This window comes from Pongo abelii, chromosome 6 (genome assembly GCF_028885655.2).
Source record: "Pongo abelii isolate AG06213 chromosome 6, NHGRI_mPonAbe1-v2.0_pri, whole genome shotgun sequence".
NCBI classification, from domain to species: domain Eukaryota; kingdom Metazoa; phylum Chordata; class Mammalia; order Primates; family Hominidae; genus Pongo; species Pongo abelii.
The window spans coordinates 72,792,687-72,936,865 of NC_071991.2; the positions used below are offsets into that span (position 1 = coordinate 72,792,687).

The following is a 144,179-nucleotide window of genomic DNA, read 5'->3' on the forward strand; positions in this document are numbered from 1 at the left end:
TGCAATGGTGCGATCTCAGCTCACTGAAACTTCCGCCTCCCTGGTCCAAGGGATTCTCCTGACTCAGCCTCCAGAGTAGCTGAGATTACAGGTGCCCGCCACCATGCCCCACTACTTTTTTGTATTTTTGGTAGAGATGGGGTTTATGTTGGCCAGGCTGGTCTTGAACCGCTAACTTCAGGTGATCCACCCACCTTGGCCTCCCAAAGTGTTGGGATTACAGGCATGAGCCACTGTGCCAGGCCCTTTTTTTCTTTATAAATTATAAAGTCTCAGGTAGTTCCTTATAGCAGGAACTATAGTCTGTGAAAACAGACTAATACATATGGGAAATAAGAGAGGTAGAAATCTTGTGTTCATTTTTGTTATTGATTTTAAATTATTCTTGATTATGATATGATATATTAGTGGTATAATAAATAACTTCTTAGAAATTAATTAAGGCATACTTAAGGAAAAGCAATATAGCATGATTGAATAAAACATATGGGGTAGGCAGAGTTTCCCTTGTCAAGATAAAGAGCTAAGATACGAAAAATATATTAAACCAACTTCACAGATTTGCTCAGGAACTACCAAACAAATATATAGAAGCCAGATCCAGAGCCTATATATAAAATCTTTTATGAGGAAAATCATCTGCAACTCATACACTAATCCCAGAATGTATCTGTGAGTAGATAACAAAGCCCATTGTTTGGAAAATAATTTTGAAGTCCAGAGAATATTAATTTTAAAGTATATAGGAAGATTTTTTTCAGAAATAGGAATTTTCAGTAGGCCTTGATAAATTAGTAAATCCAGATGGAATATGGATGTCATATTGTTATTTGATAACTTAAGTGGAAAAATACGGTCTCAGATAATTTGATGATGTGACATTTCATTTTATAAACTAGTTGTTACTTACAGGGTATATCTATATAGGCATCCTTGTAGTATTGTAGCAAAATGGATTCCAGAGGAAACTGCTGTGTTTGTATTAAAATAACTTGTTCATGATCAAAACAAGGTCATCTTTAAAAATCCCATATTGCTTTGTACACTTGTTATAGAATATCCAAAGAATTAGGAAAAATAGAAATTCAAATTATTTAAACTGAACTTGTATTTTGCTTTAAATGTTGGCTGAAAACTCTTCATGTCAGTTTCTTCTAGATAAAATTGGCACTGAGTTTATACTCAAATGAGAAGGCTGAAAGGAGTGAGGAAGTGTCATAGGTGAGTCTGAAAACTGAGTAATTAAGGTAGAAAAACATTTCAAAGAGCTCCTAGTTTAATAGATTGTGTTCTCTTCTCCTTGCTTAATATTTCTGAAAAGTGAGAGCTTATGCAGTTGGTATGCATGAAAAGACCAAAATAGAAATTAAAACAGGTCATTTTAACATTTTAACTTCTGTGATTAATTATGTCTAGACACAGACCACTTTCCTCATACTTTTAGGAGCTTACTGCCACCTATGGACATGACTGGAGTATTACAATTTTCATTAGTTAATACAGTTCATCAATATTTATTATCAATATTGAATATTGAGTTAGGTACTGGGTAATCACATATGAATGGCTTATAGTATATTGGATGAGATAAACAGATAAAATTTCAGCATGATGAGATAAAAACAAATGTATTGAGACAAGAGTAAAGTTTAGTTTTCATGATGCGGATGTATAAAGCAGGAAGTATTAGGAGTGGAGGCTAAAGCTTAGACACAGCCCAGATAATGGCCAGATGTGTAGATTTCAGGTGGTATGCTATGAGTTGAATCTTGGTCATTTTGGGTTCATTTGTTGATGGTATGAATATGAAGCTCAGGAAAAAGATCAGGACTGGAGGAGATACATATGTATGAGCTGGTGGGTATGAATAATAGACACATTTGAGAGTGAATGGAACACACGATAATATAAAGACAAAGTTTAGGTAAAGGAAAATTAGGAGAAACTAAGGAAACTGAGTTGCCCTTTTAATTATTATAACTGTGTCACAGAACTCTTTAAAAAAGTGTATTAAAACATATGGTTTCTTGTTTTACAGCAACCTAGCAAATGCTGATTCTAGAAAAAGCCAACTTAAAAAAAGTACAAAAGCTTTGCATTATTTTACTTGCCCTTGCCTCCCACCTACCCCGACTCAATGGCAGTTTTGAAGCCAGCGGCCTGCGTTCTCAATAAAAGACCCTGGTTCCTGGTTCTGGAAAGGGCAGAGTAGTAGAACTTTTTCTTAAACATAAATATTATTACTTTGTTTGGTAGTTTTGACCTGTCGTGTAGCTTCCTGGAGGACAGATTCAAGGTATTCACCTTTGTTTTGTGCAACTCAGAACTCTCTTAGGGCAGAAAAATGGCTGAGCAGAGTACATTCCTCAAAAACATTATAAATCAAATGAAAAAATTTCATGCCATCTGGGGTGAGAGAATTCAGTTGACACAAATAATAGAGACTCTAAAAGCCTGGGGGAAAAATGTGGAAAGAGTTATTTGGGGAAAATTAGGGCATTGAAATGTGCCAGTATACTGTGGAGTTTATAAAGCCACACACATTCTCAGAGAAAAAGGATGCTAAGAAGAGACCCGAGAAGACCTTCACCTCTGGCTGAAATTTAGTCTCAGAGCAAGCAAGAAGTGAAAGATAAGGAAGCACTGTGAAGGCCTGGCCAACCATTGAAGCATTGCACCAACATAGATCCAATCTATAAAGCCTGGAAGAATTTTTTTCCTTCATTTTTTTTCTTTCTTTTATCTTGTTTTGTCCTTCTTCTTCTTTTTTTCCCAGGATTTCAGGAAAATCTCTTAAAAACACTAGCTAACCACAGGCAAAAAGAACAGAGATTCCTGAAACCATATATAACAAAGAATATAAACCATACAAAAACAGTACAGAAAAGTCACTAGATGAATAATCACAACTCTCAGAAAGCTACAGATCCAACATGAGGAATAGAAAGAACCTGATTTCTATAGTTAACACATTGTAATATTCAAAATGTGTAGTTTTCAACAAAAATTTATAAAGAATACAAAGAAATAAGAAAATATGGCCCATTAATTGGAGAAATTAGAAAGAACCTGATTTCTATTCCTGATGAAGCACAGACATTGGACTTACTTGACAAAAACTTTAAATAAAACAGTCTTAAATATGCTAAAATTGTTAAAGAAAACCATATAAAAGGAAATTGGGGTTCTGTTCCAAGATGGCTGAATAGGAACTGCTCTGGTCTGCAGCTCCCAGCATGTTCGACACAGAAGACGGGTGATTTCTGCGTTTCCAACTGCGTTACCTGGTTCATCTCACTGGGACTGGTTGGACAGTGGGTGCAGCCCACGGAGGGCGAGCCAAAGCAGGGCAGGGCGTCGCCTTACCCAGGAAGCACAAAGGGTAGGGGGATGTCCCTTTCCTAGCCAAGGGAAGCCGTGACAGACTGTACCTGGAAAAACGGCACACTTCTGCCCAAATACTGCACTTTTACGGCGGTCTTAGCAAGCAGCAGACCAGGAAATTCTCTCCTGTGCCTGGCTTGGAGAGTCCCACTCCCACGGAGCCTTGCTCATTGTTAGCGCACCAGTCTGAGATCAACCTGCGAGGCTGCAGCCTGGCTGGGGGAGGGGCATCTGCCATTGCTGGGTCCTGAGTAGGTAAACAAAGCGACCGGGAAGCTCAAACTGGGCAGAGCCCACCACAACTCAGCAAGGCCTACTGCCGCTGTAGACTGCACATCTGTGGGCAGGGCATAGCTGAACCAAAGGCAGCAGAAACTTCTGCAGATTTAAATGTCCCTGTCTGACAGTGCTGAAGAGAGCAGTGATTCTCCCTGCACGGCATTTGAGCTCTGAGAACGGACAGACTACTTGCTCAAATGGGTCCCTAACCCCCACGTAGCCTAACTGGGAGACACCTCCCAGTAGGAGCCAACAGACACCTCATACAGGTGGGTGCCCCTCTGGGATGAAGCTTCCAGAGGAAGGATCAGGCAGCAATATTTGCCGTTCTGCAGTATTTGCTGTTCTGCAGCCTCCACTGGTGGTACCCAGGCAAACAGGGTCTGGAGTGGACCTCCAGTAAACTCCAACAGACCTGCAGCTAAGGGAATGTGTTAGAAGGAAAACTAACAAAGAGGAATAGCATCAACATCAACAAAAAGGACATCTACACCAGAACCCCACCTGTAGGTCACCAACATCAAAGACCAAAGGTAGATAAAACCACAAAGATGGGGAGAAACCAGAGGAGAAAAGCTGAAAAGTCTAAAAACCAGAGTGCCTACTCTTCTCCAAAGGATCGCAGCTCCTCGCCAGCAACGGAACAAAGCTGGATGGAGAATGACTTTGACCAGTTAACAGAAGTAGGCTTCAGAAGGTTGGTAAAAACAAACTTCTCCGAGCTAAAGGAGCTTATTCTAACCCATCACAAGGAAGCTAAAAACCTTGAAAAAAGGTTAGATGAATGGCTAACTAGAATAAACAGTGTAGAGAAGACCTTAAATGACCTGATGGAGCTGAAAACCATGGCATGAGAACTTCATGACACGTGCACAAGCTTCACTAGCTGATTTGATCAAGTGGAAGAAAGGGTATCAGTGAATGAAGATCAGATTAATGAAATAAAGTGAGAAGACAAGATTAGAGAAAAAAGAGTGAAAAGAAATGAACAAAACCTCCAAGAAATATGGGACTATGTGAAAAGACCAAGTCTACGTTTGATTGGTGTACCTGAAAGTGACCGGGAGAATGGAACCAAGTTGGAAAACACTCTTCAGAATATTATCCAGGAGAACTTCCCCAACCTAGTAAGAGAGGACAACATTCAAATTCAGGAAATACAGAGAACACCACAAAGATACTCCTCAAGAAGAGCAACCCCAAGACACATAATTGTCAGATTCACCAAGGTTGAAATGAAGGAAAAAATGTTAAGGGCCACCAGAGAGAAAGATCAGGTTACTCACAAAGGGAAGCCCATCAGACTAACAGCGGATCTCTCTGCAAAAACCCTACAAGCCAGAAGCGAGTGGGGGTCAATATTCAATATTCTTAAAGAAAAGAATTTTCAACCCAGAATTTCATATCAAGCCAAACTAAGCTTCATAAGTGAAGGAGAAATAAAATCCTTTACAGACAAGCAAATGCTAAGAGATTTTGTCACCACCAGGCCTCCCTTACACGAACTCCTGAAGGAAGCACTAAACGTGGAAAGGAACAACTGGTACCAGCCACTGCAAAAACATGCCAAATTGTAAAGACCATCGATGCTAGGAAGAAACTGCGTCAACTAACAGGCAAAATACCCAGCGAACATCATAATGACAGGATCAAATTCACACATAGCTATATTAACCTTAAATGTAAATGGGCTAAATGCTGCAATTAAAAGACACAGACTGGCAAATTGGATAAAGAGTCAAGACCCATCAGTGTGCTGTATTCAGTAGACCCATCTCATATGCAGAGACACACATAGGCTCAAAATAAAGGGATGGAGGAAGATCTACCAAGTGAATGGAAAGCAAAAAAAAGCAGGGGTTGCAACCCTAGTCTCTGATAAAACAGACTTTAAACCAACAAAGATCAAAAGAGACAAAGCAGACCATTACATAATGGTAAAGGGATCAATTCAACAAGAAGAGCTAACTATCCTAAATATATGTGCACCCAATACTGGAGCACCCAGATTCATAAAGCAAGTCCTTAAAGACCTACAAAGAGACTTAGACTCCCACACAATAGTAATGGGAGACTTTACACCCCACTGTCATTATTAGACAGATCAACAAGACAGAAAGTTAACAAAGATATCCAGGACTTGAACTCAGCTCTGCACCAAGCTGACCTAATAGACATCTATAGAACTCTCCACCCGAAATCAACAAAATATACATTCTTCTCAGCACCACATCACTCTTATTCTAAAATTGACCACGTAATTGGAAGTAAAGCACCCCTCAGCAAATGTAAAAGAAAAGAAATTATAACAAACTGTCTCTCAGACCACAGTGCAATCAAATTAGAACTCAGGATTAAGAAACTCTCTCAAAACTGCACAACTACATGGAAACTGAACAACTTGCTCCTGAATGACTACTGGGTAAATAACAAAATGAAGGCAGAAATAAAGATGTTCTTTGAAACCAGTGAGAATAAAGACACAACATACCAGAATCTCCAGGACACTTTTACAGCAGTGTGTAGAGAGAAATTTATAGCCCTAAATGCCCACAAAAGAAAGCAGGAAAAATCTAAAATCAACACCCTAACATCACAATTAAGAGAACTAGAGAAGCAAGAGCAAACAAATTCAACAACTAGCAGAAGGCAAGAAATAACTAAGATCAGAGCAGAACTGAAGGAGATAGAGACACAAAAAACCCTTCAAAAATCAATGAATCCAGGAACTGGTTTTTAGAAAAGATCAACAAAATAGATAGACTGCTAGCCAGACTAATAAAGAAGCAGAAGAGATAAGAATCAAATAGACATAATAAAAAATGATAAAGGGAATATCACCACCGATCCCACAGAAATAAAAACTACCATCAGAGAATACTATAAACACCTCTACACAAATAAACTAGAAAATATAGAAGAAATGGATACATTCCTGGACACATACACCCTCCCAAGACTAAACCACGAAGAAGTGGAATCTCTGAATAGACCAATAACAGGCTCTGAAATTGAGGCACTAATTAATAGCTTACCAACCAAAAAAAGTCCAGGACCAGATGGATTCACAGGCGAGTTCTAGCAGAGGTACAAAGAGGAGCTGGTACCATTCCTTCTGAAACTATTCCAATTAATAGAAAAAGAGGGAATCCTTCCTAACTCATTTTATGAAGCCAGCATCATCCTGATACCAAGCCTGGCAAAGACACAACAACAAAAAAGAGAATTTTAGACCAATATCCCTGATGAACATCGATGCAAAAATCCTCAATAAAATACTGGCAAACCGAATCCAGCAGCACATCAAAAAGTTTATCCACCATGATCAAGTGGGCTTCATCCCTGGGATGCAAGGCTGGTTCAACATATGCAAATCAATAAATGTAATCCATCACATAAACAGAACCTATGACAAAAACCACATGATTATCTCAATAGATGCAGAAAAGGCCTTCAACAAAGTTCAACAGCCATTCATGCTAAAAACTCCCAATAAACTAGGTATTGAAGGAACGTATCTCAAAATAATAAGAGCTATTTATGATAAACTCACAGCTAATATCATACTGAATGGGGCAAAAACTGCAAGCATTCCCTTTGAAAATCGGCACAAGACAAGGATGCCCTCTCTCACCACTCATATTCAACATAGTGTTGGAAGTTCTGGCCAGGGCAATCAGGCAAGAGAAAGAAATAAAGGGTATTCAAATAGGAACAGAGGAAGTCAAGTTGTCCCTGTTCGCAGATGACATGATTGTATATATAGAAAACCCCATTGTCTCAGCTCAAAATCTCCTTAAGCTGATAAGCAACTTACGAAAAGTCTCAGGATACAGAATCAATGTGCAAAAATCACAAGCTTTCCTATACACTAAGAACAGAAACAGAGAGCCAAATCATGAGTGAACTCCCATTCACAATTACTACAAAGAGAATAAAATACCTAGGAATCCAACTTACAAGGGATGTGAAGGACCACTTCAAGGAGAACTACAAACCACTGCTCAAGGAAATAAAAGAAGACACAAAAAATGGAAGAACACTCCATGCTCATGGATAGGAAGAATCAATATTGTGAAAATGGCCATATTGCCCAAGGTAATTTATAGATTCAATGCCATCCCCATCAAGCTACCAATGACTTTCTTCACAGAATTGGAAAAAACTAAAGTTCATATGGAACCAAAAAGGAGCCCGCATTGCCAAGACAATCCAAAGCAAGAAGAAGAAAGCTGGAGACATCACACTACCTGACTTCAAACTACACTACAAGGCAGCTGGGCTCTGTGTCTCATGCCTGTAATCCCAGCACTTTGGGAGGCCGAGGTGGGCGGATCATGAGGTCAGGAGATCGAGACCATCCTGGCTAACATGGTGAAACCCTGTCTCTACTAAAAATACAAAAAATTAGCCAGGCATGGTGGTGGGCACCTGTGGTCCCAGCTACTTGGGAGGCTGAGGCAAGAGAATGGCATCAATTCGGGAGGCAGAGCTTGCAGTGAGCCGAGATCACACCACTGCACTCCAGCCTGGGTGACAGAGCAAGACTGTCTCAAAAAAAAAAAAAAAAAAAAAGCCAAAAACAAAAACAAAAAGAAATTATACTACAAGGCTACAGTAACCAAAACAGCATGGTACTAGTACCAAAACAGATATATAGACCAATGGAACAGAACAGAGGCCTCAGAAATAACACCACACATCTACAACCATCTGATCTTTGACAAACCTGACAAAAACAAGAAATGGGGAGAGGATTCACCATTTAATAAATGGTACTGGGTAAACTGGCTAGCCATATGTACAAAGCTGAAACTGGATTCCTTCCTTACACCTTATACAAAAATTAATTCAAGATAGATTAAAGACTTAAATGTTAGAACTAAAACCATAAAAACCCTAGAAGAAAACCTAGGCAATACCATTCAGGACATAGGCATGGGCAAGGACTTCATGACTAAAATACCAAAAGCAATGATAACAAAAGCCAGAATAGACAAATGGGATCCAATTAAACCAAAGAGCTTCTGCACAGCAAAAGAAACTACCATCAGAGTGAAAAGGCAACCTACAGAATGGGAGAAAATCTTTGCAATCTACCTATCTGACAAAGGGCTAATATCCAGAATCTACAAAGAACTTAAACAAATTTACAAGAAACAAACAAACAGCCCCATCAAAAAGTGGGCAAAGGATATGAACAGACACTTCTCAAAAGAAGACATTTATGCAGCCAACAGACACATGAAAAAATGCTCATCATCACTGGCCATCAGAGAAATGCAAATCAAAACCACAATGAGATACCATCTCACGCCAGTCATTAAAAAGTTAGGAAACAACAGATGCTGGCGAGGTTGTGGAAAAATAGGAACGCTTTTATATTGTTGGTGGGAGTGTAAATTAGTTCAACCATTGTGGAAGACAGTATGGCGATTCCTCAAGGATCTAGAACTAGAAATACCATTTGACCCAGTGATCCCATTACTGGGTGTATACCCAAAGAATTGTAAGTCATGCTACTATAAAGATGCATGTGCACATATGTTTATTGCGGCACTATGCACAATAGCAAAGACTTGGAACCAACCGAAGTGTCCATCAATGATAGACTGGATTAAGAAAATGTGGCACATATATACCATGGAATACTATGCAGTCATAAAAAAGAATGAGTTCACGTTCTTTGCAGGGACACGGATGAAGCTGGAAACCATCATGCTGAGCAAACTATCACAAGGACAGAAAACCAAACGCTGCATGTCCTCACTCATAGGTGGGAACTGAACAACGAGGACACTTGGGCACAGGGCGGGGAACATCACACACAAGGACCTGCTGGGGGCTTGGGGGGCTGAGGGAGGGATAGCATTAGGAGAAATACCTAATGTAAATGACGAGTTGATGGGTGCAGCAAACCAACACAGCACAGGTATACCTGTGTAACAAATCTGCATGTTGTGCACATGTACCCTAGAACTTAAAGTATAATAATAAAAAAAAGAAATTGGAAAAATAATTTATGAAGCAAATGAGAATATTAATAAGGAGACCAAAATTTCTGAAGAAGGACAAAAGAGACATTCTGGGATGAAAATAAAATAAGTGAAATAAAAAATTCATTACAGAGTTTGAATTACAGATTTCAGTAGGCAGAACAAATAATCAGTAGACTGGAAGATAGGTAAATTAAACTTTTATAGTATTAGAAATAGATAAAAAATATGAAGAAAAACTGTTGAGCCTAAGATACTTTTGGGATATCATTGAATGCACCAACATACAAGTGATAGGAGTATCAGAAAGAGAGGAGAGAAAGAAAGAGGCAAAAATAAGATTAGAAAAAATATTGGCCAAACTTTCCAAATTTGCTGAAAGATACAAATATATACATCCAAGAGGCTGAATGAACTCCAAGAAGGATGAACACAGAGATCTATACTACAACATATTGTAATTAAATTGCCCAAAGACACAGATAAGGAATCTTGAAAGCAGCAAGGCAGAAGCAGTTCATCATGTACAAGGGATCCTCAATAAGGTTAATAGCCAATTTGTCAGCAGAAATTATGGAGGCCATAGGCAGTGGCAATGGAATACTTATTCAAAGTGCTGAAAGAAAAAATAATTTAACCAATAATCCTACATCTGGCAAAGTACCTTTCAAAACGGATGGAAAATTCAGTCATTGCCAAACAAACAAAAGTTGGAGTATGTCAGTAGTAGACTTACCCTATAAAAAACGCTAAAGGGAGTCCTTTGGATGGAAATGAAAGAATACTAGACAGTAAAAAAGCAACATGAAGAAATAAAAAACACTAGTAAAGGTAACTATATAGATAAATACCAAAGATAATGTTTTGTAATTTTGATTTGTAACTCCCTTCTTTTTGTATGTTTTAAAACGCATAAAATAATAATTACACATTTGCAAATTGGCAGAAATCTATATAGGTGTAATTGTAACAACTACTTAAAAGAGGAGAAATGGACTGTATAGAGGCAGAATTTTGTGTACTATTGAAACTTAGTTGGTCTTAATTAAGAATAGATTTTTATAAGTTTAGGAATTCAATTGTAATTTCCAGGGTAGTCACTAAGAAAATAATTTCAAAATATATAGAAAATTAACAAGAAAGTCACAACAGTATGCTAAAAAAAAACCAGTTAAATACAACAAGTAGGTGGTAATGGGGGAATTTAGTATATTAAATAAATAGAAAACAAATAGCAAAATATCAGAAGTTTCTCCTTATCAGTAATTACTTTAAATGTAAAAAGATTAAACTCTCTTATTAAAAGCAGAGATTGATGGAGTGAATTTTAAAATGGAGGTAACCATATGCTATCTACACGTGACTCATTTTTACATTCAAAGAAACAAATAGGTTGAAAGTGAAAGGATGTTAAAAAGATGTTTCATGCAATTAGTAACCAAAAGAGATCTGGAGTGGGTATACTATTATTACAGGAATATTAAGAAATTATTTTAGGCAGCTAGAAAGGGTAAAAAGAGTCCTTGGTAAGGCTTTTTCTCTTAATAAAAATATCAGCCCCAAAAACATTTCTTTCCTAACAGAAAGCAACCTAGAAAAACAGACTTGCAAGCATTGATATGCAAGCCACAGGCTTGTGTATATAAATGCAGGTGGCTAAGAGCCAGGTCCACCCAATACGGTGGTTCCCCTACTTTTTCTTTGTTGTCAAGGGTGCGGACATCATGGTGGCCAGCCAAGTAGAGGCCACGTGTATGGGTATCATAGCGACCAGCCAGGTAGCCACATTTACATATTAAAAGATTAGGGTGGGAGGGCCAGTTTTTTTGCTGGCTACGTGAATGACACACCTGGTCAAATCAATCCCCTGGGCCCTATGAAAATCAGACACCACCTTCTCAAGCCTCCCAATATAACCGCCAGCTTTCTGCTGGCAGGCAGGGTTATTCCATTCGGAGCCCTCCTCCCTCTGTACAGGGGAGCTGTTCTCTTTCCTCTTGCCTATGAAACTTTCTGCTCCTTAATCCACTCCACATGTGTCCATATTGCTAATTTTCTTGGTGTGAAACCAAAGACCGTGGGTGTTTCCCCCAGACAACGGAGCTGTATCACTATCAGACAAAATGGTTATAAAACAAAAATATGTTACAAGTTACAAAGAAAGATATTATGTATTGATTAAAATGTCAACTCATCAGGGAGAAATTTGATATTGGAATGTGTTGAAATAGAGTGGTGGTGAGTCACTAAAGTTGGAGAATGAAAAGATGATGAGTTCAGCAATATAAGAATGTCATTCACAATCTATGTAAATAACTCAAGAGATATTTCAGATTCAAGGACAGAAACCTGTGATCCAGATGCTGAAGTCCTCAACAAATGTAAGTAGGCAGAAAGTCAGTAATGAGAGGGGGTAAAAAGGGTGTTTAGATCTCATGATCATCAGAGTTGGGAATCAGGATATTGTAAAGAAAAAAATTTAATCAGAGAGACATTGAAAATTCAAGAGAATGCTGACACTGTAACTTTCAAACTTGGTCTAATGAATGCTTTCCTTAGAACTGCAACACGGAGCGCTTTCCTCATCAGCAGTGTGGCCATACAGAGACAAGACAAGAGCTAGGTAGAGTAAGGATTCAATGAAGAGTTTGAGGGTAAATGAGCTCAGTTGTAATATGGGGTTACTGAGGACACAAAGAACATTGCTGGGGAGAAAAAAGGATTAATTAGCAGAAGGAACAAAGAGACAGATGAAATAAGGTGGGGGCAACAGAAGGATTATTGGGTATGGCTAATATTTTGTTCAGGGGGTTAGCTGGCTCCTTAACTTTGTCTTGGATATTGTCAGATGGCATTCAGCTTTCATTCCAACTTCCTGTTATTCTCCTTTCTTGTACCACAGCAGCTAAAACAATGAAATGCTTTGCGTCTACTACCTGCTCTAGGTAGTATTCCAGGTGCAAACTGGATTCTCACCGTTTGACTTACTCATGTGGAATTTGAGAGGCACATGTGAAGCCATGTTCATCTTGTTGCTGCTTTTATGTCTCCACACAGAAAAGACTATGGAAAAGTAGGTTTTCCGTAGCAGTGCTCCATTCCAGTGCCCTGTCTTCAGTTTCATGTATGTCTAGGGGCATTTTAGTAAGGGTGGTGGCCAGATTCTGTTCCATCTTCCATTCACCAATGTTGTAGCCACTGAGAGCTGTGTGAGTGTCTGTCTGCAGGGGCATTGAGAATTTCATCACATTCCTGATAAGGGCAGAGGTAGTAGCTCTCATATCAGGTCAGATCTTTGCGCTCTGAAATGCCTGGGACCCAGACTACATTATGTTTCTCAGCCCTTGCAATAACTTCATGATCATTCAATCCTTCTATTAAATCCCTTTCTACTTATAATATCACAGTGTTTGTTTCCTGCAAGAACTTTGACTAACACAACTTTCTCACTATTTTTAAGTGACTCATGCATTATCATCTCTGTCTCAGTTACAGTACTGAACAAATCATGGCCTGCATAAGTATTTAAACAAAATATAAAAATATGAATATTTCAATTTATTTGAAATTTTAATGCAATTAAGAGAGGTAAAAATTTAACTGTGTGTCCAATTTGGCACCTACTCTATTGCTTTTAGAGATTATCATTAGCAATAGGTCATACTGATTTATAAGAGCTGATCACTGTTTGGAATTGGGGTTTAAAGAGAACTATTAAAAAAATTTTTTTTCTGCCAGTACTCCCAGGAATCTTCTTGTTCATATCCTGCCTCTATATAGTGTGCTATACATTTGATTTTAAGAAATGAAATCTGAACATAATAATTTATATTCTTTTGAAACCTTTCTTCATTTAATTCAGATAATATCCTCTATCATCTACAAAATCCTTTTATTATAGTGTGTTAGTGACATATGCTTTTTCATGACAGCCTGGAGTTGAAACTATTATTCAATAGAAACAATTTGTGGTTCTGAAAATATAATGAACAGGAAACTCAGTTCCCTAGTGCAAGACTAGGAATTTTCTTTGGTAGTTAAAGGAGAAGAAAGAGGTCTTTTCAAAGGCTTCATTTTATTTGAAGTCTATCATTAAAGCTGTTGCTCAACATGACAATTTACAAGAACCTGCATGTTTCCTCAATATGACAATTTTGTTTGGTTTCATTTTATAGTAAATTATGTTTGTCTCTTTGTTTATTTTGAGTTATAGTTTCTTCCTCATCCAGGTTGTGTCAGAATATTAAAGGTGAAACTGAGATACAAAATGTTTTATGCTCACCTGGCAGATAGGCACTCCTATATGATTTGATTTCACATGGAGGGCTACAATCTCGTCCTTGGACACTTCTACAGAAACTCACATTGTTATTTTTTCTTAATTGCAAGCTAAAAAATTTTAGAAACAGTTCTGATTTATGTAAAAATTTTTGGAGTATTTATTCTATAGACTCAGAAAGACACAATACGTACATGTGCATGGTCACACTTACCCATTGAAGCTAATTAGACCTGCATTTTTCTCCCTACCTCATATCAACATTTTAATTCCAAACTAAAATTTAATAACAGCTCTATTTATCAGGTGATTACCTTATGCCAGGAACTGGGCTAAGTGCTTTTCGTTCACTATTCCATTTAATCCTGACCACTGCCCTGTGAGGTTTGCATTGATTTCTCTTATGTTACAAGTGAGGACACTGAGACATAACAGGGTCCAGAGCTGACATTTCCAGATGAGGTCTGCCCAACACAAAGTCAGCACCCATAATTGCTACATAATTAGCCCAGTTTTCTTCCAAAATCGAAGACGATGTGCTAGTGAAAGTGCATTTCAACAACGGGGTCAGAGATCAAATGGCAGCCTTACTCCAGAAATGACAATTTCTTTGGAATCCATTATTCTAAGTGAAATAACTCAGGAATGGAAAACCAAACATTGTATGTTCTCACTCATAAGTGGGAGCTAAGCTATGAGGACACAATGGTATAAGAATGATACAATGGATTTGGGGGACTTGAGGGAAAAGGTGGGAGGGGAATGAGAGAAAAAAGACTACACATTGGGTACAGTGTACACTCCTCAGGTGATGAGTGCACCAAAATCTCAGAAATCACCACTAAATAACTTATTCATGTAACCAAAGATCACCTGTTCCTCAAAAACCTATTGAAATAGAAAACAACAATAACAACAGCAGAAATAAATGACAATTTCTGTTCTTTCATCTCTTACCAATAAAATGAGGACTTTGATCTTGAGCAGAGGTTACTAATTGGCAGCTGCTCCCTAGAGTTGCTTCTTAGGTCTGAACATTTCTTTTTTCTTTGTTTTGAACTAATTGCCAAATTTCACAATTGGAGTTTTTCACAAACGTAAAACATTAAAATTCAAAAAGAAAAAAATGTTTTGGCTTTTATTAAAAAGAGATTATCTGGCAAAATAGACCCAAATTCTGTCAGTACAACAATCAGCGGGTGGTAGCAGCTGTTCCCTTTACATGGCCAATGCATTCTTCATGCCATAGTCCCCACCTCGCCCAGCTGCCTTGCACCAAACCATTGACACACGTTTGTCCCCTAACTTGCCTCTGTGGACATCTAGATATCCATCCTACCCTCCAGCCATTTTTCAAACTTGTTTCTGCAGAGCTGGCAAAACCTTTGATACATACACTTTTCTTTAAATGGATTATTTCTAATCTTAAAATTAATCTAGATGACTTTTCCAGCTCTAAAATAGGTAACTTGGATTCAGATACAGATTTTTTTTGTATTTTTATTAGGCAGATTAGAAAATGCAATATTAAGGTAGGTTTGAAATGAGTTTCAATTTTAAAAAATCATATATTTAGAAATTAAGGAAGAAAATTTGCTATGGAAGGCAAGTAGATAACAATACGAGTAATCTTTTAGGGATTCATGCAGGATCTGCAAACTATGGCTCACAGGTCAAATTGACTGCTGTCTGTTTTTGAGAATAGTTTTATTGTAATAGCCATACCCAGTCATTTATGTATTGGTTATGACTGTGTTTCCTGTACAATGACAGAGTAAAATAGTCCCAACAGAGACTATAGTGTCTACAGAGCTTAAAATATTTACTATCTTGTCCTTTGGAGAAAAATTTTCCAAACATAGAGAAAAAGTTGGGCAGTACCCATAGATCAATGGTTCTGGCTCAGTTTAGAACTAAGTATTTAGACTTGCTAGGGCTAAGTGATGACTAGCATGGTGATTATGACCATTTAGATCTCATATTCTAGTTGGTATATTTGCTCTGTCACAAACAACTGAACAGGATATTTCAGTCACTGTGCTTGTAAATAATACAGAAATATACAGAAAGTATCTCTGTCAACCATTCAGTATTTGACAGACATTATGCTAAGTATTATACGTAAATATATGTTGTGTATATTTATAATTTTATTTAATTTTTATACCACACCAATGATAGGTACCAGTATATTTTCATTTTTCAGATATTAATAGCTTTCATGTCATGCTTAATGTCACATTTACACTTGGGCATCAATGTGAAAAGGTAGGGAGTCATAAGAGCATATGACAGGAGGGGGGCTCTTACCCAGGCTTTGTGTTCAGGATAGTTTGCTAAAGGTGATGTATTGGCTAAATTATAAGAGGTGAGTAGGAGAAAACAGGAGAGAGGGAAACAGAGACAGAGAGAGAGAAAACAATAAACAAAAAAACCAGAGAATGACAGTGAGAGTGAGAGAGAGAAGAGTGAGAGAGAGAAGAGTGAGAAAGAGAGACAATTCATAAAGGCCATATGCCATCTCTAAGTTTCCTGAACATTTCTTATAATTTCATTTTCTTGGGGCTACAATGAAAATATATACCGAGTTAATGGGTTTTCATTGATAGGTACATGGTAGATAATAACAATAACAAAAGCTTCAGCCATTTATTGGACAAGTTCCTCATGCTGTACATGCTACAACTTCATGTGTATTGTTGGGTTTAATCCACAACATACATTTATTAGACAAATACTGTTATTAACTATTTTACACATAAATAAAGAAGTCAAATGTAAATCAAGTATCTTGTCCAGAGTTAACTGGGTGAAAAGTGACAGAGCCAGCTGTCAAAACAAAAGTCTGATTTCAGGACTCGTGATTGTAACCACTGCACTGAACTTCCTCACATTGTTCAGTCTCTTCAGTATAGTGCAGTAGCCCTCCTAGCAATGGGGTCCTGGAAGGTACTTTTCATGTTGAGATTTCACATTCTCCAAATGTGAGGATATATTGGGTTCAGAGAATCAGTATCTGTCTTAAAGCCTTTCATTGTGTAGAATTTTAATGCCAAATGCCTTCCTGTGCATCACGCAGGGTCAACAGATTCACAATATTAGATTCAAAATATTATGTTACAGAGGTGAGTATGGCCATCAATTAGATAATCTTGAACACTTCTCTATTTTGGCATTAATTGGTTATGAGCCTTACGTTACTAATAAAGAAATAAATTTTATGAGTTGTTAAATAACTTGCCTAAAGTTATCTGGTTTTTAAAGTACTAGATCCCAATCTTGAATTCAGGTTTGCCAGTCCAGTAATTTTTTTTCATCTAATGGGAATTCACATATATGCACTAAATATTAGGAAATCCAGGAATTTAATTAAACACACTAAAGCCTTTGGTTTTCCGTTTAGTGTTATAAGCAGTATGAGAAGTCTGAAAGGGTTGCTAATAGGCAAATCATTCATGTAGAAAAATAGAAATATCAGCAATTTTGGCAAGATATTCAGGTGCAATATTTATAAGAGTTTTAGAATATTTTAGAGATTAACTTCAAGATATGTCTTTCAAATTTTACCCAAACAGAAATCTTTAAGATATTTTACTTAACTTTATTTCATGTAATATCAAATGGAACCACAAAAGACCCCAGATAGCCAAAGCAATCTTGAACATAAAGAACAAAGTGGGAGGCGTCACACTACCTGACTTCAAAAGATACTACAAAGCTATAGTAACCAAAACAGCATGATACTGGCTTTAAAACAGATACATAGACCAAGGAAACAGAATAGAGAACCCAGAAAAATATCCATACATTTACATTACATTCCACTCATTTTTGACAAAGGTGCCAAGAGCATACATTGGGGAGAGGACAATCTCTTCAATAAATGGTGTTAGCAAAACTGGATAGCCATATGCAGAAGAATGAAACCAGACCTTTATCTCCTACCATATACAAAAATGAAATCAAAATGGATTAAATACTTAAATCTAAGACTTGAAACTATAAAACTGCTAGCAGAAAACATTGATAAAATACTCAAGGACAATGCTCTGGGTAAATATTTTTTAAGGAAGACCTCAACAGTCCAGGCAAGCTGAGGAAAGAGAAAAATACAAATAAGACCTCAAAAGCCCAGGCAATCTAAGGAAAAATAGAAGAATAGAAAAAATGCTTGATTGCATCAAGCTAAAAATCTTCTGCATAGCAAAGGAAACAACAAAGTGAAGAGAAAACCTACAGAATGAGAGAAAATATTTGCAAACTATCCATCTGACTAAAGATTAATAACCAGAAAATATAAGAACTCAACAGCAAAAAAATACCAAAGTCTGATTAAAAAATGGGCAAAAAAAAAAAAAAACCCTAAGTAGACATTTCTCAAAAGAAGACATACAGATGGCCCACAGGAATATGAAAAAATGCTCAACAACACTAATCATCAGAGAAATGTAAATTTAAAAAAATGAGATATCATCTCACCCCGGTAAGAATGGCTATTATCAAAGAGACAAAGAATAATAAATACTGGCAAAAATGGAGAGAAAAGGAGAACTCATATACTGTTGGTGGCAATGTAAATTAGTACAACCGCTATGGAAAACAGGATACAAATTCCTCAAAAAGCTAAAAACAGAACTTCCATATGATTCAGCAAGCCCACTACTGGATATACATGCCAAAGAAAGGAAATTTATATTTTGAAGATATATTTTTATTCTCATGTTTATTGTAGCCAAAAATTCACAATAGCCATTATTTGGAATCAACCTAAAGTACCCACTACTGGATGAATAGATAAAGAAAATATGGTATATATACATGATGGAGTACTATTCAGCCACAAAAAGAATAAAATCTTGTCACTTGCAGCAACATGGATGGAACTGGAGGTCATTATGTTAAATGAAATAAAGACAACTATCGTATGTTCTCACTAATATGTGAGAGCTAAGAAAGTGGATCTCATGAAGGTAGAGGATATTTTGGTGGTTACCAGAGGCTGAGAAAGGTAGAACGGGAGAGTGAATAAAGAGGGGTTGATTAATGGATACAAAAATGCAGGCAGATAGTGTAATTCCAGCTACTCGGGAGACTGAGGCAGGATAATTGCTTGAACTTGGGAGGCAGAGGCTGCAGTGAGCTGAGATTGTGCCACTTCACTCCAGCCTGGGTGACAGAGGGAGATTCTGTCTCAAAAAAAAAAAAAAAAACCACGCAGGCAGATAGAAGAATGTAGCTAGTGTTTGATAAATTAATAGAGTGATTATAGTTAACAATAACCTACTCAAAGTAGCTAGTAGAGAATAATACTAGTATATTCCCAGCATAAAGACAGACAAATATTTAAGGTAATGGATACCCCAGTTTCCCAGATTTGATTACTATGCATTATGTGACATGTCAAAATATCATATGTACTCCAAATATGTACATCTATTATGTATCAATCAAACAATTAAAAAAAACAAAGAAAACAAAAAACATCAAGTGGAGTGCATTGATATCTTTGAGGTAATCAGTTTTTTAAAAAATACTTAGTATAACATTTTAGCTAATACAGTTTCAAAATTAAATCGTGGGAAAAAAATACCTAATGTTTTAATAAAATCATTTCTGAAGAATTTTTATTTTGGAAAAGAATACTTAGAAGCTGAGAACAAATGTATGATATGCAAAATTTTTTCCATATTAAAACAAGTTTGTTTGGAGTACACTATGGAAGTTTTTTTTGTTTTTGTTTTTGTTTTGAGATGGAGTCTTGCTCTGTCACCCAGGCTGGAGTGCAGTGGCATCATCTGGGCTCACCGCAACCCCCATCTCTTGGGTTCAAGCGATTCTCCTGCCTCAGCCTCCCAAGTAGCTGGAACTACAGGCATGTGTCACCATGCCCGGCTAATTTTTGTACTTTTAGGAGAGACAGGGTTTCACCATGTTGGCCAGACTGGTCTCAAACTCCTGACCTCAAGTGATCTGCCTACCTAGGCCTCCCAAAGTGCTGGGATTACAGATGTGAGCCACCACAACTGGCTGGAAGTTTCTTAAACAATTAAGCAAAGATTTTTCAGATGACATAGCCACTTCACTTCTAGAAATCTACCCAAAATAATAAACATATAGGTTCACACAAAGACTTACATTTAAATGTTTATATCAGCATTATTCATAATGACCAAAAAGTAGAAAAAATCCAATATTTTCATTAACTAAGGAATGAATAAACAAAATGTGATCTAACCATACAGCGAAATATTACTTACCAATAAAAAGGAATAAAGCACTGATAAATCTATAACACAGACAATCTCAAAAAGTGAAAGAAGCCAGACACAAAAGAACATGTACGATTCCATCTATATGGAATGTCCAAAAAAAAGGCCAATATATAGAGAAAGATTATTTGTTCCCTAGGATTGGAGATTGGAATGGGGAGTAATTACAAGTTGGCATGAGGTTTATTTTTAGTGCTGAAAATGTTCCTTTTTTTTTTTTTTTTTTTTTTTTTTTTCATTTGAGACAGGCTTTTGCTTTGTTGCCTGGGCTGGAGTGAAGTGGCACAATTTGGGCTCGTGCAACCTTGACCTCCCAGTTTCAGATGATCCTCCAACCTCAGTCTCCCAAGTAGCTGGGACTACAGGCACATGGCACCATGCCCGGCTAATTTTTGTATTTTTTGGAGAAGCAGAGTTTTGTCATGTTGCCCAGGCTGATCTCGAACTCTTGGGCCCAAGTGATCTGCCCACCTCTGTCTCCCAAAGCGCTATGATTACAGATGTGAGCCACCAGGCCCAGCCAGAAATGTTCTAAAATTAAATTGTGGTCATGTGTGGTCAGCTCTGTAAGTATACTAAAATTCATTGAGTAATACACCAAAAACAGGTAAATTTTATTTTATGTAAACTACATCTCAACAGAACTTTAAAAAAATGAGGTTGTATATTCTAAAATATCTGGCTCATTTCAAATTGAATTAGGGTGGGTTTTTGGGTCAGCAGGACAAAATTAAATATGCTTATATTTATGAGATTGTTTTGTAACTATAACTATCCATTTCTAGTTGCAAACTATCCATTATATTACAAGTTATAATTATGAGATTCAAAATGCTTTGTGATTTAGAAAGTGATGAATACATAAATCATATAAAGAAAACAGAAATGTCACATAGCTTTATCACCTGCTGCAATGTTTTATTTAAGGCTTGTAAAAGAGTAAATACCATTCAAATAAAGCCATGACACTAGCCAGAAACTTTGATTTCAAAGGCATTTTCTAATGTATACTTCAAATGCAAACAGTGTTACTTTCTAGTATACATAGAGATAGCTGTTGAAAGGGAAATATACATCTTTTCCATCTACATTCAAAGGAACTTTAGTATTCCAATCTCATTTTAAAATCACAATGTGGAAAATATTAAGTTGAAGTAAGTTAATTTCTTTATTAAGAGAGCCATTTAAAAATTGCTTTTATTAAATAAAAATGTCAAAAACAAAACATCTGAAAAGTAATTTATTAGTCTTCCGCAAAACATTTGGTATCATTGGGTTTATTTTTCCACATTCAAATACTCCAATTTTATAGTAAAAAGAGCCTATTGCAATTATATAGTACAATTCTCTTATTTTGCTGGTGTGAAAACAATGCATTAAAGGTTTCTATTAATTTTTTTCCTGATAAATAAAATTTATGTTTCCACTTTTTGAGCTAGCTAAATACTAGTACATTAATGTGTTTGTGGTAGATAGCTGAGATTTTGAAATCCCAGCTGTGGTAGACCAAATAACAACCTCCTAGCCCCCAGTATGTCAAGGTGTAAATCCCAGGAGTTTGTGAATACGTGATTTTACATGGTAAAGGAACTTTGCTGATGTGACTAAGTTAAGAATTTGAGATGGGAAGATTATCCTGGATTATCCAGATAAGCACAGTATAAACCCAAGTTTCCTTATAAGAGAGAAAAAGGAGGATCAGAGTCCAAGAGTGATTTAAGGAATAAAACAGAGGTCAGGGAGGAGAGAAGATACTATGTAGCTGGTTTTAAAGATGAAGGAAGGAGCTATGAACCAAGGAAAGCAGGAGGCCTCTAGAAGCTGGAACAGGCAAAGAAAGGAATTTGTTCCTGGGAGCCTTCAGAAGAAATGCAGGCATGTTAACACCTTGATTTTAGCTCAGTGAAATTGACTTCAATCATTTATATTCAATATTGTATTGATAGCCAAAACAATTAAGAAAAAGAAATAAAATGCATCCAAATAAAAAATAAGTAAAATTATCTGTTTGCAGATGACATATTTTATATAAAAAACCCAAAGCCTCTACTAAGAAACTGTTAGAAGTAATAAATGAATTCCATAAAATTGCAAGATATAAAATTAACAAACAAAAATCAGTTGTGTTTCTATACACCAACAAAGTATGAAAAAATTTTTAAAAATCCCATTTACAATAGCATCAAAAAATAAAATACTTAGGAATAAATTTAGTCAAGGATGTGAAATACTTGTATGCTTAGAACTATAAAATATTGATGAAAGAAATTAAAGAAGATAGAAATAAATGTGAAGATATACCATGTTCATGAATTAGAAAAATTAATATTTAAAAAATATACATAATACCCAAAGCAATCTACAGATTCAATGCAATCCTTATCAAAATTCCAATGGTGTCTTTCACAGAAATAGAAAAAAAGCAATTTAAAAATTTATGTGGAACCACAAAAAACTCCCAATAGCCAAAGGAATCTTGAGCAAGAGGAACAAAGCTGGAAGCATCACACTGCTTACCTTCAAAATACATTATAAAGCTATAGCATTCAAAACAGTATGGTATTAGCATAGAAACAGACATATAGACCATTGGAACAGAATAGACAGCCCAGAAATAAATCCACCATTTACAGTCACTTCATCTTTGACAAAGGTCTCAAGAACACACAATGGGAAGGTATAGTACCTTAATAAATGATGTTGGGAAAACTGAATATCCAAATGAAGAAGAATAAAATTGGACCCTTATCTCACACTATACACAAAATCAACTCAAAATGAATTAAAGATTTAAGACCTTAAACTACTAGAAGAAAATATAGAGGAAAAGTTTCTTTCTTATTGTATATATTTAAGGTGTACAACCCTATGTTTAGATATGCATATACATAGTGAAATGGTTACTATAATTAAGCAATTTAACACATTCATCATCTCAGAAGGTTACTTTTTTTCTTTTTTTTTTGAGATGGAGTCTCGCTTTGTCTCCCAGGCTGGAGTGCAGTGGTACAATCTCTGCTCACTGCAACCTCTGCCTCCCAGGTTCAAGTGATTCTCCTGCCTCAGCCTCCCGAGTAGCTGGGATTACAGGTGCCTGCCACCATGCCCAGCTAATTTTTGTATTTTTAGTAGAGACAGGGTTTCACCATGTTAGCCAGGATGGTCTTGATCTCCTGACCTCGTGGTCTGCCCACCTCAGCCTCCCAAAGTGCTGGGATTACAGGCATGAGCCACCGTGCCTGGCCCAAGGTTACCTTTTTTTTTTTTTTTTTTTTTGTGGCAAGGGCACTTAAAATTTGCTTTTAACAAAAATCCTGAAGACATCAGTATTATTAACAACAGACCTTATGTTGTATATTAGATCCCTACACTTGTTCATCCTACATACCTGCAACTTTGTATTCTTTGATCTGCACATCTCCTTATGCTCCCCTCTCCTCTGCCCCTAATAACTACTGTTTTATCCTCTATCTCTTTATTTTTTTAAGACACGACATATAAGTGAGATCGTGCAGTATTTTTCTTTCTGTGTCTGGCTTATTTCACTTGGTCTGAGCAATAATTTTTTGCCTATGACTTCAAAAAGTAATTTGTTCATTTTTGCAAGGCATAAAAAGCAAAAATAGACAAATGAGATTACATTGAACTAAAAAGCTTCTGTACAGCAAAGGAAACAATCGGCAAAGAATCAACCTAAAAAATGAGAGAAAATATTTGCAAACCACTCATCTGATAAGGGGTTAATATCTAAAATATATTAAACATAAGGAACTCAATAGCAATAGAAGAAATAACCCAATTAAAAAATGGGCAAAGGATCTGGATAGACATTTCTCAAAAGATGACATCCAAATGGCCAATATATATATGAAAAAATGTCCAACATCAACTAATCATCAGGGAAAGGCAAATCCAATTCACAGTGAGATTTCACCTCACATCAGTTAGAAAGGCTATCATCAAAAAGACAAAACATAAAAAGTGTTGGCAAGAATGCAGAGAAAAGAAAGCCCTTGTATACTATTGGTTGGAATTTAAATTGGTACAGCCATTATAAAAAACAGCATGGAATTTCCTCAAAAAATTAAAAATAGACCTACCACAGGATCCAGCAATCTCACTACTGGTTATATAACCAAAAGAAATGAAATCAGTATCTTAAAGAGATATTTACTCCCCTGTTAATTGCAGCATTATTCAGAATAATGAAGATACGGAATTAACCTGTGTCCATCAACAGAAGAATAAATTTTAAAAATATGATGTGTATATACATATATATTTACATATACATATACATACAGTGAAATATTATTCAGCCTTAACAAAGAAGGAAAATCCTATTATTTGTGACAACATGAATGAACCCAGAAGACATTATGCTAAGTGAAATAAGCCAGGCAGAGAAAAAAATATATTGCATGATCTCACTTATATGTGGAATCTAAAAACATCAGTTAAACTCAGAAGCAGAGTGTAGAATAATGGTTGCTAGGGGTTGTTGGGGTGGAGGAAATGGGTGCTATTAGTCAAACGGCACAAAGTTTCAGTTACACGGGATAAATAAATTCTGGGGAGCATGGTGACTATAGTTAATATACTAACATACTATACTGTATACTTAAAATTTGCTAAGAAAGTAGATCTTAAGTGTTCCCACCACACACAAAGGTTCACTATGTGAGGTGATACATATGTTAATTAACTTGATTCTGTAATCATTTCACAATGTACATGTTTATAGAAATGTCATGTACAAATGGGGAGATGGTAGTCAAACAAACAACATAAATATAAACAATTTTTATTCATCAATTATACCTCGATGCTGAGAAAAAATAAAAGTAGGAAATAATAAAACAAAATAAATGACAAATAATCAACAAAGTAAAGAAAAAAGAAACCCATTTCATACGTATGACTTCCAGATATATAAGGTAATATGATAAAATAAACAAGTAAAAAATTGTGTTGTTTGAAGCTACAAAATTTGTGGTAATTAGTTAAAATGGCAATCAGAATCTAACATAGTGTTTGAAGGACTAAGAACCACCATCTAAGATAGTAAATGTATCCTGAATACTAATTTTTTAACCAAGTCAATTGGTGTGTTTCTGTTGAATTGATATTTAATTTAAAGTACAGAAAAATTAGAGTCAGAGTTTCATTTCTTCTTTTAATATGGACATTGTTAGAACTCTATCCTTAAAAATACTAATCTTAGATTCATTCATGTCAGGGATACTGGCGAGGTGAGTAAAAGAACCATGACCACTATCTCTATAGATCTTGTATTCTAGGAAGAAAACAAAAACAAAAACAAAAACAAAAAAACAGACAATAAGCAAGGACACAGATTAAATATTTAGTTTAAGTTCTAAAATGGAAACAAATAGTGTAACGCTAGAGAATGACCTGGGGTAAGAAGCCAATTTAAACAGGGTGTTCAGGAGGTGAAATTCACCTGAGACCTGTAGGATAAACAATCAGTCCTTCCAGGGGCAATGGTTGTCTTCTTTTAGGAACTTTTAGGAACGTTCACCAGGCTAGTGAGTTGAAGTATAGCACATGTGAGAGCTGAGGAGGGAGAGTAGGAGTGGGAGAAAAGCAATGTATTTGAGTTTGAACAGGTAGGCAGGGGCTAGCTGTGGCAGGTAACAGTCCTCTGGTATTTTTACCCATTATCTATGGGAGGCCAGTGAAAGGTTTTAGGGCAGGGACATGGTGTGATTTATAGTTTGAAAGCTCTCCCGGTATTATATGGCAGAGATGTAGATTGGATGGGGCCTGAGTGAAGCTCAGAGAAAAAATATGGTATTTTCTGCAGTGATCCACGTATGTCATGGGGGAGGCTTGACCAGCAGAGTGGCAGAGAAGACACAGATCAACAGATGAGTGTGAGATTTCTTTGGACTCCTTATTCATGGATTGAATACAAAGGAGGAGTCATGAATGAGAGAGAAGGGAGGAGCCTCGTGCCTTTTTCCTAGATGGTGACGAGGGATACTCAATAGTGCCATTTTCCAAAACAGGAAAGACTAAAAGAGGAACCAGGTTTAAAGGGTTTTCTAGGGACAACTAAATAAGTGGTTTGCTTTAATTCCTTTCCTTTAAAAATTACATTTTTTCCCCCTAATTCTTGATCAGTATGAAGCAGATATATCACAGGTAAAACATTTTTATAATGCAGATTTTAGGGCATTCTCTTTTCAACTATCAACTGTTTTTCTTTATTACTATGTTTAATGAAACAAAATTGGTTCTCTCTTCATTCCTATCCAGCTTTTTCTCATTCATTTTCAACACTTTTAAAAAGAAGGAACTTTTAAATGCAGAAAAAGGAAAGAAGCTATAAGAGAGGAAGTTCAGCTTATGAATGAGAATTAGAGATGGGGTATATTTGGCAAATATTACTTATTGGGCTTCAGTACCACTCAATCTTTGTCTTTTCTGTAGCTATTTTCAGTTACAATCTCTATAACTGTCTACAATGAAGTTATTAATCATTTATAGGTGGTCATCTGGCTAGTTGGAAGGAAAAGCCAATGGTATTCCAGACTTTCTAGCACTGAATAATCTTCTTGTGAAACATATTGAGCTTATCATAACAAAATCAGCTTAACTGCTGATTTTCTTTCATTCTGCAATGAACACACCATACTTTTCCCTGAAACTTTTTGATTGGATAGCTTCTATGTGGTCAAATGATGAGTCCATTTCCTCCTAAACAAACCACTGTAATGTTTCAACACAAATCTCTAGTGCATTTTTCTGTTTCTTCTGGTAAATGCATAAGCACAAATAAATATTTAATAATTTATACAGTTTATATTTTCAAACAGGTTTTATACAATATTCTTTTGGTTGTAAACAACAACAGCAAAACAAATTCAAAGTCACTTAACCTTAATTTATAGGTAGTGTATTGGGAGTATTTCTTTTTTTTTTTTAATTTGTTTTTTATTTTTTATTTAATTAATTAATTAATTAATTTTTTAAATTTTATTATTATACTTTAAGTTTTAGGGTACATGTGCACAATGTGCATGTTTGTTACATATGTATACATGTGTCATGTTGGTGTGCTGCACCCATTAACTCATCATTAGCATTAGGTATATCTCCTAATGCTATCCCTCCCCACTCCCCCCACCCCACAACAGTCCCTGGAGTGTGATGTTCCCCTTCCTGTGTCCATGTGTTCTCATTGTTCGGTTCCCACCTATGAGTGAGAACATGCGGTGTTTGGTTTTTTGTCCTTCCGATAGTTTGCTGAGAATGATGGTTTCCAGTTTCATCCATGTCCCCACAAAGGACATGAACTCATCATTTTTTATGGCTGCATAGTATTCCATGGTGTTTATGTGCCACATTTTCTTAATCCAAGACAGGAAACATAGGCAGTCCTCGAAAGATTCTGGAGCTGTTGAGTGGAAAGCCATCAGGAATTAGCATATCTCTCTGTCACTGTCTGTCTCTCTTCCTTTCTGTTTGTCTTTTTTTGTGTGTGTGCACGTGTGCACGTGTATAGGTGCTTTTCTCTGTTTCTCTATTCTCACATGTTGTTTCTCACCTCACCTTCATTTTGGTCATCCACTTTTGTCTTTTTCCTCCCTCAGCTGATCAGTTTTCATTACTTGACCACACTTACAGCCACATTCAATGAGTCCTCAACGTTGTCCATAGGTCATTGAAAACTGCGATGTAAAGTGAAACAACATGTAATGAAACCAGTTTTACTACAGACAAATTGATATAAACATGAGTTAAACTACTATACCATATTTCTGGTCACAAAAACATCACCAACTTCTAAAAAAAGACCAAAATACTTCTAATATTAAACAGTAAAATAAACTATATATACATTGAGTAAAGATTAATGAAAACAAGATAATTATTTACCTCCTTACTCCAGTTCAGGATCACAGGTGGCCAGATCCTATACCAGGAGCTCAGGGCATGAGGTGTAAACCAGCTCTCTTCAGGAAGCCATCCTACCGCAGGGCGCACTCACATACCCAACCACAATCACTCAAGCAGGGCCTAAGTAGACATGCCAATTCACCTAACACACAGAGAGTTGAGAAGTGGAGGGAAACGGGAGTACCCAGAGAAGACCCACATAGACATGGAAAGAACGTGCCAATTCCACATAGACATTGGGCCCTGCTGAAAATCGATTTTTTCCATCAATGTTATAACAAAGTGACGTTAAACAAAATGACCAAGGACCTGCTGTATGTTTTAGCCTCTGCTTCTGAGTGTACTTGTGTTCAGCTCAAGTAAACCCCAGAAGCAATCCTATCAATTTTACATTTCTGGAAAAGGGCTCACTCATTTAGTAAAACATGGGATGAGGAATTCGTATGTTACATAAATATGTATTTTCCAGGAAGTTTACTCCAAACTATGCAGACACTGTAATAGAGTAGTGCCAAGAAATGATGCACCTTTATATAATAAGATATAAGAGAAAGTATAATTATGTAGAATATTACCCTAGTTCTAATAACAGTAAACTGTTGCATTCAACCATAATAGCTACTCTGGACCAAATGTTATTCTGAGTGCTGTTTCTCCAGATGCTCTTCCACGCCACAGCCACACACAGGCATGCACACACACTTTTGATTCTTTAACTGTATGGGGTACTATTATTGTCATTTCTATTGTACAGAAAAATGAGGTTAAGAGGAGTTGAGTGTGCTGTTCAAGGTTACACTTCTGATAAATAGGTAGCGGATCTAGAATTACAGCCCAGGTGTTTTTAACCTAGGATTTGTGAACTTAATCACTGGGTTTTTCTGCCCCTTGAATTTGATATTTTTTTTCACTGAAGCTGATCACTTTGTAAATTAACCTGACAAAAACTGTTATCTCCTTTTCCTAGAAAATTATCATTTGAAAATTTTCTCCTGTTAATCTTTTAATTTAAGCTATATTGTACTTATTAGCACTTGGCTTCATTTCTTCTTCCCTCTGACATTCTTATTATTTGTCTCAGTGATATTTACTGCATTTTACAAGTGCTGTCAGTCTCTATATTGCGGGGTACCATGCATCCATTGTTTTTAATGTTCAAAAATATAAAAAAGAATCTTATACCAATTTTTGATTAACTTCACGAGACATAGATTAAAACATTTTTATTACTTTTCGTTTTTCATACAGTTCTATAACTAATTTTTTTTTTTTTTTTTTGAGATGGAATCTTGCTCTGTCGCCCAGGCTGGAGTACAGAGGAGCTATCTTGGCTCACTGCAACCTCTGCCTCCTGGGCTCAAACGATTCTCCTGCCTCAGCCTCCCAAGTAGATGGGACTACAGGCGAATGCCACCACGCCCATCTAATGTTTTGTATTTTTAGTAGAGATGGGGTTTCACCATGTTGGCCAGGCTGGTCTTGAACTCCTGACCTCAGGTGATCCACCTGCCTCGACCTCCCAAAGCGCTGGGATTACAGGTGTGATATAACTAACATTTAATAGATACATTCTTGCAGATCCAAACCGGGTTACTGAGACTTGAAAAAAAATTCTTAAGTTGCTTTTAGTTTTTTCCATCTTAACTCACATGGAGGGAAGTTGGGTTTTGGCACAAGTCTATTGTAAACTCATAAACTCATAAACAATCAAAAACTGAAGAAAAAAATAAGGCCCACAAGATACTTGAAATTGTATTTTGATGGAAGTCAGATAAGTAATGTTGTCCTCCAAGAAAGTATAAAAGTTTACTACATTTGTATAGATACTGCTAGAAAATAAATTCACAAAAGACCTGCTATGATTTGATTCACATCAAATTACTTTGTTCCTGGTGATTTCACAAATAGATTGAGAAAAATGACATTTAATTTCTTGTCTCTGTTTTATTAGAATTTTTTAAGCAGAAACAAAAGACTTAACTGTACACTAAGAAATCTCTGGGTTTTCATTGTGCCTACATTATATTGCCCTTCCATACTTAGGCCTTAAGATAAAAATCACCTGCCTACTGTCCACCAAAAAGTAATATTTTATTTTTAATCCAGAAAATTGGGTGCCCTTGCTGCATTTGAAAGAGGGCTACACACAAGTATTGTGTACCAAAAAGAAATTATTTTCCAATATGGGTTAATATTTTTACTATGGAGATGATAAGCTTTAAAATTTTAAATGATAATTTACCTTTCAAATTAAAAATAAAGAATTATATACAATTAAAAAAATACTTGTTTATGCATTTGGACACCTCCTGTTTCCACCACCATGCCTAACCTTGAACCCCCAAATTTGTGGGTGAAACCTTGGTGCCCACTTGGACCCCCAAACTATCCTCTTCAGGTAAAGGCTCTGTGAGAACCAAGTGCAAGGTGATGGATGGGAGACTCAAGGAATCAGACAGCCAGGAAAAAACTAGGAGAGTGAGGAGATGTAGAATCAGTTGAAAAAACGACCCTGTTCCTCTGCAGAGGCAACCACACTTCTGAAGACCTTAGACCTGGCACGGTGGCTTAGGCCTGTAATCCCAGCATTTTGGGAGACTGAGGGGGAAGATCGCTTGACGCCAGGAGTTCAAGGCTCCAGCGAGCTGTGATTGTGCCACTGCACTCCAGCCTGGGTGACAGAGTGAGACCCTGTCTCGAACAAAAAAACAAAACAAAAACGAGGCTGGGGGAAGACATTAGAGCCCTCTGATCTTCTAATAACTCCCAGGTCAACCTTGGGAGTGGCCATGTGCTAAAGGATCCTGGGACAACTGTAAGAGCTCTGGGAATCACTGGCAAATACAGGTGACAAACCTCATGGTTTGGCTAGTGTCTAAATGCAGTCCTTTCCACTTCTGAAAACCTGTCACAGAGGCAGAAGAAAGGGCATCTACTGTTGCAATGTTAGTGTCTACTCCCTCCTCCTGCGTTCATCACTGAGATCTAAGGTGACAGGAGCATTTTCAGCGCCTTCGCCTTCGGGTGCAAACCAGCAGCGCCAATTACACAGTTAGGAATCCGTCTGCAGATACAATCATGGGAAACTTCCCCTTCCAACGGAACCTTGTGAGGCTTCTTTTATGGGAGGTCCATCTGAGCAGTTTCTAGGATTACCAAGTTTTCATACAGCCTCTGTTAGAACAGCAAGACGCAGCGCGCAGAGAGCTACATCCCTGTAACTTGACTCCTGGCTGTGCGACTGCACGGTGATATCCAAGGCGGCGGAGCCACTGCCAGTACACGCTGGGCTATGGGGACAGGTTGGGCGTGGCTTTCAGGTCAGCCAGCAGCCAAAATGGGAACGGAGGAGTCGCAGAGGGATTGCGCGAAGGCTCTATCCCACGAAAGGACTGGGTGCGCCCCAGAACGAGGACGCGGAGCTTCCCTGTTCCAAGCAGGAACAGACTGAGAAAATCCAAGAAAGAAGGCCCGAGGGGCTGCTGTGGCCCCATCCTCCTGGCACCCGCGGCCCGGGCTCTGCGACGCCTTTCGCCCCACCTGTGGAAGCAGCGATGCCTGGCGGAGCCTGGGGGCTGGTGATCGCGTTGATGTTCCTGGCCCGGGGGGAAGGTCAGCTAGGTAGGGCGCGCGGGGGTGGGCGCGCAGTGGCGCCGCGTGGGCGGTAGAGGGACTAGGCTAGACTTTTTGGATGACTTGGGGAGCGTCCCTGTGCGTTTTAAGGCAGCAAGCGATGTTTGTTCCTCACCTGCCTGCTCTCTGTCCCTCCGCTGTCTTTGAAGTGGTCGATTTCCAGCCTGTTACTCTTCAGTTTTCTTCTGCGCACATGCGGTTGTTGCCTCCTCTTACTCTACGACCCTTGGTTCTGTTTTTGGTTGTTTCCTGCTGTTATCCTGCTCTTTGAGGTCATTGTAATTTACTGTGAGAAACTTTCGCCGGATCTGCAAGGTATGCTAGCCACAAGTGGACCTGAATTCTCAGAACAGAGTTGAATTCCATACTGCACGAATTCCGCCTCCAACCTGACCCTCAGAAATAATTCATTGGTGAACATTTTATCCCTACAATAAATCACCAAGTTAAGTTTTGTATATCCGTATTATACTGTATTATGGTTTTTGTATATATATGTTAGAATCAGTTTTGGCACTGTAAAAGAGATCTCTGTGGAGCGAATACTCCCCTCCTACTTCTTTAATCCATGACAAAGAACATTTAGTTTAAAATACAGTGAAGTTAAACCAAAACTACTTTCATTAGCCCTTTCTGCTTGTTTTTGTGTTCATACAGATAGGAATATTAATGAAAGGTGACTTGTTCTTATATTGCAAGTTTCCTTACGTTTTTCAGAAATAAGTCTGATCTGTGTTCAACCACCTGCAGCTTGAAAAAACATTATGTACAACATTTACAGCAGTCCAGGGTATAGTTTTGTCTTATCCTTTTTTGATCTTAACCCATTTTACTGATGTAAGTTTGCTTTGTAAAAGGGGAATACAAACACTATCCCATACAAAACTTAAAAATAAAATATTAAAATCAAATTTATTATTTTCTGCAATGATATTTTTTCTGGTCCTTCTTTGGTTTGCTTACAGAGTTACTAAATCTTTATGAATAACTTTAAAGAATACATGTAATAACATATATCTGTTCATTACAGTTAGATAAATATTTCCAGGAAAAAAATGACCAATGTTTATAAAGGAAGAAGATTTCATGTTTACTATAGACCGCACAACCCTTTTTTGCCTCTGTATAATAGCTTTGTAATCTCTCTGCTGAAGACAAATATTACCCATTACCAGGTTTTAAGTTCATAACGTTGGTAACATTGATAAGTTCTTTATGTTTAATGGAGTAAAACTAGAAGACGAGGTAAATGGAAAATACATTTGTTGAGACTTCTTCTTTTCAAATAGCTTTATTAAGATGTTCATTTACCATACAAATCACTCAAAGTGTGCAACTCTATGGTTTTTCATTTTCACAGATATGTGTATATTCAGAGTATATTTACAGGTATATGCAACGATGACCACAGTCAATTTTAGAACATTTTTATCAATCAAAAAGAAATACTATACCCTTGGCTATCATGCCCCATGCCCGCTATCACCCTCCCTTTCTCCCCAGCGATAAGGAATTACTTATCTACTTTCTGTCTCATTGCATTTGCCTATTCTGGATATTTTATATAAACTGAATTATATAATAGGTTGTCTTTTGTGACTGGCTTACTTCATCTAGCACAGTGTTATCAAGGTTCATTCATCTTGTAGCATGTACCAGTACTTCATTTCTTTTTAAGATAGAATAATGTTCCATTGTGTGGATATACTATATTTTGTATGTACATTCATTTGTTGATGAACATTTGAGTTGTTTCCACCTTTTGGCTATTATAAATAATGCTGCTATAAAGCACCAAGGTACAAGTTTTGTTTGGACGTATGTTTTCATTTCTCCGAGATATATGCCTAGGAGTGGAAATACCGGGTCATAGGGTAACTCTATAATTAACTACTTAAGGAACAGCCAGGATGTTTTCCAAAGTGGCTGCGCTGTTTTGTATTTCTGCAACAGTGTATAAAGCTTCTAACTTCTTCGTGTTTCCATCAACACTTTTTATTAACTGAGATTTGGATTCCACCCATCCTCGTGGTTGTGAAGTGGTATTTCAGTGTAGTTTGATTGTCATTTTCCTAATGGCTAATGATGTCAAGCATTTTAATGTCCTTATAAGAAATTTTCTTATTCTCTTCAGAGAAATACTTACTCAGATCCTTTGCCATTTTAAAAAATGGGTACTTGGCCTTTTTCTTATTGAGTTGTATAAGTTATTTGCATATTCCAGATATAATTCTCTTATTGGATATGTGATTTGCAATTATTTTCTCCCATTCTGTGGGTCGTGGAAATAATCCCCTGTGGATACTGAGAGACTACTATACTTTAGTTTTTTTAGTTGATTCCTTAGAATTTTCTATATGGAGATGATATTACTTATTCCTTTCCAATCTGGATATCTTTTATTTATTTATTTTGGTTAATCCCCCTGGGTAGAATTAGCTATTCCAAAGTACAATGTGGAATTGAAATGGTGAGAGTAGACATACTTGTCTTATTCCTGATTTTATAGGAAAGCCTCCAGTCTTTCTTCATCACATAAAATGTAAGCTGTGGGCTTTTTGTATATATCCTTTATCAAGTTGAGGAAACTTCCTTCTATTCCTAGTTTGTTGAGTGTTTTTATCATGAAAAGGTGTTGGATTTTTAAAAATGCTTTCCCTGTGTCTGTTGAGATGAACATGTGGATTTCAACTTTTGTGCTATCTATGTGGTATATTATAGTAATTCAATTTTAGATGTTAAACCAACCTTGTTTTCCTGGAATAAATCTCACTTGGTCATAATTTTTATATATGTATGTTTTATGTTCCTGGATTCTGTTTGCTGAAAATTTTTTCACCCATATTCCAGAGATATATTGGTTTATAGTCAGCTTTTCTTGTTATATATATTTCTGGCTTTGGTGTCAGGGTAACCAGGATAATGGGCTATAATACTGGGCTCGTACAATGAGGTGGAAAGTGTTCCATCTTCTTCTATTTTTTGAAAGTGTTTGAGATGAATTGGTGGTAATTCTTTTTGAAATGTTTGGTAGAATTTAGCATTGATGCCATCTGGGCCAGGTCTTTTCTTTGTGGGTAGTTTTTTGACTGATTTGATATTTTTACTTGTTATAAATCTATTTGGATTGTATTTTTCTTCTTGAGTTGGTTTTGCAGCTCCTGTCTTTTTAGGAATTTGTCAATCTCATCTAAGTTATCTATAATTATTGGCATATAACAGTCATAGTATTCCTTAATAAGGTTTTCAGTAGTGTCCCCTATTTCATTCCTGCTTCTAGTTATTTGAATCTTCTCTCTTCTTTTCTCAATAAATCTACTTAGAGGTCTGTCAGTTTTGTTGATTCTTTCAAAGAACCAGCTTTTGGTTTCACTGATTTTTCTCTATTGTTTTTCTATACTCAGTTCCATCAATTTTATATCCAATCTTTAAAATTTCCTTCCTTCTGCTTCCTTTAGGTTTAGAATGGTCTTATTTTTACAGTGTCTTAAGGTGCAAGGTTAACTTGATGTTCATCTTTTTCTCCTATACTATAGGCATATTCCTGTCTATACATGTCCCTCTAAGCATTACTGTAGCAGCATTCCATACATTTTGCTATATTGTGTCTTCATTTTAACGTTTCTTCAAGTATTTTCTAATTTTCTTTTTCATTTATTCTTTGAGTCAGTGATTATTTCGGTTGTTAAATTTCCACATATTTGTAAAGTTTTTAAAATTTCATTGTTATTGAGTTCTAATTTCATTCCACTGTAATCACAGAACATACTTTATATGAATTTCATCTTTTTGAATTTCAATTTCTATTTTATGTTATTTTATTTTTGGAAGTAGGATGTTACTATGTTGCCTAGGCTGGATTTGAACTCCTGGGCTGAAGCAGTTCTCCCACGTCAACCTCCCTAGTAGCTGGATTTATAGGAACATACCACGATGCCCAGCTTTCTGTTTAGATTTATCAAGGCTTGTTTTACTGTCTAACAGATTGTCTATTTTGGCGAATATTCCATGTGCACTTGGGGAAAATTTCTATTCTGATATTTTTAGGAATAGTGTTTATAGATGTCTGCTAGGTCAAGTTGGTTTATGTTGTTGTTCTAATTTATATTTATTATGCTGCCTGTTTTTAAAATTGATATTGAAAGTGGGATATTAAAGATTCCAATTATTATTGTTAAAATGTGTATTTTTTCCCTGAGTTTCTGCTGGATTTTGCTTCACATATTTCAGTGCTCTGTTATTAGGTTCAGTTATGTTTACAATTGCTTTATTTTTCCTCACGGATTGACCCTTTTATCATTATAAAGTGTCCCTCTTATCTCTGGTAAGACTTTTACGTTTCAAGTTCTTCTTTGTTTGATAGTAGTACAGCCATACTGCCTTTCTTCTGGTTGCTGCTTGTAGGATATATTATTTTCTGCCCTTTTACTTTCAATCTAATTGTGTGCAGAAGAGGACCTCAGTTTGTCTTTTGATATGTAAAGAAAGCCAATGTAAAGTGATTTAGCAAACTAGTCACTCTATTTTCCCTTGCTTTTCAACCACTGTGTTGCTGAAGAACCTAAAATTCTATTTTTTTAAAAAAAATCTCAACTTTTATTTTAGATTCTCAAGGAGTACATGTGCAGATTTGTTACAAAGGTACATCGCATGTTGCTGAGGTTTGAGGTATGGATGATATTGTCACCCAGATAGTGAGTATAGTACCCATTAGGTAGTCTTTCAACCATTACTCTCTTCCTTCCTTCCCCCTTCAGTAGTACCTAGTGTCTATTGTTCCCATCTTTATGTCCGTGGGTACCCAATGTTTAGCTTGCCCTTATAAGCGAGAACATGCAGTATTTGGTTTTCTGTTTCTGCATTAATTTATTTAGGATAATGGCCTGCGTTTGCATCCATGTTGCTGCCAAGGACATGTTTTAGTCTTTTTTATGGCTTCATAGTGCTGCATGGTGTATATGTATTACTGAAATGCCAGGGGCTTAGTCTATATCCTGCACAAAAAGCCAATCACTGAAACAATGAGTATTGCTAAGCAAGAGGGCTTTATAGGGTGCTCCAGCTGAGGAGATGGAAGATCAGTCTCAAATCCATCTCTCTGACTGATTAAAATTGGGTTTATATAGCAGGGAAGAAATATAGCTGCATGTAGGAATACAGGAATTAGGGAGGAATACAGGAATTAAGGAGGAATAAGGAAGATGAGTTGGTCAACAGGAAGCTGATGATCAGTTAAGCAATCATGATGGGTAGGGGTTTGGAATCTCATTTACCAGATGTGGTAATCTGGTAAGTTTCAGTTCCTTGATACCATCTGGGAGGCCTGATGGTTGGTTTCCTGAGAAAGGAACTCAGATAAGACAGTTGTAAACTTTCTGAAGTTTTAAGACTGGGAGGGTCAATTTCTATGTTTATTCAAAAGAAACCATAAACATCAGTTCTGTGGGACAATTGGACCAGTTTCAGGTATACTACATTTTCTTTATCCAATTCACTGTTGATGGGGCACCATCCTGATTCCATGTCTTTGCTACTGTGAATAGTGCTGGGATGAACATACCAGTACATGTGTGTTTTTGGTAGAATAATTTATTTTCCCTGGGCATATACCCATAATGGGATTGCTGGGTTGAATCATAGTTCTTTTTTCAGTTCTTTGAGAAATCTCCAAACTGCTTTTCATAGTGACTGATTTAATTTACATTCCCACCAACAGTGTATAAATGTTCCTTTTCCCCACAGCGTCACTGACATCTGTTGTTTTTTGACTTTTTAATAATAGTAATTCGGACTGGTGTAAGGTGATACCTCATTGTGGTTTTTATTTGCGTTTCTTTGATGATTAGTGATGTTGAGCATTTTTTCATATGTTTGCTGGCCATTTGTATGTCATCTTTTGAGAGGCATCTGTTCATGTCTTTTGCCCACTTTTCAATGGGGTTATTTTTTCTTGTTGAATTATTTAAGTTCCTTATAGATTCTGGATATTAGACCTTTTTCAAATATTTTCTCCCATTCTGTAGGTTGAATATTTTCTCCCATTCTGTAGGTTGTCTGTTTACTCTATTGATAGTTTATTTTGCTGTGGAGAAACTCTTTAATGAGGTCGAACTTGTTAATTTTTAGATTTTTTGCAACTGCTTTTGAGAACTTAGTCATAAGTTCTTTGCCAAGGCCCATGTCCAGAAAGGTACTTCCTAGGGTTTTTTTCTAGGATTTTTAAAGTTTGAGGTCTTTCATTTAAATCTTTAATCCATCTTAAGTTAATTTTTGCATATGGTGAAAAGTAGGGGTACAGTTTCATTCTTCTGCCTATTGCTAGCCAGTTATCCAAGGACCATTTATTGAATAGGGAGTCCTTTTCCCATTGTTAATTTTTGTTGACTTTGACAAAGATCAGATGGCTGTAGGTGTGTAGCTTTATTTTTATGTTCTCTATTCTGTTCCATTGGTCTGTGTGTCTGTTTTTGAATGACTACTATGATGTTTAGTTACTGTAGCCTTATAATATAGTATGAAGTTGGGTAATGTAATGCCTCAGGCTTTATTCTTTTTGCCTAAGATTGCTTTTGCTATTGGGACACTTTTTTTGGCTCTATACGAATTTTAGAATAGTTTTTTTTTTTTTTCTAATTTTGTAAAAAACAACATTGGTAGTTTCATAGAAATAGTCTTGATTCTTTAGATTGCTTAGGGCATATGGCCATTTTTATGACATTGATTCTTTTTCATTTGTTTGATTTTATTTTTGAGACAGAGTTTCACTCTTGTTGCCCAGGCTGGAGTGTAATGGCACGACCTTGGCCAACTGCAACTTCCATCTCCTGGGTTCAAGCGATTCTCCTGCCTCAGCCTCCTGAGTAGTTGGGATTACAGGCATGCACCACAACAACTGGCTAATTTTGTATTTTTGTATTTTTTTTTTTTAAGTAGAGATGGGGTTTCTCCTTGTTGGTCAGGCTGGTCTCCAACTCCTGGCCTCAGGTGATCCACCTACCTTGGCCTCTTGGCCTGCCAAAGTGCTGGAATTACAGGCGTGAGTCACCACATCTGGCAGACAATGGATTCTTCTAATCCATGAGTATGGAATGATTTTCCAACAAAATTCTATTTTGAATGTCAGAAACTAAATTAGTTTTTATTTCTCATTACATTTGGGGATCAAAAGTGTTTTTTCTCTTTCTCAAATCTTTGAAGAAGTTATAAGATTTTAAAGACTAAAAAAAACTTGAAATTCCTGTAGGAATTCCTGTAGGATAATATACAGAAGATTTTATAATTGCAAAATTCAGTTATTATGAAGTACCTGTCACCAAGGGTTATGCATGTTTATCTCTTAAAAATAAAATGATTTATTTGGCTTCTTAATATATTGTTTATTAACCAGTTCTGAATTTTGAAGAATTCTAGTCTTGGTCATTACATTAAACTGGAAAATAATCTAATACAGGTTGGTCATTACATTAAACTGGAAAATAATCTATTACAGGTTACCTCATATATAGAAATAAAAAAAGGAAATTATTTGCATATGCTATCACTATGGATCTATTATTTCTAACTTGACACATTCTTCCAAAGTATATGAAATTCAAGTACTGTAAATTCTATTATATATTACCCAACTTTCTTAAATAATATCAGGAAGAAGTCAGGATAAATAGAAGTATAAATTTTAATGTATATTTTATATCTACTTTTTTTTGAGGGGAAAAGTTATATTGTCAGTTTGCCAGAAAGCTCTGTATATCATGCCATGAACTTGACTGATGAATGAGATGGGCTTGTAGAGCTATTCTTTTAGTATTTGTTGAGCATAGTCCTCAGATCCTCAAATGAGAGCCCAAGCCATCAATATAATCCTCACTTAACTATATCATGCATTCTAGAGCTAAGGTTGGAATAAAATTTTGAAAATGATGCTTGATTATTGCTAATAAGATTTCTAAACTTTCTATATAATCCTTGAACACTGTAAATGAGGTAAGTAGATTTTTAGAAAAAAGTTATGAAATAATAGATATAAAATATATGAATTTAAAATTATCTTATAAGATAAATATTGAGTAAAAGTAAATAAAATTTTGAGTTAAATATTACACAATTCTCTAATGTCGTCGATGTCAAGCAGTGATTTCTTTTACACATCTTACATTTTCGGCTTTGTATTAGGAAACAATTATCAAAGCAGCTAAACCAGAAGAAATGTAAGAACTACAAAGGTGCTGAGTAAGGAGGAATACTACACAAAATAAAGATGGAGTTATTGATTTTTTTTCCCAAGACAAAATTCTGTTGTAGAAAAGAGATCAGAGAAAACATTTTAATAATTTATGCACACCTTATTAGGAATATCTTTCAAAATCTCTTTTTAAAAAGATTCTAACCAGGTGCAATGTCCTTGTTTTGAAGGGTATTAGAGATATTGTAAAATTAGATGAAATGATAGCACATCCCTTGACGCCTATCTACACATATTTTATAAAATACTTATTTCGTGTTGACATCGGAGCCTTTTGGGAAGTTAACAACTACGGAGGATTTAGAGACAAAAAGAAAGAGGAGCCTTTTGTGTTGACTTCCAATATCTTGTACTAAAAAAAATTCTGTAGAGAGATCATTTGGAAAATAATATCTTTGTATAGTTTAATTGCCATAACTACAAACAAAATAAAAAGCAGAAATATAATTCTAATTATAATGACTTATTTTTCATAGGCTACACTTGTGAGATCCACTTGTAAATTAGTATCTCTGATTTTTTGTTCTTCTTATTAAAGTTGAGAAATTGATTTTGATTTATAAATACTTCTGTAATTTAGAATTATATAATAAGTATTTGATAATTTTTTAGTTAGATAAGGTTTTTCCACAATGAGGTATTTTTAGTGACTGAATTGTTTCTTTCACCTTTCTGTTTCATAGATGCCATCTTTATTACAGTGTTTTCCATCAATAAATATAATATAAGTATTCGAAGATTTTCTATCAACTGTGCCAACAAGATACTCTGGTATTCAAATACAGACAGTTCCTTGTGGTGCTTATTATTTGGGTAATTTGGGAGCACAGGAGCCTCAAACAAGAGTTACATTTTAGGATAACTGTTTCACTGCCTGCTCTTCTCTCCACTTTTAGTGCTGGAAAGTGGAGCTTTTTGTTCGGCCTCTGTGGATTTATGGAAAAAGTATCGTACAGGCCAAAGACTGCTCAGATAAAAGGTTTCCTAAAAAAGACTAAAGAATTCTCCCTTTCGCCATGGGCTTTTCTTGTTTCCCCTTCAAACCTGCTCCCCTCCATCCCATTCGTTTTCCTGTGCTTAGTAGGCATACTTCCAAAACTTTGGAAAATAACTTTAAAATTTTTTAATGTTTTTCTGCATCCAAGAATGCAGGAAACTTTAGTTTGAAAGCATTTCACACCTGTTGAGTTAGCATTAAAAGATTAGTTCAGTTTGTTGCATTCCATGATTTGGCAGAAATAGAATTTTTTAGGCATGTGGCTACTTTGGGAGAAACTGGTTGTAGAGAAACAATGGCGATATTCAAATCCAGAGGACCAGGCCCAAGAGAAATCCTTGTAGGTCCTGTGACTTGACATCCTAACTCAAGAGCAGCCAGCTCTATTGGTTGTTCGAATTAAATGAAAATAAAGTTCTTAAAGCTTAAGTGTTTCAAAAGTACATTCTAAAGAGTTTTGTTGATTTGTTTATTGCATTTATGAAATATGCAAGTTAATTAAGTCATTTATGACTTACTAAGAGACCCTGACATTTCAGAGTCTTTATGTGCAATAATGAGTTTATTTGCTTTATTTTTTGTTTTGGGAATCAATTTTAATTGAGGACCGAACTATGTCAACAAACAAAACACATTACATAAAAACACCTGTCTTTCCATACTAGCTCAGGAGTGCTCTCCTGGGGGACACCAGTTTCTTCGGAGTCCTTATAGAAGTGTCCATTTGGACTCATGGCACCTCCAGCAGTCAGCTGTTCAAGACCTAATATGTGACCATTCCCTCTCCCCCGGATGGTATAGATTTCTCATCTTTGACAGACCTGCCGAGATGCCAACCAAATGTGTTGAGGTATGTCAACTCCCTAAGTACTACATGTTATTTTCCTTATGTGTTTTTCATATGAGAATTGTATCTTTTTACAACCAGCTTATTTCTCATGCTAAAATGTTGTTTTAATTTTGTATTGAGTTAATCTGAAAGACTATTCCCACATTACCTAGTCTAATAATAATAGTAATTGTTAATGTCATGCTCCATGCAGTCCAGAAACACTTTCACCGACAATATCTTGTATAAAAGTTTACAACTGTAGGATATAATCTATCATCATTATTTCCATCAAACAGTGCAGAAAACATATATTCTTGGGCATAGTGCTCTTACAGTCACAGGTAGCAGGTCAAAAAGCTGAGTTTTGAATACAGGCAGTCGTTTTCCAGGGCTCAGGTGCTTAGCTGTATTACCTGCAAATAGTAAAATACTGTGTGTCTAAAGTGCTTGTTTTTGTCAGTTGTTACCTGTCACTACATTTCTTAACTGGTGGAGTAAAACTTACAGGCTCAGCACCTCCTATTCTAAGACTAATAAGAACTCAGCCTGGCAGTGAAATCTCTAGGTATTTTCTGATCACAATTGAAAGACAGTGTACCTGCAGCACATTCAATACTCTGGAGGCATATGGCCTTATCTCACTGAATCTCTCTCCTCAAACCCCAGATGTGTGCAACCAACATACCTTTTCTTCTTTATACTTGTGAATATATAAGCATACGTCTTTCAAACACATCAGGTTTAAATGGACAAAATTAAAAAGATTTTGTACATGAACTCACATCGGATGTGTTTTTTTTTTTTTTGCAACTTAACTTTACATAACGTTCACTCTTTTTACAACACGATATGATTGTGATCATAGCATTGTCTTGTATAGTGAACTAGCCCAAGTGGCTTCTTTCATTCTTATTTCATTTGACAAATACCTTTTCTTCCAAAATGCTTCAAAAAATAAGCAGAAGAAGAAACATAAAGTGTGATTTCTTGGGTTGTCCCTCAGCTATCTTGCATTACTTATCCAAGCCACTCTGAATTTCTATTGACAATTCTACTTATCCTTGGCATGATTTTCAAATGCAAGTTCCCCTAATTCATTCATAGTCCCCATTCATCTAATGATACTGTCATGAAATAGACACTATTTCTACTTATCGTACTTTGACCAGTTATCCTTTCAGTTCAACTCTTATTATTGATACCACATTTTTAGCCACATGATCTAAGGAATGAGACTAAGTCTAAATCTGTCAAAACACTAAGCCCATTAACTCAGCATCCTAAGTTATATGATTAAAATGGTAAGAAGGGTTTTAATCTGACATTTATTTTGCAGCTTATAAATTCCCTGCACTTGTGGACATTATTGCATATGTAAACTCACTAGTTCTCTCAGTGATGCTTTTAGGTAGCTAGTGTTACTTCATTATAAAGATGTGGACACAGACACTAAGCATGAGTCGCATGACCAAAGCCATGTACCTGACCTTCTCCCTTATCACAATCTTTCTCAGCTGACTGGTTTCCCAAGTGAGTTCTGCATAAATAGCTGTTCAGTTGTGATAGGTAGCTAATAGAGGCATTGTATTATTGAAGACATATGTCTGTGTCATGCTTCTCAAATTACTAAAGTGTTCATCATCACTCACAATTTTACCCTATATAATTATACACTTATTGGGTGTGAGTTCATTCTTAAAGTTGATTTTCTTTTAACCTAGATGTCATGCAGCTACCATTGGCCCCTGGAGAGAGATCGCATCATATAAGATTATGTCTTAGCAAAAGGCTTGTTTTCCTTATTGTTATTCACATTTTATAAATACTGCAGACGCAGGAATCATTTTCCTTTTTAAGCACTAATGTAAAAAGATCTCTGGAAAGACATTGAAATTTTAACAATGTTTAATTTTAATGTGTGGCATTGTGGCTAAGTCTCATTATCTCTTTTTTGTTTATTTGCTCATTAGTCACTTTTGTGACACTTCATTTGTAAGGAACTAAAAAAAAATTCAGAATTTAAAAGAAAAGTTTGAGAAAATTGGAGGAACTTCACCACATTTAAAAATATTTGTGTTTTTCTCTTAAGGCTGATTTAGCTATAATTGTTTCTAGAACCTCACACGAATGTATAGGTGAAACAGTTTCCTTGGCTGTTTTCCTGGAGATCAGCTAACCTGAGCAGGCTGTGCTCCAGGAGGAAATGTTCCCTATCCCCACCCTCTCATTCCATTTCTGTACTAAGACTTTAAAGTATTCAACCAGGAAATCAATAGATTCTTTTTCTCTACAGGTTAATACACCTGGACTTACATAAATTACTATTTGTTATGTTTTAAATAATGCTTATACATTGCATAAAGCTTAGGAAATAAAGAACAGGAATGGAACAACATTTCCTCATAATCTATCCACACAGTCATAACTATCGTTATTAACATTTTGCTATTGTTTTATCTTATTTATATTTTGTAATGTTCATGTTATATGTTCAATTGAAAAACATGCTATTCTTTTCCAGTTACAGTTATAGCATTATCATTTTCCTATTATTATAGAGTCATTTTTATAATTTTTGAAAATAATATTATGTCATACATGTATCATATTTATTTAAACCATCACCATATGTGTGGACGTTCAGGATTTTGCTATAATAAGTAATTCTGCAGTTAGCAAATGTGCATGTAATTATTGTTTTAATTTTAGTGTCTTTAGTAAGATTGATTTTTATAAGTTAAATTAGTAATGGTTAAAGTCTTTTTGAGGCTTTTGACACATATAGTTGTTCATTTAAAACATAGTGATAATTTTTAATTCCAATAGCAGTACATAAAAATACCTTTTGCAATACTGAATATTCTTATGTATTTATTAGGCATTTGTGTTTCTTTTGTGAATTACCTATTTGTACATTTTGCCCATTTGTAGTCTTAGAGTTTTTAAATGGATAATATTACATGGTTAAAATAAAATAACAAATATAGTATAATTATACATAAATATAACACAATTAATATAGTACTATTTACATATAACTTTATTATTTAACTTTAATCTTATATTTTTAAAATTATAATTCAATCATATATATCAATATTTTCTTTATGTTTTTCCTTTGCTTTTCAGCATAGAAATAATGACAAGAATTATAACCTGGCTAACGATTTTTGAGCCATTACTATGTAGAAGTTGCATTATATACATTACTTTATCTATACCTCACTATGGCACTTCCACCTATGTACTCACTATGGTGCTACTTCCACCTAATATAAAAGAGAAGGATGTTGAGTGCCTTGTCCAAGATCATGCATTTAGTAAGGGCCCTGGTTCTTCCCAAGTCATACCTAGTTTCTTCTTATTTTTCCTGGGTTATTTTTCTATTTAATTCTATTTTTCATCTGAAAAGGATTTTGATAAATGACTTCAAGTGAGGTTTAAATTTTATTATTTCTTTCTTTCTTTTTTTTTTTTTTTTCTTTTTGAGATGGAATCTCGCTCTGTCACCCCGGCTGGAGTGCAGTGGTGCGATCTCAGCTCACTGAAGCCTCCACCTCCCTGGTTCAAGCAATTCCTCTGCCTCAGCCTCCCGAGTAGCTGGGATTACAGGCGCACGCCACCACACCCGGCTAATTTTTTTGTGTTTTTGGTAGAGATGGGGTTTCACCATGTTAGCCAGGATAGTCTCGATCTCCTGACCTCAGGCAATCCGCCCACCTCAGCCTCCCAAAGTGCTGGGATTACAGGCATGCGCCACCGCACCCTGCCAAACTGTATTATTTCTAAATTACTAAACAATTTTTCCATCACCAGATTTTGAGCAATACCTTCCTTCTCCCCAATTTTATTGCCTCCTGAACTATGCATTAACTTCTTGTACATACTATTTCAAGCAATTTTGCAGGAGCTTTCCAAGATCAGTTTATCTTTGTGTTATGTGTTAACATAACTTCAGATTGACTTGTCTTATTTTAGAATGTATCAGCTATTTTAGTAAGGTATCTGAGATTTAATTTCCCTTGTTTACAATGCAAATGTAATGAATGGAATAAATGTATTAATATTTACATTGAATGTTTAATTGAATGAGTATATTAATTATGAGATGTCTACTCTTAAATTTAGTATTCTTTAAAACTACTTTTCCTTGTATAGAACAGGTGCAACTATAATTTGTTTAATGATTAATGATATTTTAAGGGTTGATTAGAATAAAATGCAAAGTTGATATATCAACAATGGATGAAAATAAATTGAATTTTCAACTTTTGTTTTCTCTGCGGCAAAAGATGAACCATTGTGGAACTCAGGCCCCCATCTGGCTGTCTCTGAGAGATTCAGAAACACTGCCATCTCCTGGGGAGATCAAGCAATTGACAGCTTGTGCAACATGGCAGTTTTTGTTCAGCACTACAAAAGACTGCTGTCTCTTTCAAATCCCAGTGTCTGTAAGAAACTGTGGGAACTTTTTTGTATACTTACTACAACCAACTCAGGGATGTATGGGCTACTGTGTGGAAGGTAAGAAAACATCAGTAATTCACATGACTGTTATTCATGGAACTCTGCCATTTGTACCATTCTCTGGGTAGGTTGTATTGAGTTAGTGCAAATCTCAGTAAGATACTCAGTCTACCATTATTGCTAGATTGAAGCTAAATTTCTGTTTACATTGGCCAAATTTCTTTAGGATTCTTTGCCAAGATTGTAAAGTCCCCCCAAATATTTGATGTGAAAGCATCAAAACAGACATCTCACATTTTTCCACTGGACATAATGATTGAGTGTGTTAAAAATTCTTTGGTTTCCTCAAGTCCATTCCTGTTTTAATTAAAGGATGAAGAAGGGTGAGTAAAAGTTATCATAAAAATATACATTTTATATTATTTCATCTTTCATTCACCAATATTTATTGAATGTTTATCCTGTGCCAGAAATTATTTAAAGCCTCAGAGTTACGGTGATGGCAAGATAAATGAGATCTCTGCCTTCATGAAACTTACATTCTAGTGGAATGCTTCAGACAATATCTAAAAATAAACTGAATATTATTCAAAGATTAAAGTAAATATCCCTAAATCCTTACTTTATAAATATATGAGTAGATAATTAAATAGAGGCAAGGAAACGAAGCGTCTTTAAAGAATTACAAATATTTGTTGCTACTACTTCACCTAAAAGATTTTGAGTAACTTCCCTTATTTTGATTGTTGGCTGCATTTGAGTTGTTTTCAAATAATTGGGTATGACAAGGAAAAAAAAATCTACTAATTTTACAGTGGAGAAACCTGGCAGACATTACATTAATCAAGTGATTGCAGTTAACTTTACTAGTGATAATGCATGTTGACATCACATGTCTCCTGATAACATGTAATAATAAGAGCACTTCTCTTTTGTAGTACTCTTCCCCCAAAAGCATAATCCTAGTCTAATAATGAGAAAGTTTATATAAACTCAAATTAAAGAACACACTAACAAAATACCTGAATAGTACTCCTCAAAAATGTCAAAATTATGAAAAACCAGGAAAGAATAAAAAACAGTCACAGACTAGAAAATGATGAATAATGCAATGGGATATCCTGATTGGGAAAACTGAAAAATTCAGATTCGTAAAATCTGAATGCAGTCTTCAGTTTATTTATTTGAGAGTGCAGTCCTAAGGTAAATCTCCTAGTTTTGACAAATATATCATGGCTTTGTGATATGTTAACATTTGTGGAAGATTGGTAAGTGCAAATTCTCTATGATTTTTGCAACCTTTTTGTGAATCTCAAACCCCAATTTAGTTACCTGGGTTCAACCATATATAGGACACTGAAAGTTCCGGGAGATACTCTTGTAGACAGTGTTATCAAAGCAGACGAACACTTGATTCAGCAACAATGATTATTATATGGGTAACACTCATGAACATTTTACTACTGAGGTTGTTAGACTCCCCAAGCCAGCCGACCCCAAATCACACAATTATAGCAAACAAGTAAAATCACTTAGTTGGTTATTATAGTAGTTAAAAGGAAACATAGTTTTAGGTTTTAATAACCCAATATATTTATATATATGTGTGTGTGTGTGTGTATACACATAAATATACATAAATATGTATATATACACATATATATACAACACCCAATCTCAAAAATTATTTTGCTCATCATAGCTGTGGAATTTAAACCAGTATTATTAGAAAAATTGATTCCTTTAAATTTCTAGCATTCTTATTCTCAGAAATCTGTCTCCTAATGTCAGCAAAAATAATAATTACAATAAGTTTTCTCCTATGGTTAATTATTTCTTTGAGTTGAAAATATTAAAATAAAACTTTTAATATTTTGCTGAGTCTGTAATGCAATCTTTTTTCTTAAAAACAATGACACACACTCCAATTTCACATTCTGTTTTTAACTACTGTTTTTTTCCAAATGACATCTAAAGTTGATGTAATATTTCATTATTGGCCATAATCTCAAAGCAAATAATGCATTATTGTCTACTTTACATGATAATAGAAACTAAGAAGAACAATGTTCTCAACATATAATTTTATTTCACTGTTTTGAAATACATACTACATTTATGGAAAATTGAATTGTTTAGATTTACTTTATCATTAACTGCAAGGCAGTAGTTCTATCTTTAAAAAAGAAATAAGACAAAATTATTGTTTATTATTATAATAAGATCAAAATAATAAACTTATAAAATGTATTAATTCAAATAGGTATTTATTGGCGGTATTCCACAAGTATAATAATAACGCACTAATCATCTCACACATATGTACTGCTGGAGTTATGCTTATTTTCTAATCAACACAGCATCTCCTTAGTACAGAGGGGTGACCAAAACAAATGTGGTCCCTGCCCACATGACACAGCGTATTCATGCAATTATAAATTGCAATTGATGAATGAAAAGATTAAAAAATGCTGTAGAAGAGAATACTGAAGGTGAGAGAGGATGAAATATATAATGAAGCGTCACCAGCGAAACGTCTAACAAAAGGGCATTGATGCTGAGAGCTGGAGGTTAAACTGTCCTTGGTCAGACAGAAAGCAAGGGGAAGAATGTCTCAAACAGCAGCTGCAGCAAGCGACAGGCCCTAAGGCAATAAGAGTATGCTGTACTCACAAGAGTGAAAGCCGGACAGAAATATTAGATCTCAATGAGTAAGGAAGAACATAACAAGATGGGGGTTTGAAAGGGCAGCAAGGCCTGATCATTTAGGGAGCCCTGTGTTTTTTTCTGTGTGCATCGAGAAGTCTATGGAGAATTATCCTGAGGGAGTGAGCTGGTAAACCTTCACATTCCGTACGCAGCTGCTGTCCAGCTAACACTGGCAGTCTGTTTACTAAGAAAGGGCAGCATCTGCTCAGTTTAGTAAAGCTAGTGGCATTCATTAGGAAGGAGAAAATCCAGAGAGATGCATCAATCTCATTGGGTGGCCAAGATAAGAGTTTTTGAAAAACTTTAAAAATATTTTTTGGCACTCTTGTCATAAAAAATATTTAATTTTTATAAATCTTCCTATAATATTACCAAATATTTGTGGAAAATTCTGTGTTTCATGGAAAAACCAATCATTTATCTATATTAGTTTAAAAAACATTGACAACTATTAAAAAAGAAAATGAAACTTTCGCACCAGGGAATAACACAAAATACAAATAATCATTTCACCAGTAATATTTTTTACACTGAATTTAAAAACATAATATTTAAGATTTGCATTTTATGACATCCCTTCCAAATTTAAAATATTTTCTGTTTTGTTAATGTCACTACCATCCACTCGATTTCCTAACCCAGAACACTCAAAAGTACCTTATAATCTCCACATTCAAGTCCTCTAAGTAATTAGGGAGAAGGAATTCTGGGAGACAATTGTTATTTTTTACTCTTAATGTCTGTTAATCAGACATATGCATGAATTATTCTCTCTGATTTGCCGATAGAAGCTTACCTTGGAATACCATTTAGAACTTAGACTGCATAGAGAGCAAACAAAAATGACAGTCACTTAATCTACTTAAGAGTTTCTTTTTCTTGCTGAACAAATATCTGGAGCAGGTGTTCTCTGCTGATGGCGATTTGGCCACTTTACAATGTCAGGCTGAGGTCTCTGAAAGTCACTAATCTTTTCCTTCATGGTGACAGGATGAAGCTCGAGTTTTAGCCTCTTTATCTGCATTTAGACAGCGTAAAAGAGGAAGTTCAAGAGGTGAAAGAGAGCTTCTGCTAACTGAAATTTACTCCCTTTTAAGGAGCTTATTTGGAAAAAGCCTTCTTATCATAACTACTTTAGAAGAATTCCTAGGATCATCTCTATCTTCGAAGGCAGTCTATGAAATGTCATTTTTTACTTGGAAGTATTGCTGTCTACAACCAATAGCCCCTATCTAGCTAGGAGTCATAATATTTAATTTTAAAATCACCAAAACAGCAAATAGTAGAGGGTAAAATTTCACTTTAATAGCATGGTCTTATGAAGACATTTTGATTCTCACAGAATTCATATATATGTGTATATATTCACACAATCTATCTATCCCTAGAGCCTTCTAGAAGTCAAGGAAAATATTAATTCAAGATCATAATTGTAATAAAAGCAATTCTAAAAAAGTTTATATATTTGAAATATTATTTATTTAGAAGACTCTATGGAAATATACACATTTGTTATATTTTTTGTATTTCTACTTAGCAAGCTAGTTAGGTCCTTATACTACATGTGAAGTGGCATCGTATCAATTAAAGTTAGCCTATGTAGCCTATGAGAAGTTAAAAATGTATACTATATCCCCTAAAGTTTCCACTAAAATAAAACAAAACACTATAGCTAATCAGCCAACAAGGGGTATAAAATGGAATCATAAAATATATTCCATATTTTTAAATGCAGATAAGAATGAAAAATGGAACAAAGCACTAATAGAATAAATAGAACACAGATAGCAACATGGTGGATTTAAACCTTACAATATTGTTAAATAATTGTGGATATTGTAAGGTGTAAGTCCACCATGTTGCTATATATATTTATATATGATTTATATATATATTAGGTTGGTACAAAGGAATATAAGGAAAATGAGTTCAAAAGTATAAGGATAGAAGAAGATATACATAGGTAACATTAATCACAAGAAACGTAGAGTGGGTTTATTAATATTAAGCATAGTAGACTCAAAAGCAAGACATATTCCTAGGAAAAACAAGGATCATTTCCTAATAATAAAATGTTCAGTTCAATAAAAGAATATGACAGTTCTAAATGATTAAACACCTAATAACAAATTCAAAATACATAAACAACACTGAGAGACCTGCAAGGACAAATAAACAAATTCGCGATTATTACTGGAGATCAATACTCATCTGCCAATAATTGATCAAGCATGTAGACACTAGAACAGCAAAAATGGAGGAGACCAAAATACTCTTTCAACCAGTTTGATCAAAATGACATGCAGAAAAGACCTCACAAAAAAGCAGCAAAGATGTTCAAGTAGATATGAAAATATTACCATGAAAAACCATATTCCAGGCCGTAAATTAAGAAAATTAGAATATCACAAAAATTGAAGTTCATTAAAATTAAAACCCACTAAGTGTCTATATTGAACAACAAGAAAAGTCACAAATTGAAGACCCTAGTTTGTGCATTAACTGATTAGAAAAAGAAGCACAAATAGACTCAGAGTAAGCAGATGAAAGAAACAGGGTAAAAATAAATGCAATAGAATATACAAAAACAAGAGAGAAAATTCAATAGAATAAAGAACTGGTTATTTCAGAGATTCAATAAAATTAATAATTCTCTAGCCAGTCTGATCAATCAAAAAGAAAAAAAAAGACAGGAATTACCAATATCAGGAATAAGAGCAGTGATACAACCACAGATTCTGTATATAATAAAAAATAGTTAATTATAAACAACTCTATGCCAATATAGTTGAAAACTGATGAAATAGACAAATTTATTAAAATGTACAGACTACACATATTCATGTAACAAAACTTGCACTTATACCTTCTAATTCTATAAAAATAAAATAAAATACACAGTCAACCAATGCTCACTCAAAAGTAAATAGATAACTTCAATGGCCCTATATCTATTAAAGGAATTATATTTCTAGTTAAAAATCTATCTCACAATGAAAACTGCATGCCCAGATGGCTTCAGTTGGGAATTTTTACAAACATTTAATGTAGAAATAATACCAATTTTACACAAACTCTTTTCAGAAAAAATGAATGGGGACTATTTCTAAACTTCTGTGGGGCTAGCATTACTCTAATACTAAAACTAGACATAGACATTAAAAGAAAACTACGTAACAATATCCTTCATGAGTATAAATGTAGATGACATGATCACCTATTTTGCAAACCTAATGGAATCTATAAAATAGCTACTGGAGGTATTAAGTGGGCTTAGCAATGTTGAATGAAAAAAAGATCAACGTTTAAAAATCATTTGTATTTTTTCATACTAGCAATTAACAATCAGAACTTTTATCTAAAAATACCAATTATAGTACCAAAAATATAAGACAGTTAGTAATAAATATGGCAAAGGATGTGTAAGACCTTTACAGTGAAAAGTACAAAACTTTGCTGAGAAAAATTATATAAACCTAAGAAAATGGACAGATAAACCTTGTTTGTGGATCAAAAGACACGATATTAAGATGTCACTTCTCCTCCAATTGACTGTAGTTCCAAAATTGTCATAATGAATATCACAACATGCTTTCTTTTAGAAATTGACAAACTCATTCTAAAACTCATATAGAAATATGGAGAACCTATAATACCTAAAACTATTTTGATAAAGAAAACACTTGGACAACTTACATTGTCTGACTTCAAACTTACTCTAAAGTTACAATAATGTAGATAATGTGGTATTTGCATGAAGATAGATAAATAAATCAACGGAAAAGAATAGAAAGCCCAGAAAAACACCGACACACACAGTAAACTGATCTTAAACACAATAATAGATCTAATTCTATAGAAAAAAGGGCTGTGTTTTTAGTTAATTGAATATTCATATGCAAAAAATAACTTTGATTCATATCATCAAAATACAATAAAGAGAAAAACCCATCTCACAATCATCAAAGGCTCAAATCTCAATTATAAAAGCTAAAAATACAAAACTTGAGAGAATACTTTCACTTTTAGGTGGAAATATTTGTGATCTTAGATTAGACAAATATTTTAAAAATATAATATCAAAATTGTGATCCGTTAGAAAATATAAATTGGACTCGATCAAAATTGTGAATTTCTACTCTTCTGCTCATTGAAAGGCACTAAAGGAAAATGAAGAGAGAAGCCATAGCTTGGGAAAAAGTATTTGCAATTCATATATCTGATGAAGAATTAGATCCAAAATACATGAGTAACTCTCAAAACCCAATAATAAGAAAACAATTTTGTAATAAGATTTGAACAGACACTTCTCCAAATAAGACATAATAATGGAAAGTTGACACATGAAACTATGCTTAACATCATTAGTCATTAGTTTAATGGTTTATATCCGCAATGAGATACCATTATATTGTACATAAAATTTAAAAAGATTGACCATACTACACGATGGCAAGGCCATGGAGCAACCAGAACTGCTGTATTCTGCTACTGGGAGTGTAAAATGGTACATTCAAACACTAGAAAATAATTAGGCAGTTTCTTAAAAAGTAAACGTATACTTCCGTATGACACAGCCATTCCATTCTTAAATATTTGCAAAGAGTAATGAATGCAAATGTTTTTAAAAAGTTTTCTACACGAATGTTCAAAGCAGCTGTATTCAAAATAGCGAAAAACCTGAAAAAACCAACAAATATCCATCAATTGGTTAATGGATAATCAAATTATGATAAGCCTGAACAATGAAATACTACTTTTCAATAAAAGAGAAAGAACTATATTTGTAGGATGGCTTCACTGTAAGAAAAAAAGAAGAAACTATTGATAAGCCAAAAACATAGTTGAATCTCAAACATATATGAGGAATGAAATTTTCTAGACATAAAGTCCATAGTGTACAATTATATTTGTATAAAGTTCTAGAAAATATAATCTCAACTGTATGACAGAGCAGATAAGATGCTGTCTACGAATGTGGAGGAGTGGCAGGCAGAAGGATTAGAAAAAGACAGAGAAACTTTTGGAGGTGATGGAAATACTGTTGTCTTGATTATGGTTAGATTTTAGTGTGTTCATATGTCAAAACATGTCATTAATTACACTTTAAATACATTCAATCAATTATACCTCAATAAAGCTATTAGAAAAGAGAGAAGGGAAGTCCCAAAGTGAAGCAAGCCACGTAGCCATCATGTCAGAGTAGAGCAAGAGCAAAGACCCCTAGGAAAGAGTTTTTCTAGCATGTTGGAGGGATGTAGATGGGGCCATTGTGTCGGAATAGGATGCATGCAATAAATATCCCTATTCTATGGACAAAAAGAGTCGCTCAGAGAAAATAGGCACTTACCCAACATCACAGGTAGTGACTAGTAAAGCTAGATTGATCTCAGGAAGCTTGCATGCTCAACGAGGATATTCTACAACCTGTTATTGATGTCTCACCAATTGCAGTTGTCTGCTCCGTGCTCTTCTCCATACCTTATACTTGTTCCTCCCTCTGCTTGAACCTCTTACAAATCTTTACTGCTTCATGATGCAGATCAAGCATCTCTTTTCTTTACAGTGTTCCTTCTGCTAACCCAAGTTACTCGTGCAGCCCAACCGTGTTCCACTACTGTGCACAGGACCTCAAATATTGCATATCTTACATGCTTTGAAACTAGATTTCCACTTGTTTGCTTCCTTTCTTGACAACTACTACTTTATGATAGTTTAATTATTGGCATATGGTTGAATCAGGAAGAAACAGAAGGTTTCAAGCAGAATGGTTTCTTTTTTTCCTTGCTAATGTTTCTAGAGATTCTTAATTGTCTAATCCTAATAAATATTTGAGCCAGGGTGCTGGCTGTATTCTACGAAAGCAATCTGGGAAAAGCAAATAGAAGGAAGAGGAAAAGATGATAAAACCCCCCAAGCACAGATGGGGCACAGTTCTAGGGAGTCCTTGGGCAAGAAAATTGTGTATTTTGGCCTCATGTTTTATAGGAATACTGCATTCTTTTATATATACATGTACATGTCTAGTAGTTAAGGTTATTTCAAATCTGTTTGGCTTGCACATAACAAAAAACAACTGAAAATAATGTAAAAGATAATCACATCTAAGGGTTTTAGGATATGTCATTGGATCTGAAGAAGAGTTACATAGGAAAGTCTCAGAAACTGTGAGAAATAGATCAACTTCCAGATATTGGCAACGGTAGTCTAGACATTCATATAGAGCTCCGTCATTAACTTGACTCAGCTTCCAACTTCGTGTCTTTTAGTTTAAATACTAAATTCTTTCAAGAAGCAATCTGATGAGCCTACCTTTGTTTAGATAGTTGCTCTTGTGCCAGTTAACTGTACTCAGAACATTGGGTTGTAAGTATTACCACCTCTGTCCTTGGCTCATTGGTGGTGTAATCCTGTAAATGAGTATGGGGAATCGATTACCAAGGAACTGGCATAAAACCAACTGTTGTATACATTTCTGGAGATTATAGTGTGTTTCACTGTTATTATAGATTTCACATATACCCTGTAAATCTCCCACATGCATAGTCCCCCAACCCCATTGTCGACGTCCCCCACCAGAGTGCTACATTTGTTGTAATTGATGACCTACATTGACACACCATTATCACCTAGTCTATGGTTTACATTACGGTTCACTCTAGATGTTGTAAATTCTATGGGTTTGGATAAATTTCTCATAATATGTATCCAGTATTATAGGAACATACAGACTAGTTTCACTACTCTAAAAATTGCTCTGCCTGTTCACCCCTCCCTCCTCTCAACTCCAGACAACCACAGCTCTTTTTACTGTCTCCATAGTGTTGTTTTTTCCTGGATTTCATGTAGTAGGAATCACTTAGTAGGTAGCCTTTTCAGATTGGGTTCTTTCACTTAATATACATTTAAGTTTCCTACATGTCTTTTTGTGGCTTGATAGCTCAATTCTTTTTAAGGCTGAATAATATTCCATGCTGTCTATATGTACAACAGCATATCCATTTACCTACTGAAGAACATCATGGTTGCTTGCAAGTTTGGGCAATTATGAATAAAGTTGCTATAAACTTCCATGTGCAGGTTTTTGTATGGAAATAAGTTTTCAGCTCCTTTGGGTAAACATAGAGGAGCATGATTTCTATGTCATATGCTAAGAATATGTTTAGTTTTGTAAGAAACCACTAAACTGTTCTCCAAAACAGCTGTACCATTTTGAATTCTCACCAGCACATGTTGCTCCACATCCTTGCCGGCATTTGATATTGTCAGCGTTTCATTATTTAAAAATGCAGATTTGTACTTAGAAAATAAGATATTAAAGCTTTGATTGTTTTGAAATATGATGCCTTATCTTTCCATTTGATCTTACCCTTAAAAGGAAAAAAATGTTATGAAATAAGAGAAGAATTAAGAAAGTCTTAGTCTGTATTAAATCATCCTTCAATAAATTGTCATCTTGGATATATGTAGATTTATATCTTCATGCCCAGCTGTATAATTATACAAACCTTAACCTTTGGCAGCTATTTCTGATGCACGATTACACCCATGTGGTTCTGATGAAACTGAAATAGGAGGTGATTGTATTCGTAAGTATCATATTTTGCTTTTTAATAATGTTTTTATAAACTAGACTATTTCAACAGATAATTATATTCTGCAGCTTTGGATGTTGAATTATATTGATATTTGATATAACCAAAGTCTGGTAGCTACCAAAAATAAAAATAACTTTATCGTGCCTTTAAGAAATAGTCCTCGAGTTGGCTGAGGTACAGAGAGTTAGGCAAACGTGTATATATTAGTAGAATCTTTCATAAGAAAATTTGGCAGTTCATATCAACATTCTTAAAACTCCATATGTGTTTGTACCTAACAATTCTACTTTCAAAAATATGTCTTAGAGAACTATTTAGGTAAGTGTGCGAGCACAATATTTATAACAGAATTTGTCTAATAATGTTTTAAGAAACCTGCAAACATCCAGTAACTGCTGATTGGCTGATTGAGTCAATATTTCTGATACATAAACACTGACAAAATATTTTGCAAACACCATTAAAATATCGAAGTACATTATACAATATAACAATACCTTTTTTTTTAAGGGAACGATTGTATTTGTGTCAGATCTTGAAAGATAAACATCAATGATGTTGATAGTGATTAAAATTTTTCTCTTCCTTTCAATGTATACTTTTTATTTTCTATTTTTTAAACGTTTTAAAGTTTTTTCAAATATTAAGAAATCCTCTTACTATAATATGCCTTAAAATAAATTACTCTAAGTAGATTATCTAAGTGATAAAATATATGTCATCTGCCTACATGATGAGCAGAAATTGAAATTATTTATTGAAATATTAGCCTTTTATGGGATTATTAGCCTTATCATATTTTGTTAGCCAAATAGGATATCTGAAATGCATGAGAGACTGTTGACATATAATTAATTTAATTAACAGAGGTGTTTTATATGGTGGAACAAGCCATAAATACATAAAATAAATCAGGACAGATCATATAATGTTCAAATATCAGGTCTAGAAATGATTATGCTTGGTATTTTAAAAAGAGTTTTATAATAATCCTCAACATTTATCACTCTGAATTGATTTTTCATGCTCGATTTCATGCCCTATTACAAATGGTTTTTTTCTAGCCCTTTTTTTTTGTATATTTTACACAAGCTATTATTGTATGTGGAGGTCAGTTTAATTAAGCCCTGTGATTTAAGTTCATAAAGTAATCAAACAATATTCATAATAGCAGCAGTAAACATAAAATGTAATTATTTGACTACTCTGCATAATAGATATAAATTCTCTATACTGTACATGTATTGTAGCAAAATCACTTTTTCCTCTCAAATAAATAATAAATTTCACCTACTTATTATGCTCTTTAGAACATTTATGCAATTAATTAAAAAAAACTCTGCTATGCAAATTGGACACAATTTGGGGAAGCAACACTAAATGAAAGTATTGAGTCAAAAGTCAATAAAGCTTCATGATAAAATGGAAAATGTATTAATATATTTAATACATACTAATATTAGAATTGACAAAGGAATACTAATTTTGATTTTCTAAGTAGAAATAATTTATCTGTTGTTTCTAAACCTTTTTCTTTAAATGTAAGAAATTTTCTTTCATCTATACTGTTGCAAGCAATGATCAATCTGCCCAGATAGTTCTCTGTTTAAAGTATTGATTCAAACATTTTAATCATCATGAATTATTTTTTTCAGTCATTTGTCTTCTCTTATTCTTAATAATCATTTCCATAGATAGCTTTTCCCTGTTTTAAAATAAGTGTCCTTTTCCTAGTTTATTTAAGGGTAAATTTTTACTCAGATATATAATATTTAAAATCAAATATATATTCAAAAGTAGTTTATTATTTCCTTCAAGTTTGAATATACTGATTTGGTCTAATGTTTAAAATGCTTAGCAAAATATTTGTTAACTAGGTAAATTTGAAAATAATTCATTTGTCATTGGGACTATAACAAAATAACACTGTAAAATATCTAAAAGTACATTTTTTCCACAGAAAAGATTTCAAGGTCTTTCCAGAATTTTCCAAAATCTACATGGCAAGGCTGAAAGATTATTTTGTGATTGTCCTAAAATTAGCATATTTATAAAATAGACAAATTATACATTTTAAAACATTTTAAAATCTTCTTTTAAAAATTTACCACTCAGATATTTTTCTGCTTTCTAAAACAGAACAAAACTAAACAAAATCTTATCCAGAAGACTTTCAGATCCCCCGATTTGATTTTGCAAATGCCCAGAGTTCAAAATGATATAAAATCTTCCTGTGAGTTCCTAGAGGAAACTTCAAATTTCTTTAACCTCAGAAAAATGAAAGGAATAAGATATTTCACTAAGATAGTATAATCACCTCTGCAATGAATAACTCTTTTAGCCCAGAGTAATGATAAGTTGAGTTATAAGAGAAAACTATAACAGTAAAAGAGAAAGTAATTTGATTTTACATTCTTGTGGCTATTTCTCAGTATAACAAGGAATTATAATGTACTAAACCTTAATTTTGTTTGTTCCATCTTTTAGAAAAGATGATTGCTTCAAAGAATGCAAATTTCTTTTCAAGAGCTAGACTTTTCAAAGACAAATATTCAACCTGCATTAATATAAGCTTGAGCTGATAAGTTGCTTGGCTATCAATATTTGTGTGATTATGGGCGAGAATATGAATGTATTACTTTGTTGATTGCTAGAAATAATCATTTTTCTAAATTTAGTTTGCTTTTTCTTAAGATAAACCCCAGAGTTATAGTCTTTGAGTACTTTTTCCATAAGCCAGTCTCCATTGTCTAAGATTCCCAGTTACAAATTATGCATTTTCTCCCCAGGTCAGCTGACTGCCTCATTGCCACCTCCACCTGCAGGAAGGCCAAAGGTTCTGGTGGAGTTGATTGAGTCCAGGCTTTTCTGTAGGTGTTCTTTTGATGTTCCCCCTACAAAAAACTCAGTGGGATTTTACGTAGCTTGGTCTAGGCTTTCTTCTCAAGAAGTCAAGGAAGAGCTGAAACAAGAGACCACAGTTCAGGCATTCTCTCTTTTAGAACTTGATGGCATCAATCTCAGACTTGGAGACAGGGTATGTTAAAAAACAGCTGGATTTTATTTTCATGAATGTATTGATTTTCAAACACAATTTTTAAACATCATATCCAAAAAATAGATCTTGTCTCCAGAGTATAAAGCCCTAATATTTTTCTTTTTGTTTTTTTTCCTTGCAAGTGTGCTAATTCTAGTGACAACTGGATGAGTCAGTGATCTTAATGACTATGCATGAATATATTATTTTAGTAATTTGCTGATTATTATTGATTAATCCTTTATATATATATTTTTATTATACTTTAAGTTCTTATACATATATGTCCCTCTCAGGTTTTAAAATTATATACGTTTATTCTAGAAAAAAGTTTTAATTTTTTAAATGATGATGTCACTTTTTAAGTACTTTTCTTTTTGTTTTTGAGACGGAGTCTCACTGTGTCGCCAGGCTGGAGTGCAGTGGCGTGATCTCGGCTCACTGCAATCTCCGCCTCTCAGGTTCAAGCGATTCTCCTGCCTCAGCCTCCTGAGGAGCTGGGACTACAGGCTTGTGCCACCACACCCACACCCAGCTAATTTTTGTATTTTCAGTAGAGTCGGGGTTTCACCATGTTGGCCAGATGGTCTTGATCTCTTGACCTCGTGATCCGCCCGCCTCGGCCTCCCAAAGTGCTGGGATTACAGGCATGAGCCACCACGCCCGGCCTTAAGTACTTTTTAAAAACATCCTAAATACAAAGCCTACTATACTTTATGTTGAGGTTTGAATACTTAATATTTTATAATGATGGAATTTTTCTCGAATATCAAGTAAGCTTTTAAATTATTTAATTCTTTTATTATGTTTATATACTATCTATGAAGAATTAAAATTAGGATTTTAAAAATGAAAATTTACACATCTTTTCTCCAAAATTGAATTGCTAAGTGATTATTTTATAATTATATCCATAGATATTCTGCAGCGCTTCTGTCTTTTTCTTGGAGAATCCTCATGTACAAAGTGTAGCCATCGAAAGCCAAGAATTTTTTGCAGGCATTAAGGTACGTAGCAGTGGGGATGCATCAGAAAGATTATTCCTCTGGAACTATGTTTCCCAAACTGTGGTCTGTCCATGCTGGTTTCTGTACCTCATCATAGACTGAATCGGAATGTTGAGAGCCATGAGTATTTGAAGAAAAGCCCCAATAATTCTAATGCACAACAAAGTTTGAGGGGTCCTGCTAACTAAAGTTGAGATGTACCTTCATTTTTTAAAGAAATAGCTCAAATTAGAATAAAGCAAAAGGTCTATTCCTCTAATTCATTCCATCATGTAACTAAAGTTAGCCTAGTAATATTTAGTTATCATGCATTTTGGAAGACAGATACCAGGCCAAGTAGTAGAGTCTCTGACTAGAGTAGAATTGACCCAGAGCTATGAGTTTTACGGACTGCAAAGATTGAGCTAGCTAAACAGAGAAGGAGATTTGGTTGTTGCTGGTAGCACCAGGATCCAAGAACTGAAGAGCTATTCTAGCAGATGAGCAGAGGTGACAGGGAATTAATAAGCAGTGGAAGAAGTGGGGGCAATATCAAATGGTCCAGGCAGGCAAGCACGGTGAACCTGGAAGGTCTCACCCACAGGACTCGAGTTTGACCTAGATTCATTTCTAGTTCAAGGACAAGATGAGATAAATGATAAGATTGTAAGAATAGGACTCAGGACCAGGATAAACCCTGTTTATGAATAAAGTCCATGTACGCACGGTAGGAACCAGGAAAAGAAGTGAGAAGAGTGGACCACACTGTCAGAATTGCATAACTACAGTGTGAGGGGAAGCAGAGGTCAAGCCTTGAGAACACAGGAACATTTTGGTTTACATTGATTAGCACTCAGCAGACAGTGTCAGGGGTCAATAGGCAGCACCCCCACCTTTGTACTGTTTCTGATTAGGCTAACAGGGAGAATATTCAGTATTAAGAATCATCTGTTTTGAGAGCTAGCCAAGACTCGAGACTGAATGAAAACATTCCTGCCTCAAAAAAGGATTGGCCTGTGAATGAGAATAGGGCCAGTCCTGGGTTGTACCAGTTCTCAGTAAGTTCAACTCTGGAAATCAGATGCTGAGAAATAAGCTAAGTGTGGAGATATTTCAGGTGACAACAATAATTTGATTTATGTATTAAAAGTACTTAAATTTCTAATTGAGATGGTGGTATTAATCCCTAAGAAAAACCAGAGTCTTCTGTTGGTGTGTCAGTAAACATTAGCAATAAAATGGAAGAAAATAGAAATATTTCTTTCTTCTTCACTTTCCAGTGCTCAGCACAGAAACAGAATCATTGAGGCAGGCTTGGACATGATTTGCCAAATGTGTTGGGGAACCAAAGTGAGTCAAACTCAGAGCAGTACAGCAGCTCCGTGTACTCCTGTGTGTGCTGCTTGTATTTTTATAGGTTTGATTTTAATGGTCTTGCTTAGTTAAAACATTCTAGGGCTTAAGTTATTATTTAGTAAAATATGTGCTGTTGAGAAAATGCGCTTTCAAAATTGTGCCTTAGAAATAAATTATATTTTAACATAATTTTTCTACGTATTTTCTTATACCAGCTGCAGCCTGAATTGAGCACTATATCAGAGGATGGGAAAGAATACTACCTGAGGATAGAAAGCACAGTTCCTATTATTTGTTCTGAATTTAGTGAGCTTGATCAAGAATGCAAAATCTCATTAAAACTGAAAACTATTGATCAAGGTAATATACTAACTTTATTTTATCTTATTATTAGATTGCAAACAATAATGCTTTTTTTTCCTGTAGGAAGTCACTGGAGTGTACTCATATGATAAATCATGTTGCATGTTGACATCAAATTTTAGCCCAATCATATTACTAATACTGGGCCAAACTGACGATTGCCAAAGCAATTCGCATTTCTTCTTCTTGGCTGAAAGCATACATTTAAAAAAAAGAAAAAAAATAGTGAATAATCTCCTCTTCATCATCATCTTTTTCCTCTCGCTCCTCTTTTTTTCTCCTATTTTTTCTCAGTCTCCTGTTTATTCCTTTCTTTGCTTAGTTTACAGAAATCGAGGGAAAAACTGCTCTTTAAGATTTTTCAAATCATCCCCAATGAGAGACATTTGATAAGTTACGTTAAAAGTTCAAGCTTATGAAATATAGATCTCATAATGCATCCTTCAAGTTTCTCTCCCTAATGTATGTTTGGGATCTCGTGTCTTAAAATTTTTCTATTTCAATTACTGATTATATGGATGTTGTGATACATGGCCACATATGTGTCGATGGACAGAGTGAGGAAATCCTCCCACATAACGAGATAGAATATGCGAGGACAAACCATGCATAGCAGTGATTGGCTTGATTATGTTCTTTTTCCCACTGAGCCTCTGATGTAGAGATCAAAGCAAGTTACAGATACATAAATTAAAATATAACCTTTAAGAGAGATTACAATTTCATCAGCATACCACATACATTTTCACCATAGAACATTACATTGTCTTTAGTGAATACACCAAACACAAGGTATCTATAGACCTTCATGTCCATATTATAAATAATTAAATCAGAGAAACAAGAGGATAAAAAAGCCAGGAGAGAATCATTTGGAATGATGCACTCAAGAAAAGAGACGGCTAAAGAGATAGAGGAATTAAGAGAGGTCATCTTAGGATTGTTGACAGTAAACAGGCTCAGATAATACCTACCTACCCACTCAGATTTCAGGAGCACCACGAGCAACATTATATTTTTAATTACAGCCCAGACATATTAAATTATACCCTCTCTCTTGGACTATTTGACACAATTCTACTTCAAGTTAGCTCTGAAAAGCATATTATGCAAATATTACTATAGTTTATGGAGAGAACAGAAAGAGGATGATGTTATTGATGTTTTCCAAAATCATGTTAGTCAAAGATTTCCTTCAGTTACAGGTATACTTTGAAATATATTTTCATGCTTTCAATTCTTTCAACAAGGCAAGCATTGCTAAAATAATATAATAATAGCCTAAATATATTTCTACATTTTAGAAGTTTGCATGCATGTTCTTATTCTCTGAGAATTAAAAATGGCTTTTGTTTTCTGAAGAAAAAATTCCGAATTTCATTCTGGATACTCCTCATCTTGTCCTCTTTAAGTACAGTAACATTAAATCTTTACTTTCATAGGGAACCAGTTGGTGTCTAAGTGTATTTCTAAACAGACTATGCCACTATTCACAGGCTTAAAGAGAACAACCCCTCATGTATTGGCTTGAGGAATTGATGTTATGGGCTATATCTAAGCTAGAAATATTCTGTATTCACCTTAGAGAGCTGGTTAAGAGTTTGAATGTTTCTGTTATTTTTTATGTGCATGGGAAAAGTATATATTTCTAAAAAAATAGTTCAGTATGCCTATATCTGATTAATATAATTTCATACCTAAAAAATCTGTATGGAAGAAAAGAAGATAGAACATTTTTTAACAACTTTTTTCCTTTTTGATTCTTAGGAGAACTTTGGAATCATTAATTGGATATGATAGCACACTTCCTCTGCGGCCAATTTTGGGGGCAAATCTGTTCTTTTTGTTTAGTTATACAAATTCCTGGAGTTCTTTTCTCTTTTTTTGTTACCATTTCCTTTCCAAATTATTTTTTCTTTGTTATCGAAGCGAGAGAGCATCTCAAGGTTGTGAATATATTGGGACATTTGGGAGGTGAAAGAAGATAGCTTGTTACTGTTGTGAGATCAGCTTCATTTGTTTTGATTTTTCTATTTTTCAAGATGATAAGCCCTTTATCAATAATTAAAAGCCATTGCTACTATTCAACAATGGATAGAACGTGAACACATATGCTAAGAAATATTACAGAAGTATCTGGGCCCAAGGTACAAATCTTAGAGAGAAAAAATCATGTTAATATATATAATATGTAAAATTATAATATACGTAATATGTAAAAGAATACATTTTATCTATTCTTTTTGAATTTCCTTCAGTTGCATACAGGTTTATAACCTAATTGAAAATTGTAATATGTATTTATGTGTACATATGTATATATTATAGTTGATTAATTCTTTGTAAATATCAGGTAGATTCAACAGCTTTGGCTTAATTTAGACAAAATTTGCAACCATATGTTTTAAGAAAGAGAAAATAATTTGAGAATAATCTTACAATTCAGTGTTTCATGTTAATTAATTTATTACATGCTTTGGTTAGTATATTCTCTTGGAAATTTTTAAACCTATTTTTTCATTAAATAGGTAGAGAACACCTAGGATTAAATTTGGCACTGTCTTCCTGTCATGTGGACCTTCTCCAGACATCTTCCTGTGCTAATGGAACCTGTAGCCACACTTTTGTGTACTACACTGCTGTCACAGATTTTTCTCGAGACGGAGATAGAGTTACAAACATTGTAGTGCAACCAATAGTTAATGAGGATTTCCTGTGGAACAACTACATTCCAGACAGCATCCAGGTTGACAAATTACAAAACTATTACTGCAAGTGAAGCTTTAAGAAGAAATGTGTATTTTATCATTATGTCTCATAAACTTTTTATGTAAAAAATTTTTTGGTAAATTAGTTTTTAAATGATTCAATTTTCAATAACTATGATAAAAACAATAATTAATTGAAAATTTGTTGAGATTGCTAAGCAATTTTTTATATATCACTAAATATAATTAATGGTAATATTTACCAAAAATATCTTTGCTTTTAAGATCAAAGTAAAGGATGTCCCAACTGCTTACTGCTATTCATTTACTGACCCGCATATAATTACATTTGATGGCAGGTAATTTTCTGAAAGTTTCTTCTTTTAGTAGTTTTGTTTGCTTTGATTTTGTTGTTTTATTTTAAACAGTGTATTGTTTTATAATTTTTTAGTCCTAGTCACTGAAATTAGACAGAAAGGCATTACTGGCTTGTTTCAAGATACTAGTTTATTTATGTAGAATTTTTTGCCTTAAAATCTAATTCTTAGTAAAAAACATGGATTATTTGCAAGGCTGAACTTGTAAAAATATATATTATTACAAATGCAGAGAATCTTTTTTGCTAGACTCTTTTTAAATTTTTAATAATGATTAAATTATTTAAAGATGTTTAGAACATTTCCATATGATAATAAAACAATCTTTAAGTTTAGGCAAAATGATTAAACTTATTAGAATTCTTTTTAAAACTAATTACTCCTAAGTCTTGACAAGAATACTCAGGAAAAAAACTATTATAACTATTATGGATACCTGGATATTTGCCTCTGGAATTTAAAGTAAAATGGGCAAAAGACCAAAAAGTAATCTAAACTATTTTGTTATTAATATCTGCATAGAAAGATTTAAACTCAGTTATATCATTCTGGGAGATTCATGGTTCTGGGATGTCTGTAAGGAAAATGATAAGAATGTCTTAGTGTTGCATCAACATTTGTTTCATGATGCAAGATGGTTGTGGTTTGCTTAAAAAATTGTAATATGATCATTGTCAGTAAAATTGTTCAATATATAGAAACTGTTCTATAAGAAAGTTATACTCCAATGGTGTCAACAGGTGTTAAGAACCTGAAGGAACTGATCTAACAGGCAAGAATCCTTTACAGTTATAACTAAAGGCTTAGACATTTTAGTGGAAAAATCTCAAGAAAGCGTAGTAGTGATGAATTTAATCTGACAATTCAACAAGATTAATTATGCAACAACTAGGTGAAAAGCCAAGTTCTAAGTACTGGGGGTATGGCAGTGAACAAAACAAACACTCTCTACCCTCATGGAGCTGGCTTTTGCAAAGGGGAAGGGAGATATAAACACATTTAATAAGTAAAATATAAAGTGTATCTGAGGAAGATACTTGCTGTGAAGAAAACTAAATTGGGTGGAAAGGGAAGGCTGAAAAGAGGGGTTGCAATTTATATTAAAATAGAGTGGTTACGAAAAGCCATTTGGTGAGGGTGACATTTAACAAGTACTCAAAGATGAGGGAGATAGTCACATGTGTACACATATGGGGAGAAGACCATTGAGCCAGCCTGCCCTGCTCAAGGAGAGCAGGTTGACTGGAGTGGTGAAAGGGAAGAAAGGAGTAGTGGGAGAGATTGAGGTGTTTATGACTACTTTGTTTCCTTCGGTGCATACAACAAAATGATCGTGATACATAAAGCTGTTGCAAATCAATAACATACTATTATGATATTTTACACGATTTTTTAATGCAGTTGCCTTTTGTTAATGATAGGGTATATGATAATTTCAAGACTGGAACATTTGTGCTTTATAAGAGTATGTCACGTGATTTTGAAATCCATGTACGTCAGTGGGACTGCGGAAGCCTTCACTATCCAGTGTCATGTAATTGTGGGTTTGTTGCCCAGGAAGGAGGTGATGTAGTTACTTTTGATATGTGCAATGGTCAGCTACGTGAATCACAACCATATTTATTCGTAAAAAGCCAAGATGTAACCAGGAATATCAAGATAAGTGAATCTTACTTAGGAAGAAAAGTCACAGTATGTATGATTCTTTAACATTAAAAGTGTTTTTCCTTTTTCTCCTTTCAGATAAACATCTCTATTAAATTAGGAGCTATCACTTTTCAACATTAGTTTGTTTAACAAAATAGCATTTATGTTAACCATCATCTTAGAGGGAATACATTTTTTTCACTTACCACACACAAATAGACACAACATCATTAAAACGATGTAAAATCTAAACTGCCTTATTTAAGATTTCAGTATGACAACTTGGTGGATAATTCATTAAAATTACTTTTGACAATGTGTAATAAATAGTATATTAGACAGAGATGACAGACATAATTAAGAATGAATATTTAGGAATAATCAACCAGTTTTTGAAATGAATACAGTGTGGTACTACCTCAGGAATGGGCTGGTAGATAAGTGTAATAGAATATGAAGTCAGGAAACAAACCTAAGATTATATATTCACTAATATTTTTAATTCTTTTTCCTTTACTCCTGGCAGGCTAATAGTTTTTTAAAGATTATACTTCATATCTATGAGTAAACTATTTGTATTTTCAGGTCATAGCCACCTTCCATTCATCTTTCAAACAAGTAATTCCAAGTAAATCAAATTTAAAGTATTAAAAATTTAAGTTTCTGTTTGTATAATATTTACTGAAGTGAAAAATCATTTTTGAAAATACGTTATATATTTGAATTCCATCACTGAAAACCAAAATGCAAATCAAAAATTAGGAAAATATTTGCTACGTATAAAACATAGGTCAGATAGAAAATACTCATGCATCACTAATGTATAATCAGCACTCCAATTAAAATGAGCAAATAACATAAAAAACCTTTTCACAAAAGAAATAAAACTGATATGTTCAAAAGTACAAAAACCAACAAAAATATGAAAACTTTAACCTCAGCAGTCAAATAGATAAATAAAGGTTGAACATCTTTCATACAATATCAGGAAGCGTGGAGATAGTACATTTAGTAACAGTCTTTCCTGGGAACTTATATATCATATATAACCTGCACCTACGTGTGCTATTTTGCCAAGAAATTTTACTTCTGGAAATTTATTGTAAAAAGATAGTTAAGGATGTGCATACCCCCAGTGATGTTTATTGTATCTTTCCTTGTAAGATGAAAAAGTCATAGTTAAGTAGTGATCAATAAACAGATTTAACTAAAACTCTAAATATAATGATGTCATATAGTAGAACACTTTGTAGTCATGAAAATGCTGGAGTAGGTGTGTGTGTTTATTGACAGGCAAAGTTACGCCCAAAATATAAAAGAGGCTTTTGAGGAATTTGCACAAAGGTCTTAATATTAGCTACCTTAAGTTGGTTTAGAATGTAAAATTTGTTTGTTTTTAAAATAATTTAATGTAACCAACACAGACCATTTTTGTAAAAAGAGAAAAAAAGAGTTATTTTTAAATTTTAAGAAAATTAAAAGGGGAAAAACAACCAGAAGAGCAAACAGTGGTGTATCTTCAGTGATTTTTAGAAGAGATAGCTTCTCCACATATACAGTACATCAAAGTGGCCAGTCTGGAAGAGGTGATATTCCTGTGATGGGAGAGGTGGTTCACAGTTAGATTGCACAGGCTACTAGGGTCATTCAGCAAACTCCCCTTGCTCAGATTACCAACTCCCCAAGCTACCTTCTAGTTATAATTTAGCTTCTGATTTTGTTTGTCTACTGGCAGCTAGAGAATGCTAATTAGCTGTAGGAACATGCACTCCTCTGAAATTATATTTATCTGTGTAAATTAATTACTTGGCAATCTAATTCTGTATTAAATAATTATTATCAGAAACATTACTTGGTAAACATCCTCCTCAATATTTGTAATGTATTAATTGTATAAATTATCTCAGTTTAAATTATTTAAAGAAAGAAGTTGCAAGCAATATATTTCAATAAAAAGATCAGTATGGTCATCAAACTTCAGGTCAACAAAATGCAAAAACCCATATTTTGACATAGAATGTTAAGAGGAAAGTTGTAGTCAGGAAAATCAGTATTTTACTCTCTTTTTATATTGAAGGAATAACTATTTGTTATTTTTTAAATAATAGATTTTTCTTAATCCAGATTGAATATTGCTTCAACATTTTTTATTTCTGTATTGTTTATTTCTGTTTTTCAGATCTGGTTTTCTTCTGGGGCATTCATCCGTGCTGATCTTGGTGAATGGGGCATGAGTCTAACGATCAGAGCCCCTAGTGTAGATTACAGAAACACTCTGGGACTTTGTGGAACCTTTGATGAAGATCCAGAAAATGATTTCCATGACAAAAATGGGATCCAAATTGGTCAAAATTTTAACAATTATGTTGCTTTTATTAATGAATGGAGGTAAGACACTTTTTCCACTTGCGATTGTATTAATAGTAGACTTGAAACGGGTGGTGGCTCAACACTGCTTTTTTGCAACACATATTAGGAAAAAATGTTTAAGTACAAATTACTATTCTTTCCTGTTTTCCATCTGGAAGGATTTTACCAGGAAAAAGCATGTTTGACACACTGCCAATTTCTATGACATCACCTGGAAAGCCATCCTATTGTAGCTGTTCATTGGACACTGCAGCGTATCCGTCTTCTGATGATCTGGACAGTGTTTCTCAATCAGAAATCGCCTTGGGTTGCAAAGACCTCAATCATGTCAGCTTATCTTCTTTGATACCAGAACTAGATGTCACTTCTGAATATATTAATTCAGACACTCGTGTCAGAGAGGTAAACAAGCGTACATCTCCAGAAGAATATAATCTAAATTTATTTCCACAAGAAAAAAAACACATAAACCTGACTAAACTCGGCTTAAATGTACAAAAACATCCTGGAAATGAGAAACAAGAAGCATTACAATATTTGGACAATAGGAAATATATACAAGGCCAGGGAAGCCACAGCCAAGAAATGAGGTACAATCGAGAAAACAGATGGAAACGGCAAAACTTTTATGAGTTTCTTCCTTTGTTTGCTTTCCCGAGTCTCAGCCAAACAGATCTGGAAGAACTTACTTATTTTTTCCCAGAGGACCATGCTGAGGATGTACAGCAAGAGTATTTCCCCTCTTGGCCCACACCCTCTGGCCTCACCGAGTACAGCACCTTGACCCTCTGTCAGCAGACTCTAGCCAACTCCAGCATAGGAAGGCTCTGTCTTGCTTTTCTTGGCAAGAGAGTAGACAGTGTTATAGATATATGTGTGAAGGATGTTCTGTTAAAAGATGATCTTAGCTGGGCAGAAGCAGGTGTGGCCCTTTTAGAAAATGAATGTGAAAAGAGGATTGTGGAGGAGGGGAAATATAACACAGAAGAGTATGGCACATCAATTGAAGACATTCTCTTAGTATTAAAATGCCCCAATTTATGCAGCGGCAATGGGCAGTGTATGGAATGGGGGTGTGTGTGTTTCCCAAACTTTAGTTCCTATGATTGCAGTGATTCCTATGGTAAGTAAATACTCTCAAAGTTTGATATTGCATATGATATTTCATTATAAAAATGTATTTGATCTTTATTTCACCCTCAGTATCCTAACAGTGTTTATTCAGGTTTCATAGAGAAAATCTCCAAATCATATTAATTAATACATTATTAAATTTTCCAACAGCATCTCATCTTATTTGGAGTAAAAGCCAAAGTAACTTATAACACCCTGGAAGGCACAGTGTGATCTGGCATTCAGTGTCTCTCTAAACTCATTCCCTACTACTGTCACCCTGTTATTCCACTCCAGCCCCTCTAAGCTGTCCCTTGAAAATGCCGAGATCATTTAACCTCAGGGCCTTTACACACAACTGGGCCCTCTACCTATAGAGAATCACTATTTTCCCAGAACTCAAATTTAGTATTTTTAAAGCACTGTGTTTATATTGTTTGGCTAATTATACTAATTTGCTTAAAACTCTTTTTCTCTAATGCATCTATCTATACAGTACAAACTATTTTGTCTTAATATGTTAGACAAAGAAACTGTAAAAAGTTCTGTTTCCTTTAATAAGTAAACCAGTAACTCCTGATTTCCCTCCCATTATTACCATCTTGCGCGTTTCCACCTACAGCCTTTTCCTTCTTAGTAAATGCAAAGTTCATTCCTATTTGCTCACATTAAAAACTTACAATCACTTTTGCCTGTCCTTTTCTTTCATGCCACAAGTTTAATTCATTAGCAGCAAATCCAGCTCCAGCTTCAAAGCATTTCATTTCTTTCCCTGCTACAACCATAGTCCAAGCCACCATTATTTCCCCCTCGGATTATCATAGATTCTCCCAAAACTAATTTTCTGTGCAGCAGCAACTAAAGTGACCTCACTGAAATGTGAGTGAGATCACGTTGCTCCTGTGTTTATATAGCTCGAATGGCTCTCCATCTCCTTCAGAGTAAAGTCCACAATCCCTACCATGGCATAGAAGACCCTAGGTAGTCTGAGGTTCCTCTCTCACTGAATTCATCCAGCATTCCTCCCCCAGCTCACTGCTTTTCAGCCACACTGGCAGCTTTGCTGTTGCTCAAAGGAGCCAGGCCTGCTTCCACCTCAGGGTCTTTGCACTCGCCGCTCCCTCTCACCGGAGGATTCTGCCACCACAGATCTTTATGACTTACTTTCTTTACTTCTCTGTTCAAATGTCATACTATCAGAAAATCCTCTGTGGTCATTCAAAATAGACTTGTTTTTCTTACACAATTCCATGGTCTTAATCTCCTTTAATATAGTTAATGTAATTTTTTCTATATTCCTGAAAACAATTATGTAATATAATTTATATTTATCTTTTTGTTTATTTTTTATCCTCCCATCTAGAATGCAAATTATATGAAGGCAGAAACTTTTGTTTTGTTCATTACTACATCCCCAGTACCTAGAATAACAACAGATAAATAAAAATTACTAAACATTTGTTGAATTTGTGAAAGTATGGACTGAAGTAACCCAGGCTTTAAAAAAAATTTTCATCAAGATTTTTAAGGTTCTGAATACACAGGATTTTCTCCCCTACTGCTAGTAGAGTTGTATTCACTTAGGTTTTCCCAGTACTTAGGCAAGGGGTTTAATAACTTTTACACACTGCATATACCCATTTTGACAACCAGATGTTACTGATACAGATGACATTCTGAAATTTTAATACATTGCATTACTAACTACTATATTTTATTACAGAAGTATTTTTTTCTATAACCCAGCTATATGGCACAAGCCAAAATGGTAAAACCAAAATGTACTTTATTGTAGTGGTAATTTCTTAATATTTGTCCTTGATATAAAATATTATTAAACATTAGTGAAACCTGTGATTTTAGGACTGGTAGTGTCTGTAATATTATTATTGGTTTGATGGTAGATACCTCTTCTAATACCAGATTACTCTTAACATTTAATGGCGTAATTAGTGTTGTAAGTAGCATTTTAGGTATACTTTAAAATATTATTTTCCATATGCTTTTAATTTGGGGCTTGGAAATAATTAGTTTTTTTTCTGAAATTAAATAAAATATGTAGTATTTGTTATTTTTTTTTCCAAAGACAAAGCTCCTGAAATTATAGAGCTTGGGAATGCTGGATTCTGTGATGTTCAAAAATATAATTGTATGATGGTGAGAGTTTTTGGCAAAGGCTTCAAAGAATTACCTTCAATTAAATGTGAAGTTACTAAGCTACAGGTATGTTAATTATAGAGTTGAGAAACAATAGAGTGTATGAGATACTCAGATTAATATTATCTTAGATTAATTTGGTCTATCAATTAGCAACATAAATCCAAACGATATTGTATCTAGAGAGCTGAACAGGAAAATGATTAAGTTACATAGTGTTGATGCTTCTTTGTTAACTTTATTAAAATATCTTATAAACTTTTTGTTGAAGTATCGGCTCACTGATTTCACTTACATTAAAAGGCTAAAAGAATATCAAGCTTGATTTATGTAAGCCTCTGTATTTCTTGAAATGTAAAAACATAAAGAAGAGACATTGTTTTTAGCCAAGACATCTTGCATAAACTGGATATGAACACTTCCCTTTTACAAACCAAAACATGAGGACTAATTGCATTTATTCTTTATATTTTCCTTACTATGGATTTTAGACAGAAAAGACCCACCTTTAAAAAATAGTATTTATCTTTCTGAAGGCCACAGAAACAGACATGATCAGTTTGAACATTAGTATATCAAATTATACCTTATTTTTGATGATTATTTAAATGGTCTTCCTTGTCTTTATTCACATGGAAATTTTATTTTAAGGATAACTCTATGAATTTCAAAAGTATATGTGGGTAAGCTGAAAACTTAAGACAGCAAACCACATTATAATAGTCTTCTTACTTTTTCTCTAAATTGATGAAGCCAAATGTGATTCTGAGATTGAGAATTTACAGGAGGAAATAGGTTTGTATGTGTCTTTATCAAGTAGTTAAACACAAGTATGCTAACTTCAGGATTTTATGGGTGGAGTCTTTCTAAGTAAGCCATGGAATATTTTAATCCCAATGAAGTAATAAGACAAAATAGAAAGGTACATGTAAGTAATTTTAATATCACTTAAGAGAATAGACATTATATTAGTCTTGGCAGAATAAATCATATGACATCACATGAAAACTAAGTGATGTGCCAGGAGCGAATTTTGTAGATTTATATTCTCTTGGAAAGCACATCTTGTACTTACCTTCAGATGCATTGTTTGTTGTGATTTACTCTCATACTACCTGCCACTTCCTCCAAACTTCTGATAAATACAGAGTAAAATCTGGAATCCTCTAACACACTATACAGAACTGTATTAGTCTATTTTCACAGTGCTATGAAGATACTACCTGAGACTAGGTAATTTATAAAGAAAACAGGTTTAATTGGCTCACAGTTCCACATGGCTGGGAAGACCCCAGGAAGCATAAAATCATGGCAGAAGGCAGACGGAGGCACCTTCTTCACAAGGTGGCAGGTGAGAGGGAGTTAAGAGGGAAGCTGCCACTTTTAAACCATCAAGATCTCATGAGAATTTCCTATCATGAGAGCAGCAAGGGAGAAACTGCCCTCATGATCCAGTCAACTCCCACTATGTCCCTCCCTCGATCCTTGGGGATTACAATTCGAGATGAGATTGGGGTGGAGACACAGAGCCAAACCAAATCAAAAACTATAGAAAGAAAGATGTTCACTTGCCCAAACTAAAATTAGAATGCATATCCGTCTTTATTTTACATTATGCTGAAGTTAAGTCTGTCTCTCCTAGCCCCAGTTTTGCCCAGTGCTGGGTTTTAAAGGCTCTTCTAGCCTTTAATTCATACCTCCAGTCAAGCCTGTTTAATGTGCCACTATTTTAGGATCCCCAACCCTACCAACATGGGCCCTGCTCAAAGCCTTGCATTCACTTTGTGTGGAATGTGCTTGCCCTGCCACTAAGCTAATGTCTTCTCCTAGCTCCCCTATTACATGTTCAGTCAATATGAATTGATTCCTGCTCACCTTTTTAGTTCAAATTTCAGTTCCCTTCGAAGATTGGGTTCCTCTTTAAAATCTAGCATTTTGGAAATCAGGTCATGCAAAATTCTTAATGACTTCCCATTTTACGAAGTAATTTTTAAAAACTTTTATTTTGGAATAACTTGATACTCACAGAAAAATTGTAAAAATAATGCAGTTTCCAGTAATTCTTCACCCAGTTTCTCATAAAGTTAATATCTTATTTATAAACCATATTCATAAAACAATTATTCAAATCAGAAAATTCACCTCGATACAATACTATTAACAAATTTACAGACCTTGTTCAAATTCTGCCAGTTGTCCAACTAATAATGGTCCTTTTCCTGATTCAGGATCTAATCTAAGATTTTATATTGCATTTTCTCATGTTTTTTCAGTCTCTTTCATATTGTGATAGTGCTCCATCTTTCTTTATCTTTTGCACACTTGGCTTTTTTGAATATTGTGACGGTGCTCCATCTTTCTTCATCTTTTGCACACTTGGTTCTTTCAAAGACCACTGGCCAGTTATTTTGTGGAATGTTCCTTTTTTATGGTTAGATTGAGGTCATGCCATGTTGTACAATTTTTAGTGCATCCTTTCATAATGCAATGTATCTAATCACGGGCAATGTAAATTTTGATCACTTACTTAAGGGGTTTTTGCCATGTATCTTCACTTTAAGCTTCCTGTTTTTCCCATTTTAACTAATAAATATGCTGTAGGGAGACACTTTTAGATTATGCAAATATATAATAGCTCCTCAAACATTTTCTTCCTAATTTTAGCGTCCAACTATAATTTTTGCTGGTAGCAATTATTACTATGGTATTTACCAGTGGTGATTTTCTATTTCCATCATTTCTTCTACACATATTATTTGGAATTCTACTGAAAAGAAGAGCTACTCCTTGTTTCCAATTTACTTATTCATTTATTTACTCATGCCAGTATAGACTAATGGAAACTTATTTCATGAATTATAACTCAATGCTATCATTCTTTGTTTGGCTGTTTAAATTATTCTAGCTTTGACCATTGGGAGCTATTACAAATTGGTTCACATGTCCTTTTAACTTGCTCCCATAATTTTTTGAACAATTTATCACATTCTGGCATCATATGATATTCCAGACTCATATTTTTCCACCCCAACTCTAGAATCAACCGTTTCTCTAAAGACTGTAGTTCCATTTATCAAAGAGGGTCATTTAAAATCCAAGATTTGGGTGCAAGGTGTGCTTCTTGTTACAGGGTAGTTAATGCTTCTTGGCCCTTTTAATGGATACAGTTAGAACATCTATGTATGTACACTTATACACATACGTAACTACCTATCTATCGGTTTATCTATCTGTCATCTCTGAGTTGATACTGATACTTCTGATTTCAGTGCAGTGCCATAAGGTTCATTCTAGCCTTCTCTTTTCCTTATTTGTAACTCTTTTCTTTACAAGTGAAAACTGGCTCTCATCATCCACAATATATTTACCTGTTTTCTCAATCTAAGTGTATATGTAAGTCAGTTTCAGAAATTATAACCCTTTCCTCTGTGAAAAACAAATTCATGAAACGAGGTCACAATATAAAGGCAGATACTACTTTCCAAAGTGAGTTAGATTAACTATTTCCCACTCTGTTTAGAGTGGTTATCTGTTTTATTTATAATACAATTAGGTTTTAAAAATATTTGTCTTCCATTTTGAGTTTCTTCCACACTCTGGTTGATTATAGTTATTTAATTATTTGGAGGGTATATGAAATATTATCATAGTTCTAAGAGTTGAAGCTATACAAATGTATGCACATAGAATTGTTACTTTCTTGTCATCCCTGTCATCTGCTTTCCATCACTCCTTCTTTTCATTAAAGTATGTTTCTATTGTCATTATTTTCTGGTTAATCCTTACTGTATTTCTTTGGTACAAAAAATGGATAGAAACTCTTTTTTTAATATAAAGTGTAACATATTTTACATGCTTTTTTCTACTTTTGTATTAGTAGTTTTAAGCAAGTTTTTAGCTAGAGATTCAACCACTTAAGCATTTCTTTCACTTCCTCCCTCAAAGCAGTCAAGACTCTAAAAAATCCAATTTTAAAGTTGCTAATTTATAGGATTAAATACAAGATGTTATCCAAGAAACGGATGGCACATTATGATTTAGCTCTTGTCTATATTTGTAGGCTTGAATTTCCTGTTTATGCTGTTCCATGCATCCCTGTCTTTTTCATACAGTATTCCCTCCATTCATGTGAATTGCACTCTTTCCACTTCTGCTCCCAGTGTCCAAATAGCAGTCTCCTTTTTTATTTTCAGGAAGAGAAGTATTTGCTTTTTTGAAGCCTTCTTTGACTGTGCTAGTTAGTTAGACTTAATAACTCCTTTTGTATTATATCTTATTTGAGTCTCTTTTAATGCAATAATAAAATTATATATTGTCTGTCATTTTCTTTGTGATCTTTTTTCACTGAGATATTTTCAGCACATAATATATACTCACAAAATATTGACAAATGGAAAGGAAATAGAACACTGTATATTCCTCATTTTGGGTAGGCCCCTTGAAATACAAAGTTGGAAATAATCTCTATATTGCCAGTCATTGGCTGGAGACTTCTTTCCGCACAAGAAACTGAGACTGTACATTCACTTAAGTGTAGATATCATGACTACTCTGAGAAATCGTCATTCTTCCTCTACAAGAGGGAAACCACTGGTAGATCTGCTAGGTTAGACTCTGCACACTCCCTTAAATATGGAGATTTGCAGCTCACTCTTTCAATCATCAAATCTTCAAAAACGTAATTTCTATTAGTCGTAGATTAGAGCGATCATGTTTTCCTTTCCTTTTCCTGCTGACCCACAATATTGAAGCATCAGCGTGCTCTATGACAAATTCTGAGTGGTTGAAAACATTTGACAGTAATAAATTTCAAAGAAAAATCTAAATCTAAATTTTGACAGCAAAATATAGCTTTTGGTTTCCTACGTAGTTACCCGTACCTGGAACATTATTCTGGCTTCTCTTCTTTTGGGACAAGTGCATTTTCAATACTGAAAAACAATACTAAAAGTGTAGCTTAAGCATGATGTGTCACTGAGTTATTAAGTAGAGTGAACTAGATAGAGTTTATTTAGTTTCAAATTACTAATAAACTAACTTGAGCAAAAATATTTATTAGGATAGTATATTTCTTAGAGAATCAAGAACAAGAAAGTAGCTGAATTCTCAAGAAAAATCTTGAACTTGGGACTTGAACACCATGAAGACTCAGTAGGTGTGCATTTTTATGTGTGTGTGTGTGTGTGTGTATGTTTGTTTCAATTCAGCTTTTGTTTGTGGGCTTCATTTTCCTGTTTCACTATATACTGGCTTTCTCTCCATAGTGAAAAAATGGCCACCAACCACTCCATAGTTTTGTGTCTTGCAACTCAAACCATCAGAGGCCAACTGACATGACATCTCCATTGGTACAAAGTTAAAATATCATGAGTATTGAAATATTGGCCTAGCTTAGGCCCGCCCCTGCACCAGTCAAGCACAGTCAGGGAGACTGGTCATACAGGAATAGGAGAGACCCTGTGGGAACCGTGTAGGGGGCAGAAAGGACAGTTTCAAGTAGATGAGGTGATGGAAGATTTTGCAGGAGAAATGAAGGAATTTCTGGGCAGAAAATCAATCCACTGTGTGTCATCTATATAGTCAAGTGTGTTTCCTCTTGCTACAAAAGTCATTACATAGTGATCTATTGTATATGACCAATATTGGTAACTTCTTTGATTTGAACCGCCAAGAAATGCATGATTCATTGGGAGCAATTTGCATCATATGAACATATATACTTTTTTCATTATTCTGAATAAAACTCCCTCCCAATGTGACTTTTGTTTCCCTGTTATATATTACATTATACTAGGCATATATTTTAAAATTTATGCTTTGATTGTATGTAATTTACTAAAAAAAAATTCCATAATTTAACAGAGGTTAATTGCTTTCTCACTATGTCTTCAGTATAATAGCAGTGAATGGATGCCTGGAGAACCCATCTATACACAGACTGTTTTCCAAAATAGCAGAGCTGTTGATTGTCAGCTGCCCACTGATGTTCAGCAGTTTGATACCATGGATCTGGTGGGTGGGAAACCAACTGGGAAGTGGCAGTTGAAGGTAAAAAATAAAAAGACATCTTCATATTTATAAACAAAGTAAATACTTATATATAACATTTCATAATGAATTTAGAACATTTAGAACAAATCATCTCATTATAGAACTATTATGTTACAGGTATCTAATGATGGTTATAAATTCAGTAATCCCAAAATAATGGTCATATATGATGGTGCTTGCCAAGTTTGTGGTCTCTATAAAAATGACTCATGTACTATAAAGGTATGTATTTTTTTCATGTATTTTCACATTTACATCATAGGTATTTTCATTTCCTATGCTGTTGGCACATTAATTGTAGTTTTTTCACTTTTATACCAGAAAAACTAATAGAGAAAATCCTTCCTCAAGTTTATATAAGGTAACTGAAATTGTTACACTGCCTGCAACGAAGAGGTTCCTACCTTTAACATTGTGAAATGGCAGATTACTTCTAAAAAATTGTAAGAGGAAGTCCAGACTAAATTATTTACTACTTCACTCCTACCTACATTGTTTTTTCAGTAGTAATAATGACTTTCCGATAAGAGATCTTATGTTACCTACTCTTCTTTGCATCAAATGACATACATTTGGTTAAAATTTGTAAAATGTATAAAGTTGGTATTTTTATGGGGAGTATTTCCTGGCAACTAAGTTTTTTGGAGCATGTAAATATGTGCCACTAGATGGATTACAGAACAGCAGTGCAGCCTGAGCTGAGCTGCAGTCACAACTTCTTCTTAATCTATATCCAGCCTTCCGTATTTATCAGAAGGTCTGTCTCACATGTGGACTGCTGACTTAACAGACACCTGACTCCTCAAAGCTGAGGTGCATACAAATAATATTTATGTACATGAAAATTTTAAAGTATTATTTTTTCTAAGTTTAAAATTTATTTTCTTGAGATTAATCATCAGATCAAATCTCTGGTTTTGAGAAATTGTTTGATTTTCATTTTTCCCAAATATTTCATTTCCATATATCCATAAGTACTTTAAAAATATTATTTTTCAAGATTGTTTTCTCCTCCTGGAGCTATTTTGCTCTAACTTTTGTGCAATTTTTCAAGTGATATTAAAGGAGATTTTGTAAAATGAGCTAACTTTATTTCTCCTGAATAAAATTTAATCCTCTCCCCAAGAATACTTGCTACATTGAATGTTCTTTCTGTGCTTATCAGCATCTCTTTCAAATGTTTGGTGTAATGATATCCATTATCAAGTGTGGATATAATTATGCCAAAGATCTGGTCTAGTTGGCTGTGTTCACAGAACATAGTGGGCTGCTAGGGAAATGGAAAATAACTATAACCTAATGTGATTTTATAAATTGTGGGGGGAAAAAAAGAAGTTGGTTTTATTTCTTTATGAATAAAGCACTCCTAGGATGAGTTTAGCAGTGAAAAATACCAAAAGAGAGATTTTCTCCCATGTTATTTATAAATTATAAGCTATAACTTTGTAAAGATAAAACTTATACGTACTTTTATTACCTCCAAATTGATCAGTTTTATAGACATTTACATATTCAGGTAATTTGTTTCCTCATATGCACTTACGATTATGAAGTATCAAAATAGATGTATGTGCTTTCGTTGGAATCATCAGTACATATACTGCCATCCTTCTATGTACAGTTTCTTTTTCTACGCACTAACTATAGCTGTACTTTATTGATGCTTTCTTTTTAAAAAATTTTCCATTAGGAAAATGTTTGCATTATTGATGGACTCTGCTATGTTGAAGGAGACAAAAATCCAACCAGCCCTTGTTTGATTTGTAGACCCAAAACTTCAAGATTTACTTGGTCATTTTCAGAAAGTAAGTTATTCTTTATTAATCCAAATATTTCCTGTACAAGACATTTTAAAAGTGGTTTTCAGCCAGAAGTTACATAAATGTGTTTAAGATGAATGACCTCTGTGTTTAATTTAGCATCTCTCCTAACTGCAAAATTTACTTTGAGGGTACAGGATATTTATTTTAATATTTGATTAGGAAAGCATATGTGATTTATTAATGGAAGAAATGGGAATTATTAACTCAGTTACACACAATTTCCTATGCTTAGCCTTACCTCTGTTCAGTTTTGTGAAGTTATTAACCATTTAATCTCAAAGGCCATGGATTCAGCACTTGTTAAACAAGGTATCTGGACTCAGTAATCTATAAAGTGCCTTCCAGTACTACTGTTGTGTGATGTCAGTACTACTGTTGTGTGATGTCATGAGAATAATATTGGGTACAGATAATTTTGAGATACTTTGTTTCAAACAATACCCCAAATTATAGTCACGTACCATATAACTTCCTCACTTTCATAAATAGAGCTATGTTGGTTCCATATAGGCGTCCAAGTTCTCTTTCCTCACAGGGAGATCAGACATTATTAGAGACAATAGGACACAATTATTCCCTGGCCCCATGTAATTTTATTTAAGAAAGTCATACAGCTTTATATTTATACAATGCTGTGTAATATCATTATAATTGTATGTGCATATTTCATTACTGTGTTTCATTACATTTGCCAGATGATTCACTGCTTAGGTTTAAGACTCATGGAATGCTGTGGGAAGACAATGGAAATTTGAGGAAAAATATAGTGCAAGAGATGAAAATACAATACAACCTCTGAATTGGTGCCTCTGTTTTATCAATGGCTGTAGTTTGACTGATTGATTCATTATAGTCTCATAGTGTTCAAAGTCATAAAGGGCCATAAAAATGTCATGTCTTTTAAATCTCTCATATTGAGGATGAGGAAATTAAGATCAATAAATTAGGCTGCTTGTGTAAGGATATGCAGGGGCAGAACAGGAGCCAGAGCTACAATCTCAGGGCATTAGTGCTTTGTGGATGCAAGCAGAATTTTTGCGCTCAGTACAATGTAATGGGGCTATTTGTTCCAACTGTTAAGCCAGTGGGCTGGAAAGGTAGACATTTTTTAATATAGGACAATATAAAAAGAGATTTTCAGTTGTTTCATGAGTGTAAAGGGAACTCTGCCTGTCCTCTAAAATAGCCACTTTTTTTTTTTTTGAGACAGAATCTCACTCTGTCTCCCAGGCTGGAGCATAGTGGTGCGATCTCAGCTCACTGCAAGCTCCACTTCCCGGGTTCAAGCAATTCTCCTGCTTCAGCCTCTTGAGTAGCTGGGATTACAGGTACCCACCACCATGCCTGCTAATTTTCATTTTTAGTAGAGACAGGGTTTCACCATGTTGGCCAGGCTGGTCTGGAACTCCTGACCTCAAGTGATCCGCCCGCCTTGGCTTCCCAAAGTGCTGGGGTTACAGGTGTGAGCCACCATGCCCATCCTGAAATAGCCTCTTTTTTAGTGTGTGCACTCAGCCACTGGAAGAACCTCTGAGAATCAGAAGATGAGTATGACTAATGGCTTCCACGTATTATAGCTGGGGAGGCCAGTACAGCGAGAAGCGTTCAAAGGAGCCAAAGAAATGGAGCAGTCGTGGGCAGTGAGGGAGGAATAGAGAATGGGAGTAGAGGGAGAAAGTGAGGCTTAAAGAAACACAGTGCAAAGGATCCACAGCCAGAGAGAGAGAGAGAGAGTAGTGAGGCAGTCAACACCAAGAAGTAAGACAGAAGAGGTGCAGCATCCAGTGTGGCCAGTGCATGTGTATTTATATATTCTGTGCTGTATCCAAAGTGCTTTCATACTTTCATAATAATGCCTGAGGTCTTGCACCTGTCAGTTACTTTCACATGTCTAAGAATGGAATTGAACTTACTCAAATGTTAAAAAAAAAAAAATGAAAGCAGCTAATAGACCTTTTAGCAGAGTTCAGTCTTTATCAAAGTGCATATCTCTGTGGGAGCTCTCAGAAGTACACTTCATTCCTTTTTCTACACGGGCATAAAGTTAAGTGTTTTCTCTATTACAGACAACCAGCCCCCAGTGATTCAAGCACTGCAAGACAAATTACAGACATTTTATGGTGAAAACTTTGAGTATCAGTTCGTGGCCTTCGATCCAGAAGGTTCTGACATCCATTTTATGTTGGACTCTGGTCCTGAAGGGGCAAGTGTTTCCTCTGCAGGGCTTTTCATGTGGAAAACAGATTTACTAACTCCCCAACAATTTACTCTACGCCTTAATGATGACTGCAATGCTGAAACTAGAGTCACGATTGAGGTAATCTTTATAATTACATAAGTGTCACTGGATTCTTTCAAATAAATTAACAACTTTATTTGAATTTAAAATACAAGCCATATTGCTAATTGTAAAGAGCAACAAAGTTATTAAACATTGTATGGAAAACTGATCTACCAAAACTTTGACTATTCTTTGTAAGAATTTAAAACCTTAGAGAGAGTCTCAAGCCCAGAAGCACAGATCTAAATTAATAATTTCTATACTGTTTTATTTGGCACTTCACTATGACAAGAATAAAGAACTCCTTCAGCTCCACCTTCATGAAAGATGTGTGATTAATCTAAGATTGATAATCATACCCTCTTCCATCAAGTGAAAGGACCTGAGATGTTGAATTAGAAATCAAGATTATAAATACAACTTGAGATAAATAATTGGCAACTATAATTCCTTTCTTTATTGACTTTTCTTTTGATTATGTCAGTCATGAGCACTTAATACTTACAAACCCTTTATGTGTCCTTTGTTCATGTGAAACTTGGAACACACTTTCACACTGAAGTAATATTGTGAAGAGCAGCTGCGTTCTACGCCATATTAACCCAGTAATTCAGGAGATCATTTGCTCTCTAGATTTGTGAATAACCCAGGTGATTAACTGCTTTCCACTTTAATGATTTTTTTTAAGTTGTTCTACTTGCATGACAGAAATTGATCATCTTGTAACTTTTTTGTTTAGAAAAGTTATCCTTAGTATTATATTGTGGTTATGCACCTGAGAGTGGGCGTAACCGCCTTATTAAACTATTTTTAATACAATTTTATATTACATTTGTGTGTGTGTGTATATATATATCAAATATAAGTGATTTGGTCATACTTGTACATAAACACACATGACTGTCATGATTTCTGGGGCATAAACTGAAGATAATTTTATTGAAAAATAAGACATTTCCTTTTTTTTTCTTTTGTAGGTGACTGTGAAGTCTTGTGATTGCTTGAATGGTGGATCATGTGTGTCTGATAGGAACTTTTCTCCAGGGAGTGGAGTGTACCTGTGTGTCTGCTTGCCTGGCTTCCATGGCAGTCTTTGTGAAGTGGACATTAGTGGGTGCCAATCCAACCCTTGTGGTCTTGGCAGCTGTGTTAGTGGTTTTCACAGCTATTCCTGTGATTGCCCACCTGAGCTCAAAGGTAAGATTTTGCTCCTCATAACAAATTAGAAAGAAAAGCTCCTTGAAACACACATCTACAGATTACTCAAGCAAATGTGTGGTCCTAAAGATTTTAGTACACATCTTTACAATTTTAACAAAAGTTATTACAAATATAATTACTATCCATATCCCTTGTTTTTGTAAATTGTAAGTTCCATGCACTATTACAATTTTGCCAATTTTTATAACTGTTATAGCAATGTAGGAACCTGTTTTGCAGGCTCCTAAACATTCCTACCTATATTTGGTAGGGAGAAGTGTATTAAAATGTATTACTATTAAGATATAATATGGAAAAATAAAGGAATTATGCCAGAGAAAATACAAAAGTTATCACTTAACAGAGGTTTTACTGATAATTCATTGACTTAGAAATATCATGGTAAAAAGTTGAAATCAAATGAAATGTTAGCATATTTACTAACTCATTACTTGTCCTAAAATGTGTGATTACAGAAATAAATATATGACTGCCAACCTTTAATTTTCCATGGCTTTTTAAAAACTCATATGAATATTTTCTTTACATTTAATAGATGTAAATATTAAATAAATAAATATATAGTTAATGAGCTGATATTTTTATTGAAGACACCCATTTTAACAATACAGTAGAACTGAGCAGAATATTTATGTGTCTTCTAATTTTCTTCAGCACTTTTTTTTTTTTTGAGACGGAGTTTCGCTCTGTCGCTCAGGCTGGAGTGCAGTGGCGCCATCTCAGCTCACTGCAAGCTCCGCCTCCCGGGTTCACGCCATTCTCCTGCCTCAGCCTCCCGAGTGGCTGGGACTACAGGTGCCCACCACCAGCCTGGCTAATTTTTTTGTATTTTTAGTAGAGATGGGGTTTCACCATGTTGGCCAGGATGGTCTCAATCTCCTGACCTCGTGATCCGCCCATCTCAGCCTCCCAAAGTGCTGATTTACAGGTGTGAGCCACCGCACCTGACCTCTTCAGCATTTTAAAACAAAAATTTTATCATTTGGAACTATGAATATGGATCTCTTTTCTACTCCACAGTAGACTCTATTTGAAAGAATTCAAATGTTGATTGCCTCATAAATTTTAGTACAATAAAGGCTACCATCCACATATGACTGGATTTACTCATTGAGATGAGTTGTTAAGCATTTCAAAGAGCACCACATCAACTCAAAAACTTTGATTAAGGACGGACTGACTTTCCTAACACAAACAACTTTCATGAATTTTTATAACTAGACTAAACAATTTGTCCTTAAGCTAAACAGACAACCATCCTAAATAACTTTTAAAAATTACTGACTTTTTAAACAAAGTTCAAATTACTGCTGTAATATGAAAATTTTGCCTTAAATATTAATGGAATTCTTAACTCATCTTATTTACAAAAAAAAATATGTACTTGAAAGGTCTTGTTTAATATTAAATTGAATATAATTAGTGACTTTATATTTGATTATACAGTAAGTTTTAAAAACAGCATACTTCTATCCTCATAATGCATAGCAGCTCTTTTGGGGTTAGAAGGACAGACATAAAAAGTAGAAGTTATATAATAAGACAATTGGACATATGATGTTTTTCAAATTAAATAATTTGAGCTCTTGGTCTATATTTTATACAGGCAAAAATTGCCAGGAAGATGTCGATGAGTGTGACTCCAAGCCTTGCTTTGAGGGAGTAGAATGCCTGAATACCTTTGGTTCCTATCATTGTGGTTCATGTCCAAAAGGATTTTATGGGGATGGAAAAATATGCCATGGTAAAAGTTCCTATTTTCTGCTATGAGATTTTTTTTGCTGCATTTAATTATTTTTTAATAGTATAGTTTCTGTTTTTGACTCGTGTATTTATTCAGTGTAAATGCATTAAGTGTCATGCATTGAACTAGATACAAAGGATGCAAAAATATATAAGATATGTTCTCTGACTTAATAGGTAGAGTGTAACAGCAGGGAATATGACTAGTAATTACAGAGTACAATAAAGTGTTCTGTGTCTTTTGATAGAAATCACAAAAGGGCTAGTAGGAATACTACACAGGGAATCTTATCTACCTGCAGAAATAATGAAAAATTTTTAAAAAAGGAAGTGACTAGACTATACTAGACACATGAGAACTGAATCTGATAGATCAAGAGAGAGAAAGGCATTCCAGGCAAAACCAACAGCAGGAGCAAAGAGACAGAAGCAGGCAACATCACAGCACTCCTTGGGCAGCCACTGTGAATAGCTCAGTGTGCCTGGAATATAGGAAGAAAGGGGAGCTGCTACAAGAGTTGGAGCTAGAGAGGTAAGCAGTAGCAAGACCATAAAAACCATGGAGATTCCCTTAAAGTTTTGAAGTGGGAGAGAAACACAATACAGTTTACATGTGAGATACTTTAAGGAGTAGTGTGTAGGATGGACCACTTGTGGGTAAGGAACTGTGTAAATCTGAAGGTGGGAAGAAGAGTTAAGAAAACATTTCAAATATATAGGAAAAAAGATGACGATATACTAACCTAAGATGAAGATGAGGTAATGATGAAAGGGATACTAAAGAAGCAAGTTGATTGTAATTGGCCAGTGATTGGTTTTAGCATGATGAGAGAAAGAGATTCATTAAGTTTTAAGTGTTTGATTTTAGTGAATGGGTGTGTAGAATTTGCATTTGCATTGCTATGGATGGAACTGCGTCCCCCCAAAATGTATATGTTGAAGCCCTAACTCCCAGTGTGGCTATATTTGGAGAAAGGAAGTAATTAAGGTTAAATGAGGTTATAAGAATGGAGCCCTGATCCCACAGAATTAGTATCCTTATATGAAGAGACACCAGAGAGCTTGTGATGTATGGACAGGTCAAGAAAGTGGCCATCTTCAAGCCAGGAAGAGAGCCCTCACCAAAAACTCAATCAGCCAGTTTGATCACTTTGATCTTGGATCATTGAGCCTCCAGAATGGCAAGATAATTTCTGTTGTTTAAGCCTCCCAGTCTGTGGTATTTTGTTATGGAAGCTCAAGCTGACTAAGACACACAAGCAAAGTAATGGAAGAACAAGTTTTTCTGGAGGGGAATTATAATGAATTCAGTTTGGATGCACAGAAACTAGGGTTACTATGGAATATCCATGTAAGCTCAGAAAGGAGGATTAAGTTGAAAATATAAATCTTAGAATCATCAGCTATGTCATAGAATTGTCCAGGGAAAACCTTTAGATTTAGAGGAAAATGGACAAAAAAAATTGGTGGGCATCAACATTTTAAAAGATTAAAAGAGAAAATACTAAGTTATAGAAGACAGTGTCGAAGATCCATACCTTGGGTTTAATTAAGTGAATGGGACCTTTTTGATGACAGTTACATACTAAGGAAGCAGCATCATCTTGTGCTTCAAATTGGGCTGAGCCTGCCTAGCCCCACAGATATGAGCAACACAGTATAGGATGGTAAGGGGAATTCTCTACTTCTGCTTCTCACATTTACTCCTGAGTATCCCATCCCTAATATTCACACCTTCCATTCTAATAAGTGATCTAGTAGTTTTCTTTCCCAAACAGGCCCATTTCTTCAATAAAAACTTCATTCAGTGGCATTTAAGAGAAAAACAAGTTGAACCAAATCCCCTTACACATGAGTGACTAAATATATTTCTTAACATTGTCAGAGTCATTTGTGTATTGTAGGAAGGTGCTTATTATACAAAAGGACTTTTGGTTGTTGCTGGTGTTTTCTTAGTTTTATGATAGGTACCAGAGTCAATGGATATTAACATGAATAAAGCACAGTTATTCTTGAGGTTATTGCTAACTAGTGGGGCACATAAGAATCAATAGCATGAAGGGCAAAGTTCTGTGGGAGAACCCAAATGGGCAAAATTGATCGGGTGCATGAATGCAACTGAAGGAAGGTACATTAGCTTGGGCTGCCGTAACAGATTGAGGGGCTTAAACAACAGAAATTTATTTTCTCACAGTTCTGAATGCTGAAAGTTCAAGATTAAGGTGCGAGTAGAGGTGATTTGTGGTGAGATATCTCTGGTTTGCAGACTGGCTATGTTCTCACCAGGTCTTTCCTGCATGTGTGGTATCTCTTCCTCTTTTTGTAAGGACACCAGTCCTATTGGATTAGGGTGCCACTCTTATGATCTCATTTTATCTTATTTACCCCCTTAAAGACCCTGTCTCCAAACATGTTCACATTTAGGAGTAGGGATTTAACATATGAATTTTAGGGGAACACAATTCAATCCATACCAGAAAAGTGTGCAGAAGAGATGACATTTAAGTGAGCTATTTAGTCTAATTTGCAGAGTTTAATCCAAGTGGCATTTGTACTGCATATATCTTATTTGTGGTGCTTTGGTTGTCTAATAGTTTAAGTCTAATCTGTTTTCCTTGTTCTCATTTACAGTTGAAACACAATTTTTAAATAAATTTACTACACAAACTGTGGTTCTCACAAGATCCGATAAAAGTGTAAATAAGGAAGAGGATGATAAAAATGCCCAAGGGAGAAAGAGGCATGTTAAGCCAACAAGTGGAGATGCCTTCAGTAAGTAATGGTCATAGTTAAAATCTAATGACAAGTAATTCCTCTTACTTGTTTTCTAGAAGACCAACATATTTATTCCTCAGGTATTTTTATTTTTAGAAAGATCACCTAAAGGTTATATAATGCGGTTTAAAATTTATCCTTTCTCTTGCTAATCTATTCAATCATCTGGCTTATATTTTAGAAAAAATGCATTTATGTCCTCTAATGAACAAAGCATCATTTAAAGTGATTTCGGAGAAGCTTAAGGTTGGAAGTGACTATTTCAAACTTATATTTTATAAATCCCTGGAAACTGGTCATCCAGTATCTGCTCAAACCCTAAAAGTGATAAGAAGTTCTCTATTTCACAAGGCCTTTCCTGTGTCATAGTGCTTTCTTAATAGCCCTCATTTGGTTTAATCATTCTGTGATTGTCTTCATAAAGTTCTTGTACATTTCACATTGACTTTCTTTATGCCTTTGCATTCTGTAATATCAACTGTTGTCGTGAATGGGATATCTCTCAAGATATTTTTGATTCCTGGAACATAGGAAATGTGTCTTGATTTTCTTATTATTCCAGTGTTGTCACCTTACTGAATACTCTGATGTACACTATGGTTTATAGTGGATTCTCTTTCTTGATTTTATTGGCAGACAATAATTGTTCTTTGCAAATAGGGAGTTTTGTCTGCTATTCTTATTTACTTTCTTATCTTAATAGTGAGATTTAATTTACACTTATAATGTGCCAGCACTAGGCAGACATTTTTTGTATCTTACCTCATTCAGTCTTCATAATAGCTATTTACAGTAACTGTTATTACTTCTATTTTACAGATGATTAAACAGAAACATAGAGGGCTTAAGTAATGTGTTCAGATTATGGAGTTTTAAATTACAGAAGAGAGAGTTGAGCCTGAGCAATCTAACTGAAGAGACCAGGGTCTCAAACTTACGCTCTCATTGTAGTGTAGTGTACCTCTAGTACAAAGCCTGTAGGGAAGGGAGAGCTTTGTTAATGGTATGGGAATTCTTATCATGTTTCACTATGATATCACTGTAGTTTCTGCTAGATACCCTTTATACAGTTAATGAATTTTCCTCTTATTAGTTGCTTTTTCAGAATTCCTAGTTTTAAATCAGGAGTGGGTTTTAAATGTTATCAAATGCTTTTTCAGCATCATTTATTACTTGCTATAATTGTAGTTAACAAAGTTTCCTTAGACTAATTTTCTCACAATATTTAAAATCAGTAATTAATGCATATTATATTTCAACATCATTTTATATTTTCCATATTATGTCTTTATGCAATTATATCATATAATTATATTAATAGGTACAAGTCTAATCCTGATATATTTTTCCATAAATGCACTGCTACCTTTGATTTGCTAGTATTTCATTTAAATTTTTATATGTCACAAATATATTGACTATATGATTATGCCACTTTAAGAAAGTGTTTATAATACTTTTCATCTCTTTTTGTGCATTGCAGCAGTTTTGAAAATACCCTTTCCTTAATTATTTGGTAAAATTTTTCATTAGATTATCTGTCCTAGCATTATTTTGGGGAGTAATTTTAGATTGTTTTTCTATTTCCATCAATGTTTGTGCCTCCTCTAGAGTCAATTTCATCATTTTTATTTTGCCAGAAAATCATTTGTCACATTTAGATTTCAAATTCTTGTATACAATTACATGTAGTATTCTTGTATAATTTAAAATTGTCTTCTTATATATAGCTGTTTTACTTTTCTCATCTCCGAAGCTGTTCAGTTATATCTTTCCACTGTTACGGTTTTTGATTTTTCCTAGATAGAAATTGCCAAAGGTTATCTATTTATTTGGGTTTCTTTTTTCAAATAATCATTTAGATTTTTTTTTGTGCTAATTGCTATCCTTTTGCTTGCCTTTTTTATTGATTTGTAGGAGTACTTTATATATTCCGGCCACCTCGTATATTCTGATCCTGTACATAATAGGTGCTTGGAATTATTGTGTTTATCTCTGTGGTTTGTCTTTATCTGTGTTGTCTTTTTATATGAAAGCATTAAGATTTTATGTAATCAAGCAAATATATTTTTAAATCTTTTATTTATAGCTTCTGTTTAAGGATCTCTCGAAGTTTAAGTTATAAATATGAAGTCATATTCTCTTTTAGAACATTTATTTTATATTTTACATTTAGTTTTTAATTCATTTGAAATTTGTTATTTTATTATATGAAGAAGAGGTCCAATACTTTTTTCTTCCAGATGAATGGCAATTATGTAGTATCATTTATAAAATAAGCCACATTGAATTTAAATATCATATATTTTATTTAAAGTCCGTTATATGTTGAGACATATTTGTGAGCTTTCTGTTATGTTATTATTTTCTAATAGTCTTTTGTATGCCAATAATACATTGTTTTGATTAGTGTGGCTTTATACTACATTTTAATATCTGTAAGGCCAATATCTTCCCATGATTCTTGTATTTTGTAATTGTTATGATATCTCTGATATATACCGTCATAGGAACATTGACTCATTACATTTCAAAAGAAAAAATGTGCTTTACTAACATACATTTGCTAACGTATGCTCTTTTCTTACTTTCTTCAATGGTAATTTTTGTAATCTGGAGTTTCAGTTCTTCTCTGCTTCTTTCTCCAATTCTGACAATAAAAACTCTCCTAAGGAGAAGGTTCACTTAAAACAATTTGGTTCTGGAAGGAGTCCCTTCTGTGTACAGAGGCTGAGGGAAAGGGACACTGACTTGGCCCAGATCATCTAAAGCAGTTCTCCTGGGGATTGCTAGTTCAGGACAATTTTGCTGTATTTTTTGACACTTAATTGTGCTTACCTCACTGCCCTTATTTATGTTTGGGGCTATATTTGGTGCACTCTTTTTTCTATTAGTCTGAACCCATATGCTTTTTATGTTTCACGAAGTCCTCACATTTTTCAAAAAATCTTTCATTGCACTTGTTGCCAACTATGTTAAGGATTATTTTTGTTGTTTTTGGTTCATTTTCTTCTATCTTTTTCTAGTTTTGATTTGTTTTGGCTTGGTTTTCTATGTTTTTATATTTTAAGACCTTTGAGAAGAGCTTTGCATGAAGACCATGCATAAGCAAATCCTAAATTTGCAATAGAAAGCATAACAAGAAAAACGTATCTAATCACTGCTTAAAACGTGTTCATACTCTAAAACCCATTAGATTTTTCCATACCAAAGAAGTAAAAATGTGCAATAAGGAAATGAAGTATTTTGGCAGGTGAAATAAATAATGATTCCCCCCAAAAAAAGATGTGTAAAAATGTTTTAATTTCTAGTTGAGCAATCAAGAAAGATGGGGACATAAAATCTCATTTTATCACATCGGTAAAATTATTAGAGCTGTGGTTCTTTGCCTCTCATATAAAATAGCATTTATATCATTTCCCAATTTTTGCTTATACATTTAGTTCCTGTCTTCTTTATAGGGAGAATTACTTACTCTTCTGTGTTTCTGTAGGTTTCATTTTATATTTGTCACTCTTGTAGTAGTTCTCGATGATTGTTTCATAGTGAATGGCTCACATGTCTCTATCCTTGACAATATTCTAAATTGCTCAGGGATAGGGGCTGTGCTTTCCTTTGTTTTGAGGCTCATGTGTATGAGGTGATCAACAGGTGTTTGTTAGCCATTTCAAAATCTTAATAAAATAAATTATTGTACTTTGACTTTTATACTATTTAACATTCTGGGTTATCTTGTGTACCCCAAAAGACTATAACCTCCTTGAAGGCAGAAACAGTGTCATGATTTCTTATTAGTACACAGCTCCTACTACAGTGTTAGATATGTGTAGATACTAAATGAAGGAATGAATTACTTAATGTAAAATATTTGAGGTAGAGAAGACTATTTATAAATGCTATTGACTAACATTTTTTATTTTTTGGTTGTGTAGGTATAAATTTTCAGTCACCATCAACAGAATATTCACTAATTGGTACAAGATTTACTCCCACTCCTGCTACTATCAAAAAGTTATCGAGCACAACTAACAACATCTCCCGCTCATCACTGAAATTAATTACAGCCCAAATGGATAATTCAATAAAGGCTATTTCTCATCAGATATCAGATTTCGAACATGTGGATCGTAGTCTCAGTACGAATCTCAGTCTGGGTGAGTTGGAAGTTCCTATGAAGAACAGTAGCTCTGTAAGCATGAACCCAAACAGCACCCGTGGCAAAGCAAAGGATGATATCCAGAACACCATCCAAACAGAGACGGGAGGGTATAATTCTCAAATTAGCAGGTCTTCCCAAGTTTACACACAGTATGAAGATGAGTTTGTGTCATCTATTACAAAAGCAATCACTATTTTGCCAGAAAAGTTTGGATCAACCAAAATATCACCTTGTGCTGGCTCGCCTTGTTTTCTTGGTGTTTCCTGTGTGCCAAGCTCAGATGGTCACTTCAAATGTGGACGCTGCCCCTTTGGGTATTATGGAGATGGTATCAATTGCAGAGGTAGTATGAAACTCTTCAGAAGATACAAAGAAAATTATCTAATTCAAGTTTAAGTTATTAAAAAGATATGCTTTTCTATATACTAATTTCTATTTATTCTTCTGAGTTCACTTATTTCCATTTATTTTATTTATTGATCATTTATACTGTATTCTCATCACATTTGAAAGAATAGAAGTGGGTTTTCTGAGTTATTTATTAAAATCATGTTAATATTATAGAGTATTACAACTATATAATATATATTACAAATATATTTGAGTACTTTCTGTGTTCCAGGGTCTGTGGAAACATTTTGTATCAACTGTGTCATATAATCCACATGAACCCCACGTATTGGGTATTATTTTTCCCATTATACAGATGAGAAAACGAGCTTTGGAGTGCCCACTGAATTTCCCAGCATTAATCAGCTAAGCAGATAAAAGATGTCAATATAGATCTGGTTAACGTTGTGGTCTGTATTCTTTTCAGCTCATGGTGGGCATTTGGCACTTCAAATACTAATTCTGGCGTATTTGCTTATTTGCATGAAGTAGGTTTCTCTGTAATCTTTCCAACTCTTTTGAGATTACAGCAAGTTATATATCACTTTAATTTTAAAGGCATTGTTTCTATCTTCTCACAATTATTAACATTGTTTTCTCTGATGAAAATCAACTTTTTGGCTTTGAAAACATAGAAGATGTCTTGTGTTACTGTTTTGCTTTGTTTGTGTTTTGGCTTGTTTGAGACTAAACTTAAGCAAGAAAGTTGTTGGAGTATTCTTATGTTCTCAGTATTATCTAGAGGGAATATTAGTTAACTATTCAAATTTCAGAGACTTTTGCTTCTATTATAACTAAGTCTGTAGGCAATATGTATGTTCTGTTTTAGCAGTCAACCTTTTTTTCTTTGATTTTTTTTTTTAGCCATTTGTAAATATCCATGTGGAAAAAGTAGGGAGTGTGTTGCCCCAAACATCTGCAAATGTAAACCTGGTTACATTGGTTCTAACTGCCAAACTGGTAGGTAACATCATTCATTAGTTTGCATGGTAAATTGTATTCGGTAATTGATATGTCTAAAATTTGGGCTTTATTTTATACAGCTCTTTGTGACCCTGACTGCAAAAACCATGGAAAATGTATTAAGCCTAACATTTGTCAGTGTCTTCCAGGACATGGTGGAGCAACCTGTGATGAAGGTGATAATTCAAATTAAAAATCAAATATAAGGCCTAAAATATAGCATAATTTTCTTTAAAAACCATTTTACAAGACAATTCAGTTTTACTATTTATATACTAAAATATTCTTATCAAAGCTGATATAGGACTCTACACTTTAAAATACTTATGAAATATAATTTATTCAAAGATTCTAAGGAATTAAATTTCTGAAATCAGAGATTCAAGCAATAGCTTATTTGTTATTGGTAAAATTATCCTCTGAAATGATTTGAGGTTTAGTTATAAGGTACTATATATCTACAAATATTTTAGCTTCAAGCAAAGACAGCTATTGAATGATCTACCAAATATGGTTCAAATAAATTGTTAAATGCCAAATAACTAGAAAATGTAAAGCAGTAAGAAGAAACCTAAAAAGTGAATTTTTAAAAATACATCTGTAGCCATGTAATTGCATTGCTTTGGTTTAAATCTTAAGCGGAAAATTTATGAAATAACATTCCTAAAGTGGATGATACTTTAAAGAAATAAGTTGTTTATTTTAAAATAATTTTATGTGAAATATAAACTATGTGAAAAGATAGTTTTGTAGATGGTGTATATAATTTAAAATTCACATAAAATTTAAAATAATTTTATGTGAAATACAAACTATGTGAAAAGATAGTTTGGTAGATGGTGCATATAATTATGAATAAGCTGAGAGCCATGTTAAATGTTTTTATGGCAAAGCAAGCTACAAATTAACAAATTAAAGTAAATTTAGGGTGAACTAACAAACATTCAATATAAATTGCATATGAAAATAATTATGGAACTATAGAAAAGCTCTATTTGTAAGGCAGGAATAAGTAAGTTTGAATCTCACTTTTCAGAAGAAGGCAAAGGTCCTATATTACCTTCCAGTTAACAAAAAGTTTTATTAATCAAAGCAAGCTGTTGATTTGTAAGTGTTTCCAGTGTGAATTAATATAGTCAGTCCCACAGAACTAAATTTTGTAGTAAAAGAGAACTTAATGTATTATAAATTACTCTTACAACAAGATTTTATTGTGACAGTGCTTTATAAATATAACCTGACTTTTTAAAAATTAAGAACTGACTTAATAACATAATCTGTTTCTGCAGAACATTGTAACCCACCTTGTCAACATGGTGGCACATGCTTGGCTGGGAATCTCTGCACTTGTCCTTATGGTTTTGTAGGACCAAGGTGTGAAACAAGTAAGCAAAGCTCTCCTGCTGTCTGATATAATGAAATGGATCTTTGACTAGTTGATGGCCTTAATGCTACATGAAATGAACCCAAACTCTACGTAAAGAACACACATTGATGATTGATGACAACAGTTACCATCTTGCATAGCACTGGTATCAACCACAGTGGCCAGTGCTAAGATATGATGCTATTCATGGTCTTTCTTTGAGAAAACAGGAATTCAAATTTGTTAAATTGCATATAAATTTCTTTTTAAATTTATATCTATGATTGCTTTCATCAATAACTAATAATTTTCCCAAATAGCCAAGTCTTGTTTACCACTTGGCTCAATGGTTTTCTATTTTTTCCCTCTCTATTAACCAAAAATAAAATAAAATAACTGAATATGAGAATCAGAAAGCATTTTAAACCTGAATATAAATTATATTTTATCTTTCTCTGTAATCTTATTAATTAGCAGATGTGATTAGTAGTTATGACCTAGCTAGATAATAACCAACAATATGACTACTCCAAGCCTAATCTTTCTTTTCTCTTTATTCTATCACCTCAGTGGTTTGTAACAGGCACTGTGAAAATGGAGGCCAGTGTCTTACACCAGATATTTGCCAGTGCAAACCTGGCTGGTATGGACCCACCTGTAGTACAGGTAAAATTGGAAATATTTTCAATGAACATGTCAATTAAAAGTTAAAATATGCCAATGTCCTGAAGATGTGCACCTAAGAAACATAAAACTGACTTGACAAGACAGGTAGACAGGTATGAAGTTGTTATTTCAGACAGATTTTTAAAACTCTTTCATCTTCATTCCCTTTGTTTTTGTGTTGAACCATATGGTGTCTTACAGCTTTACTGTTATCTTATCCAACCAATACTTTTTTTGCTTTTATATTTCCCTCATTCACCTACCTTGTGGTGAAGAGAAACGTGTTGAACCTTCGAGGTTTCTTTTAAGTTTTTCATCACAATACAAACATCCTATTTCACTAAATATCTAAGCAATTCTGAATTAACTGGCTACCCTTCATGTTATTCCATTTATTTATCACAGTATTAGGCTTTTTTTTTTTTTTCTTTCAGACAGAGTCTCACTCTGTCACCCAGGCTGGAGTGCAGTGGGGCGAACTTGGCTCACTGTAACCTCTGCTTCCCAGGTTCAAGTGATTCTCCTGCCTCAAACTCCCGAGTAGCTGGGATTACAGGAGCATGCCACCATGCCCAGCTAATTTTTGTATTTTTAGTAGAGGTGGGGTTTCACCATATTGGTCAGACTGGTCTCAAACTCCTGACCTCGTGATCCGCCTGCCTCAGCCTCCCAAAGTACTGGGATTACAGGCGTGAGCCACTGCGCCTGGTGTAAGCTTGTTTCTTTGGCAGCAATGTTTGCAATTATCTATGTTTGGTCTAATTCATTGTAATCTAATGACTTTTTCTCAATGAAAGTGTAATTCAGTGTTTATAGCTGGCCAATTATTTGTGAAGCATGATGCAAATGGAAACAAGGATCCATTTGATTTTTGCCCTGATTTCAAGTCACATATTGTTAGTGACAAAGACATGGGATACAATTATAAAAAAGGCTATGATACAAGTTGAGTTACGATAAGTAATGTTATTGAAACACAGTTCCTTAGAAGCAGAGAAGGAAGAAATTAATTTTGGCAAGTGGAGTGAGGAAGAAAATAGTATTTGTAGTAGATGTTGGTGAATGGGTAGGATCTAGGGTGAAAAATAAAATTGGGGATGTCTTTCAAAGCAAAACAAAAATAAAGAAGCAAAAACAAAGAATGTTTTTGAGTGTGCTAGGACTTGAGTGCAGTGTTCTCATTTTAATTGGGAAGGCGATAAAAAGGTGTGCATGGCTACATGTATTTGAGCAGATTACAAACCATCCTGTTAACACTGTTGAATTGAATTGTCTTCTCTTAACTTGCAATCATTTCTTCTAGCTTACTGATGGCATTCTGAATTCTAATCATAGCCTCTACATTCTTGATAGAGCAGGAGCACTATCATCATCTTGGACATCTTGTCATCTTGGACAAACACCGCCACTTTAAATTCCAGCTCCCTTTCTAGCTTTTCTAAGCTTAGTGTTATTTGTAAACTTAATGGACATACTTTCAAAGCGATTATCCAGTAATTTCATTCCTCTTATGTTTGGCAAAGTCTAATTAATTATACATTATGGGTTTTACTTGCAGTAAAAATAAAATATTTCATTATGCACCATTTTGCATGTCTGTGCAGCTTTCATTTTTTAAATAATAAAACTTTTATGTTCTCTTTTCCTCCTGCTATTTATTAGCTTTGTGTGACCCTGTTTGCCTCAATGGTGGTTCGTGTAATAAGCCAAACACTTGCCTCTGTCCAAATGGATTCTTTGGGGAACACTGTCAGAATGGTAATTATTCTTTCTTTGTATGTAAAAAGGGCAAATGGAAAGTTAGATATCAACACAACTCTGAGTATACATGAGACAAGTTTCATAAGGAAAGATGCGATTTTTTCCCCAGAATTCTTGTGATGTTTCAAATATGCCCACCAAATTACTAGCTTACAAAAATATATCAAAGTTATTATGTAAAATGGTTATATTTACTCAATATATTGAAGCTCATACCTTGGCACCTCTCTGTGCAGTTTTGTAGGCCCAAGGTGTGAAACAAATAAGCAAAGTTCTCTTGTAGTCTATTATAATGAAGTTGGGTCATTTTTGTTGCCTACACAGCAAAAATGTTTGATTTATGGTCAATCTATTGTCCACTATTATCCCATAATCTCTTTTCACCTTAGTTTCATTAAACATTTATGAAGAATCACCTGTGCACAGCGCTATGCAAGAAGATACAGAGACATAAAAATGCATTGTTTTTCTCTTTCATGGGCTTATTATTTTAACACTTTCCCTCATATAGTTAATATTACAGATTATTTTCAGGATAATGGGGATGTCTTGAGGGTATGAATTAATGTCAACCAATAATATGTAATGTGTATTTTCTGCATCTTCATATTCTTGAGTTTATTAAAAATGTAGAGTAGATTTTTACTATAGAACATGTCAGAGTATTTCCATAATTTAATTCCTAAAACTTAGATTTTCCTTGCCACAATGCAGTTTGATTTGCAATTCTATTTCTTTTATTTTGGTTGTTGGCTATGATTCTTAGGATGGAAATAAAGCAGAAAATAAGTCATCCCGCTAACACAGGATATACGGGCATAGCAAATGAGTTCCTGTAATTCATATTCCTTTGAAGAAGCAGTTTGAGAAACAGAAAGAAGTAAAGACTAAGTTAAGGGAAATCTTGAAAACTAGAAGACTATGGTTAAATCCATGCTAAAGAGTTATATATGTAGTTTTGAATGGAGAATGTAAGGAAGGAAATGAAAACTTTACATCTTTTATGCTACTTGAAGTAGATGTAAGACAAAGTAAGAAAAGTTCTCTAAAATGTATATGCCAGTTGTATAAGTGGATAAAGGAAGAAATCTCTCAATTATTAAACTGAATTAAAAATTATCTATTGAACATATTCCATGCTTTAAGGGCCAGAAAACAGATTATCATTGTGGGAGCAGAGTAGGTTTTACAATTAGCTTGCCTCCACAACTTTCTTTCTGGTATTTACTTAAAGGCTCCATGCCTCAGACTTCCTGGCTTTCAAGTATGATCTAGACAGTTGCTATGACATGTAATTCTTATTAGATCTCATCTTCTTGTGAGCCTAAATGGTGGGAAAGGAAGATAGCACACCCATTGAAAGTGATTGAATAAAATTAGGTGGAATATAAAGTCATATGAAAAACATATACTATGTGCACTATAGAATTTTAAAAGAGGAAGATAGAAATTGAGCTAGAAACATCACGAAAAAGTTAAACTACTAAACTAGTAAGCAAGGCTTAGGATGTATGGCTGGAGAGATGTTTAAATACACCTTCCAATTTGCTTCACCTCTTGGATTTCACATGGAGAGTGAATCCAATTACTTAGCCCACTTCAGGATTTGGTGACAGAATGAGGCCTATAGATCTCATAAATATATGTGGAGGGTGGATTTTCTCATAAACCTCCTTTTCCTAATGTGGGACTATGGGTAGACATGGCCAACCTTAAATTGTATGCCCTTTGTATATATTATTTTAAGTATGTATGCTTTTTTGTATAAATAATTTATTTCTACACTTCAAGTTTTTGTGGATAATTAATTATAGCAAGATTATCCATCATAAACAATTTGTGGAGCTTTTTTACGTTTTAAATTCCTAACCACAGGCATTTCCTGTGGAGTTTTTGTAGTAGAAAGAATATATATTTTCTAATAAATAATAATAATCTTAAATTGTATGAAGGATAGGGAGCAGAAAATGTAAGAACATTTCTCTACCAATAAAAAGTATCAATAAAATGTCAGAGAAATAACAGTAGACTCAAGCATGAACCAAAAAAAAGTTTAGCCTAAAATACTGGAAATTATCTGTTTGCTAAAAGCTTTCAGTTATATTGTTACTATAAAGTTCTATATTATTTCCATTTAAAAATCCATTTGAAAACCGTAGAATTTTTCTTACAGTGTTTGGAAATAAAGAAAGCAGCTATTAATTAAAACAGGGCGTCAGTCCATACTAATCCTATTATTAATACCAGTTAATTTGAAATTTATTTTTAAAATACAAACTAACATGTATTTAATTATTATTTAGGAAGAAATTAAATTTTAAATTTTCTAGACAGGTTTGCGTGTATTACTTAAAAGAAATGCCTGCATTTAATTTCCATATATGGAAGAAACATGAAGTAATCATAACCATCTCATAAAATTAATACATATTAACCTCTGAATTTCATAAAACAGAATTATACAAATAGGAACTACCAGTAAGATATATTCAAAATTATCTAACAAATATTCTTAACAAAACCAAGGATTTATTGTTAAAAAGATTTTTACCAAGCATTCATGGGAATAAGTCACATGTAAGGCTCTGCCTTCATAACCTCAGTAAGTACTCGAAAGCTAATTTAAAAGTGCTTTCTAAATATGTGGAAAATTGTTGAGATTTGTCTAATTTCCACAAGAACAGGCACATTCTTATTTTGAGCTAGGTTTTGACTTATTTTCTGGGTTTTGTCTAGATCATTCCATGCTTTATTGTATAGTGAAACATAAGTTAAGGTTTATAATATATTCATTGTAATATGAAAGACTCAATTTGTTATGAACACTTAACCAATATATTTCAAATTGTGCTAACCCACTAGTAGCTTATAGGTATAAGCGTTGCATTTCATGATTTAGAAAGGACAGGTTTAATGAGTGATCTTTTATTTTAATAGCACATTTCTCTGCCTTACGTCCTCATTGATGACAAGCACATGATGCAATGTATCATATGTAATAATGGGATATGTAATATTCACAGATTGCTGCCATGTGTTCTTTTAGCTTTCTGTCACCCTCTCTGTAAGAATGGTGGCCACTGCATGAGAAATAATGTGTGCGTCTGTCGTGAAGGATACACTGGTAGGAGATGCCAAAAAAGTAAGACATCACTAAATGTATTTGTCAACTACAGGTAAAGCAAAGACAAAACTGTTGAATTTAAGGGCTGACTTTTCATGCTTTTACCTTAAGGCATCTGTGATCCCATGTGCATGAATGGAGGAAAATGTGTGGGACCAAGCATTTGCTCTTGTCCTTCTGGTTGGAGTGGGAAACGATGCAACACACGTAAGAGGAATACTCTTAAAACGCTGAAGCTTTCGTCCTTCATGGGAATGTAAAGCAGAATGTAAAACAAAGAGCATTTTTTTCACTTTTGTTTGCTTGGTCTTTTAAAAATTTTTGCATATTTATTCTTGCTTTAGGAGATACCTTTTTGAAACACAAAGAGTTTACTCTTCTGAACTCATTCTTTCAGGTTAGCAGAAGAGGATATCTTGTATTTTTCAGTTTTTCTACTGCAGTCGCCAGGAAAAATAACAAGTCCTTAAGTCCTGAAGTTGGGGTTGGGGAAAGGTTTTAAAAAATTACTGACTTCTTGGCCCCACCTCAAACCATCCAGTTCGGACCTTTCCAAGAGGAGGTAACAGTGCCACTCAGGCTGGTTATCTCCTGAGGGTGGCTGTCTTTATTCAAATGTTTCATTTTTTTTCCTTTCTATACGTTATTTTAAATTAGCCACAACTAGACTGTTTTGATCAAAGTGAAAAAATGAAAAGCAACATAGATGTCCAACAATTGGAGAAAAGTTAAATCACGATGCTTCAAACAATGGAACATTTTATAACTGTTAAGGTCACATTTTCCAAGAATATGTAGTGACATTCAAAAATGTTCTTGATAAAATATTAGGGAAAAAATTTCTTTAATCACTTACTTGTAACTATTTCTTTTTTTCTCCCTAATGAAAAGTTTTGTGGGTTATGGATAGGATTTGACCAGTAATTTAAAATTTTAACTTGCTTGTATTTCGATTGGCAGCTGTCTGCTTGCAGAAATGTAAAAATGGTGGTGAATGCATTGCACCCAGCATATGTCATTGTCCTTCCTCCTGGGAAGGAGTGCGGTGTCAAATACGTAAGCCCACAGGATGTTTTTCCTACTATATGTTCTGAATTGTAATCTGTTATAATAATTAAAGTATAGTTTTAGGACAAGTCCATAGGGGGAAAAAAACTCCAGCATGCTGATCTTTTTTAAAAAATGATTTTAGATATAAAACAAAAACTTACTAAATTTTATATCCATTTAAAAGAAGAAAGTGTAGTATAATATATTAATAGTTTGTGTGAAGAGATAATTTCAAATTATGGTCTGTAGATTACCAATAAAGTTTCCCCAGGTGGGCCAAAGAAGGTGTTGATATATAGAAGTTTAAATATTATTTCATATTATAAGATAAATACATATTTATCATAGATACCTTAGAAAATATGGAGATGTATTAAAAATTAGTCACTCTAGGCTGGGCATGTTGGCTCACGCCTGTAATCCTAGCACTTTGGGAAGCCAAAGCCAGCGGATCACCAGGTCAGGAGATCGAGACCATCCTGGCTAACATGGTGAAACCTCGTCTGTACTAAAAATACAAAAAATTAGCTGGGCGTGGTGGCGGGCACCTGTAGTCCCAGCTACTTGGGAGGCTGAGGCAGGAGAATGGCGTGAACCTGGGAGGCGGAGCTTGCAGTGAGCAGAGATGGCGCCAGTGCACTCCTGCCTGGGCGACAGAGCGAGACTCCGTCTCAAAAAAAAGTAAAAAAAAGAAAAAAAAAAAATTAATCACTCTAAATTTCACCATCTAGAATTAATTTTGGTTGCTTTTTTAGAGTTTCAGTATATTTCCATCCAGTATTAGTCATAAATTTCTACATAGATGAAATCTTAAGATGTAGAGGAAGATCAAATTTTATGCAATTTTGAAATTTTTTGTGGAAACTTGAAATAAGATGTTAAAATATTAACAATGATTAACTTAATGGGAAAAACTGGAAATCCCTCAAAATATTTCCAAATGATTAATAATTATATAATTTAAAAATTGGTGGCCAAGTGTATTGTAAACTGAAATTACACAGTTTTATTATGATCATGCCTTTTTACTAGAAATAATGTACCCTCCATTTCAATGTCTTATGAACCACACCCTTGTTTCCATGCATCAGAAATTTCGCATATAATTTTTGTGACTCTTAGACCCTATTTTATTAGTAATTGCTATTGTAATTTATACATTTCTTATCCTAGGAAAATATATAAAAGTACTATTAAGTGCTGGTATTTACCTAAGATATGTATGCTCAAATATTGATAATTCCAATTGGAATTTAGATGTGATAAAATGCTAGAAAAAAAGAGTTAGCAACCTCAACTTGGGTGCTCGTTCTGGAGTAAGCTCTATGTGGACCATAAGAGAGAAGGATGAGAAGATGTTAAAAGCACATTAATGAGGAAATATGCTTCAGTGGTTGCAGATTGAGGTTGTCTGAGCACAGCCTGAAGCTGTGCACCCTGTTTCTGCATCCTGCAGCATTTTTATGTGAATTTAAAAGTCATCCTACTTCAAATTCTTTATTTCAAACTATTGAGAAACTGTCTTAATATAATGATATTTCTTAAACAAAATATGTTACTACCATCTGTTGGAAAAGTGTTGTAATAAAAATTCAAATCTATGATATCTATCATGTGAATGCTGCTTTCTTAGCTGTGGAGCCCTCATGGATTACACAACCTGCCCAATTGTATACAGCAGCCCTGATGAAAACATAACCCTGTCAATGTTGCATTTATCTTAAAGGACATATTATTCGTGAATGTGTAAGCTTCAAGTATGTGATATTGAAGCAGTAGTTCTCCTACAAAAATAACTATTATATATAATTTTATGGTACGCTCATTTTCACTCAATATTATTTGGAAGAATTTATGTCATTTAAAAACAAAATTTAAAGCAATATATTAAGTTCCATAATATAAATACTACAAAAATTCCCTTTACCTCCCCTCTTATGTTTAACATTTTAGTTATTTACAAGTTATTATTAAGTATTACAAGTATTTTCTTTCTACAGTAGATGATAAATAGATTGAGATATTGAGATATTGAGATAGATGTAGGTATTTTTCATTGCCTTGGGAAAGATTTCAAGGAAGAAATGTATGATATAGACAGCATGAGTATCTTTCAGAAATTTTCAGTAGAGTTATTTCACATTAAACTTCCAATGATAGTATAAAAGTTGTCAAATTTTCCATACACTAGCCAGTACTGGGTTGTCTCTTTTAAATTTTTGCTTAATGTTAAAAAACAAATTATAGATGCTATCTTCTGCTAATGACTTGAGCTCCTCTAGAAAAAAAAAAAAGATATACTTCAAATACTTCAAAATGTAGCCAATGAAATTTTTGTTTCTTTTAATAATATCTTTATAGAATTCCAAAAGTGTTGTTTGAGCTTTGGGTGCTTTGTTTTTGATCTGTGCGTGTGCTCTGAAAGATGGGAGTACATAGACTAGATCCATTCATTGATGGTTCATTAATAGATTCTTAAGACTGCATTAATGTCTAACCACCAGATAGCCCCAGACCACTAGGATAGAATATGCCACAAGCATTTCATGTCAAAAGTTAGTCACTGTAAAAATTTGTGTATTGCAGCAATTTGCAACCCAAAATGTCTTTATGGAGGCAGATGCATATTTCCCAATGTGTGTTCCTGCCGCACTGAATACTCTGGAGTCAAATGTGAGAAGAAAATACAGGTATTTCAAAGTTTAAAGAGAAAATAAATATTAGACATTGACATTTGCATATCTCTTCTACTTAGTAATTGTTACTAATTAATGTTTTATTTTCTCTTATTTCCAAAATAAAAGAAAGGATTTATTTCCCTCTAAAATTAAAGATTGTATCATTTTCGTGTTATGGTAGAGTTATTATATAAAATTTTGATGTTTTTAAGGAATTTCAATGTACAGATACAACTGTCCATGTAATGCAGTATTTCATGACACAGTAGTTGAGACAGCAGATATTCCACAATATAGATTCAAGACACTTATTTGTAGGGCCAGTGCTATAAAACATATATTTAAAAAGTCTCTGATCTTATTTCTTTATATAGGATTAAACTGCATTGTGTTTGGTCTCTAATCTTAAATTTCCAAATATCAACAGCTGAGCTATTATTTCAATCCTAATTCCTATACACACAAGGGTAGCTCTAATAATCTCTCTCTGTCTCGTACAAACACACAGACACACAAATGTAGCAAACCTGTCAAAAATGTCTTAAAGTTAATATGTAGGAGTTGTAATTTAAAGTCATTATATGCTATTTAGCACTTCAAAATGCCCGAGGGTCATGAATATAAAAGTATGCTGGAGTACTAGAATTTGACAACTGATTAGAAATTTTCTTCTTGAAGCTTGATATGAATCAATCTGGCTTGGAGACAAAATGGATATATGTAGAGTTTTCTCCTAGCACTGGTGTCTTCCTGTAGGATTGGCCCCCATTGTGAAAATAACCAGATCATCTATGGTTTGAAAACTGGAAAGCAAAAGTTATTGAGTACTTATTTGATTAAATATTGTTTGAGAAAAATAAAAATAAAAGCTTGAGCTTCCTTGGGTTTGAAGGCAGCCTAAGTTATATTTGATTTGATTTGATGTGAGATTTTTATGGCACAGAAAACCCTATGACCTCTGAAGCCTTTTAACTCCACTTTGACACTACTAAACTAGGTGGCTGCTCTATATCTATTTTATGTATTTATTTGCCATCTGAATCCTTCCTCATATGGGCAATAGTAAATCATCTTTATCCCTATTAATACTGCTTCTGAGAATGCATTTGAAATCACACTAAGGGGAAAAAATGCCAGAAGGCCATGGGGAAGGAAAAGGGGATAAAAGGCTAAGCATGAGGACAATATGTCCTGTTCTACTGTAACCTGCTCTCCCAAGCTTCTAACTTCAATCTCATTCTGGCTTTATTCTGTTGATCACTGGTGTCTTTTTTTTTTCTTTACTTGCTTTCGATATTTCTTTGGCTCCCACACATAGGTTAAAACATAAATTTCTCTTTAGTGGGGAAAAAAGCAACCACCATCCACGGGTATCCACAGAACCTTCTCCAACTCCATTCCTTGCTCCCCTCTTCCCTACCTTCCCCAAAGGAGGGTTCAGGCTGGCTAACTACCTCGTGGCTCTTCCTCAGGCAACCTGAGATAGTGGGTAAAAAAAAGAAATGGAGATTACTGATTGGATTGCTAGAATTTCAATGAAAAAGAATTACTGGCTAGAGACAAGAAACACAGAGAAAAGGAAAATAAGCAAAGGAAGAAAAAAGTGCTAAAGAGGGTGGATTGATAAAAGGCTTTGGGAAGCATCATAACCTCTTGCTTCTGGCTAAGTGCACTCACTCTGACCCTGCCACTTATTTGCCCTGTGATTTCAGGCAAGTTTAATCCCCTCAGTCTCAGTTTTCTCATCTGCAATATGGCATTAATAGTAGCACCTAATCATAGGCTTATTGTAAAGACTAAATATGATAATGTATGTGAAGTACCTAGAATGGTGCCTGGGACATAACAAGCACTATGTAAGAGTTTGTAACTAATTACATCAAATAGAGGACTAGAAAGAGGTGGAGAAAGAGAAGGATAGGGAAAGACACTTGAGAAAAACACTGCAATGCATTATGAGTATCAGTAGTTTTTTCCTGAGGGATATCAAAACATTAATTAGTTTTATTGGGCATGGATGTTTCTAGAGTGTAACATTTTGCCACGATGGAATCACCTAGTATGCAAGCTCCATTTGGTTATGACTGCTTGGACCTTAAACATGATGTTGATTAGATTTCAATTTTATGAAAACAGTATTGAGTCTAGTGGCAAACAGAACCAAAAGAGCTTTATGTATCATGTCAGGGAAGGAGGCAACAAATAATGAGTAAGGGTTAAATGATTTTATACTATTCATTGAAAACACAATTTCCTTCTTCCTGCTACAGATAAGACACCACTGAGTAGCATCAAGTATATGAATTACAAGCCTGTATCTTAAGAATGGAAATGTTTGTTCAGAAAAAGTTGGAGATAACTTGAAGTTTATTTGAACATCATTCAAAAAATATCTTAAAGACTGAAGAAACGAATAAAATACATAATGATCTCAGTTGTAATCATTAGAGAAAAGCAAAGAAGAAATCCAGGTAATCTAAATTTGATGTTGAGATGGGATAGGATATTTACATATTGAGATGATGTATCTGATATTCCATCCATTCACAATATTTAATGAACTGAATATCTTCTTAGCCCTAACTGTGACTATGTCTGCATCATTAGGAGTCAGTCAGCCTAATGGACACCACTTGATATCATCTGATAGATGATGCTTAATGCGGAACAAGGGGCTCACAGGACTATTTGAAGAATGGGGAATGAGGGTTGGGAGCTAGAGGTTAGGAAAGCCACTGCTGATCAGAGTGGGTAATAATGAAGACGTTAGCCCGAAGCTCCAAGCAGGTTCTTTTCAGAGGCTTTCCTGGAGCTGCTATAATACTTGAGAATCTTTAAAAACTACCACCAACTGTCTCAGGCAAAGTGGGTTATTCTCAAAATTTTGCTAGAAAGCCACTGTGAATTTCATCTTTCCAAGCATCAAGCTGCAAACACCTCTGAAAAGACTGATGGCTTCCTCTTCATTTCCACCTTCTGACTCTCCAGCAAATTTTTCTCATTGGCAAACTCTGACTCAGAACCACACAGATATGTGGATTCTGAAAAATGTAATTCCCAGCCTTACAAAAAAGTGGCAGTGGTGTCCTGGGCCCAAAAGTGAGAAAACAAACACCAGACATGCTAAAAGGTCTGCATCTGATTGCTCTTCCATCTTTCCATTTTTTTCTGTACCATAATCCATTTTGGTATATGAATTGAGAGAGATGATCACAAAACCAAATCCTTCTACAGATATCACAAGAAAAGTGTATGTGGATGCTTAATAAAAACAAACTTAAATTACAATACATGAATAGTTGGGGAAGTGGGTAACAACAACAGGGAATACACATATAATTAAAAGATTTGCCTCAGAGACCCAAATAATTGCAAGTTACCTGGGGTTATAAAGTTTCCTTTTTCCTGCTATCTCATATTTTACCTCAGACATTTCATTTGACTTTCAGAAAACATGTTATTTTAATTTGAACACAACCATCTTAAATCATATATTTACAAATCATATATTTACAAAGGCCCATTTTTTTTTCTTTTAAGTAGAAAGATTGAGCATTCATTCCTAAGCCATATCCAACCTGTAAGATAAAGTAAGACACGATCAGAATAAAAGTATTGCTACATTTGCTAAGGACTCTTTAAGTATTAACATCCAATGTCAGAATTAAAGAGTTTTTAATTTATCATTTTATATTTACTAAAAGGTGGTTTTAATAGATTAATTAGGAGAACATAATATAAACCAAAAATAAAATTCAAAGCCTCCCAACCAATAGAAAGGACTCTTCTCGAGTAATTGAATTCCAAAGTAAACCTGGAACATCGGTTCAGGACATCATGGGAATGGATGGTCAGACACGCCTCATTATACCCTCATCCCTTTGGAATTCAGGCACAACCCACCAGCATTAACATCAAGACAGAGACCTTAAGAATAACCAAAGCAGACTTTTTGTAGCAATAAGATAGTAACATGACAGATAACAGGCCCTGAAAGAAATTCAAGTATTTTACCCTAAAATATATTTTTTGACATATTTTGAAATGTCCCTGCAAAGCTGTCTCTTTTGGGGAAAATCTACATTCTGTAGAGAATCCCACCCCTTTCCAGGTCTTTTTCCTGATCCAGGAGAGAATACACAAAGAGTTTGGCACCTTTTTAAGCCTGATAAGAAACATCTGCAATCTCTTCTCTCTGAAGCCTCCTACCTGGAAGCCTCATCTGCATAATAAGAATCCCTTGGTCTCCACAACCCCTTATTTTAACCCAGACACTCCCTTCTGCTGATTCTGGGTCTGTAGATAAACTCTTTCAACCAATTGCCAATGAGAAAATTCTTGAATCCACCTATTATGTCTCCCTAAAACATATAAAACCCAGCTGTAGCCCGACCTCCTTGGGCACATGTTCTCAGCATCTCCTGGGGCCATGTCACAGGCCATGATGACTCATATTTTGCTCTGAATAAATATCTTCAAATATTTTACACAGTTTGACTCTTTTCATCAATAATAACATGCTTCACTATGTTTTATGTTACCAGAAATTCAGAAATATAAATGCAAAATAAATGTTAACACTTAGTTTATACTTAAATTCTTCAGCTTTTGTGAAAATAAGAGTATTGTACAAATATTCTTCAGCTTTTGTGAAAATAGCATTGTAGATAAAAATGAATACTTTTTAAACTTAGTAATTGGAATTAAAATACTATGAAAATAGGTACATTTTTATATCAGTTTGACAACTTTGCTTAATATACAATTGTATGAGAAGAAAACAAATTCAGTTTCTTCCCAGTATATTCTCACAACACAACAATCAACACAGAAGGCTTCTGTGACATCTGGTCACCAAGAAGTTTGTGGGGGAGTTCTCCCCAATAACTAATCAATTCTGCAGCAAACACCAGCTGGATGTCCTCTTAATTCAATGCAGTTCTGACACTATCTACCTGTAGTAGCATCAGAAGCCACAGGTTGAGGGCACTGTCCCCCAATTCCTCAGACTTACCCCTTCAGATGCCAATCACATGCCCGAGGTTGTTTTACCTGTGCTTCTGACTGGCCAGCTATAAATTAGAGTTCCCACAATCTCCTCCTCTCAGGCTTGATTAATTTGCTAGAACGGCTCACAGAACACAGTGAAACACAATTACTGCTTTATTATAAAGGATGTTACAAAGGACACAGGTGAAGAGATGTGTAGGGCAAAGCATGTGGGAAGGGGTGCAGAGGTTCCATGCCCTCTCCAGGAACCTCTGTGTATTCAGCTATCTGAAAGCTCATCTGAACATTGTCCTTGGGCTTTTATGGTGACTTCATTACATAGGCATGATTGATTGAATCATTGTCCATTGGTGACTGACTTAACCTTCAGCCTCTCGCCCCTCTCTGGAGGTTGGAGGGGCTGGGCTGAAATGCCTAAAGCTGTCTTGGTCTTTCCTATGACCAGCCTCCTATGACCTGGCTATCCAGGAGTCCCCAGCCATTGGTCAACTCATTAGCGTACAAAAAAGCTCTTATCACTTCGGACATTATAAGGATTTCAGGAGTATATGTCAGGAATGGGATGAAAACCAAATATATATTTCACAATATCACAACCACATAGCAATTTTATCAATAGTCTTATTAAATTGATTTTCAATATAAACTTTTTATGGTTGAAAAGTAATAATTGCTTAAAGACTTTTTCTGAGATACCTAAACTAATGCAGTCATGCACCACATAATGAATGACATTTCAGCTAATCATAGACTGTATATATGACGGTAGTCCCCTGAGACTATATTACCATATTTTTCTGTACCTTTTCTATGTCTAGATCTACAAATACTTACCATTGTGCTACAATTACCTACAGTATTCGAATACAGTAATATGTTGTAAAGATTTGTAGCCTAGGAGCAGTAGGCTGTACCATACAGCATAGGTGTAGTAGGCTATACCACCTAAGTTTGTGTAAGTACATTCTACGATGTTAGCACAAAGACACAATTGCCTAATCATGCATTTCTCAGAACAGATACCCTTCATTAAGTGAGGCATGAGTGTACATTAAATTTTTCATAAACATTTTTTAGATCTCAATAAAATTAAAATAAAATTTACATCAAGAATCTCAATAAAATTAAAATATTAATCAATACACTATCCATTTATAATAGACTTAATGGACCTGTATATGTTAATAATGAAGAAATGCTGTGGTTTACAAATTTTATGTAAAATCGTCCTTATGAAAGCTAATGACTCATGAAAATGAAAGTAATGTTTAGAATATAATGTGAATTTAGAAAAGCAAGTAATTTGATAAATTTATGGCAAGAGATTTAATTTTTAGCTTATGTCTTGGTGATATTTCACATCAATTAATTTAAACATATTTTATTCACAGTCTATTTGGAAAATACTTTGAAAATAATGAGTGTTTAAAAATTAAGCAAAAGTACTTGAAAATACGTAACTTTCAATATTTATCTTATAATTTTATTTATTTATTAGGAATAAGGTCTTGCTATGTTGCCCAGGCTAGAGTGTAGTGTCTATTGACACTGAATTCTTACAAACAATTCAGACTATAGACTTTGCTTAGTTAATTTATTTGACTGTTTTGTGTTTATTCATGCTAACATTGAAATGAAATACATGATAAAATTTAAAATTTCAGGTTAAAACTATTTGGGGATACTTGGAACCCATAATGACAATATGGACATATTGTATGTATTTTTTCAATTTTATAAAAATTCCATCACAATTATGTAATTTTTGATGGACTTATGTGCTACAGTTTAAACCAAGCATATTTATATTAATCAAATTAATATAATATTTTGCCTTTATGCCACTTAATAATTTGTTTGTTTATGACTTATAATATGCATGCCAGTTACTTCTAAAATGAGTTGCAGTGGCCTAAATATTAAACAACATGTTAAATAGGGGGAGAAATACAATACAGAAAACCTAAAAGAAGATATACTGTACTGTGTATCTAAAATGTTATTAACTGTAAATAAGAAATAAATAATAAACAACATTATAAGATTCTGTTCTTTTGAAAGGAGAAGAATGGCTGTTTGTTCACAGAAAGCAAAGTAGGGAATCTAAATGGAGCTTGTTAATCAATGTTTATATAGTAGATATTGGATAGCACTGCAGCTGATGTTTCCTCAATCACCATTTGCAAAAGATACTGGAAATATCAACTCAATTCTTGTTTGTAGAAAAAAGTCTGGCAAAATTCCTAAAGATTGCATAAGTCAGGTGGTTGCAGTTTTCTGTACCTGTAATCTCAGCTACTTGGGAGGCTGAGGCAAGAGGATCACTTGAGCCCAGGAGTTGAAGTCTGTATTGAATGAGTATTCTACTTGTGAATACTGTGAATCGCTACTGCATTCTAGCCTGGGCAACGTAGACCCCATCTCTTAAAAAAATTGCTTAAGTCTTAATACATTTTCCTTCTCTGATGAAGTAGATGAGATATTTATAAACAGCAGTAAAGCAAGTGTGCTAAAATCACTAATATTTAATGTTGAATAAGAAATAAGACTTATTCTCAGATGACTTCTATTTTTCACAGAACTCAGCCCTTAATTTCAGAAAACAGGTTGCACAAACTGACCTGTTGACAATTCTTGTTAAGTTTATTTCCTCCAGTTTTCAATTTGCCTCACAAGGACCTCATCATGTAACACTTAAACTCTTTGATGATGTTGAAAACTATGGGCAGCATCCTTGACACTCTATTTCCTTTAAACAGTCATGGCTTGTAGTGGCCAGGACAAGTTTGCAGCAGACAGATATGTTGGATTGCTACCTATCCCTGGCAATGAAGAGTGGGAAACTACCCTCAGTTTTCCTAATTTTCTATCTTTTTTCTAACAGCCCCACTTTAATGGAAACTGTCTCCTCTTTTCCAGGTGGGAGCCATTGAGTTAAGGATTTTTTTTTTTTGTTTGATTCAACTCAATAAACATGGTGGTTAATTAAAAAGATACAGCATCCAAGACAGGAAGTGAGGCTGGGTTTAATGGGAGCTAGGAAGCAATCAAGAGACTCATTCTTTTCTCTTTCTGGACCTGCATGGATTGTCTCTTCTTGGCTTCTCTGTAAATCTTTAATTCTCTTTGCCCATTGCTGTTCTTTATTGATTTTCCTTAGGATTCAATGTAGCCAGCAGATCAATGTGATGATCTTTCTGTTCCAATTACTGCCACTTATTGACTAGAAAACATATCATTTAGTTCAAAAGTCTTGAGTGAGAAAAATCTCAGAGAAATTGGTAGCACTGGATGGGCGTGAACCAGTGACCATCCCTAGGCAATCAGCCCAGATCAGGGCCAGCAGATACAAGGCAGATGGAATTGGCTGTTTGCTAAGTTATGGTGAAGTTCATTATATTAGTTCATTTTCATACTGCTGATAAAGACATACCTGAGACTGGGCAATTTACAAAAAAAAGAGGTTTAATGGACTCACAGTTCCACATGGCTGAGGAGGTCTCACAATCATGACCAAAGGTGTCTCACATGGCGGGAGACAAGAGAATGAGACCCAAGTGAAAGGGGTTTCCCCTTATAAAACTACCAGATCTCTTGAGACTTATTCACTACCACGAGAATGGTATGGGGGAAATCATCCCCATGATTCAATTATCTCCCACTGGGTCCCTCCCACAACACAAGGCAATTATGGGAGCTACAATTCAAGATGAGATTTGGATAGGGACACAGCAAAACCATATCATTCATGTTCTGAGTTGGGAAGGCAACAGTTCTAAATTCAGAAAGTTCTCAGAGCTTGGTTGTCAAAGATTTTCAATATTTGTTTTATTTATTGAAGGCAGGTAAACTAAAACTACTATGGACAAATATTTCTGTCAAAAGACTGCTAGGTATGATAACCTCTTCACTCAGCATCCACTTTATTTTTGTAATTATTCAACAGCACATCATGAAAATCAGAAGTGCTTTCCTGAGTGGAAGTAGATCAATTATGTGATTATCAATTAAATAAATTAAGTGGGGATAATTAGAAGAAAGAAAACCAAAATGTATTGAGCATGATGCTAGGGATTTTAATTAATATTAATCTTTCAGACACTCAAGTTTTTGAGAGAAAAGATTTCTCTCTATTTTACAGATGACAACACCAAAGCCTAGAGAACTCCAATTGTTTCTTAAATACCCTGCTGCTTACACTTTGCCGTGATTGTATTTGAATGCATATCTGACAACAAGTCCTATTAACTACATACTATCATCTATTTTTAGAAAAAGCCAAGAACGTTTAATGGCTCAAGATCACTTGATAATTTATTAAAGATATTTCTTTCCGCTTTTCAATCCACATTATGGGTTGATAAAAATATGCCTGTTAAGATGAGGTATTTAATTTATTAATTTGTTGGACAAAAATATTTTGAAAAAAATACACTTCAAGAAGAATTTGAGAATTACCAGTTTGTTTTGTTCTAGCTGTGGATATACATTTGTATGTGGAGAGGTGTCTGCTAAGAGCTACACATTTGTAAAGTGTAGAAATAGAACTGGAGGCAGGAGAGCAGCAGGACACATTGCTCTGAGGCTTCAGAGTCAGGTGCAGCTGGATTTTAATTCAATCCCAAATCCTGGCTCTAACTCACCACAGTTGTGTGGACTTGCACTGAGAACTTTACCTCCTTCTATACGTGAATTCCCTCATTTGTAAAATAGGGATAAAAAATATTTATATCATAAGAGTACTGTGTAATTTTAAATTTAAAATGAGATTATTATTGATATGCTGTGGCTCTGTGTGTGTCCCTATCCAAAGTTCATCTCAAATTGTAATCCCCATGTGTCGAGGGAGGGACTTGGTAGAAGGTGGTTGGATCATGAAGGTGGTTTCCCCATGATGTTCTCGTGATAGTGAGTGAGTTCTCACGAGATCTAATGGTTTAAAAGTGTAGCACTTCCCCCACCCCGTCCTCTCCTGCTGCCTTGTGAAGAATGTGCTTGCTTCTCCTCTGCCTTTCGTCATGATTTTAAGTTTCCTGAGTCCTCTCAGCCATATGGAACTGTGAGTCAATTAAACCTCTTTCTTTATAAATCAGCCAGTCTCAGGTAGTTCTTTAGAGTCTTTAGAGTGGTGTGAAAATGGACTAATACAATTGTAAATAATTTTTCACAATGGTTGTTATCTAAATCCCCAGCACAAGCCTTTTGTTATTTTTTGTTATTGCTAAAGATGAATCAGTCATACCAGCTGAAGAAATGACAGGAAGACTCCTCTGTTTGGATTTTAGAGTTTTCCAGTGATTACTATATGTTGGTAATTTTGTTCACTGATTAACTTTAAAAAGCACTAATTAAGATGTGAGATTAAAAACAAAATATGCAAACATAAACTTTAGACTCTGGCATACAAGTAGTGAGAACCAGACTAAGAAGGCTAAAGGCAGCTGGCATATAATGACTAAAATTGAGAGCTGAATGCATGCCAAGCTGTGTTCTAAGTAGTTTACCAGGGTTAAGTTGATTACCCTCCGTATTCACCTGTGTAGTTCTTTAGAGTCTAGCAATCAGCCTCCAAAAAAGACCCTTTTCACCTTAGTGGGCCCTAGGCACTTTTGTCTTCACAGACCCCTTTCTCCATTTAAAAATATCAAAAAGTATATTTTATAACTGGGTTGATATAAAGATGAATACGTTAATATCATATATTGAAATAGTTTACTGACCTAAAAGTTTTTTAATACTGATTTTAAAAGACATGAAACATTTTTGTGGGCCTTTAAAAATACTGTGGGCCATAGCCGATGTACCTCCCTCGCTGACCAAAATGGGGCCCTTCCTGGCGAGAGTATTGTAGTCTTAAGCATACCAGTTCAGAGACTACAGTACTCTTATCAACGGCCACTGCAGATGCTTTGAGAAAATAAAAGAAAGGGAGGACAAAGCAGATGGCATTCCAATTTTTTTTTTTTTGTAAGGACAGACTTACACATCATTGTTGAAAGAATTTTAACCTGTTTTAAACTTCTGTAAAATTGTTTCTACTGCCAGATGAAATTAGCTTATTTTGCCTGCAGATGGTGCTAGATCCTCAGTTCCCAGGTAACACATTTTGATAAGAGAACATATTAAATATTTAAGGCAAACATGACATTTTTCAAAAATAAAATTCTTCATAATTAATATGACATCAGTTTTTCCTGTGAGCCTAGAGTCTTAGTTATATCTGATAATCTTCAATAATTATAGCCACTTGTTTGAGAGCAGTTAAAAATTCTCATTGTGCTTGTAAAAGATACTACTTTCCTTCGAAGATTTGGTGACTTAATCCGTCTGAGATTAAAATTTTTCTGAGTAATATTAGGTTGGGCGAAAACATTTTTTACTTTCTGTATACATTGAACTTGGAAAAAAACTGTGAAGATAGCCAGTACTTTCTAATATTTCAAGATTATGCCTTTTCCCCTGTCACTGAGAAATAATAAGTCAATATGTAGCACACCCTGACAGAAAATAAAGTCTTTGTAAGGGATAATGTTTTCTAAAATATGCTTTTTCTTGAAACCATAATTTTGTCTGAAGTAAGCGGATTTCTCCCAACTATATATCTGTACATGACTGTATCTAGAGAGTCTTTGATTTGAGACACTATGAGCTTGAGAACAATAATGAAACTTACCGGACATACACATTATAGTGAGAATTATCCCAATTTATTTTCTAATTTCATAGATAGATGATATATAAGTGATGATAGATTAGACAAATAGGTATAGATACAGCGTATATGAAGTAGATTCTATTATCAAACTTTAATCTTCCTTATCAAGGAATTGGTTATAATCCTTGTTAACATGGTCAAGCGATATTGCTAGGGTCTAGTTTGGTTTCTTCTTCTAAGATCTCAAGATAATCATCTGTACTTCCTTTAGTGTTTTGTTTTAATGCTGCCTAAGCTAAGAGGTTCCTTTCTTTGTTGAGGGCTCTGATTACTAAATGAGAGGAAATTCTTAGGACTTGCTTATTTCATGGCCCAAAGTTGTGTCTTTCGGCACCAAGACCTGTCAATTATTTTTTGTGGACAACTTTGATGCTTCCTCCTACTTTAGTTAATGGAGATGGTGACTGTGTGATACTTCATCCCCCTGATCTGTCTGCCTATTACATCAGCATTCTCTGATGATGCATTCTCACTGCTCGCTGCTATTTTCTGAGGACTGTAGGAGGGGAGGATATTATTTTTCAACCCTCTTCTTGTGAAAATAATCAATTATTCCTTGGGTTTTGACCTGAGATCTATCTCCCCATATCAAGGAGTCAAGCCATTTCTAGTGTAATGCCATAAAATACCCCGGCTGCAGCATTACAGATGAAATAAATTAAACGTTACAGACAAATACATTCTGACCACTCATTTCTAATAGTGATTGGCCTACATAGAAGACTTGAAGGAGACTGGCTGGTTCAATCCAGGAAAATATTGCAAGTCAGCAATAGAGTTTGGTTTAACATGTGGGTACTTACATAAATCACAGGCAAATATTTTGAAAAAATTTTATTTTTATTTCTAGAAAAGAAAAAAATAACTAGACGAGATGGAATTTTGTGCTACCTGAACAAAACCTAAATTGCTCACTTTGAGGGTTGTCACTGGGCCGTCTGCCTGGCTCTGTGTGTGGAGCAAGGGTGGGATTTTTCTAGATCCATAGGGTTGAACCAAGAGGCACAATGAACTAGAGAGGACAGAAGGTAGTTTCCAGTTAATGATCAAGTCCTGATGCATAATATGTTCAAAAAAACTTCCAATCTTAGGTTTGCACTAGAAAGGAAGAGGGTGACAAGGAATTTGTTTTTTTCTTCTCAGATGAGAGAACAGAGATCTCAGAGTAATACCTATCAGCACTGCTTGAGTGACTTATCTTCCAACCACTGTTAAACCAAACAAGGAAATTTATATATCTAATTGTTTTGAGCACTATTGTTGTCTTCTAAGTGGGTAAATATTGAGTTTCCACCAAAATGCCAAAATTCACTTCTAACCTTTGTGGGCAGGCAGATTACAGGCTCTGCCAGTACCTGTTAGTAAGCAGCAGTAAGACAACTTGCTGGAAAAAGAATGTTAGATTTCCCCACCATCAGGGAATACTAAAATGATGAGCATGGTTGAAAAATAAATGAGTAACCAGTTTTTAGCTTCTAATAGAACACTCATGCTGAAAATACACATGTAAGATTTTAACTAATTAGGCCTCAAGCTCTTTTTAAAAGCCACATTGCAATTAATTAAAATGACTGCTACTTATTTTTTTTTTAAAAAAGGTAAATGTTTTATTATACCTACCAAACTGTCAGAGAAAGTAAACATGTTTAAACTCCCATATTAGTTTTTGTGCTGAAATAGATAAACTATACGATCAACTTTATTTCTTTTTTCTCAAATTTATTTTTTAATTGACATAAAAGTATATGTATTTGCCACATACAACATGATTTGTAGTATATATACATTGTGAAATGGTTAAATCTAGCTAACTAGTGAATGCATTACTTCATATAGTTGTATTTATGGTGAGAACACATAACATCCACCTTCTTAGCATTTTCCTTATTTTTAAGCTGCTCATTTGAGTTGAAGTTGGCCTGAATACTTCAGCTAATATTTAACAATAATTGAATTAGATTAACAAATACAAATTAAAATCAAGATGTGTAACCTTTCATTGAGGACCAAACTTAGAGTTATTTCCCCTTTGAGAGCAGTGCTATAAAAGGAGACCGATCAGTGGAAATTTAGAAATAGCCATTTAAGAGAGACAGTGCTTAATTAGAGTAAAATTATATCACCAAAAACATTGTAGCATGGTTTTTAATACTAAAATTTAAAAATTAATAAATTATAGAATATGATTGTGATAAATTATAACAATTATAAAACAAAATATTAAGTGACCATTAATAGAAAAATAGTTGTGTCATCACATTTCAAGCCATGAGATTTCTATATAGCCAATAAGACAATCATTAATGTAGAGCTATATCTTATATTTTATGAAGATTACTATGTTAGATGAAAAGATGAGAAAAATATTTCCGGACAATAAATATAGTATACTCCAATTTAAAAATGCATATGTTTGCATATGTTTGGCCTCAGAAAACAGTATCTTAAAATGAAGGCCTCCACAGCAGCCTCAGAGCAAAAGTTTTTTTCTGACCTTTTCCTGTTCCCCTGTCTCTCAGTCCTGTTCTCCCTGGAGGCTAGCCATAAAAACTAGAATCCGTCTTCCCCAAGGCAGGTCACAGAAATCAGAGACCCCTTTCTCCAAAGCCAGTCATAAAACCTAATAATTTTATTCTAATTTTCCCTTGCCTTTCTGTGTAAAAACTGGCCGTAAAGAAATTGTCTGACATACCTTGTTTGACTATAGATCATGAGACCCCCATTCTAGAGAGGGCTCTTCCTCACACCAAGAAAGGAATGCATGCTCAGAAGAATCTAGACAGCCAGAGTTTCCCCACTCAGCCCATTATCATTACATCTTGCCCTTTTTGTCTGATCATGTTTCTACATGGCTATCCATAACCTAAACATAAACATGGACAATTTCTTCTGTATCCTTGAGTCTTCTGAAAGTTCCCATGTATACATGTTAAATAAATTTGTATGCCTTTTCTTCTATGAATCTGTCTCTTGTGAGTTGATTTTTCAGAGAATCTTCCAAGAGCCTTTGGCCCCCACACATATATGTGAATACACGTAAGTTTTTAGTATTATAGAAAATGTCTAAAAAGACTGATACCAAACATTTAAGATTCATTACCTCAGGGGAGTGGGATTGGGAGGTAAGGGGTGATTTAAGTAGATTTTATATATTACTTTATATGTATTTGTACTATTTAACATTTTTATAGTTATGTTAGTTTCATAATGTATCTTTTGCAGAATCTTCAATTAGCCTTAATGCAGCTTTTTGGAAATACCAATTTAGGGACATTAAGAATAATATGAGTTGAATATTAAAGAATCATTGCATTCTTTTTCTTAATTCAAGAGGGGCAATAAAATTAATTAAAAAGTTAATGTTATTTGTATAAAATTTTAGTTGTATTTATAGTTATGCTCTTTTCAGAGTAAAAGATTTTGACATTTCGTTATTGCAGATGTATTAAAGTTGCAAATTATGTATTTAAATTAAGGGAAATGGTCTACAGTCCCACCAGTGTTATTGTAACATTAAAATTAATTATGCAGAATTTTTGTATCAGGCCAAACTGGACAGGTAATCAGTCATAAGCTAATGTTAACTGGACAGGTAATCAGTCATAAGCTAATGTTATTAGCTTGATTCATGTATCAAACTGTATTTCTGATAACACCAGACAAGGGGGGGGGGTGGGGCAGAGAGATACTACATATAAAAATGATAAAACCAAGTTCTTTTGTTTGCACTAGTTTAAATATTTACAGGTCACATTTATGGCAAAGAGTTTAGACTTGAATAACTCAAGCAAAAAGCTCACATTTGCCTAAATTTGTGGGAGCAAATATACCATAAAATAATGTTTCCTACTTATAAGTTTGTAGAGTGTCTTTTATGCAAAAATTCTGAAACTTTTAAAGGACTGAGTTTGAGAGTTCAAATTGAATTAATGAACATTTTATTTTAAAGATAGAATTAAAATGCACTGTTCAGTTCATATAGGTAATTTGAGGTGCACAGGGAATGATGCAACTTTCCCAACAACTCACAAATCAGATGAAATGCAGTGGTTAATTTTCAGTAAAAACTGGAGTTATTGAGAGGTCAGTCTCATATAGCTAGAGATTTGTTTTATTTTAGAAGATGGTGACTACCTTATTTTTTGAAAAAATTATGTGATTTTTATATATACAAAAGAAAAGAGTACTACATCTGTAAACTTATAAAGCAGAACAAAATGGACACCCACAATTCAATCGTCTAATTCAGAAATATGCCAAAGCCAATACAATTGTACTGATGACTTCTTTGCTTCTATTATAATCCTGCTGTATTTTGTGTTAATCACCTGTGCTAGGCAACCTCTAAGATGGTCCTAAATGACCTAAATACCAAGATCGTCCTAAACACCACTTTCCAGTATTGACACCCTTATGTAACCTCCTTCCCTACAGAGTGAACTAGACTTGTTAGAAGTGATTCACTTCTAACAAATACAATGAAACAAAAGTAGTGAATGCCACTTTTGATATTAGGTTATAAAATAACTATAGCTTTCATCTCTCTCTCTCTCTTCCTCTCTCTCTCTCCTCCTCACTTTCACTCCTTCTTTCTCTTGCTTGCTCTAAGGAAAACCAGTTGCCATGATGTAAGTTTGAAGTTGTCCTATAAAAGGCCCACAAGGCAAGGGACTGAGGGAGCCCTCTAGCCAACAGGCAGGAGAAATGAGGCCCTCAGTCTAAACAGCCCTGAGAGAATAAAATTGGGTCAACAGCCACATGAGTAACTTTGCAGTGGATCATACCCAGGTCTTATCTTAGATAAGACCACAGTCAACACCCTCACTGCAAGCTCATGAGAGATCTTGAGCCAGAGGCACTCAGTTGAACCAATCCTGAGTTCTTGACCCAGAGGAATTGTGAGATAATAAATGTGTGTTGTTCTAAGCTACTACATTCTGCAGTAATTTGTTCAGCAGCAGTACATAACCAATACATTATCCTTGCCTTTTATAGTTCTCTTAAAGGATGCACAATGTATTAATTTCTGTTATATTAGAACTTTAAATTGTGTCACTGAATTCTTTTAATTTTTGTGGGTACACAGTAGATGTATATATTTATGGGGTACATGAGAGACTTTTATACAGGGTTTTATAATGTGTAATAATCATATCAGGGTAAATGGGGCATCCATCACCTCAAGTTTATATCCTTTCTTTGTGTTATAAACAATCCAATTATATTCTTTTAGTTATTTTTAGATGCATGATAAACTGTTGACTGTACTCTGTTGTGCTATCAAATACTAGATCTTATTCATGCTATCTAACTATAGTTTTGTACTCATAAACATCCCTGCCTACCCCCAACCCCCATTACCTTCCCCAGTTTCTGGTAACCATCATTCTACTCTTTGTCTCAATAAGTTTAATTGTTTTGAATTTTAGCTTCCACAAATAAGTGAGAACATGCAACGTTTATCTTTCTGTGCCTGGCTTATTTCACTTAACATAATGACCTCCAGTTCCGTCCACGTTGTTGCAAATGATGGGATCTCATTCGTTAAGACTGAATAGTACTCCATTGTGTACATGTGCCATATTTTGTTTATTCATTTGTTCATGGAGACTTAGGTTGCTTCTCAATCTTGGCTATTGTGAACAGTGTTACAATAATAAACATAGGAATGGTTATTCTGCTTAAACTGTTCTCAATAATGGTTGTATGAATTTACATTGCTACCAACAGTATACAAAGGTTCCTTTTTCTTCACCTTGTCATCAGCATTCATTATCGACTGTCTTTTGGATAAAAGCCATTTTAACTGGGGTGAGATGATATCTCATTGTAGTTTTGATTTGCATTTCTCTGATGCTCGATGATGCTGATCACATTTTCATACACCTGCTTGCCAATAGCTTTGGCTATTCTGGGTCTATTGTGGTCCCATATAAATTTTAGAATTATTTTTTCTATTTTTTAAGAATGCCATTGGTATTTTGATGGGGATTGCATTGAATCTATAACTTGTTTGTGGTAGTATGGACATTTTAACAGTATTGATTCTTCTAATACATGGAATATCTTTCCCCTTTTTGGGTGTTCTCTTTGATTTTGTTCATCGGTGTTTTATAGTTTTCAATATAGAGGGCTTTCACTTCTTTGGTTAAGTTTATTTCTAGGTATTTTATTTATAACATTGTAAATATGACTACTTTAATTTCTATTTCAGATTGTTCACTGTTGGCATATAGAAGTACTACTGATTTTTATGTTAATTTTTGTATCCTGCAACATTACTGAATTTGTTTAACAGTTCTAATAGTATTTTTTTAATGGAGTCTTTGGGATTTTTAAAAAATACAAGATCATCTGCAAAAAATAATTTGACTTCTTTCTAATTTGCATGCTCTTTCTTTCTCTTGTTAGATTCCTCTAGTTAGGACTTCTTTAATTCTTTATCTTGCACATTTTTTGCTTGCCTAAGCTTTTAGTAATTTAAAATATATTGAACTATGTCTTTATTATTTTATATTTGTCTACTTTTCCCTGTAGTTCTATCAAGTTTTTCTTTCTATGCTTGAGGCCGTTAAACTGGGTGCAGGCAAGTTTATAGTATGCTAACTAAGCCTCTTAGACAGCATTGAATAGTGGTTAAGTTTGAGGACCCTGGAGCCAGATTGCTTTCTGGATTGAATCCAGATTTCTCTCTTATTAACTGTGTGACTGAGCAAATTGCTTAAGCTTCCTTCATCCATTGCCTTGTTTGAAAAGATGGAAAGATAAATAGAAATAATACCTACCTAATAAAATTGAAATGAGAATTAGATAAATTAATACTTATAAGCCTGCTTGTATGCCTACAACAATGGTTGGCATGCATTTAACATTGTATAAGCTGTTTCTAAATCAATAAATGTTCTGACCTCTTTATTCCTAATAATACTTTTGCTTACAGGTTATTTTGATTGATATTGCTATAGCTACCCTGTTTTTAAAATAAAATATTTTTCTAATCTTTTTCTATTGTACTTTCAACCTGTCTATCTTAGGTTTTATGTGTACCACTTAAATTCAATTTCAACCTGAAATTCCTTTGTAAATACTAGCGTGGAAAGATATAATACCTATCCTCACCAATCATAAAAGTCACAGCCAATATTCCTGTAACCAAAGACAGGTTAACAAGAGAAAAGCATAATAACTTTACTTAATCAAAGTTTTACATGACACAGGAGATTTCAGAAATGAAGACCCAAAGACCCAAGGAAAACTATCTATTTTTATACTTAGGTTCCATGAAAAATGAATAGGCACATAGTAATGTAACTGGATAAAAGAGTTTCACCTAATATAAAAGGTATAATCTAATGGTAACTGAAGGGGGAAACTCAACAAGTCCTATCTGTTCAGATTCTTAAGCTCTCTGTGTAGCATTTCTTCTGTGTATTGGACAGCACTCCTCTGAAATGAGGATCTTCAAGGGAGAAATGAGAAGTGTGAATGACCCTTCTGGGTTTTATGGTTTGTGTGTGGGGAGAAGAGTTCTAGTTTCTGTGATTCACTTTGAAGAAAAGGAAGTCTGGTTTCTATGAATTGCTCAGGTGAATGAAGATGGGCTGGAGACAGGAGGATGGGAGAAGTTCACAGAGACCTTCCTTCTGAGGTCCTTCCGAAGCCTTTCTGTTCAATGTGCTTAGCACACCAACACACCTTACTTTGGGTTATTGTGTTCTGAGCATTCTATATTTCAACTGAAAATAATTAAATTATTGTGGTTAAAAATACATTTTGACTTATTTGCAACATTTTGTTTTGTGTTGCTTTTCTTTTGCTATTTTTTTCTCCTTCCTTGCTTTATTTTGGATTGATAGAGATGTTAAATTTGTTTGATTCTCGGTTCATCTTTTTTCTTTAACTGGCTTTTGGTTATTACCCTTGAAATTCTCATAACTAAGAAACTAAATGTAAATCACTGTTTATCTTCATTTCAAAAATACGACTCACCAGTTTAACTCCTCTCAACTCTCTTGTAAGTTGCATGCTATTGTTGTAATTTATCTCCTAAATTAGAAACTATTGCTATTACTTTATACAGACAATATTTGCTTAAATTTAGTTAAGTGTTGTCCAATTTTCTCAGCATTCTTTCCTTACCCCTGACTTTTCGGAATTACTTTTCTTCCTCCTTAAGTATACCCATTTTGAAGCTCCTTTAGTTAAAGTTTATTGATGATCATAATTTTGTTTTATCTTAAAATCTTACTATTATTGCTTCATATTTGAAAACAGTTTTGCTGGATACCTAATTCTAGGTCAATGATTCTTCTTATATATCCAAGTGATTATTCCATTGTCTACAGCTGAAAATTTCTGTTGTCAGTGTAATCATTGTTACCACCTTTTATTGTAGCTCTTTTTCCATTCTTTTTTTGTTTGATTTTCTGTAGTTTGACTTCAAGGCATCTGCATATCAGTTATTTATATGCTCTATAATTATTGTGTTTCCTGTATCTGTGGATTCATACCATACCTATTCATAGGTTTGTTATAAAGATTAGTTAATGTCCAGTGCCATGGCACATCATAAATACTATGTATGTGTTTACCATTATTATTGAATAATTGTTACTTTTATTATAATCTCCTTTAATATTGCCCTCCACCCCCATTATTTGTATTCTGTCCTCTAGAATGCTCCTTAGAAATATGAAACATTTGTTCATTCCAATCTTCATGTCAATTCACTAATCTTTCCTATTGTCTAAATTCTTGTCTCTCTGTGCTACTGGGCAATTTCTTCAAACACTATCTTTTTAAGTTGTGTCTAATCTGCTGTTTAACCCATCTGCGCTGGTGGTTAGCTATTTGAGTGCACATGCCCACTTTCTCCCTGATGCTGTGCCCTGCATATTGATCTTTACAGAGTGCCTCTTCTAGACTCCCTAATGGGGACAGTACAAAAGGAGTCAGCAGCAGCAAATCTAAGGTCGGGGGAGAAAGGCGTCAGGGTGTTTAGTCCCTTGTCTCTCCCTGTGTTAGCAGAACACTTGCATTTTAATAGTTAGCATTTTACTTCTTTGTGAAGCTGGGATTTATTCTTTGATATAGGAAAGATACAAAGGGTATTTTACCTCAACCAAGATGAAATAGAATTCTGAAGAATTAAGACCAATTCATAAATAAATAAATAAATTTTGTTTCTTCTGAATATTGCCATGCTCATCATCACTGAGTATTCTATGTGAAATTGCTTCAAAAATGTTAAAGAGTAATAAATGAATTCTTTTCTACTCTAAATAAGAGAGGCAGAGCAATTCTTTTCAGACATAGCACATCTGGTAACAGAATGGGTATTGTTGATTGAAGACGTGGAATCTGATTACAAAAAGGAAAAAAGTTTATAGATTGACATAATGTGATCAAAAGCTTTCAGAAAAGGAAAAAATACAGGAAAAAAAGTGAATTTTTGAGTGAATGTGTTAATTTCCCTTACATAGGGTTGGATAATAATAACAAAAAAGCATTGCTGCTTAATATGGTTTGAATCTATGTCCCCACCCAAATCTCATATTGAAATGTAATCCCCAGTGCTGGAAGTGGGGCCTGGTGGGAGGCGATTGGACCATGGGGGCGGCTTCTAATGGTTTAGCACCATCCCCCTAGTGCTGTTCTTATAATAGAGATCTGGTTGTTTAAAAGTGTATAGCACCTCCCTGCTTTCTGTCTTCCTCCTGCTCTGGCCATGTGAAATGCTGGCTCTCCCTTGCCTTTCACTGTGACTGAAAGTTTCCTGAGGCCTTCCCAGAAGGTGCTATGCTTCCTGTACAGCCTGCGGAACTGTAAGCCAATTAAACCTCTTTTTTAAATAAATTACCCAGTCTCAGGTATAGCAGTAGCCATGTGAAAACAGATGAATACACTACTCTTCCATATAGTTTGTTTATTTACATGCAATTACTATAATATTAATATGTATGTAAGTATGGTTGAAAGAGCAGAGAGGTTGGCTTTATAGACAGAAAGAGGCTGAGGAAAGCAGAAACAGAATAAAAATCATTGGTCATTTCAAATTTATTTTCCTTATAAAGTTTAAACAGAGGGACTTTCTTATATCACAGCTAAAACTGGCTTGTTTGTGGATTTGGCTATTATCTCTCACTCTCCTGATTTCTTGAAAGGTCAGATAAACAACTTAGTTTTGGCTTGGTGGAACTTCGGCATAAGGGACTAGTGTAGAAGCTCAGTCCAAACCAAATGGCCTTCTATAATTTTATTTTATTTTATTTATTTACTTTTTTAGAGACAGGATCTCCTTCTATTGCCCAGACTAAAATGCAGTGGTGTGATCATAGCTCATTGCAGCCTCAAACTCCTAGGCTTAAGCAGTCCTCTTGCCTCAGTCTCCTGATAAGCTGGGACCACAGATAAAAGCCACAATGCCTGGCTAATTATTTTTTGTAGAGACGAGCCTCCCTATGTTGCCTAGGCTGGTCTTGAACTCCTGGGCTCAAGCAGTTCTCCCAGCTCAACTTCCCAAAGTGCTGGGATTATAGGTGTGAGCCACTGCGCCCAATCTACCTTCCATAAATTTTGCTTAAAACTTCCTTCCTTTTTGTCACACTCTCACTGAGAGTGTGATTGAAACTTAGGTCATCAATGCTGCTCTCAGTCACCATCATTTTGGGTTTTGGTCTCAACATGTCTTGGGAAAAGCTGTCCACAACATGAAGTCATCAACTTTTCATCCTGGTTTTCAGGTTGAATGTCTCTGGTTATTGTTAAATTCTCTGTGTAGCTCACTCATCAAACATGAGATCGGTCCTTGAAATTTACATCAAGTTGTCCAAACTCAATTTATAGGGCTTCAAGAAAAGAGCAGTTCTTGTAGGGTTGTAACCAGATATTGGAGGAAATGTAGTCAGATACTGGATATAGCTAGATATTGGAGGAAAACAGAATTCAGGATCCAGTCTAGTCTACAGGTAGATAAACCCAAAAACAATAAGCACGGTTGCAATCTAATAACAGGTACACTATAGTTTTTCTTCATCAATTTAATTTTTCTCTTAACAGCGACTCCCCCACTTAAACCAAATATAATCAGAGTCAGACTAATTTTGTTTGCAAAATACGTCTAGTCTCATGAAAATTGGTCTAATTATTTAAGTGCACCAAGAATAGCAATTGAAAACATAGCCCTTTTTTTTTTTCCAAGTTTGCTTTGCTAAACTTTTGATAAGCAATATCAGGCTGGACTTTTAAAGACCTCTTGAGGCTAGAAAGCCAAGCCAATGCATACTTGAGACTTTTCCTGTAGTACCTATAGATTCGTTCTATGTACATTCTGAAATACGGCATCCCAGTCCAAGGCTTGGAAATATAGTTAATATTACCAATTGTATTTTATTATAAAGAAAGCATATTTTTTGAATTTATGAACATATATTGCCATAAAATAAGAATACTCATGAATAGTTTCTGGATTTTGGAGGGATTAGATAGGAAAAAGTAAATGTTTCAATTTTTGATCACAAAGGTATACCTTACCAAATTGCTATAAGCTATAGATAGCTTTTTAAAGTTTCCTTAAATCTGAAAAACAAAATGTTAAAAGAACCAGCAATATTTCAAATTTTAAAAGCCATAAAAATCCATCTTTCCTCATAATTTTTTCATGTTTTCAAACTGAAACATGTTTAGCTTCTCTATGTCACATAAAAGTAAGATGCCAAAAAATGTATACTTTAAACTTAGATTCAGCAATTAATATTTCAGTTTAATTTAGAAATAACTTGAGTATTTCATCAATATCTATTACATATATTAGCATAACTTTAAGATTTCAAGTTATTGAAAAAGATGTTTGCCACTATGACAACTTCATTTATAAGCTTTTATCCCATTCATATTAACCTAATTTACTTGTTCTTAACAATTATGGTTGAATTGCTTCTTCACCAAAACTAGCCGTTGAAGAAGTCTGGCAAATGCTATGCAAAATATGTTGTTTTGGTAGATCGATTTTTGAGCATACCTCATTTTATCAGACTTCATAGAACTTTACAAATACTGTGTTTTTTACAAATTGAAATTTTGTGGTAACCCTGAATCAAACAAATCTATCAGCAACAATTTTTCCAACAGCATATGCTTACTTCATGTTTCTGTGTCACATTTTGGTAATTCTTGCAATATTTCAAACAATTTAATTATTATATCTGTTATGTTCTGCAATCAGTGATCTTTGATGTTACTATTGTAGTTGTTTTGGAGTTCCACAAATTGCACTAGTATAAGATGGCAAATTTAATCCATAAATGTTGTCAGTTCTGACTCCTGCCACAACAGGCAGTTCCTCATCTCCTCCTTTTCTCAGGCCTCTCTCTTCCCTGAGACACAGTAATATTGAAATTAGGCCAATTAATAACCCTAAAATGGCCTCTAATGTTCAATGAAAGAAAGAGTTGCACGTATCTTACCTTAAATCAAAAGCTAGAAATGATTAAGCTTAGTGAGAAAGCCATGTTGAAAGCTGGGATAGACCAAAAGCTAGACCTTTTGTGCCAAACAGTTAAGTTGTGAATGCACAGGATGTTTTTAAAGAAAATTAAAAGTGTCACTCCAGTAAACACATACATGAAAATTACATAGCCTTATTTGCTGATGTGAAGAAAGTTTTAGTAGTCTAGATAGAAGATAAAACCTGCTATAACATTCCCTGCAGAGTAATATCCTAACTCTCTTTCATTCTATGAAGGCTGAGAGAGGTGAAGAAGCTGAAAATGAGATGTTTCAAAGTAGCAAAGGTTGGTTTATGATGTTGAAGAAAAGAAGCTGTTTCCATAGCATAAAAGTACAAGGTTAAGCAGCAAGCCCTGATATATAAGCTGTATCTAGTTATCTAGAAGATCTAGTTAAGTTCATTCATGAAGGTGTTTACACTAAACAAGATATTTTCAATGTTGATTAAACAGTCTTTTATTAAAAATAGATGCCATCTAGGACTTTCATAGCTAGAGAGAAGTCAGTGCCTGGCTTCACAGCTTCAGAGGATAGGCTTACTCTCTTCTTAAGAGCTAATGCAGCTGGTGACTTTAAGTTGAAGCCAATGTCCCTTATCCTTTCTTAAAATCCTAGGGCTCTTAAAAATTGTGCTAAATCCACTCAAGATAATTAGAATTAGAAGTGGAACCTGAAGATGTGACTGACTTGCAGCAATTTCATGATAAAACTTATAAAAAACCAAAGGAGTTGGCCTGGCACAGGAGTTGGGATTACACCTGTAATCTCAGCACTTTGGGAGGCCAAGGCGGGTGGATCACAAGGTTGGGAGTTTGAGACCAGCCTGACCAACATGGTGAAACCTTGTCTCTACTAAAAATACAAGAATTAGCTGGGCGTGGTGGCGTGTGCCTGTAATCCCAGCTACTTGGGAGGCTGAAGCAGGAGAATCACTTGAACCTGGCAGGTGGAGGTTACAGTGAGCTGGGATTGGGCCACTGCACTGTAGCCTGGGCGACAGAGTGAGACTCTCAAAAAAAAAAAAAAAAAAAAAAAAAAAAAAAAAGGAGTTTCTCTTTAAGAATGAGCAAAGAAAATGGCTTCTTGAGAGGGAATCTACTCCTGGTAAAGATGATGTAAACATTATTGAAATAACAAAGATATAGAATATTAGGACACCTTCGTTAATAAAGCAGAGGCAGAGTTTGAGAGGCTTGACTCCAATTTGGGAAGAAGTTCTGCTATAGGTAAAATGCTGTCAAACAGGAGCATATGCTACAGAGAAGTGCATGAAATGGTCAATCAAAGTGGCAAAGTTCATTGTTGCCTTATTTCCACAGCCACACCAATCTTTGTTATTGAACTGAACTTGTATTTGCTTGCCTGGCACCAGAAAGCCAAATGATACCAACGTTTGCAGCTAGAGAAAGATGGGCATTTATTGTAGGGTGCCAAGCAAGAAGGACAGGCATCTAATGCTTAAGAAGAACTTTCTGATGGCTTACAAGTAAGAGTTTATTAGGCAGGTGCACATTTCAGGAGAGCAGAAGTAATAGGCAAAATCATAATACATGAAGATTAGACATTGGTTTGGTCCCAAAAAGTAGGATATCTTGAAGCAGGGGCTTACAGATTATAGGGAGATTCAGAAGATTCAGAGATTCTTTGGTTTGCAATTGATTAAGGAAGCAAGGCTTTGTTCAAAAACTTGTGGTTGATGGAAAGAAATGTTAAGGTTTGGCCTTAACATAGGTGAGTTAAGATAAGGGAAACTGTTAATCATTATAGGGTGCCATGCCAGAGTCAGGCCAGGAGAACAAGCCATAATTTACTGGGTCAGAGCAACCAGGTTGGTAAGAATAATGGCTTGAAGGTGTGACTCTCTCCAGGTCCCTCAAGGAGAAACTCAGAACAAAGACTGGCAGCCAAAGTCCAGTCCTCAGTTCTCTCTTATCTGAGATCTAGGTGACAGCAGTCATCATTTTCCATCTGGTGAACATCCTGATTTCTGAAAAATACCTCAAGAACGAATGTATCTTTTAGTTTCTCTAGAGAACCAAAACACTCTGAGACTTTGACTTGCTTGGGTGACTTGTTTAAGCTACTTACTTTGTAGTTTAAACAATAGCTCTTCCCAAAAGCCATAAACAAATTATAAACTAAATAGCTTGTTTAAGCTATTAATATCTTCTTCCTTATTGGGTTCTTTAATTCTCAAGGCTAGCGGAATTTCCTTGGAGAGCAATAATTTTCCTTTATTTTCATGTGGTTATTTTCTTGGGGTTGGTGGGGGACTGGCAAACCCTAAGTGGGGTCTCTGCTCTTACATTCAGCTATTACCACCTTGATCAGTCAGCATCCATCAACATCAAGGTAGGACCCTCTAACAGCAAAGATTGACTTGCTGAAGGCTCAGATGATAGCTAACATTTTTTGGCAATAAAGTAGTTTTAAATTAAGGAATGTACATTGTATTTCTAGAAATAATGATATTGCATAATTAATAGACTATAGTACAGTGTAAATATAACTTATATACACTGCATAACCAAAAAATTGTGTAACTCATATTCTTGTGATGCTTTATTTCTATAGCATAGAACTGAGTACACAATGTCTCTGAGGTATGCTTGTAATTTGAACTAAAGGCACTTGAAAAATAGTAAAATGCAGGGTGGGGCTTTCTGAATTTCTCTCATCTGCCAAAAGACAAATCCTCCAAAAAAAACTCTATTGTCATTAATTCTCTCCCCAGGGAATTCTAACCAGAGAAGATTAACTTCATCATGGGAGAGGAGACTTCGGCGCACTCAGAAAGACCTTGTCACAAACCATTCTTTCAGTCTTTTCAAAAATTATTCACTCTAAAATCTCTCTCATCCTTGACTGTATCACCCAATGGGTTCTCCTTGCCTGCTGCCTAGACAGAGCCGATTAATCGAGACGGGGGAATTGCAATAAAGAGCTCAATTCACGCAGAGCCAGCTGTATGGGAGACTGGAGTTTTATTACTCAAATCAGTCTCTCTCAGAGATCAGAGTTTTTAAGAACAATTTGGTGGGTAGGGGGCCAGTGAGTTGGGAGTGCTGATTGGTTGGCTTGGGGATGAAATCATAGGGAGTCAAAACTGTCCTTTTATGCTGAGTCACTTCCTGGTTGTGGGGCACAGGACTGATTGGCAGGTCCAGGTGGGGCCATCTTGTTGTCAGAAGTGCAAAAACCTGAAGAGACATCTCAAAAGGCCAATCTTAGGTTCTATAATAGTGATGTTATCTTCAAGAGTAATTGGGGAAGTTGAAAATCTTATGACCTCTAGAATAATGGCTGGAAGTTATTTAGAATTCAAGCCCCTCTCATCCTAACTTGGTGGCCTTTCATTAGTTTTACAAGGAGAGTTTTGATTTTCAAAAGGGCTATTATTTCAACTATAAACTGAATTACCTCCAAAGTTAGTTTGGCCCATCCCAAGGAATGAGTGAAGATGGCCAACATATGAGACTAAAGACAAGTTAGAGTCAAGCATGTCATATTTCTCTCACTGTCATAATTTTCTCAGGTATAATTTTTTTTGCAACAGGTATAATGACTGTTAAACCCATTACAGATGAGGAGTTAAGGAAGATGTTTACCTTTCTTGAATGAACTACTTGATTATTGCCCTAAGCAATTCTTATGTAGGTTGCTCACTGTAATCTGTGCCCTTTGGCTTTGTAAATTTCTCCAAACTAGTATAAAGAGAGTAGACTGGTTTGGGAAGTGTGATTTCAGGGGACAAGCTGGGGGTCCCTCTGTTCCATACAATCTTTGGTAGATGTGACCTTTGTTTTAACCCCATTATTGTCCATTATATTCATTCCATTTTAATAACTATGTAAAAAGTTTCCTAAGTTTGCATTTCTAAAGATAAAGATCTTATATAGAACAAGGTAGAAAATTTACATCTCAAAGGCACATAACTTAAATTTCAGGCCTAAATGCCATTATTTGCCTAGACAAAGAAAAGTATAGGTAGGAAGCACAGTTAAAATAAAATGGTCAAAGATGAGGTTTGCTTAGACCAATGCTCTCCCCCATTGTAAGAATTTCTGGTCATTTTCCTTTATAGATATAATTTTTTTTTCAAAAGAGTTTCAAAATAGCTAAATGTTAAAAAATTATATTTTTGAGCCTAATTTAGTTCCATAGGTGTTCTGTTTAACTTGGTTTTGTTAGCAGTGGTGCATCCGTACGGGTCTGCAGCAACTTGATTCTTGCCTTCTTAGAGAAAAGAATTCTACCCAGGTGCATAAGGCAGAGCGAGAATGGCAAATTTTAGAGCAGGAGTGAAAATTTATTAAAGAGTTTTAGAGCAGGAACAAAAGGAAGTAAAGTATACTTGGAAGAGGGCCAAGTGGGCAACTTGAGCCATCCAAGTGCCTTGTCCGATCTTTGACTTGGGGTTTTATACATTGTCATGTTTCTGTTATTTGTTTTTCTTCTCTCCTGATTCTTCCTTGGAGTGGGCTGTTTGCATGGGTAGTGGCCTGCCAGCACTTGGGAGGGGACACATGTGCAGTGTGTTTACTGAAGTTATGTACGTGCCCATTTAAGAAGCCTTTTTCCCTTACAAGTCAAGTGTTGAGAAAGATGTGGAGGTAATTAGAGGAATGGAGGAAAATTTGTATTTGAGGTTCCATGTCTGCTTGGAGTAACATGCAGAAGACAAACGCTTAAACAGACAGGACAATTCCTCTGCTGCAGGAGGAAGTGGGAGAAAGCAAGAAGAATACTCATAGAAAGCTTCCATACACTCACAAAAACAGCAGCCCTTGGATTCGAGAGGGCAACGTTGATTTGCCCTCTTGACATAAAGGAGGAAATTCTGAATGACTTGGGCCTTGGGATAAGGGCTCGCAAATGGCAAAGGAATAATTTTTCCTCCTCCCAAAGGGGTGCTGGCTCAAAAAAAGCAAGTAGGTGGGGTCCTTAAATGGCCACAGACTGAGATCCTATGAAAGCAGACAAATTTCATCAAAAGCCAAAAAAACTTGGCCCTGAAGAATAACAGGGACAAAAGGTATATGGTGAATCATAAGGAGCTGGCAGAGCCAGGGTTCCAATTAATGTCTTTCCTGGCAGTGAGCCAAAAGACATCCTTAAGAGAGCCTGTTTCTTTGCTGCTGCACAAACACAGCATGAGCTACACCATGAATAACAGTGTATGTTTCAGGCAGAGAAGGAAGTCATAAGGCACGTAAAGTGAAAGCAGAGAATAGGCAGACTTGTCCCTAAGGTGAATAGCCTTGTGGGTTTTCAAGCCCATTTCAAAATATACACAGAGAGAACAGGAGAATAGGCAGTGCAGGTTTTTTGGAAAGAGTTTATTTTAGTTGATAAATCAGAGGAAACCCCAGACATTGCACAGTGTTAGGCTTTAGACGTACCATTCTCATGAGCCTCCTGTCCAGCAGGGCCATGAGTGTCTCAGGTCTACTCAGTGCAGACTCCAAGGTTCTTTCTACTCCTGTGAGTCACTGTCAGGGTGAGCTGAGAGATCAGCCAGGGGAAGTAGAGCCACTGTGGCTGACAGAAATCATCCTGAGGGTTGGTTAGTAAGCAGGAGAGAAAAAGGGGAGAAGGAAACCTCATATGGGGATTGAATAACTCCAGCCAAAGAAGGCAAGGCAGAGAGATATCTTACAACTAGGTAACGTATCTGAGTCACAGCACCAAAGTATGTTAGTTGCAGCAAATACATATGCGTGTGTAGCAACTGGATTCTTGCCTCCTTGGAGGAAAGAATTCAACTGAGGGGCCTAAGGTAGAGGGAGAAACCAAGACAAGTTTTGGAGCAGGAATGAAAGTTTACTAAAAAGTTTTAGAGCAGAAACAAAAGGATATGAAGTGCCCTTGGAAAAGGGCCAAGCGGTCAACTTAAGTGATCCAAGTGCCTTGTCCAACCCTTGACTTGGGGGTTTTATACATTGGTATGGTTCCAGGGTTTGTTTCTTCTCCCTTGATTCTTCCTTGGGGTGAGTTGTCCATGTGCACAGTGGCCTGCCAGCACTTGGGAGGGGCAGCATGCACAGTGTTTCCTGAAGTTGTGCATATGCTCATTTGAGGTGGTTTTCCTTTACCAGTTGAGGGTTCCTAGAGGAAGGTCATGTAGCAGTTAAACTCTACCATTTTGCCTCTTAGTGTGGATGCTTGAGCCCACTTGCCCAACTCCTAAGATCTTACCAGGAAGCGGCTGCTCACCAGCTTCAGGTGTTTTCTATTGTGAGACTGCCCTTTCCTGGAACCAGGTGTGACCAATTATTATTTTAGAAAGACAGTTTGAACAAGCTGTCTGATCACCTGATGGCCCCCTGACATTCCTGTCAGGGGAAGGCCTCTCTTGCCCTGCACATGTCTGCCTAGCTACCTACTCTAACAGTTTCTGTTTTAAGAAACAGAATCTTCTGCTTTTAAAACAGAATTCTAAATTCTAGATTCAGTAATCCAGAACTTAGATTCTAGATTACTCAGTTTATTTAGGGTGGGCTCTATTAATGAATAGGGCAAACAAGCATTTTCTATGCCTGGACTCCACATGGATAACTCTGAAAAGGAAGAAAGCCTTCTTTACATGAGGGCCAAAATTACTTTTTATTTAGCTTTCTTTATTCCTTTAGGGAGGAATAGTAACTATGCTAAAGGTTGGCAGATTCAATTTTTTAAATCAATTAGTCTCTTAAGCTTTTTAATTGCCTTTTGTAAACAAGTCTTTTAAAAGATGCAATAAAAATTTTACTGAAATGTTTCTAGAGGCTTCCACACATCAATAGGAATCCCTGGGTAAGCCTAATTTGGTACCCCTAATTTTTAAATGCACTTTTTAAAGTACAGTACTGTTCATCTGGGAGGTTCTATATAATGGCCATTGTAATTCTCAATTATCTTAAAAAAGATTTTGCCTTTAAAAAAAAGCATTTGAAGCTACCAGTGCCTAATATTTATACATATAAAAAGCAGGCATAGCTGGAAAGTGGAGTGGTCAGTTCTTTAGAAATTAAGGATCTTGTTTTTATTCTGGCCCTTGGGTCAATCAGAGCAGAGATAAAAGCCTATGATGAAAACACCAGAGCATTGTGTATTCTAATACTTTCACAGAGTACCTCACTGTGCAAAGTTTTCTTGAAGCTGATGGGTGACCTATATCAACTAACCCATTTTCGTGACCATGGGAGTCTTATTTTGGTGGTGACGGCTCCAATACCTCTTAAGTGCCTATTCCATGCCTGTTACTGGTAATTAGTCAGGCATGAGCATGGCAGGAGACGGCTCCACCCACCCCCACCCCTATCCCCACCAGGAACGTCAGGCAATCATCAGGTGACCATTCAGCAGCTATCACACTAGCTCTCTAAAAATGATAATTGGCAGCCAGTGCCAGGGAGAAGCAACTTCCTGATGGTTGACAGTTTTCAAACTAAAGTGATAATTAATTGCAGGCAGCAGGGAGAAGCAATTTCCCAAACAGATAAAAACACATGACATTGGTAATCAGCTTCCAATAAAATCTCAGGAATTGGCCAAGTGAGCTCAGGCATGCGCATTAAGAGACAAAATAGCAGAGTATGGCTTTCTGGGGGCATTCCACCAGAAAAGGGAAAACCCAGGTGGGCATGCATATAACTTCCTAAACACACTGTGCATGCTCACCTCCCAAGCATAAGGAGGGCACTGCACATGTGGGCAGCTCACTCTTCAGGAAGAATGAAGGGAAAGGGATGCAAGAGGTCAGAAGTGGGCCAGCACATAAAAGTCTTAGGATCAAGGTTAAATGGGGCACTTGCCTTCACACTGCACACTTGGGTCTCTTCCAAATGTACTTTCCTTTCTTTCCTGCTCTAAAGCTTTTTAATAAACTTCCACTCCTGCTCTGAAACTTGCCTCAGTCTCTTTTTCTCCTGACCAGTTGAATTCTTTCTTCTGACGAGACAAGAATTGAGGTTGCTTCAGACCTGCACAAATTTGCTGCCACTAGGATGCCCACCAGTCAAGTTTGTGTCTTTGGCTCTGAGATTGCCTTGACCAACATAGCTAATATTTTTTCTCTACCTAAGCATGCAAGAAAAAAACACATTTCTGAAAACTTTCAAAAGCCAAAGTTCACACTTCCGGCAGTAATTGCCATTTACTGCTAGTTTCTGCCTGACTTAGTCAAACACCTGAGGCCTCCCTACAGAACCCAATCCTGTTTCTGTTGTGACTTTCACTCTTGTCAGTGACTTGTCAACCGCAAACCCCAAGGTTGGTACTCTCTTTTACAGCACAATCTAACCCTGGATGCAAAAGCCAAAAAGATCTGGGTGGGGGGAACACTCAATGCAAAAAGCACAGAGTCTCATCCAAAACGAAGTTGCAACATGTAGCGCTCCATAAGGAAGAAAGGGGATCCATGAAGGGGTCAATGGAGCCTCTCCTGTGTTCCTCAATAAGTCTCATAAATTTTCAGCAGCGTTTTGGGTCCCCTTCTTCTGGTAACCAGATACTGTCAAAAGACAAAATTATAATAAACTTAGTTTAAATATCCTAATTGGCTTTTATTTGTAATTTTAGAATTAGACAACACATTATTCGATAAAATAAAATGAATGTCCTGATGAGCTGAGCAAAGTTATTTGGCTTTATAGACAGAAAAGTGCTAAAGATAGCAGAAACAGAGAACAAAAAGACAATCAGTGTTTTGAAGTTGCTTTCCTTGTAAAGGTTACTTCCTTATCATGCTGGCTAAAACTGGCCTGTTTGGAGATTCTGCTATGAAGGAAATGAAAATATTTTACCCCAAAATAGATTTCTTTGACATATTTTGAGATGGCTGTTCAGAGAGAGAGAAAACTGACATAACCCTGAAGGGCTATCTTTTGTAGGAGAGATTTGCATCTGTAGAATATCTACATTAGTGAGCCCAGGTTTTCTCTGAGGCCTCTCCTTGTCTGGATTAAGGAAAAATTAACTGAGAGTTCAACACCTTTAAAGGTTTTTAAAAGCATTTACTATCTGTTCTCTCTGAGGGCTGCTATCCTCAGAGAGGGTAGGTTTCATTTACATAGCAAGACTATCTTTGTTAGCCAGGCCTCCTCTTCTCCCCCTCTCATATCCTGCTTTACCACCTGTATTAGTCCATTTTCATGCTGCTGTTAAAGACATACCCGAGACTGGGGAGAAAAAGATTTTTAATTATCTTACAGTTCCACATGACTGGGGAGGCCTCACAATAATGGCAGAAGGCAAAGAAGAGCAAGTCACGTCTTACATGGATGGCAGCAGGCAAACAGAGAGCTTGTGCAGGAAAGCTCCCATTTTTAAAACCATCAGATCTCGTGAGATTTATCCACTATCATGAGAATAGCATGGGAAAGACCCACCCTCATAATTCAGTTATCTCCCACCAAGTCCTTCCCACAACACATGGGAATTATGGAAGCTACAAGATGAGATTTGGGTCGGGACACAGAGCCAAACTGTATCACCACCTTAACCTGTTCTGCCAGCAATCCAAGCCCTTACTCTTTCTGTAAACTCAAGATATAAAAACATCTGAACACCATTGCAGGGTAGGGTAATTACATTGTAGTTCTCCCTTGTATGATTGGTAACAAATCTGTATGCTTTTTCTTCAATTTGTCTTTTGTAAGTTGACTTTTCAGTGAAACTTCAGAGGGTGAAGGGAAGGTTTTTCTCTGGCCCCAGCAGCTATAATATCTCTCCTGATTTCTTGAAAGATCAGATAAACAACTTATTTTTGGCTTGGTGGCTTTGAACTTTGGCATAAGTAACTTCATTTTGGTTTGGCCTGTTGGGCGTAGTGTAGAAGCCCAGTTCAAATAATAGCTTTCTATAAATTTTACTTAACAATCATTTTGATGAGAAATGGCAAATAACTAGGCCAATTTTTCCAACTGTAGGGACCAAGAGGAGCCCTTTTAACCACCCAACAGGTTCACTTTGCCCAGTGCCTAGACAGAGCTGATTTATCAAGACAAGGGAATTGCAATGGAGAAAGAGTAATTCACGCAGAGCTGGCTGTGTGGGAGACCAGAGTCTTATTATTATTCAAATTGGTCTCCCCAGGCACTAGGGAATCAGAGTTTTTAAGGATAATTTGGCGGGTAGGGGCTCAGGAAGTGGGGCATGCCAACTGGTCAGGCTGGAGATAGAATTATAGGGGTCGAAGTGAGTTTTCCTTGCTGTCTTCTGTCCCTGGGTGGGATCATAGAACTGGTTGAACTAGATTACCCTTCTGGGTGGTGTCAGGTGATCCATCAAGTGCAGGGTCTGCAAAATATCTCAAGCATTGATCTTAGGGTTTACAACAGTTATGTTATTCCTAGGGGCAATTTGGGGATGTTCAGACTGTTGCAGCTGGAGGCTGCATGACCCCTAAACCTTAATTTCTAATCTTGTAGCTAATTTGTTAGTCCTACAAAGGCAGACTGGTCCTCAGACAAGAAGGTTTTTTTTTTTTTCTTTTTTAAAGAAAGGGCTAGTATCATTTTGGTTTCAGAGTTAAAGGTTAGTTCAGCCTATGCCCAGGAATGAACAAGGACAGCTTAAAGGTTAGAAGTAAGATGCAGTTGGTTAGGTCTGATCTCTTTCATTGTCATAATTTCCTCAGTTATAATTTTTGTAAAGATGGCTTCACCCTTGGCCCTCTGGAGGTTTGCTGAAAAAACCAACTTGCAAAGGGCAGATTAATTAAAAAAAAAGGCATATAAATTTATGTAATATGTATGCATAGGAGGCTTCAGAATGAAGATCTTACCCGCAGTGTGGTACAGATGCTTATGTATCATCTTGAGGTTGCAGAAAGAATGTGGGCTCAGAACATGGCCCAAAACAGGTTATGCTGGTAAATCAGGTCTTAGTGGCAAGACAGATTCTGGGAGGGAGGAAAGAGGAAGCTTAGCTAGTAAAGGTGGCGTTGTTATATAGATGAAGCTTTGCTTCACAGGCAGCAGCCCTTGGAGAGAATAGATGGTAAGAGTCTTTTTTTCAGACTTTTGAATGTTTCAGACTCAGTTAATCTTTCTCAGTTAATCTGGATAAGAGAAGGGCTGGCTGCATTAATGTAGATTCTCTGCAGATCTACAAATGCAAATTTCCCCCACAGAAGACAGCTTTGCAGGGCCACTTAAAAATATGCCAAATTAATATATTTTGGGGTAAAATATTTTTATTTCCTTCACACTCCAAAATCCACTGTACCCTGCTCCCCATTCTTGAGCTTTCCTTCTGACCTCACTGTGCTTTTAAATAAATAAAATGACCAGAAATAAAATCATAAATGCTGATGTGACAATTGTTTAATAGTCATGCTTCCAGTTGTTAGGTTGAAGGTGTCTTAAATTATCATCAATATTTCATCACACATAAAACATAGTTTAGCTATTAAATTGTGGAACATTTAAATCAGGAAAGAAAAAAAATCCAGTTAAGATCTGGACTCTAACAATCCAAGAGGCTAAAAAGTTTTAGTACCAATGTTTTGGAGTTGGTAAATTAAGCTTGACTTAGAAGTTTTAAATTTAAGGAGAAACTTTAAATTCAGGGTATTGTTGGCTACAGCACCAATGTATTTCTTTTGAAAAGATAGTGCTTAAATGAAGCTTTGCTTCTGTGGGGGCCATGGCCTTTGGCCCCCTGAAGGTTCACTAAAAATCACTGACATGGGGCAGATTGATTAAATAATGGGGGAGGTCAGAAAGGTCTTGAGGCTTCTTCACTTCAATATGCCAAAACATCATGTTTTGGGGTATTAGTTTTGTAACTACCCAACGGGTTCTCCTTGCCCACTGCCTAGACACAGCTGATTTATCAAGACCAGAAAATTGCAATAGAGAATGAGTTTAATTCACTCAGAGCTAGCTGTACTGAAGGCCAAATTAGTTTTATTACTCAAATTTAGGAGGGCAAAAATCACCTAGTGCTCATCAAGCAGATCATCCAAAGTCAAAACTCCTTATCTGAAAAATTTAGAAGTAATTAGACTTCCCTATTATCTAAAGCCAGCAGCTGGTACCAGGCTTCTTTCTCAAGAATTTATAAGTAACCAGAATTTCTATTCACCTCTGGAATGCATGTATGTTGAGACTCATAATGCAACCCTTGCTGACATTAGTGTTACAGGATTCTTTCAGTGCTGCTTTTGCCAGCTGGAAATCTCTGTGGCCACCATGACCTCTGCCTTGGGCCTTGCTTGGACCTGCCAGGCTCACTCTGCCCACTCAGCCTAGCAGGCTGCACTTGGTTTGTTCCCCGCCCCAGATCCCACACCTGCCATGGGATCCACACTCAGCCTGCAGCTGGAATGGTCATACCATCACCAGCTTCCACCTTGGGCACCAGCATCTGGAAGAGGGGAACGCAGTGGCAACTGAAATCTCAAAGATGCCAGCAACTGCACAGCCCTGAGGAGTGCTACAGATCTTGCCCAGGGACTTCCAAGGTCCAAGGCCCCAAGAAATGTTACAGCTCTCTCTCATTCCTGCAGCTCGGCAAATAGGGGCTTGTCACAGCACATTCAGTCCCACTGCTCATAGCTCAGTAAAGGGGGACATGTCACAGCTCATTTGGATTTGCCACTGCAGGTTGGAGAATGAGGGCATGTGGCACTCAGCGGTTTTTTTTCACTCCTGTACCTCAGCAAGCAGGAGTGTATGTTACAGCTGTTTTCGCACCCACTGTTCAGTGAATTCTGGGTTCTCGTCCCATGGCAAAGAGGAATGAAGTACGTGGACACTAGAGAGTAAGCAAGGCAGATAATTTTATTGAGTGACAGAAAAGCTCTCAACATAAGAGGGGCCCAGAAGTGGGTAGCCCTCTGTGTGAGAAGGGAACCAAAAGTGGGTAGCCACCTGTGAGGCTGAGTCCAAGGCTTTTATGAGGAAGTGCATGCTGATTGATCCATGGGTGGGCCTGGAAGAAGCAGCATTCAATTGGCTAAAAGGCATCAAGGAAGTCCTCACTCTGGTTGTGAACTCCACCTGGAACTGGAAGCTCAGTTTTCAGGCTTTAGACTATCCTTGGCTCTAAGGTCAGGTTTCACTGGGGACATGACCCTGTCTGGCTAGGAATTTGACTGTTTACTGTCACTATCAATCCCCCCCTCTGAAGAGGTACGTCTAACTGACATTATTACAGGAATGGTGACAGGTCTAACTGCTTCATGCTGACAGGGGGCATTGTTTTGGGAAAACAGCAGTCAGATGTCTCTCAGAGGTCTACCTAAGGGTCCCCAGTAAAAAGAGCCATCATCTGAGGCTCTATTTCCATGACCATTTGGAGTTTGATGGTCTCTAGGTAAGAAGAAACACATTTTAAAAGGAGGTTAAGTATGCATGGATCAAATATGAGTATTATACTAAAAGGAAAAAAATTGAATGCCAAAGATAACAGAGATAAGTAAAATAGACTAATCATTCTGAAAACAATGTTTTGATCAGAGCTGTTTCACCCTGGTGAAAGCAAGTCTTTAATGGGAGGAGGGAAGCTAAACTTCAGAAAAGAGATAGCTGTTTAGGGGAGTAGATAATCCCATGGGCTTTCACGATTAAGGGATCTTTGGCAAAGATGCCTTATGGTGAGGAAAAGAATGAAGGCAAGAACAGCAAGCATAGGTGAGACTATAAAGAGGATATCCATAAAATGTTAGTGACACTTATGTTTTGTGATCTTTAGCTTGAGGTCTCCGATTTCTTCACACTGGTGCTTCGGGTGCTCCTCTGGGTCAACAGAGGAAAGTCACTTTCCAAGGTCTTTACTCAAGTATAATGAATCCAAGAATCTATTCCAGTGACTTTCACTGCTGAAGGAGTAGAAAGAAATACAGTGTAAGGTCCCTCCCAATATGGGCCTAGAGAGAGAGAAATGGAAGGAAGTGCCTTGATCAGAACTAAGTCCCATGGGTTGAATAGAAGTAGCCCTAGTTCATGAGGTTGGGCTTCCGACAGTTTTAGTTCCTGTTGGAAATGGGCCAAAGAAGTTACATGTTTAGTCAAACCAGAGGTTTCTTGGTCTAGTAAGAAATCATTGATGAGAAAAGGCCATCTATATATCTTTTTGAAGGGGATTAAACCTAGCTTCAAAGGAATATTTCTGGAAAGAAAAGTAATCCAGGGAGATGAGTGTCTTGAGAGACAGTTTTCTGAAGTGCCTTTTGATAATATCATTTGTCTTTTCTACCTTTCCTGAGGATTGTTGTCTCCAGGCACAGTGAAGATGGTATTGTATGCCTAGTGCCTTTGAGACTCCTGGCTTACAGCTACCTTGAACAAGGGACCATTATCACTCTGGAGGTACATTGGGAGTCCAAAGTGGAGAATTATCTCATTAATTAGTAGTTTTATCACCTCATAGGCTTTCTCTGCTCGACATAAAAATGCTTCTATCCAGTTAATGATGGTATCTACCCATACCAGGAAGTACTGGATGTTCCTTATCTTTGGCATGTGGGTGAAATTCATCTGCCAGTCTTCCCCTGGGTAACCTCCCATTCTTTGGGTTCCAGTGGGGAGAAGCTGTCAATTGAGATTATTTTTAAGGCAAGTCTCACAAGCATTAATGACCTATATCACTATTTTTAGCAGATTTTTACCTGAGAACAACCTCTAGGCCAATGATATGTTTTATCCTTACCTAGGTAGAAGGCTTGTGAAAGATTTTAAGAACTTTCCATTGGCTGGAAGCTGAAGAAGGTGAAGTTTGCCATCTTCTGATTGTAGCTATCCTGAGGACTGAAAGGTGTATCCCTGAGAGGTGGCACATTCTATTTCCACAGGAGAATATTGAGGTTTTGTTTCTCTTGTGGAGCCCTCCCAGATCAGAGGGACTTCAAGTGGATCAGAAATCTGGGGCCCTCTCACTGCCAGTTTAGCTGCTTGGTCTGCCAACTTATTTCCTTCAGCTATTTCATTCATCCCATTTTGGTGGCCTTTAAAATGTGTTACTGCCACTTCCCATGGGAGGAAAACTGAGAATAATAGTCTGTTAATTTCCTGATGGTATTTAATGGAAGACCCATTTGCTGTGAGGAAATCCATCTCTTTCCAGATAGGGGCATGGGCATGGAGGACTAGGAAAGAATGCTTAGATTCAGCATAAATGTTAACTGTTTTCCCTTTGCTTAATTCAAGTGCCCTCAGGAGGGCAATTAGCTCAGCTAGTTGA

The 144,179-nt window shown here is 35.2% G+C and overlaps 1 protein-coding gene across 1 annotated transcript; it reads left to right on the top strand.

Moving 5' to 3' along the window:
- Positions 1-31,454: 31,454 nt before the first annotated feature.
- VWDE (von Willebrand factor D and EGF domains) lies at positions 31,455-108,104 on the top strand. The gene is made up of 30 exons (XM_063726067.1): positions 31,455-31,745; positions 41,671-41,855; positions 46,130-46,361; positions 56,537-56,602; positions 59,401-59,648; positions 60,566-60,655; positions 62,206-62,350; positions 64,882-65,099; positions 65,347-65,420; positions 66,860-67,130; positions 69,265-69,473; positions 69,614-70,578; positions 72,655-72,791; positions 78,618-78,773; positions 78,894-78,998; positions 80,467-80,581; positions 82,666-82,916; positions 83,858-84,077; positions 85,708-85,845; positions 88,476-88,616; positions 94,033-94,128; positions 94,212-94,307; positions 95,421-95,516; positions 96,068-96,163; positions 97,826-97,921; positions 100,971-101,066; positions 101,160-101,255; positions 102,009-102,104; positions 104,685-104,788; positions 107,047-108,104. Exons 1-30 carry the CDS (start codon positions 31,688-31,690, stop codon positions 107,059-107,061), a joined length of 4,911 nt encoding a protein of 1,636 aa, XP_063582137.1. The 5' UTR covers positions 31,455-31,687; the 3' UTR covers positions 107,062-108,104.
- Positions 108,105-144,179: the final 36,075 nt, after the last annotated feature.

Coding starts and splice junctions, on each gene's coding strand:
- VWDE (XM_063726067.1), top strand. CDS start 31,688: ATGCCTGGCGGAGCCTGGGGGCTGGTGATCGCGTTGATGTTCCTGGCC. Junction 96,164..97,825: donor TGGACCCACCTGTAGTACAG/GTAAAATTGGAA, acceptor GCTATTTATTAG/CTTTGTGTGACCCTGTTTGC. Junction 101,256..102,008: donor TGGGAAACGATGCAACACAC/GTAAGAGGAATA, acceptor TTCGATTGGCAG/CTGTCTGCTTGCAGAAATGT.